At 42.1% G+C, this 144179-nt stretch overlaps 2 protein-coding genes across 3 annotated transcripts; both read right to left on the minus strand.

The window, feature by feature from the left end:
* Positions 1-45150: 45150 nt before the first annotated feature.
* DOK5 (docking protein 5) lies at positions 45151-86634 on the minus strand. 2 transcript variants are annotated; one of them, XM_050314131.1, is made up of 8 exons: positions 86514-86634; positions 67053-67160; positions 57232-57346; positions 57012-57131; positions 56125-56314; positions 54677-54812; positions 48567-48687; positions 45151-45800 (listed from the first exon to the last, which is right to left on the minus strand). In XM_050314131.1, the coding sequence occupies exons 1-8, from the start codon at positions 86577-86579 to the stop codon at positions 45733-45735; spliced, it is 924 nt and encodes a 307-aa protein (XP_050170088.1). In that variant the 5' UTR covers positions 86580-86634; the 3' UTR covers positions 45151-45732. The 2 variants fall into 2 exon arrangements, with proteins under 2 accessions (XP_050170088.1, XP_050170089.1); XM_050314132.1 differs by lacking the exons at positions 67053-67160; positions 86514-86634 and having other exon boundaries at positions 57012-57151.
* A 49882-nt stretch (positions 86635-136516) lies between these two features.
* PFDN4 (prefoldin subunit 4) lies at positions 136517-138890 on the minus strand. The gene is made up of 4 exons (XM_050314001.1): positions 138728-138890; positions 138042-138149; positions 137283-137426; positions 136517-136942 (listed from the first exon to the last, which is right to left on the minus strand). Exons 1-4 carry the CDS (start codon positions 138749-138751, stop codon positions 136811-136813), a joined length of 408 nt encoding a protein of 135 aa, XP_050169958.1. The 5' UTR covers positions 138752-138890; the 3' UTR covers positions 136517-136810.
* Between the last annotated feature and the right edge of the window lie 5289 nt (positions 138891-144179).

A 144179-nucleotide genomic window follows, 5' to 3' on the forward strand; every position in this document is an offset into this window, starting at 1 on the left:
GATCCTGTAGCACCACAGGGAGCAACAGCTGCTGCATTTTCACCCTCAGAGGGGGTGGATTTGAGTGCACAGGAGGAAAAACATCCCCACGTGAGTGTTTATCCGTATGTTCCATCTGGTAAACGCAGCAGAAACGAGATACAAGAAAATCAAAAAAAAAGTCTTTCCTCTGTTCCCTGCCCCAGGATGAGCAAGAAAGTAAGAGTGAGCTGTGCTTCAAACCTGTTCTCTCCTTCCCAATTGTGTCTTGCCTTGGCTTCTAATATATTGTAACACTGCCAGCTTTTCATGACAAGAGCTCCAAACCCCCCTGAATTCTGTCCCCCAGAAGAAACAGCTCATGCCCATCTTTAACATCCTTTAAAGACACTGCAAACCCAGCAATTTCCATGTTTAAAAAATATCAGCAACTAAGTGGAAAAGGAGGAGGTGTTAAATGAAAAGCTTTGGTTTCCATATTTTCCATCCAACTTTCTTCCTTTTCTTTATGTTTTTTATTATAACTCTGGAGTTGATTATTGACAGGGGTTTAAATGGTAGGATTTAGTAACAGAAGTCCTGAACTTAAGCACTCCACCACTCCCTGCATTTCACAAAATTCTATCAAAGTACCACTGAAAATGAACCAAAAATGATCCTTAATTTTAGGGACTATCATGGCATTAAGTAAGAAATAAATCATGCAACAATTCTCAAGGTATTAATTTTAGATTGCCACATCAGAGTAAATAAAGCCCTACATCCAGCTGACATCACTTCCCACATTTCTGCTCATTGTAAATTGTCATGTTTCTGTCACATTTATTTCCTTTTGTTCCATATTTATTATCCTTTATACTGAAGATACAAACACCTGATTAATTTTTTTTTTAAGCCTCCAAAATTCCTACTGAATGTGAGTTGTGTGGAAATACTTTCTTATCAATTTCCAAGCCCTACTGACTGACTGTTCACTCCCTAGAACTGATAACCCATTTTATACCTCTTATCATTTTTACCTCATACAGAAATAATAAAATTGACTGTCACACATATTTAGATTCATTTTATGCTTGTTATAGAAGCAATTTTAACATTTCTCTCTATTAAGAACTATAATTCTTTTATACCCAATTCAGGAACATCCAGGGAGAAAAGTCCAATGAGAAAAAGTTCAGCTAAAAGAAAAACACTAAATACTAATACTTTTCTATCACCAGCATGTTTCAAAATGCCAAACAGGATTATTGTTAAGAAACATTTATATCTTGATCTAAGAATCTACAGATAGAAAAAAAAAAGAACCATCTTACTCCCCTTTAAAAAAAAGGTTGGCTTTTGTTATGCAAATCAGTGTTGAGAACTGAAAGCCAACATTAAAAACTGTATTCTTAGAGATCCTCTACAGGTGGGATCCAAGAGTAACAGAAATCGATTTTGAAAGTATGTCTGTGGAAAACAGAACTATTTTCAAGCACAATCTCCTTTTCATCATGATGAAATGTTTCCATCCTGCATTGCAACAGACATTAAAGTAGTTTTGCTTTGCAGAATTTCACTTGTTGACAGTGAATATGAACAAACTCTGCTTGAGAAAAATCAGTCCTGAATGGGTATTTATTTATAGCTCAATTATCTCATGCAGTTAAAATTCATAGTTATTAAGTGGACACGTTCTTTGGTTCCCATAAAAACCCTACAAGGAGAGCTACCAAGTCCCTCACCACACATTTTTAAAGAACTCTTCCCAGTGGAGCTGCAGGTGGGACAAGTGTCAGGCACTGACCTCAGATACCCCATTGTAGCCAATTAACCATGTCTGACAATCATCCCATGGAATATCCACTGCTTTACTCCTTCCCTCCAAATTCCTACTCAGATGTGCAGTTTTACAGGTGACACTTGCCAAGGAACACCAAATCAGACCATACACTGAGATATTGAGGTATTTATCAATCCTCCTTTATTTTTTCTTTTATCTGTATGTTGCTGTAGAGAATTCTTATTTTAAATACAGTAATTGTACAGTAAATTGCTTGAACAGGTATTTCCTGAGTTGTGTTTTTACAGCATCTCTGTACAGGTCTCTAAAACAGGCCCTGAAAATCTCTGCTCCTTCCCCCTCTTCTCAAAATTCAAATTATGCAGAAATACACCTGGTAAAGCTGCTATTATCAAATAATGACAATATCAATAGTGTAACAGGGTAGTAAAACAACAACACAAATCTGTATTTAAGCAGCAGGAGTCTGAAACTAAGATTTAATACTTGACCTAAGCTGCTGAGCATTTATTAGCTGGGAAAGCTGAGGGGAATAAGAGATTGATGCTTCATCATCAGAGATGTGAATAAGAACTCACTAAGTCTAATCCATTTTTATTCCAGGTTGAAAACAAAACTAACCAAGTGTATATTCATATAAATTATAGTGATGGGTATTTAAAGCACGTTAAAACACAAATCACTAAAGACAGTAATCTTTTAAAGGCAGTGTCATATCAAGCATATCAAGACTGCTGGAACAGCCCATGCTTAAAATCCAAGTCTGAGTAAATAATTTACTCTGGAATCAAAGCAGTATATAATTTTAGCTTTATGGTAAAGCAAATAATACCACAATTTATTTAAATTTACAAGCACAGGAAAGAAACCAGTAGAGGACTCATGAAAGGCTGTTGGAAAGAAGAGCATTTCCATCAGAAGCTGCCTTTGCTACTCAGAAAAGTGTTTGAAAATTTGGGGGGAAAAAAGTGTTCTTCAAAGCATCAAATTCATGTCAAGTAAAGTTCTCACTAAATTGAGTGAAAGTTTGAAAATCTAGACTTAACACACTGCTGTAATGTACATTATAATGTAGGAACACATGGACAATTATTAAATACTTGTCATTCTAAGACTTCCTGTATTCTTCCCCTTGGAGCTGCATAAAATGGGCCAATTATTAAAGACATTTAAAGTATTGGGGAAAAAAAATCTATATCCAAATTTTGTATACATAACTCTCAAAAACAGTGCTTTTGAAACTTTCTAGAACTGCTAAAGAGAGTTGCTGACTTCATGTACTGACATGAATCTCACTGGAGAGATTCTACTCTTGCAATGATGGAAAAAAACAAAGTCTTTTCCAATTTTTTATTTTCCAACATTATTTCTGAAAAATAACAACAAGAGAAAGTAACAAACAACAACTGAGTAAGTAACAATGAGCACTAATCAATCCCAGTTTGCTCCTAACTACAATTAATTATATTGCTGTGTGCCCTACAAATGGATTTTTTTAAATTAGATGTTTCATTTATTGATTGTTTGGACAAATCAATAGACACTGCAAGGGATCTTTTCCCTAATAATGGAGTTAAGCAGGTAAAACATTAAGCAAGTTGCCAATCAGCTGATCCAGAGTCTGATTCTTTTCCTTTAAAGACAAACTCTTGTATCAGTGCCTGGGAATCACAGTCCACCTGTACTTGTACAGTTCTCCAGTGCCCCAGATATTGAAATAACAGGTAAAAACACATATAGAAAAATCAGGAAGTGCTTTAAGGTCCTTGAGAATGTTGTGGGGTTTTTTATTAATAATAAGGTAAATAAACAGTTCCATCAGTTAAGGGTTAGGAAGAGAGGAGGAGAAAGTTAATGCAAACCCTAAAGGTTGGTGCCACCACATTGTAACAGACTATGCTGGGAATTTGGGATCTCAGATCAAGTCATTGTCCATTTTGCCATTATTTGAAGAAAAGCAGAAGCCAAAGGCTCACAGTTCTCTACAGCACATGGTTAGTCCCCCTGGCACTGAGTTACCAGCAGTGTTTGTGCCCTGTTAGACCACACAGATTAATATGCAAAGATAAGGAGGTGGGAGGAGTAAAATAAAGGACATGAGAAAATTCTCCTGGTTGTGTTTCTGTGATATTCCAAGCTGAACCTCTGACCTGTTCATGTGTATTTTAAAGTAGCAATTCAGTTTTGGGGCCAAGATTTCATTTTCAACCCATCTTGGGCAGTTGGATTATTAGGTTAAAGTACATCAAAGAACACTCTCTGCCTGCCACTGCTCAGAAAGGTCAGTTTATGGGGAAGCATTTCAAGATCCTTTCTGAAATATGTGCTAAGGACAAAGCAATTAAAACAAAAAGGGTAAAAAATGGGGGATAAATATTTGACAGTATAACCTAAACTTTTTCCCAAGAAAGGCAAAGTCAGAAACATCAAGCCTACAACATGTTAGAAAGGTGACAGTAGAGGAAAAAAGGAACAAATTTCCCTGGAAACAGCTGACAAACACAACATTGATGGATTACAAACAGCTTCTTGATCATGCAGTTTGTGCTTTCACTCTATACAAAGACATGATGAACCTCACTATTTTCATGTCACTTTTTGTATTTATGCAGTGCTTGATGATTACATCTTTGGTATTAAATGTGAAGAAGAGAACTGGAACCATCATAATAAAGCAAACATGAAAAAATAATTAGGAATTACTACATACATATGACACAATGTTAGAACATGGAAAGGTAAAATTTTGCCCTAGAAAACGAATGTAAGCACTGGGAGAGAATAAAACGGATCATTCAGTTTGCTTCAACCCTCAGCCACCTCCTACTTTGGAAATTCATCAGTCACCAGGTCCTTACCATCTGAGTCCATGGATTTGCAAGACAAGGAGCCAGTTCCTTCCCTTCAAGCTGAAAGGAGGTTGCTGAATATTCTTGAGGATGGTGATGGATGCGGATCTGCCTGCCAAGGATCTACCCCCACATTCCTTTAAGTAACCCCAAAACAGCTCTGGGTTTGCACCACTACTAGGCAAATCAGGCCTGTTCAGGGCTTGAACATATTCACTTTCTTCTCCTGAAAGTGGGATCTAAAAGGCAGGAGAGAGTGAGAGATAATTTTCAGACAACTTCTCCCAGCTTTTATCATCAGTAAAATCTTTGTATCTAGAACAGGTCTCTAAAGCTCCACAGTGAGCAAAAGGGACCCCTCTGGAGACTCTAATGGTGACATTTGAAGGGAACCACGACGTTAAAATTTTCATCCCTCTCTGTAAGATGAGAGGTGTTCAAAGGAAAGGCTCAAGTTCTGAGTAGTTTTACTCTTCCTTGGAACTCCCCTGGTTCATCTCTCAGGCATCCAGTGCCTCAAGTAAGGCTGCCTTCTGCTGCCTCGTAGCAAGTCAGAGATGAGAGAGTTTCAAACACACTTCTAGCTGCAAATGCACATTTTAACTTCCTGCCCTCAGTAACCTCCTCTTTCAAGTGTCACTCATGAAAGATGCAAAGTGGGGACGTGAAATCCAGCAATGGCCCTCCTTTCATGCTTTAAAGCACTTGTAAGATGTTTCTTTGCCAAATTTAATAGAACAGAGCTGGGAACAAGTGTTTCCTAAATCAGGAGAGAGTAATCATGACAATTAAGATGTATTTGAGCCTCTGTTCTGGCTGTTCTTGCTGCTGGCAAATCTTAACAACAAACACTCACTTCTGAAGGCAACTTACCTGGGGGAGCCAGTGTTTGGATCAAAGGACAAATAATTCTCTCTAATTTGGACTTCTAATACTTCCTTAATCATGCTTATAAAGAGCTCAGCAACATCTGAGACAGTCATTACAATACACACATGCAAAGCATCACACACCTGAAAATGAGTCTCAGCAGGGTACAAAAGTTGGGTCCTTAAAATGTTGGGGGAGGAAGGGAAATCTGATCTTAAATTTGGTTTTCGTTACTTTTTTCAGTAGATTATAAAATGTTAATCCATATTATAAAGAAGAAAGAAGGCCTAAAAACCCAGTAAAAAAAAAAAATCAGTTTCCCTAACTTGAAATAAAAATAAGTGTATTTGGATATTTCAGTAACCACCCAGTTGAACTCAAACTCATCTCATCCCACCGCCTGCCCTGGGCAGTTAAGTTCCCTTCCAACACAAGCCATTCTGTGATTCTGAGAAAACCAGTTCAGATTTTTTTAAAGTCAAATTTAGAGCTCCCACTGAATTTGTGCAAGTGTTATTTTTGTTTCTACCCACTCTAGGTAGGCGCTGATTTATCTGTCATATTAGAATAGCAAAACAACAAAGTAGGAGATACTGAAGTCCAAAAACATCTGCTAGTGGAAAACACATGGCAAGACACTTTGAGTCCTACCACTCTGGGCAATCACACACAGTCCAGAACTGCCTGATACCTGAGTCCCACACAAGAAGCAATCACAGATATCACTGGAATAACAATAAATCCCTCTAAATTCTCACCAAAGCCGAAAATCAATTTACAGCAGCACAGTGAATTCATCCTACTCTGGCAAATGGTCATTCCAGAGCTAATCCAGCTTTCAGACTAGATTAACAACTCTGGGATATTCACTCTCAGAAAATACTAGGTATTTTCTTAACTTTGAGTCACCAGACACATCACATCAACCGTGTGTGACACAACAGAATTCATGCAACCCTGGCACAGCTTCGTGAGTTTTGCTTGTTATGTTTGACAGATGGTTATTCAGGCAAATTTCTTAAAGGTATCAATGGAGAAAGAAAAATCCAGAAAAACAGCTTCCATATTTTAGGATACAACTGTCATAAGGAATTCTAAACAACTGGGCAGAGAGAGATTGCACTGAATGATGGGCAAGTGACAAACTGGGGCAGGGACAAAAGTAGCTGCAGCTTTGCTGGTGCCACATCAAACCCAAACAGCGGATTTTTCTACTAACTCCCTTGTGGTTTTGCTCCAAAGCCAAGCTCATGGTTTAGAGCAAGAGGCATTTGACATTTTTTCCTTGTAATAAGTGATTTGTGTAATAAAGCTGTGAGAAAATTGAACTTGTCAGCATGCTAAATGCATTTGTCTCCAGGAATATAATAAACTGCATATGTGGAATTGATAGGATTGGAAGCTGAAATTCCCTGTGATTTAAAATCTAATTTGTCATTATTTCTTTTAATCCACTCAAACACTCCAGTTTTGCCAGTTAACTGTGCATAATAATTTCATTTCAAATGTAAATGAAACAGAGGGCACAGCTAAGCACTGAAAACAAACATTACCCAAGGCAGGCAGACTATAGAAAAATTATTTAAATCAGTGCATTGCAGCTTTCCAGTACCAACACAAAGTGATGTATTGAACAGGACACTGTTGAAAACTGTCAAGAATCTGGCACAAAAAATACCTGACATTTAAATATTGGTGGCCAGATTCTTGCAGGGTACACTCAGCACTTAAAACATAGTTTGTAGGACATGTATTAATCTCAAATAGCTCCACAGAGCAACAAGAGCTTGTTGGTTTGAGGTTATTCTTCTCTACCAGCTACAGCTTACCTTGAAAACACAACTCCAGGGTGGGGGGGAAACGGATTTATGAGCTGTTAAACAAAGGAGATTTTTATTCTGACCTTGACTGATGACAAGTAAATTACTCTGTGCTTTACAGGCACAGATGATGTTGTTTCTCTGACAGCAATGAAAGGCAAAGAGGAAAATGTTGCAAAATATTATGAATCTGATGGGTTTTTTTCCCACAGTCATTTAAGGCTTTATATAGAATCCTGTAATCCATTTTGGAACCATTATTTTAGATAGAACTTACAATTTACTAAACCAACCTGCTTTTTTAATCCACTGTTTTACCATACAACTTTGCAGTCTATTTACCTCAGTGTTGCAGAAAATATGGGAGACTGTGGATTATTTTCCTCAGACAACACGGACTTAAAGATATTACAGTTGTTGGTTCAACGCTAAGAGTAAACAAGACATTTATGTCATATCTGAAGCTGAAAAAAATGACATCTAAAGTCAGATTTTTCCCAATCTTCCTAAAGAATTCCCTAGATCCTACTTCTTTTTCTGCTCAAGTGATAAAAGATATACCAGACTTTGTGCAAGACACTCAAAAATTACCTAAACCTCTTTCTTCTTGTTAAATAATCTATCCTGAAATGTATAATTTGGAAGAGCTGCCTGATTTTTGAAAAAAATAATTTTTCTACTGGACAACCAGTGGTTATTGAACTAATACCAAGTTTGAGCTGAGAAGTTTTAAAACAGTTTATTCTTTATTTTCCTTCTAATGATGCCTTTAATTTTGTTGTGCAATAAACACCTCCATCACAGTATCCACATTCCACTTTAGCTTTATTAGTGTGATTTTATTTAAAGTTCATAAATGAAAAACATGCCATTAAAAGTGACAGTCTGACAGCACTATAAATTCTTGTTCATCCAGTGTTAAAAAAATCATTTACAAACCATGGATCTTGCCCACAACATCACATCAGTGTACCTTAATATCATTCTGAATACTGGCAATAGGAACAAGAATATAATTGAAATTAACCTACTTTTTCATCCCACTGAGATTAAGTGTCTTGCATTTGGTAAGATGCTGCTGTAATATCTTCTTTGGCTGCTGCCAAATTGGCTCCACTTGCTTTAGTGGCACAGATCAGCTCTGAACGTCTGAGCTGGAGGTGAATATATCACAGTTTCTTACCAGGTGAAAAGACTTTCCCCCTGTAAAACCACATCTCCTGCTGCTTTAAGATGGAAGGTTGGAAATTTCAGCTCTGCTCACTGCTGGGGAAAAATCTTCCCTATTCTAAATGAGAGTGATGAGGGGAAAATGCAAAGGTTTGCAACAGCCCATTTATGAATTAAGATTAAATATTAGATTTTAGGTAAAAAGTTCACAAGGAGAACTTTAAAATAAAATGCTTGTGATCAAACTAATTTATCCAGTACTAATTAACAAATCCATGGAAACCTCTTGCAAGCATAGGAGACTGATTACAGAAAAAAACTACCAGGAATTAATATTTAAGTAAAGCTTCCTAGAAAATGCTGAATTTCCTAGTTCCCAGGTACATTATGGCAATAATAGAAATGTTTATCTTGAGAGCCAGTCCTCAGTGTGAACAGGATGAAGTCAACACAGCCAACACCAAGTGTGTCCTGCAGAAAAATGGGATATGACAGCCAGCACATCTGAAATCCCACAGTTGTCATTTAGAGTCACTCCGAGTTCATTTCATTTTCTTCAGCAGTTCTTTTCCCTGCCACACTCCCATCCCTCTGGCCATCTACTCCTCTCTCCTTTGCACCATTCCTTACTGTTCTCTAACTACTTCAGTGGATATTTATTTTAGGCATTCCCTCCAGCTGTCAGGTACCAGAGGCAGCTCTGGCAGCTGCTTTAGGATCAGTGCACAAACTCCCCCACTGCTGAGAGCTGGGAGAACTGGCACCACTTGGATATTTCCCTTTGCCACTGATACTGCTTTAATACTCTTGATTTAATGGTAGCCCCACGTGGGGCTGCAAATTGCCTTTTTTTTTTTTGTCCTGGCACCAGCACATCCAGTCCTGAGCCACCACAAAGACATTTTTGGATGGCATTCTTTGATGCAGAATGACAAAGCCTCCTTTGTTACACACACAGACTCGCTGACCCAAAATCATCCTTAAATACATCTAATTTTTAGCATAAAGTGTCAATATTGTCATAGTTGAAAAGTTACTGATTGCCAAGACATGGTGGACTTCAAATATTCTGTTCCTGGCTCAATCTGCTGTCAGGATCTACCAAGCACAGCCCAGGGAAAGGTTCTCCCAAATTAATGGTCTATTTGAGAAATCTGTGATAAGCAAACTTACTAAAGCTGCTGGAAAATCCCATTATTATTGATAAAGTGTGTCTGTTAACCCTCTCTATGGGCTTTTATGCTGATTCTTCTCAAGAAGGCCACTGGCAGGAACTTCAACAGTGAAATGTTTCAACAGCAAAACCTCATGCTACGAGGAAAAAGGATTCATGCTCTTATTTAAATTCTTTTTTTTTTCCAATAGCCAACAAATAGAACTATATCAAATAAACAGGGATGACCTGGTTCTTACATGGAGAGAGATGATATTCACTTCTGTAACAAAATCTTGAATAGCACTAATTACCTAATATTTAAACTCTAAACCAGCTGTGATTACAGGAAGAAGCAACCGGCCTTGGGACTCAACACCTCAGCAGAAGAAACTTTTCTGAAAGTTTATGAGAAAAGTTTTATAATTCCCACAAGCACACAATAACCTTCACCAAGATGCCATATGAGTTTAAATAAAATAAAATAAAAATCATGAGAATATTCAGGTTCATCCTGGCATGGACAGATGCAGCTTAAAAGCCCCTCCCAGCCCTTAATCCTGGGATTTCACGTGGTGCCTCTTCACCTCAGGACAGGAGTGGATTTGCTCTTGCTGTACATTCATGTCTTCCCAAAGGAACGTGACAGCAAGACTCTCTCAATGCTCATTATTCCCCTTAAAAAAATGAAACCTTTGTGTCCGTGATTGCAGACAGACAGTAACAAAGAATATCTTTTATTGTCACCTAATAAATATTCTGTAAACATTCACACCTCTCACTCATGCATTGAATATTTTATAGTCACTACTGTTATAAAAATAGATTTGAGGGCAGTAAAATTAAGCAAATGGGAAAAAAGAAGAAGAAGAAGAAGAAGAAACCTTGAGATGGTTTATCAACAAGATGAATTTCATATTAGAGAAAGTCATCAGTTCATTTTAACAAAAAGCAGGCAGTTGTAATTAAATCCAGCCATTTGAACTGACAGAGCAATGATTCTCTCAGCATTAAAGGTCTGTTCCATGCCTACTGTTCCCACTTGTAATGCACAACTGGTTCTCTAAACTGAGAATCCAGGAGGGGTGGGACTGTATTCTCTGCTATGTTTTTGCAGGATTTTTCCAACAGAAATGAGATTATCAGAAAGACTTTCAATTTAACCAAAATTTAAGAAGAAAATATGAAACTGAGTAGTAGTAATTGATATAGAACTTATGTGTTTTATGGAAGATATATAATAATCTAAAATCATAGCAGAATTCAAGGAAACTAATTCAGGCTGACCCAATTCTACTGTTTAAAATTGGCACAGTTGCTCTGCCATGGTCCAGCAGGTCACTGGAATTACGGTTTTAAATCCACCTCTGAATTCCAGGCTAAAGATGACATACAGGAAAAGGGAGGATGGGGGAAAATTGACATCTTTATTTATGTATTTACATTAGTGAATGGAAGTGGCGATTTTGAAGTTGGAAATTTTTTTCTCTGTGATCTTTAAAAACAGCCAGTCCAAAGTGCCTCCGTTCAGGTGCTCAGCACAAATTATATGCCCAATTTACATTTATTTTTAGAAGGCAAGATATAGAGAGAACAGGGACTTTTAAAAAGTTAATGAAACAATCTCCCACATCTCACTTTTTTGGATTTGTGTGTGCTTTTTTTTCCCCACAATTTTATGTTTCTAGTAACCCAATTTCCTTCAGAGGAATCAAGGCTACAACATTGGAAGGGTTCAGGAAGACTGGACCACAAGGTCTGGCTTGATGTTGTATTTCTCCAGAGCAACAGAAGTTCAACATGAAGGGATCTCCAACCCTTCTTCTTGATTTTGGGGCAGCAGGTCAGTGTTCTTACAGCTGTGCTGCAGGTAGGGGGCAATTTACAGCCAGGACTTGGAATAATTAGGGCAGCACAGTCAGAATCACCACTGCCAACCTCAAAGTGTGGGCAGGTAATTTGGGAGTGGGCAGGGGTCAGCCAAAATATCTTATTCCTGCTGTCTTGGCAGCAAAAGCTTTCTTATATTCACTCCCCATAAAGTGAAAACTTCTTACTCCTGGAGTTTATGGCACTGCCCAAATTTGTCCTTTACAGTTTTCAGTTCCATAGACAGCAACTCAAGCCCATATTTCCCTGCTGCTCTAAAGACCATTTGTTTCCAGATGAAATTAATTTTCCTGTAAATAGGTCCTATTCACAAAATCAAAGTCACCCATGATTGGGGCTTTTGGAAGGTGGAAGCTTCCAAATATTGCTACAGGTGAGGAGAGCTTCCTCACTTGCACTTCTGAAGGGGATTCTGGAATAAAAGAAGAGTTGCACCTCTAGCAGATAAATAATCCATGGGTTCAGATTTCACCTGATATGACAAAAAATTGTAACAACTCCTAATTTAAAATATTTATTTCTGCTGCTGACTATTGACACGGCATTAGGGTTACACAGGTTTGCAAGGTTTTGAAGAATAAATGGCTGTAGTGATTATTTAATGCTATTTATTTTTCCCTAGGGCCTGGGGATTGTGGCACTACTTAGCAATGTCCTCAACTGCAGCTTCCAAAAGTTATAGGCAGAGGCAGCCAAGAGCAGAATTTGCTGCAGGTGATGTAAAACAGAGTCATCCCAGGGCTGGGAAGCGCTCAGCCCTTGGATCCATGGGAAAGGGATAAGGCACATCATCCAAAGAAACACCTCAGTGTCTGGGAGATTGAGTTCAACAATTGTTTCACGCTGAACTAGGTCCAGACCTCTCAGATGGGGTTGTTTGGTCAGGATAACAGATTTAGCCAAGTCTCAGTGTTGAGCAGCACATAAAAAAATCACAGCTATTGGAGCAAGAGGCACTTCTAGAGCAGTTCAATAAAATACAGGTTAACTCATAGCCTATTTAGGCCAGTGCTTTTTAAATTTGATGCCATTTAACCATGGAGTAATGGTTATTTCATGCCATTTAACTAAGTATACACATTTTTAAAAAGGTATCTCAAGAGGTTGTACAAGATTAGCTTTATATACTCACACTGAACTTCTTGCCTTCTCTTGATAGCTTATTTTAAGCCCTCAGTGTCACTCAAATACAGCAATTTTCACTAATAGTTAATAAGTTATTGTAGAAAGCCTGAGAAGAGAAACTGTTCAAAGTGCGAGAACACACAAGAATTTTCCCATTGTTTGATTTTTCCCTCATTTAATTCATTGCACTACAACAAAAGCTATCAAGTCTCTGAGTCAGTTCTACTCATCTTTTCTGTTACTTCAGTGTCATAGCAAGGCACAAAGCTTTGCAGGGAAGGAGAGAACACAGGTCCCTTTTCCCTAGAACTCTGTAGCCTAAACATCTAATACAATCTACCAAGCCATGACAGTACATACATGTGGGTGGGGGAATGGAAATAAAAAGGTTACCTAAATAAACAGACATGCTTATTATCTCTGCAGTACAAGAGTTTTCTCCGAAAGCAAGTGCTTACATAAGGGTTGTGGGGGGAAAATAGTTTATTTCAGTTAGTTTTTGCTACTAAATAGACTGAAGTGTCTCCAAACAACACTGCAAGTTCCAAAGAATTACACTTCTAAAAGACAAGATATTTTCTCTCACCCCTGTGCTCCTGATCAGATTAACTTTAGCAGCAATGATCCATAAAAAACTCCAGTCCACCTTCTTATATCTCCACAGGCAACATATAGTCCAGTCAGTGTTCTGCCTATTTTAGTTAACTAAAATATTGTATGCAGTAAATTCAAGGTCCTGAAGAACTCCAAAGAACTTTATGAGAATTCTGATTCTACCAGAAAAACAGAGAAACAAAGCTGAGACCATGACTGCAGGCACTGCCCATTGCACCATGGATTGCTGTTCTTACTCTGTTAGATGTTATTTATATAATATTAATAATATTTCTCCCCAGTATCAGTGAATTTACCAGACCTCTGATCAAAGCCCTGCACAGATACGATTATTTTTCCCTATGACTGATTACACAGCACCTTGACCAAGTTGGAAAGTTCTTAGCCAGTAGAAATAAAAGTCATGAATTTGCCACAAAATCCATATACACTGCAGTCCCTTACTGGTAATTTGCCCTAAATAATTTCTGTCCAAATCCTTGAAGAATTCAACTGACCGTCAGTGAGAAGCTGGCTGTTTAAGTTTTAATATTTTCACTGTTTCTTTAAAACCTGAAGGTTGCAGAACCTGAACATCCCTTCCTTGAAAAGTCTGTTCTGGACTCTTGAAGGAGAAATGTCACCTGCACCACCACATGCCAGGTGCTGACACTGATCCACCTGCTGTGTCAGAGCAACTTCACATGACTTAGGTAGGCAAGACTCTGGTAGATCTGAGCCATTAACTCCAGAGTCACTGGGGTCTCCACGTGGCCCATCCCTGGTATCCACACAGAGCCCAGCTGTCCTGCAGATTTAGGACAGAAATCCCTTGCACAAGGCTGTGTGAAGCAGAAGATACAAACCATGCAGACTGTGATTCAACACAGCTTTCCTCAATGATGGGCATTCCATCAGAATTGCACTTCAGGCAAAATTAAACTCAGTTCTCCAACTCGAGGTGAGGACAGGTACAAATCAGCAGAGCTGTGTGGAGTTTGCTGCAACTCCATCAGTTTCTATTGGATGAGAATATGACCTGTCAGGACTTTATTTAAATCACTACTTGAAAGTGGGTTTATTAAGTGATCAGAGCATATGCTACTTTTGTGTCTTTAACAGTAATAAATCACCAGTGAACTGACATGGAAACAGCAGAAGGGACAGACTACAACATATTAAGTTTTCCATATTCTGTTGATGTTTGATGCAGCTGCTGCACATAGAAGGGCTGTTTTCTAAGGGAAAATATTTGAAGCCCTGCAAAGACAAATTGAATAGTTACCTGCAAACAGTCTGATCAGACCACTTGGGTTATATTATTGTCATTTTGACAGTTTTCTATATGGCAGATTAATTTTAGAAAATGAAATGGAGGGGATAAGAATTAACATTACTTGAAAACAAGGCTGAAGAACTTTGAACCCCAGATGGATTACAGACACTACAAGTCAGTCCAAGTAACATCAGTTCAGTCAATAGATAGAGCTACACATCCAAAAGAGGATGTTTATAAATATGAAATATGGATGTGTTCTGGGTTTGTTTGGTTTTTCTCCCACAGAAGTCCTTGAAGGTATTTTAAATGTTCACATATTTGCATAATGAAAGCCACAGGAAAACTATTATTTAACTGATCTTAATTCACAGCCTTTAGGGTCTGATTCAATGCTCACTGAAGTCAGTAGGAGTCTTCCTATTTAATTCATGAGTTCAGATCAGACCTTTACCTGCAGCTGTAATGAAAGGGAGATAAAAAGGCTAATTTTGGGGCACATGTTCTCAAGTCAGAATCCCCAGAACCAGTTCTTTCAGGTAATTTGTGCACCCCTACAGGGAGGACAGAAGAAGAGAATTGCATCCATACGATAAGCAGATGAAAATAAAGCCAACCAGTGTTAAACTGTGTATTAGTGACCCAGCCACTGGAACAGCTCAGTGGTTCCTCCCACAGCATTTGGGTTTTTCTCAGATAAATGCACTAGTTTGTACAGACTTGCCTCAGATCTCACCCTGGAAACTTCACTGTTTCCAGGCTGGAATAAATCAAGTCTGACTTTGCAATTTTAGGTGCAAAAATACAAATCTCAAGCCATCAACCTGTGTTCGACCACCAGAGCAACCACAGTTTCCATTCACTTTTTTAAAGTGTGAAAATAACCAAAATCTACTTTCCAAAGCTCACATTTTAAAATGTATCCAGAATAAATGCCTCTTTAATTTGATTGTGAAGCATCTTCAGATGCACAATCCAGCCAAGTATCGAGGGAGAGGCAACAAAACTAACAAACAACCCAAAATTATTCTTCTTTCAGATCTGACACCTGCTGTCTTTTCAGACAGCGTGGAGTTGAGGAGAATTAATGCAGCAGATGGAGCAAACTAAATGGTGAGTGCTTGGTTTCTGAATCAAATCATAAAAGAAATCCTCCAAAAGGCTTTTTTTTTTTTTTTTTGGATGTTGCTTAGCAGGGAAAAAAAATTCTCAGGATTTTCCTGCAGAGCCCCTAGAGGTAAAACTGCACAGAAGTGGCCTTTCCATCCTCCTTACACCTGCCTGGATATTTCCATTAATGCTTAGAGAACAGACAGTTCCCAACAGCTACAGCTCCAGTAACCTGGTGAAACACTTCTGGATGTGTTATGGGTGGGAATGTTCGTCCCAATATTTTGAAGAATCTAAAAGAGAAGTTGTAGCGTGACTGAAAGAGAGCCTGCATTTCAAACCTGCCCTCCTTGGATTCTTAGTAATTGTCCTCAACACTTCTGCTTTCAGAAATCTGATTTCTACAATACATGGAAAATAAATATATTCCATCAGCAGAGACCTTGGACAGATCTATGAGTGAGATCAGGGTGTGGCTGATCTTACAAAGCAGGATCAGGGGCTTTAGATTTTTTTCATTACTTTCCTTTCTCTTCCATATTAGACATTGATAACTTGAAGCAAACAGACATTTTGAGTTAAGTAAGTAATTTTTTAACCTTTTGAGTAGAATTCACACTGAAACTCTTCTAGTTAATAACACCCCTATAGCTATGGTATACAAGAGAGGCCATTTGGATTCCAAAAATATCTTGATTTACCTGCCTCTGCAGTCCCTCACCTGCAGCCACTCAGCCTCGGTAAGTGAATTCTCTCAGGCAAGTCTTGGTCTGTGGATTTCTCATAAAACCCCCAAAGAGCTTAATTTTAAATATCTAATCATTTGGGTAAGCACAAAACCCCTGTTACCTTGAGAGCAGCTGCAGATGGAGAGAGGTCACCCTACAAAGCGGGAGCTCCTTTGGGGCCATTTCTTTTTACAGGCAGATCTTGTCTCACTTTTACAATATCGAGCTGCTCTTCCACTGCTATGGAATTATCTACAAGTCTATCTGGAGCTGTGGTGATTTATTAGCTTCTGGCATGTGTATCTCTGTATCCTGTGTATCTTGAGCTCAGCATCTCTATCTGCCTGAGCCTGCCCGTGTCAACATTAGTGTTGGTTTTGAGCACAACCTGAGGGGTTTCACCATCTTCCAGCTTGGACATTCTGCTGCTTCACGGCAGACCCTGTCAGAAATGGTCACCTGCACCTGGAGGATTTGTAAGAGATTAGCAAATCAAATCAAGTCCCAGAGGGGATGTTCCTGTGTGAAATCCCAGCCTTTGTACAACCCAAACCCATCTGGCAGGCAAAGGTATCTACACAGCCCTCTTACAGCAGCTGGAACAAAACCTAATGAAATGCAATTAGGAATTTATCTTTCTCAGACAATTACAAGTTCCATCTTCAGAGGAGCCACTGAACCCACGTGGATGTGCTTTATCTCAGATTTTCACTTAAACTAATGGCTCCTAAATGACTTGAGTGGAAAATTAAGAATGTAATGCTGCACTTAAGAAAGCATTTGCATTTCAGTGCACATGCTGTTAAATTTTCATTAAACTCCACATTCACGTACAGATTTTTTATTCATAAAATATGGTAATAGAAGGAAACAATGTGATTGGGCAGATGATGCCTTCTGAAGACAGCAGATATTTCTGGATATCTATTCAGTGCCATGTGCCCTTTGTTCTGGGAAAAGAACCTTAAACTAAGAAGCTATAACCTGTTTGAAAATTAAACTCTTCAGCTTCTATTTTTTTCCAAATCAAGTCCAAAATCCATCCTCCAAGTTCTACAACAATGATGAAGAATTCCAGGATATTCAACAAATATACTGATGTACTAGTGGGTTGATCCCAAAGCTGTATAAAGATGATAAATTACTTTCAAATAGCAAAATAATCTAATTAAAGAACAAAGTATTCAACAATCTTCTGTGCAAGAAATAGGAACATGATGGTTAACTGAGGAAACAAACTGCAGATTCCAGTGAGACATTAGGAACATTGGGAAAGTGGTGGACTCATCTTTGCCAAAGTCTTTCAAAAATCACCCTGGGATGATCCTGCCTTCTGGAGATTTCTTAGTCTGTTTAGCCCTGTTGCAGACTTATTTCACAATAAGCCAAACTCAACCACTAATTGATACTAGAGCTGGCAACAGTCTCATTAAAGCTCTACCCAGACCTCATTAAGGAAAACAACATCAACAAAAAAACCCAACCAAACAAAAAAAACCAAACAAAAAACTAACAACCAAACAATATCAGCAAGTGCAGAACACGCCCCAGTTTCATCTCCAAGTTTCAGAGTACATTGCAGGTGCATTTGGGATCATTTCCTTCCCACGAGTGTAAGGTCAAACAGTGACTTAATATTTTATTAATAACTGACATTTTGATGACACCCTGGCAAATATGCCACCAGATTTAACCATATTCAGCTTTATTCTCTAGTGCTGAATTGACATTTGGAAGAGACTTTCCCTCAGGTAGGATTTTCAGGAAAAGAAAGAATTGCCTGGGCCGTATTGGTCACGGAGGGCACATAAAGCAGTCAGTCCTTGAAGGGTCAGTGTGGAATCATTGCTGAGGTTGGAACTGTTCAGAGAAGAGCTCAGTGATGGGAACGAGGATTCAGCCAGCTCAGGGGTTCATATCTGCTCTGTTTTGCATAAGAAACACATAGTCCATGCAGAAACCCACTGGCAGGACCAGATAAGTGTACAAACACATTTTAACTAGACAGAAGGAATGAGGAAGACCCCCAGCAGCCTGGCTTTCCATCCTCTGCAGCACCTAAAACGAGGCTCTGATGTCCCCAACTTCAAGGCACTGTTTGCTGTAGGAATTTCTTGGTCCCCCATCCTTTTGCTGAGCAAATTTCAAAGTATTTGACCACATTTCATCCTGATCAGCACTGTGCCATGTGTGGGACTAACCCCGTGGTACAGACTGACTCTCTCTCTGATGGGCTCCAGGAAATTTCCTTCATAAATAACTTTAGAAAATAAGGACATTAAAATCATTGGTGTTTATATGAAAAGTAATTGAATATCAATCAAAACACACTGGCAACCTCTTGACAGCTCCAGTTCTGCTATAATTCATTGAATTAATCAAGTCTTGACACTGTGATATGTTATTGCACAGGCTGAGGAAGGAGCAGGAAACTACAAAGTTAAGAAAAAAAAAACCCACAAGGTTTTGTGGGTTTTTGTTTGGTTTTTTTTTTTTTTGTTACCTCCTTGCATGTGAAACTTTTCAGTGGAGGAGGAGAAGGCCACAGCTCACACTCAGCTAATCTGCTGTTTCAGCTGGTAGTGGCCAAAGGTAACTACTAAAATGATGGTGAAAGAATTACACCAGGCACATCAACTTCATCAAGGCAGCAACAACATTATGTTAGTGAACATCCTCATATCATACCTGTGTTACCTTCACTATTTCTCAGATGTGTCTCTTTTTTGAGGAGAAAGACCAAATCAACTGTATTACATTAATTTTCCTTAATTTCTCAAAGGGAAAAAATCAGCAAGGCAGCACAGTGACCCAGGGCATTTTGCTGCAGGTTGTTGCCATCTCCTTTCACTGACTACCAGGAAAACTTGGAAAGACACAACCAGGACAATGTTTTCAAAGAAATCCTAGGAAATGGCACTCCCTTTTGCTCAGGTTGGGCAGCCACCATGACCCCTTGGATGCATTTCAGCCACACCTCATCTCCATCTGAAAAAAAAAAGTCACTCCAAGCCATGCAATGTGAAAGGTGATCACTGAGTTTCTGCTTTATCCCCAAGCCACTGCGGTATGGGACACAAAGCACAGGCAACTATTCACCCATGGACAAGCATTCAGAGGGTTTCTTCTGCACAGTAAAGCAAAAATAGCTAGAACTTGGGTTTGAGTATCACTGAGCTGCCTACCTCCTGTCACCCCTGCTCCCTAAGTGATTTCCTGGTGTCATCTGGTGAAGCACTGGTGGAACTGGTACAAGAATTATTGCTGCAGACTCCCAGCCTCCTGCTCCAGCCTCTAGATCATGTGCTCATGAATAACTGCAGCCACAACCAGGCATTTGGAAGCACAATGACCCATTCAATCACGCAAATGTGTGTTTAGTGCTCACTAGAACCTGTCCTTAAAATGAATGGGCAACTTAGGAGTGCAAATAGGAGCCAGTAGAGTCAAAATAACATTCATTCCACTCTTCCAGCAGTTTACAGACACCCAGCTAACACCACACCTGATGGTTTCCCAAGCTGTTCATGCTCAGAAAGTGCTGAGAGAAAGATCTGCTGGAGTGAACATTTGCAAAAAACCACAGGTACCTCACTGGGTATTCTGCCCCCACCTGACCTCCCCTTGGCTTTTGGAACATAAGCAAAGGCAGATAAACACACAACCATATGCTAAAGTGTGCCAACAGCTCCTAAAGCAGGAGGGGAATTCTGCCGTGGGATCTTCCTTCTCTAAATGACCTTCCTGAGAAATGCTGCATAGGAGGAATGAAATGCTTACACTCCCCAGCAGCCCCAGCCTGGTGCTATCCTTGCTGTTTTCTGACACTTTGCATCAAGGCAAGGGGAAAAAAGCCAAGTAGGTTTCAATTTCTCCAGAAAAGAGAAAATTCCAAGACCATTTCAGCAGGTTAAGTGCTTTAGTTGCTCAGGAAAAGAAGGAAGCAGGATATTTTAAACCTCACACTATATCCCCCTGCTACAGTAAGGAATATAAATATCTTTTCCTCCAAGGTTTTGGCAGAAGATATTATTTTACTCCACTTAAATTTGTTTTTAAAAAATGAGCTCGATGAGCAGATGTTGAATTTACCCTGGTGGAAAATGAAGTCTGCTTTTTATCCACGTAACAAGTCCAGTCACTCTGAAATAAGAGCTGACAAATCTCCCTTGAAGTGCTGTGCTCTGCTGTTCACAGCCTTTGCTGCACCCACCATTACTATCCAAGCTGGATTTTTTCCACTCCTCCCATTTTCTCAGCCAGGTGCCTGATTTTTTAATATGCTTATTTTCCCCCTCCCCTTATTAGAAAAAAACAAATTTTATACTTGAAACAAAAAAAAACAACAAAAAAACCCACAAAAAAACCAACAAAAAAACTCAAAAAACCCCACAAACAAACAACAACAAAAAAAACCAAAACCAAAACAAAACAAAAAAAAAACACAACAAAAACCTGCAGAAGGCCTTGAACTGTGTAGAGATAATTTATTCTGCAATCCTGAACTGGTTTCCTGAGAAAAAGTGTTCTGCTTTTACCTAATGAAATTGTGGACAAATCAAAAAGCAAATATTTAGTGAAATAAGCCAGCAGACACATTTAGGGAGCTGTGACCTGTGTAACTTGTGGAAGAACTTCATGGTTGGAAAACTGCAGCACAAACACTGGTCTGAACAGGAAGGAGAGGGGTCTCAGGTCAGGGATTCACACCAGGATCTCTGGGCACTCATTTCTTCAGTGTCATGGGACTCCTCATGCCTAAAATGTCCTGGTTTATGCTGGATATCTGGGATACTTGTGGGCTCCTGGATATAAATATCTCTGCTGCTGTTCTCTTGAGGTCTATCAGAGTTTTTTCTGCATTAAAAGTCAGAGCTCTGCAATTCCAAGGCAGTGCTTTGCAGAGCCAGAAAAGTCAGGGGATGTTCTGATCTAGAGGGATATTCTGGACTGAACACTTCTCAAGTGCTTGCCTTCAACTGCAAGGAATTGGCTTCAGTGACCCAGATGGCTTTTTCTGCTTGATATTTTCATGTGAAATACTCAGAGCTTGAGCCCTCTGTTAATATCCTAAATTAAAATCTATATTAGCAAATCTTCCCATCACTGGAGGATAAAATGCTCCCAAGCCTGGCAGCAGCTCCTCCACTACCCTGTGGTTGAACTCAGGCTCCTCATTCCTGGGAGTTCAGCTTTATACAGGACACGTGGTAAATCATATTTGAAATTGTTAATGGGGTTTTATATTTGAGTTAAAAACTTAGGGCTTCTCCATCTGTAAGTCATTTAGAGATCTTTGCTGCATCAACCATAAAACAAACAGCAGCAGAGAATGGCTGAGGTGCAGCAGGACTTGGGGAAAACCTTTAAATGGTAAAAGGCAGAGAACAGGGCATGGAAGGGATTTCCTGGAGCAAGTTCTCATCTCCAGCTCACACACAAGCACTGACAGGACAATGATATTTAATACCACAGCTCAGACCTCAGTAATATGTCCAACAGCAATTCCTAAAAGAAGAAATGGCTTTTTTTGCATCAACAATAAAGCCAGTTCTCCTGGGCAATGGGAAATCAAATGTTTTCATTTGTCTAAAATATGAGCTGTGAAAATAAACACCAGTGTTATGTAGAAAATGTCATTCCAATAAAAACCTGCACTTTCCTTCTGATGGGATATTAAACATAGCACTGCCACTGTCTGATATCCCTCCCCAGCTCACATCACCCTACAGACACCACTTAGTTATATACATTTTGTTCTATTATTCCTCACATGCAATATTAATCCATTCTTGGCTAGTAATTAATTATTGTTACACATTTCCACTGCTCCACCATCTCCTCAGGGGAAAGACTCTAATACATATTTAAGAAGCAGATTAATGTGTACTTACGTAGATGGACCCTCTGGAATAATTTATACTTTGTGAGGATAATTTCTCAGTCAAACACATCTGAGTGGCCTTTTTTCCAATGCAAAAATAACAATGTACACAGATTGGACATACTGATACTGAGAAATAAAACAGAAATAACATGGCATCCTTTGGGAGCTCAAGGAACAATCCTGCCTTCAGTAATAAATCAGGGATAAATCAGATCCATTATTTTAATCTACTTTCCAAAAGGTAGAGCAGGTTGCTTGCCTGCTTTAAGTAATGTCATTCCCAAGTGTCTTCAGAGTGAGAGAGCTTGGAGATAAGGGGCCTTCCTTTACTCTTTCATTGCTGTAATCCTGAAGATATAATTACTTCAGACTTCTGGCCTGATTCAAAGCACTCTGAAATTAGTGCAAGCCTTTCCTCTGGCTTCAGATTAGGCTGAAAACAGCCTGAATCTCTGCAGTGCCTGCCTAAGGAGTGGAACTAATACAGTTTAAGGGTGCATAATTCCTATTCATGTCAGAAAGTAGAAAATTTCTATGAAGATCAACATCTCCTGATTGTCTGGCTAATCATTGAAGCCCCACTTCAGAGGAAAGCAAAATAAATATTTTTTTTTTTTCCTAGGAATGAATAAATTCAAATGTGACAGTTGAAGTGATAGAAGTTAATGGAGAGAGCAGCATTTCAGCTGGGAGGAATGATAAATAACCACTGAGGTCATACAGAGGCAGCAGGAGAAGCAGACAGAGCTGCTCTGCAGTATATTCAGCCTATAGGGAAGCCAGCTGAGTATTCCTCCTTTTCTTTAATTCCACGGCCTGTTTATTAATGTGCCATGCAGATTCTTCTGGTGTGGTAATTAACTCAAGAAGTTAAAACTGGAGGTGTATATAGCACATAAAACTACATGTGTGTGCTTCTGATTACTAAACATGAGGAAAATTCTGTGTTCAGAAAGCCATCCTACTGGAGTTCACTCTGTTTTGGGGCTGCCAACCTCATAATTAGAAGGCTGAAGTGATTAAAAGGAAAGATGACATTTGGATATCGAACCCTGCACAACTGAGCACCTCATTTATCAACTTCCAGCCTTGGAGTGGCCAGGAAAGCCACAGGTGTGGGAAGTACAAGACTTCAGTTTCAGGAGGAGAGCAACTTCTGGCAAAGAAACATTTTGGCCACCTCTGCAACATTAACATCTTGATAAATTCTAAATCAGGGGTTATTCTGATGCACATTTGCAGCCACCCAAGATATCTTGGTTGTTGTTCAGCCTCCTCCTTCTTCATGCCAAAAGAGGAGCTTCAATTTTTCTCATGTCACTATAAACAGCCTACACCTAATTTTTTACCTCAGCCATCTTTTATAGGAGTACTGTAAACAAAACCTTTTATCCAGAATCAATCCTAACATTCACAAATAATATCAGCAAAATTGCTCCGTAAGTGTTGAAAGAGCCATGAACTTTTGAAGCAAAAAAAGGAAGAAAACAGCTATACTTTTGGTCCACTGTTTCAAATGTATTAGTAACCTCACTGCTTTAAACTCATCTGGTGATTTGGGATCACATCCCTATTGAGTTGCCCATGTATGATTTTATCTCTAGCAAAGAAGCTGCTATGGAGGGAAAAGGATGTTGTACTTTTGTGAGTTGTACTTCTGTACAGTTTGCACAGTTGCACAAGTTGGAGGGTTTTTCTCCTTTTAAAGACTAGATTTGTTAACCAACTATTATTATGCTCCTTAATAACACAGAGACACTTCAAACAAAACTGAGAGGGCAGGAGTAATGGATATGACAATTCCCTAAAGGCAAGTACCAGTTCGCTCTGAAACTGAAAGCTGCAGGAGATGGACCTAAACTGCAACAGGAAAATAAATGACAGGATCCATCCCCTGAATATTTCCAGTAGACCATTTGGTCAGATGAATGGTTGCTATAGCACCAACTCCCTCATATGAGTTCACTCCCAGAGACCCAAAATAGCTTCTTTTCTAAGTTAAAAAAATACAGGCAGATAAATTTTATATCAGCAGCACCACTGGAGACAGACCATTTCCAATCATACAATTGTTACCAGTCTCTCTGTGAGAACTTTGCTTTTTGGTAGGAACCAACCCCAGCAGCAGGTTCTGGCTCACCTCCCAAAAATCACTGCTGGCTTATTCTTTAACTACAATGGTTAAAACCTTCTGACCCCTCAGAAGGGATTCCCTGCTGTGGTACTGATATGGTGAAAGCTGTCAATGCAATCACAGCAAGAAACAGGGTAAGTTCAACAAAGGGTCACAAGGATGATGAAGGGACTGGAGCATCCCACATGTGAGGAAAGGCTGATGGAGCTGGAACTGCTTAACCTAGAGAAGACAAGGCTGAGGGGGATCTTATTAACGTGTAGAAATATCTGAAGGGAAGGTGCAAAGAGGAGAAACAGGCTGCTTTCAGTGGTGACCAGGGACAGCACCAGAGGCAATGAACACAAACTCAAACTGAGGAGGTTCAACCTGAACAAATACCATTTATTGTGAAGGTGTCTGAGCACCAGAATGGGAAGCCCAGGATATCCCTCCTTAGAAATATTCAAAAACCACCTGGACAGCACCCTGGGACACTGGAATTAGGTGGCTCTGCTGGAACAGAGGTTGGGACAAGATGACTGAGCTCCAGAGGTCCCTTCCAACCATCGACCATTCTGTGAGGCAGACACCAGCTGAAACAAAGCTCTACCAGTCAAAACTTAACTCCACCAGTTCTCTGAGCTCTACTGGGACAACTACTCCCTTCTAGATTGCATTTGTAAGGAGCAATCATACTACAGAGTCATTAAGCTTGGAGAAGACTCATGTTCTCAGGGACAGGACATTCCCACTCAGCAAGAAGTGGAGTGTGAGAGAACATCTACAGACCTTCAGATTCAATCTGCTTAAAACGGAGACAAAAAGTTACACACAGATGAAAAGCCAGTAACATCCCAGTACTTCAAACTCATGTCTTGGGCTAAGTCTCCTCTATGATACTGACTTCTCCACTTGCCTTTGCTCCAAAGCCTCCTTCCTTTCCTAGAATAAACAACTCCTCATCAGAATAGGAGAACAGTGATGGGGTATTGGGCTGGTAAGCTGAATTTTGATATTCTGAGGACAACAAAAATGACTTTGAGTAAGGTATTCCAGGGAGTGCAAAAGTAGCCTTGTTGCAGTGCTAAATTGTGTCTTCCTGGCTATTTTCCAGGGCTGGCAGAAGATAGGATACAGGGCTCCTTCTCTGATCAGATGTCTCATGTATGAGGAATTAGCTTGCTATATTAACATTTAATTACATTAAAACTCAAAAACTTAATGGAATGACTCCATCTCATCACTATCTTTACAGACCTAATTGAATCACAAAGTGAGTCATTTTTTCTTGGTTGCAGCAAGAAAGTTTACTAAAAAAAGGGCAAACATTTTGAGCTTTATGGTGAAACATTGTCATCACCTGCCCTTTCCATAGTGCACATTTAGAGGAGGGCAGAAGTTGCACTGAAGTGGCAGCAATGGCTTCACTGTGGAACTGGTTAAGAAGGACAAGATTACCCCAGGTTTAACAATTCAGGTACACAGTTATCCAAATCTCCTTTAACTGTGCTATTTGTGAAATTATGGAATTATTTACAGTGGGCTGGTTCACACAACATTTTATCCAGGTGAGCAGAGGGATAATATCTGAAATTACTGTAACTTGAATGAGTTCAAATCTCTCTGTGTATTGGACACCTTCTAACATATCAAAAAACAGATTAAGTCCATCAGAATCCATCAACACTTTGTCTTAATAATGTCCCAATAAAAATCTGGGAAGTCCCCCTCAGCCTGCACTTCTTACTGCCTCCATGGAGCCTTGAATCAATACCTGTCACAGGAACCTTAACTGATGCCAATTCCTGCACCCTGTGTAGCACTTAGGGAGTAGATGAGATCAGAGGAAACTATTAAAGCAGCCACTGCTATTACATGGTAAGTATTACAGCTCACACACTGCTTCAGTTTAACATTTTTGTGGCAAAGACATCAATAAATGAAATTAAATCCTTTAATTTCTATCATTGCCTTTCATGCCCATTCCTGATCACATTTTCCTAGTGTCACATCCTGCCATCTTTAACAGCCCTGGCTCTCTCCCTGCTCACTTCCACAGCTTCAACCTGACATTCAGTTCATTTTCTTAATTTAGCCAAATTAAAATCCAACAGGACCATGCTGTCTCCTTCCAGCCATGTTGAACGTGACCAGACAACAGATCCTGGCACGACCCCATTTGCTAATGGGTTCTTTAGGAGACATGAAATCAGCTGGAATCCTCCAAGGAACATTTAGGAAATTCTAGCAAGCAGCCTGAGGATCACCTTCTCCTTCCCTTTCAAATTTCTGGGGAGGATCAGACAAATCAGAAACACCTCACACAGGTAGTTTTGCTTGTGCACCCCAACAGTTCTGTCAAACACAAGCAGGTGGGATTTGCATTTATGGCAACAAAACTCAACTGTGGAAAAATTAACACCCAGGTCTGCATGTACCAACTGTCTGTTGTGCAGGCAATAACCAGTTTGGGCTACATTCCCACTTATGCACAGTCAGGTCAAGCTGGTGCCACCCTGCTGAGTGAGAACACAGCTTGGGCTGTGCTCATTAGTCTCACTTTCATAAATGTCAGAGTCAAATTGGCTTTATTTAAACGAGAAACATATGTCCACTCCACAGGCTCCATTTCTGCTTCAAAGAACTCTTCATGAACGAGGCAGTGCCTTCATTTTTATCCACATACACTCCTTTTCCAGGGAACTGCTGGGGTTATCAAACTTGCCAGCCAGATTGCATCATGGAGTTGTCATGGTAAATATTTTGCCTTTTAATAAACACTCAGCTGTATTCTCTCTAATGCCTCAAAGCACACAGGGAATGTGAAAGTGTGATTTTCCAGTCTCTTGCCGAATTTCATGCTAAGATTCCCAAGAACTAATTTTTTGAGTAGGGCTAACCCATTATACCTCCCACAGCAAACAGACTGCACTAATGAATAATATGCAGGCTGAGTAAGAAATGTGTTGGGTTTGCTGTACAAACATTTTCATGAACTTGAGGACAGCTTTGCCACAGCAACTTCTTGATGCACAGACACTTTTGGCCAACTAATGTTATTTACCATCAAAATCTAACTGCATATATGATAAATGGAGTGTGTGTTTGTCCCCTCAGTGGATGGGGACCCAATCAATCACTCAGACTTCCCTGCAGATGGATTTTCCCTCCTATGGCACCAGTTCCTTCAAACTCTGGGGGTTCTATTTCCCCTACAATCTCCACATACATAATCTAAAATTCATAGCTTCTCCTTTTTACATGGTTTTGACAATGATTTTCCTTAGTGCTACCCAACCACACTAAACAAGAAAAGGGTTCTGAACATCGGTCTGTTCTGCTGCTGTCCCTAAAATAAGTCACTGCCAGGATGTGGGGGATGCTCTGTGCTTTCCTCACATTAATAGCAACAGTAGTAGTACTCCTCTTTGGTGCTTGATTTTTTAAACTTTTTTGCTACTTTTAACCCTCTTTGCTGTTATGTGGCCACAAAGCACTTCTGAAACAGAGCAAGACACATTTTGCTCAGGGTTCATCAGCTCTCTATCTCAATTCAACTTGGATGCATCCATCTCCCAGCTCTATCTTCATAAAACTTGCCTGAAAGCTTTTAAGTGCTATTTTTCTCACATTCTTGTCCCACTCCCAAAGCTGATGGGGACCTTGAAGCATAGAAAGAGTTGAAAATTAGAAAAGAGAACCTTAAGAAATAAAAACATCTCAGGTGTACTTCATTTGAACCTTGCAGGGTGGTTCTTTTTGTATTTCAGGCAACATACACTATTCAGCTTTGAGGGGATTCAAGTTATGTTACTCTGGATTATTCAATTTATAACAATGAAGCATTTCAAGTACTCTAAAATTATTCTGTTACTGGGTGTATTTATACAGTGTAAGGTAACAGAAATTTGAGAGATGGGTAGAACTCAGAAGAGGGACTCAAATTTGTTTGACATTCTCTTCTAATGAAAAGAAAGGAGGAAGAGCAACGTTTACCAAAAGCCTTCCTGAGCCACCAAAGGGAGCAGAGAGCACACATAAGCTTTTTAAACTGCAGAGCACATTCCTGAAGTTGGTACATCTCTGTAATGAACACTGAGAATCCAGTGCTGGGAAGATTCTTATTTCCAAAGAATTGTTCAAAATAACCCTCCCTAGCTCTTTTGAAGGCACCATCTTTCACATCACCACTTTGTCATTACCAAAAAGCATTTCTATCAACAACATCCCTTGGAAGAATAAAACACCAAGGACATTTCAGGTTGTCAGTGCCCTTGATCTGGGAAACCATTGCCCTCTCTGAGATTTTGGTCTGTTTGACTCTCCTAAAGTGGTTCCAATTGCACCCAAGTGATTTCCTGGAGAGCAGCACACATTTGGCAATTAGGAAACTCAGGTGCACTGCAGGCAGGGAGGTGTCACAGTGAGAGTGGTCTGGGACCAAAAATTTACTCACTTCTGCACTGGTGAGGGAAGTGCTACTTATTTGAAGTTAGTATTTCTCATTTAAAACTAACTGGCACCAGGGACCAGAAGAACTGGATGTGAGCTGGGTCCAAATGAGGAGTAACAAATTCATAGTTTGCCTCTTGCTTTTCTCCTTTCTCGGGGAGGCCACAGGAAACTTTCACTTCTTTATTCAGACCACTGTGACTGACACAGCTCTTGCTTTTCCTTTCCCTGCCACCACAGTAGTTCACAGCCCCAGCTGTGGATTTTCCCCCATCTCCTGCTCACCCAAGCTCCACAGGACATGCCCAGGAGTCTTTCTGCTGAATCTTTACACTGCATCAATCTCAGGTGTTTTGATACAAACCTCAGCTCCTCTTTATCAACTTACAATTATTTAATCAAGAAAGGCTCTTGAAACGCATTATCACTCTTGGAAAAATAATACCAAGGCTGAAAGCGAGTGGAAAAGCAACAGATGGGTAACAGTTCCAGCAGGACAATTAAATTTCCGAAAAACGAGCTATCACAAGCACATGAGACTCCCCGCAGGTTTCTTTTTAAGTTTAGCAATGATGTGTTAAACGTGCCTCCAATTTGCGAGGGATTCCGCAGTGAACACGTTCCTGCGAGCCCTCGGTCGCTGCAGCAAAGCTCAGGAAAAGGAACAGCCCTGCTGTGCCAGGGATGCTCATGGATGCTCTGGGGGTGCAGGGACCTTCCTCCCCCCCAGGGATTTTTTGGGTGAGCAGCACTCAGACAGCAGGACTGGCAAGGTATCTCTGTGGCAGAGGCACCAGCGTGTACAAACGAACAGAGAGGAGAGGAAACTGGTTTCCTGTGCTGAACTATCACAGCCCATTAGAACTGCCAAGGGATAATCCCTTTTTTGGGCTGCAGTTTCTCCATTCATCTCTGGGGGAGGGTACTGCCCTCCCTTTGATTGTATCATCTCTCTGTATTGCAATCCAGCTAAAAAATAGTTAAGGAATATCTGAGCAACCAATATAAGCTATTAATTTAGCATTTTTGTCCCCCTTCAGGATATGTTTGTGGAACTCTTGAATTCCTTCTATGCATTAAGCAGAGAATTCCCAAGACTTAATTTGCTGGCATAAAATACAGCATATCTGCTGCTCCAGGTTTATTTTCCCCTGAAATACCTCACAGCCCCCTTTCTGCTCATGGACTCACACACCTGGCATCAACCAGCACCACTGTCCCTGCCCTCCCAAACTGTGAAGGGCTTCAAATCCACCTGCAGATACCCCTCCATGACTGAGTGCTGACCCCGGGATCTCTGCAGGAGCTGGGAACACCCTGGAGCAGGGAATGGAGCTGATTTATTTCCTGGGACTGTTCTCACTTCCCATACAACTCTTTCTATGTGTGTGTAGAAATCACACGAGTGATTTCTAGGAGTGAAACATTCCAGGAGGCAAACCCAGCAAAAACAACTTGAACTTTACATGAGAGACAAACTGAGTTGTAGCCAAGTTGTTGGGGGAACTTGAATGCTCTCCTTTTTTAATAAAAATATTCCAGCAATACTGGAATATTTGATTCATTACTACTGTTTCTATTAAATTGGCTATATTATTCGTTTACATTACATTCCTTGAACTAATGGGTTTTAGTTCTTACTGTGTCCTGGAAGTCTGCTTAGTCTCCAGCTCAAGCAGAAGACTGGCAAGCCCTTGGTTTGATGCAGAGAATGAGAGCTTGTCCTTAAATATCACCTCCTTAAGGCAAGGTGCAGCATGCAGCACTGTTAACAGCTGTGGAAGATCTTCTGTCCCATTTCCCCACAAGTTTCTATCTTTTCTATGCTAAAAACCTTTTTCTAGTGGCTCAGAGGATAAACGAAGTTAGTATGGCAGCACCTTCCTCTTTCTGGTGCACATGATAATCTCCAGGATCTTTTACAGGGCAGAGCACAGCAATGAGCTCAGAATGAAAAACCTTCTCTTCAAACCTCTGCTTTCCTGCAGACTTCTGGTGCAGAGTCAGATAAATTCAGACCACATCGAGGTATCCAGCTCCTGCTGGATTCAGGAGGAAATATTTCCATATCTGAGCTAAAGTTTAATTAATCCGACTCTACATTTTTAAAAAATTAGAGTTTACCTCCATCCAGGAGCAGCACAAGTGGAATAGCTCTGCAGAAGATGACGTGGTGGGAGCCCAAAGGGACAACAAAGGAGCATCTTCATCAGCACAGTAGGACCCACAGGTCCAGCAGAGACACAAAGTGAGGAGCAGCTCCAGGAGCAACCTGGAAAGGCTTCAGCAAGTGGAATCCAGGGCAGACAAAGCTGAGCAAAGAGCTGCCCACAACAGGCCAAAAACCCTTCTGTTAGGACCAGGGTGTGCCCTAAATATGGCTCTGGGGCTAGTGGGGAGTGTGTGGGTGGGGAGACCAGTGATCCTAGTCAAGGCAATAAAGGCTTCAGCTGCAGAGGATTAGTGTTGAAAACCAATTTTGAAAGAAAGCTCCTTTTTTTTTTTTTTTATGATGAAGTAGATAGTTGATAGTTCTCTTAAATATATATCCATTTCCACAAAACATGCTAACACCACTCATTTTACAAGGTTGTAGAAAACTTTCTTTTTTGAAAAACAGCCACTCCATTAATCCAAACAACTCATTTCTTAATCCCCTCTGTCTGCCACTGCTAAGAGATGCCATAAATACCCAGCACATTTCTTAGGGCACCCAGGACAGTTTTGTTACCTGGCAAGTCTTCAGAAGTCATCCTTCCCAGCCCACCTCACTAAGCCCACCAGGTTTTTTTCATTAGGGTTGAACAGGAGCAGAAGGCATTTTCTGGGAGCAATAGTTTTAAAATGTCACAGGGGGAGAAAAACTTAGGCTGGACTTGTTAGAAACAAATCAGGAGTTCTCAAGACACTTCACCAAACCAGGTGTGTACCAGGAGAACAAGTGACCATCCTTCCCAGAGCTTTCCCACATGGAAAGGGACAGGATACCATGAAACCAAGGCTGCAAATTTGGAGGAAGAAAGAGCAAAATCCTCCTTGTGGGAATGACAAAGATCCCTGTAACAAATGGGCTCTGCCTGGGCTCCATCCCTGCTGCAGTCCTCGGGGTCACACGTGGTTCTCATGCAAGGATGGAAGAGTCAGCACCTTCTCTGAGATGATACAGTAAATTTAACCATCTGCTACCTTTTGTTAGAGCTTAGAGGAAAGGGATCAGCAACAGGAAGAATATCAAGGCAAACAATTCTGCATCTTACATATTAGACAAAGAAATATTTGCATGTATTAGCAGAACACTTTGGGGTATTGTCTTCTGATTAACCAGGATACTGTTCTCCAAGCTCTACAAAAATGCTTTCACTCCAACAATCTGTGTTTAAACGTGCACCTCACTGTGGTCTGTGCAGCTGAGAGTGTTCAACCCTGCACAGGAGGTACCTGGGACCTTGAGCTCCATTTTAAACATACATTAACCATAATGGGGATTTACATTTGGAAGGACTCGTTCTGCAGCCAATACACATCAATATTGGGGGAAACATCATTTGAGAAGTGTTGGTATCACATCCTGACTTACTCTATCATTTACTCCCTGTGGGAAGGCTTCTACTGATGTATATAATGCATATGTACAACACACATCTATATTTGTTGTGCTCCAGCCATTTACCTGCAATCAGGCTCCAGCCCCAGCACTGCCACCAGCAAGGACAGTTCTTTGCATCGTCCTTCCATTTTACATCTAAACTCCCAGTTTCACAATTTTAAACAGTTGTCTCATTAATTACAAATCATCTGCTTTTATTTTTCTGCTCAAGCATGTTGGGAATTTTTAATTTTCGTTTCCCATTTCCAGTCAAAGCCTTAACATCAATTTTAAACACAGCTCCATCCTGCTACCAGGAATAATTGAAGTAGCTGATGATTTCAGGTACTCAGCAATTTACTGACTCGAGAGCACAGTATCTCAGCACACCTTCTGCTTGGATCTCATGGTTTCACTGCAAAGCAGAGAGCTGGGAGTGTTTGATCCAGCCAGCACAGGTGTTATTAAATTATTGGCATTCTGCAGATTTCTATTGGGTGGCCATTGCTTACATTGCTTATCATTCCTTTGGCTAAATTGCTTCATTCCATGTTCACCCATGTGCAAAAACAAAGTGCATCCTGTGTTTGCAGCAGAGCCCAGTGGAATTTAATTCAAATACATACATTTCCTGTGTGGTATTTACAAACCCTTATTCCATTTCTTTTCTCTGTGCCCCCCTCAGCCACTCCTCGCAGGACTTACATATCTCTATTTAAAATAATGAACAAAAATGCAAAACCCAGATATCTGCAGAGTTCATTCAGGAAAGAAAATACAGTGAATTCCTGTCTGCCCTAAATCAGGTGGGGATGATTAAAGACTCTCATCAGGAATGGCACAAATACTTATAGAGCCAGGGATGGTTTATATGGTTTCTACACAGCCCTGCCTGGGCTGACAGCTCAGAATTTCCTTAGGGTGCCTCCTTGATGGAATGAATCCTATCTACAATTTATACTGGGAGGAGGGGAAATGGATATTTAAGTTATCAGTGTGTTGCTGTGGACTTTTTACTTCCTACCAGTAAAATAATAGAAGGAGCTCGATGTTCTTGTTTCAGCAGCTTTCAGTGGGTGTGCCAGGGCAGTAAAGCCACTCCTCTACAATTTAGACCCTGCCACCACCATCTGCATTACAGCGTTGGTCTGTCTGTGGAGGTTTTGACCTTTAATTTGAGACAAAAATTAAAAAAGGGAAAAAAGCCCCTTTTATGATGAAGCGGAGTATTTCAATATCACCAAACACTCAATATCTTTATAATCTTTAAAATAATTTGGGTTTTTTTCTAAACATTTTCACACTTGATAGTTTCCAGAGTTTTCACAGGACCAGGGAACTGGGAGTGGGCCTGGACAAGCCTGGGCGTTCATCGGTGATGGACTTGTACAAGGTCACCACTGAGCAAGAAGCCTCTGGCAGAAAATCCCATCACCAGGAGGCTGCATTGAGTTTTTAAATGATTAATCTCTGCAAAATGTAGGAGTGTTGGGGAAGGGGGATAAAATACACCCATTAAATCGCAGCCTTTCAAAATATGATGTCACAAGAAGTCACATCCTATTACAGGAATCGGAAGATAAATGATTGCTGTGGGCTGCTGGAAGAAGCCAGGAGGATATAAAGCTTTCCACCCTGGGTGTAAATTGTAAAAGATGACTTCTTGTGTTGCCTTGCTTTTGCCAGGGAAAAAATTCTTTGTTAACAAGGAGAAATAACAAGCAGAAGACAAATATCACAAAAATGGAGATAGCAACTAAGGCTTTCCAGCTGGAGAACATCAGCAATTTCCAAAAGCAATGGTGTTTGGAGTTGGTTTCCTGCCACACAGTCTGTGGGGCTTTGCTTTAATCCAAACCTGGGGTAAAAGGTTTATATCTCTGGCTCTGGTTTCAAACACAACAGAGATAAGAAACTGTTGTTTAAGAAAGGGAGAGATTGGGCTCTGAGATAAAATTAATGAAGACTCCTGTTCACAGCATTACTTGTTGTTCAAGCAGTACCAGGAAGGGGAGGACAAGGCCAAGGTTTCACTCCAAGCTCTCCAGGTGCCAGGAGGGAGGGAAGCAGGATATTGCTGCCTGAGCATGGCACCTGCACCAGCAGCTTGGGAAATGGATGGTTTCTGACCCTGTGAACTCCTGCACATCTCAGGATAAAAGATGTGTCTGGTAGAGCCAGTGTGTTGGGACAGAGCTCTTCTTCTTCTTCCACATCCCACTAAAAAAATGCATTGTAGAAATTACACATTTCTGTCATGTCTGTGCTGGTCCTGCTTTCCATGATTTATCCTGCTCAGAGAAGAGTGGCAGCTGTAATTCTGCCCTCCTGGCAGCCATTTTCTCTAAAGAAAATGGTTATTTAATTAAAGCAACAGAAAAACATCCTTTCTTGCAGCAGCCAGATGGGTTCCAGCATCGTATTTCTCTTCCTTCCTTAAATCATCTTCTGGAGAGGGTGTGAGGAAGGTTGAACACAGCTTTATACACCACATAAATAGCAGGGAGCAGCTTTCCAGGGGTCTGTGTCCTGCAGGTGAATTATTGACAGGAGCTTCCCAGAACCTAACTTTGCCTACATGGATCTTTTGGGTGTCCAGCAAAATGTAATTTATGTCTCAGTCCTTCCCTCTGCACAAAACCTCCGCTCCTCCTGAAGTTTGTGGAAGTTGATCTCTGGCCACAGCGTGAACTCAAATGCAGATCACAGTCAGCATGTTTGAACAGAGCTGTCCTGGAAAATCTTTTATTTTGATATAAAAAGAGTGCTGAGATCTGTTTGAACTCTGTCTTCCAAGCTGGGAGTCAATCAGATGAGTCCTTAGAAGCTGGTTCCCAGAGCCCTTGCTGCAGAACCCAATGTGAGGCTTTGCTGGAGGCATTTATTAATGGCTTTCAAATGAACTTCCAGCAAACAGCACCTTGGGAGCACCCCTTTAGCCTGGACTTCAGGCACATTTTGAAATTAAATATAATGAAACAGACAGCTAGAAAAATAGACCATATTAATACTAATAAAGCCCCTAATAGACAACAGACTGCCAGGCCATTAAAATTCCAGTCATGGCTGGGAGAGCTGAATGCAAAGTTTGAAGACAACATGGGAGTAAAAGCAACTAAGAGCAATTTTGAAGAGAATCTGATGTGATTGTAGGAGCATCAGCCTGTTCTGCCTTGGTTGCTGTTAACAGACTCTGCTGTGACCCCCTGCACAGCAGAAATAGAATATAATGAAAGACAAGGCATATCAATCAGCAATCAACTCTGCTGTCTTCATCAGTAACAGCTGAATGAAATGAAGAGCTGGGGTGCTCCCCCGAGCTACTTCTACACCACTTAAGCTGCACATTAATCTGCTGTATTTATAATGTAAGAACTTCAATAGGTTCTTGGAAATTCAGTGTAATTTGTAAAACAAAGTCATTACGAAAACAGCACTCTCCAAAGGGTTAAGGCTCCAGCTTACTCCAGTGACAAAAGTGTCTGATTCCATGGAATTTTGAATCTCTGAGTCAGTATCAACACATCAAATACTTTTTTCCTTCACTCAGTGGGCACCAACACATTGCTTTGTGATCTAAAATCTCCTTTAATATAATGCATCTATAACTGTGTTCTGTAGAAAATATACAGAAAAACTGGAAAGAATGATAAAAATTACAATATTTCAGGTGGGAATACCCATCCTGATGCCTCTGTGTATTGTTTATCTCATTACTCACTTCAGATACCTCTGTGGCTGTTCATTACTGATTGAACACCAAAGAACAGCTAAAAACAGCATTTCAGCAGGACCCTGCCAGGTACCAATTAAATTTTTATTTCTTTTTTTTAAGGAATTGGTTGGATTTGCCAGTCTAGTTCATATTTTTGACACGTGTGGCATTGCATGTTGTCCAGCTGCCTGTCTCTGAGACCACCTTGTGTTGTGGCAACTTCTCACACTGCCAGAGACAGACAGGAACTCAGTTCTGATAGATTATTGTAAAATAAGACAATTCTTACTCTTTCTGGACTTTGTGCCCTTCAGCATGTGTGGAGAGGCTTCTTTCTTCTTTTTTTTCACAGGCAAAAATGACTTTTAGTTTCCCTATGGAGGGATGGGAAGGAGGTCTCTCCCACTGCTGCCGAAGCCACAGCAGGTCAGTGAGATGTTGTTGGGAACCAGCTCCCATTGCCACCCTCACCTGCCTCAGGATGGTGACTTCCCTCTGGAAGTGAGCTGGCTGGGAATTGCAAGGCAAAGGAATGCCTGGTTCAGGGTCTGACCCACAAGGACTGAGGTTTCGCTCTGCAAATGGGGGTGACAGAGCTTCCTTCCCATGGGATGGGCTGAAAGGAAAGTAAGAGTTCACCAAAAAGTCCTGAAGCTCAGACACTGCCCCCACTGCCACACCCAGCTATTGTTACTGTCATTTAAGTGTTGACACTCTGGGGTTCACATAATTTTATCCCATTTCTCTTTGCCTTAATCGGGCAGAAAAATTTGGCATTTTTAAATGAAGTACTTCCAGATCCAGCTGATGATTCCTTTTTAGAGGGCACCAGGAGAGTGATAAAAGAAATATTCTCTTGCACAAAGAACCAAAACAAGCAGAGTTCAAATGTGTTGAATGTCAAAAAGTGTGTTCTGCTTCCTTCAGCAGCAAGAGAGCTCACAGTGCCTACACAGGAAAGCCACTGCAATTATCTGTTTGAGTAACTCTCCAGCTTCCTTGACTCAGGCTTTTCACCAAGGAAAAATAAAAGCATGTAAATCTGATAACAAACTGCTGCATCTGGCAGGACAGGGACTCTATTTCCCATCAAGGTGTTTTTACTGAACCACTGTGAAAATGCACCTCAGTGTACTGAGTCAAAGACAACATTACTGGGGGTTTTCCATGAGAAACTGCTCGTTGAGTTGTTCACAAGCTGCATCTTTGCTGTAGAGCTAGTGCTGTGGTGGATACCAAAAAAAACCCCAAATCCCCTTGTTCATATATTACTGTATAAAACAACGTGTCTCCAGCTTATCATATTGCTTTAATTATAAGTTTCAGCCCTTGATTATGCCCTTTCCAGATGCATTTTGAGTGATTTCTCTCTTGCTTTCTGACCAGTTTATTTTTGTGGTCTTCCTCATTTGCCATAGAGCTGGATGAGATATTGCTCCTGGGAACAGGAGGTACCATCCCAGCTCAGTGCTGAAAATCCATACAATTAGGAGATTGATCCACCCTTAAAATCCAGCAGCAAATTGGCATCTTAGGAGCTGGTTAGAACTGAAAGCTGAGTTTAGGTGCCCTGTGGGAAAAGCTTTCATCCAGTTCAGTTGGGTCCAGAAGGCCAGGTGCTGGGGAAGCATTGGATTTCAATGTCAAAAATCGTAGTTCTTCAGTAAACCCTACTTCAACCCCTAAAACATCGAGTGAATTAGGACATAACACCTGGGTCTACATAAACTGATCTATGTAAACTAAATTTTTTAGGTATCAGTTCTAAGAAACAGGCCCAAGTTGACAAGGGTATTGTACTTACTAACAGGTCAGTGGGATAGATAAATGTGAGACTGAAGACAAAATCTCTTCTCACAGGCTGGTTCAACCTGTGCACCTGATTCTGCTGGAAATGAAGACACACTTCAAAAGAGACCACTGAGCAAGTAAAGAAATAAAACAAAAGCAATCAGAGTGTATCAAACCTTCCCAGATAATTAAATTCTAATTAAGCATTCTGTTCTCACTTTGAACCATAGATCACACAATTTAAGCAATTTTCCACCAGGATTTGACAGTCATTTGTGGCAAAGGAAAAGCAACTTCCAATTGATTTTGTTTCACTCTGTAAGTAAGTAAATTGAATAATACATGGTATAAACAAATGCTAGAAATAACAGACCCTCCCCAAACAAAGATAAATGGAATTCTTATTTTATTTATGCTGCTCCAGGTGGACCCTGGCCCTGGATTGATCCTTCCTGGCTCACTGCAGAAGGTCAGCAAAGGTCTCCCACAGAAACATTTTTCTTGCAATTATTGGCTACCTTTCTGGAGTAGAGAAAAGGATAGACTGAGCAAGAGACCCACCACGGCTTCCAGGAAGGAAAATTACTCAAGGCCTCTTAAAGTTTGGTTTGATACTGGAAATGCCTTTGGTGAAACTCCAAATGCCTCAAGAAGAAAGGGAAGAAAACAGTAAGAACATGCAGTTAGCCTGGGTCAGCACAGGTCACCTGATACACTTCTCATAGAGCATCTGTGCCTGGGTGCTGCACCAAACCAACCTTCCTTCCCAACCACAGGAATGTCTTGGAGGGACCACCCATGAGTGTGAACCACCCTCCGATGGGTGACTTTGGATAAAACAGAGGTTTTGTCTCGAGAATTTCCATGGAGAGTCTGTATCCAAAGAAGAATCAGGTACCTCAGTGGCTTTCCAACCCCACATCAGTGACCTGGTTCTCTCTTGGGAAGGATCAGGCTCTGCTGGGATCCTTTCCACTTGTGGTGGGAGCTGCAGGGTCTGACAAGTGGGGGCTGTGAGCAGTGATGGGGAGAGACTGGACAGTCACTGCAGCTCCTCTCACAGGCCACATCCTCCTTTTTGGGGGCTGCCATGACTCCAAGGTGTGGTGGCATCTGGAGACACCAGATTTGTTTTTCCAATCCATTTCTTCATGTGGCTTAAGGAAGGACATCATTTTGCTGGGGCTTTCCGCGGACATCCCTCCACCAGAGCCACTCTAGCTCCTTGCTGCCTGTATCCATGGGCATTCCAGGGCCTCAATACATGGAGTTGCTCTAAGTCTACACCCACTACAACTAAAAAGCCCATGAAAGTCTGGCCTGCTCTTCATTTTGAGACAAATACATGAAGAAAAGGGCAGGTTACTCACGAGTAACCCTGGGGACTTCAGAGCAGAGCTCCTGAGCAGCTCCTGCTGTGACAGGTCCCTCCAACACCTTGTCTTTCACAGCTGGCAGAGGAGCTATAAATCTAATTTTACCACCTTTTTCCTTCCTACACTGCAGAACAGCATTTATGTGTTTAATTTATGAATGTAGGTATACTTTCATTTTACTGAATGTGCCAAAAATAGAGATCACACCTCATTAATACTGTCTGGCTTTCAGCTGAGTCACTCCACCTTATGGAGAAATAAGTACTTATGCAACTATTTACTTCAGTTTTATGGACAATATATTCCAAAAGGGTGCCTTCAGCACCACAGGTTTTCTATATAATTTGTCCTCTCATTATGTAAAATAATCTTGATTCAGTCAAAAAGATACAATAAATTATATTACCAAGTGAATTTCTCTTAGTCATTTTATAACAGTTTTTACCCAGTGGTCTCAAAGTACAGACAATATCTGATTAGAAGCTATAATTTGATAAAGGCATGATTTCATATACTACACATAAAGACTGGGTCCACCCCTGTGGTGGAGATGTCACATTTGGGAAGTTCACAGCAGAATATAAAAGTATAGGACAGAAGGTTAGGGAAAGTCAGCCTGGAAATCTGAGAGACAAAATTTAGGAGTTGCCAGGGTTTAACTGTGGCTGGGGTGCAGTTCCACACACACAAAAAAACCCTAAACCAAAAGCATCTTAATGAGCAGAGGTAATTAGAGTCCCATTTTTATGTGTCTTTTAAAAGATAATTTGTCCAGTAGGACCAGAGGTCTTCTCCAACTGTCTTATGTGGTTTTATCCTATTGTTTCTGAAAATGGGAGCACTGTTACTACACGATTATCCTGGGAACTCCTGCCTGCAGATGTACCATTCTCACTGTTAGGATGTGGAAAATCAAGTGTCACAGGATCCCAGAATGGTTTGGGTTGGAAGGGACCTTAAAGATCATCTTATTCCAACCCCTGCCACGGGCAGGACCACCTTCCACAAGACCAGGTCACCACACCCAACCTGGTCTTGGACACTTGCAGGGATGGGGCAGCCACAGCTTCTCTGGGCAAACAGTGATGTGGGAAACCCAGCTTGGACTGGAAATAGAGCCTGGGCCAAAAAATGGACCCACGGAGACACTGCCAGTTCCCTCACCTGAGCATATAAACCCCTTCCTTTTGCCACAGAGATCCCTTTGGGAATAACCCACACATTTTCCTTGTTCCCAGTGATACAAAAATGAGGGAAGGCACCACAATGCAGATAAAAACGAGTGTGAGATATTTTGATGTTATTGGGTCTAACCCCAGCTTCAGAGGGTCAGAAGCACCGAGCAGGGACAGGCAAAGGAGCAGCTCCTGTTCCCATCCCCAGGCCAAGGCTGGCATTCCCATTCCCAGGCCGAGGCTGGCATCCCGTGGCAGGGACTGGCATCGCGCCGCTCCAGCTGCTCCGGAAGCCAAACACACTCCCAGCTATTTGTGTTAATCCTTTCTATATTTTTTCACCTTCTGTGGCTGGAAAGCCAGGAATTCATTTCATCACAGAGACTATAACTTTTTTTTTTTTTTTTTGGATGGCCCAGAGCAAATCAACACTTCACTCCTTTTATCTCTCAGATTTCCAGTGTGTTTAAAAAAGGGATAGCTGGGAAAACATCCCTAAACAAACCCAACCAAGCTGATTGTCCCAGCACCTAATTCCCTGGTTCTGGCTTGTCAGGAGACAGAACAACCCATACCCTAAATACCACAGAGAAAGCCACTAAATAAACTTTTTCCTGGCAAGTTTATTTGCTGGCATTTGTAAATCCACGGAGGAAGTGCCAAGCAATCAATAGAGCCCAGGTCCGGGTTCTAATTAGAACTTTCTATCTGAAAACAGCTTTTCTTTAAACACTACGGGACTGCTGGTAGTGATGGAATATTCCCTAAAAATAAGAAAATGGTTCATTAGCTCTCATGGAAAGAGAAGATCAATCTGCCCTCGTGAAAGTTAATGAATACACAGAAATATCACATCCTGACCCCCGATCCCGGTGCCTGAGGCAGCAGGATTATTATGCGCTCGCCGGAATTGCTCAGCAACAGGACTCAGATACAACTCTGATTGAATTAATTCTATCTGTGTGATTACTTAAATTAATGGCATTCTGGCTGCAAGTCACAAACTTCAAGAGATGTTCGTCTGCCTAAATATTAATGATGCTTTTCTGCTGCAAGGTGTGAGAAGGGAAAGGAAAACGAAACACTAACAATTTTGGGAATAAGCATTAACAGCACTACAAGCATGAAAAATAAAAGCAGTTTCACTCAGACAAATGCTGAAAAAACCCACCTAAATCCCTGCCCTCGCTCAAGGAGGCAAAAATTGTTTTGTTAGATTTTGGTCCAGCAAAAAATGGAAGACCTTTGTTAAAGAGAAAAGACAAACAAAAGTTTTGAACTGTGATGAAAATACCTTGAGGTCTTGAGCGACTTTTGGCAAGTCCTTGTATGATTCCATGGGAATATCAAATGGAAATAGAGAGGATGTGCCCTGTGCTATTCCTCTCAGCAGCACCATAATTTACAACCATTCCATTCCCCTCAGTGCTATTTTAGATAACGGCATTTGCATTTTGTTACCTGTAATAAAAACATCTACAAAAAAGAAACATAATTTGAAGCCTTGGTATTATATTTTTTTCCCATAACACACTTGATTCCAAGATTAGCCTTTTAGGATCAGAGTTCTGCTGGACCCTCTCCCCACTGTGCTATTACCAGTTTGCTGGTTCATTCCTGCTCAAAAGACAGAATGACTTTTCTTAGCATGGATTTGAAAGCAGGGTAAGCAGCTCCATGCTTTCTCTCTGATCCCTTCTTCTCTTTACCCCTAAAACACATTCTTCCATCTTCACTATTATGAGCTGCAGGTTGGCCACTGGCCTTTTGTGGGATGAAAGGAACCAGGGGTCTGGCATTTCTGTTGGATCTTGTGGCTGAGGAGCAGCACAGTGCTACCAAGAGCTGTGTGAATGGGAGAGGTTACTCAGAGAGCCACTCGTTGGGATGACTCTGCACCACACTTCTGTGCCTTTGAAAAAGTTATCTGGGAAGCTCTGTGGATGTTCAAGGAAGAACAAGGTTGAAGGATATAAAAGGCCATGCTGGAATTCCGTGAAGCAAATGAAACCAGGCTGTAAAATTGTTACTGTCCTTTTCATACACAGCACAAGCTCAAAAAACCCTTTGTGAAGTTCTGTTAACACGGAGGGGCTGCCTGCAGGGCAGCCACTGAAGAAAATTAGTTCTCAAGGATTTGTCACACACTGACCCTTGAATCCCTGGTAACCCTGAACCCCTCAGCCCTACAAATGGGTTTGCAGCACACTTTCTGAAGTGCATCTCTTCAGACAGAACACAGCTCGGGTACCTGAGGGATCCCCACTCTGGTCCAGCATCTCTCTTCACCAGTGTATCAGGTACCATGGACACTCAACTGGCACAAACAGCATCATCATCCACACACAGTCTGCTGTGCAGTCTGAACACTCTGGCTCCAAACCAGGGAAGCTCTTTCCTTTGCCATAAATCCATTAACTACACAGGAGTAGCAAACTCTCTCACTTCCTTCAGCCAGTGACCTTGCTAACTGAGCCAGCAGTGATGCAAAGAGAACTTAAATCTGTTAGTACCAAAAATTAATACAAAGCAACTCCTTGATATTGTCTCATACACACAGTAATTCAAAGCAAAGTTACTTTTAGACTGGTTTTCCATCTTTCACAGACAGTTTCACTAGAAAGAATAATATTAGAGCTAGTTGATTTAATGACCTTTCATTTAAAGGCCAAGGTTGGAGTGGCTTTCTTTGTCCTCTTTGTAATTGAACTGTTCAAGCACAGATAGTCCTGCTATATCAATCACTGCATGAGTGAAAGGTGAATAACAGCATTTACTGAACTGTCATATCCATGATAAAACAGCAGATGCTGCCAGCTCCAAAGGGAACACATTAGCAGAAGTAAACCTGAAAGATAAAGGCCTATTAGTCATAACATGTCTTTCAATCACTTATTTATGTTAGCAGTTCAGCTTGGAAATAAAGTGAACATAGTCCTTATTTACAATAAATTAAACTTATCTTTGCACTATGGTGTTCCTTAAACAATGATGGCATATTGATTTTTTTCCTTCAGAAACACATTTACCTTCACCACACTCAGGGTTTGCTTCCCTGAGAGCCTCCCTCACCTCTAGTTCTGTTACTACAACCCTCCTGGATGTAGAAATCCAACATCTTACCTTTTTTCCGGTGTTTTACTCCACAGTTGATAATATGTTTATTAAACTGGTAGATCATAAGCCTAAAACCAGATCTTGCTGGAGTGACTGGTTACTTCAGGATGCTGTAACAGAGTAGCTGAACTGGCTTGGAAACATCTGCTTCTTCATGTTCCTGAAGAGGAATTCTGTTTAGCAGAGGGAGGTAAAGACATGAGAGAGCACACAGAGCACTTCAGGAGCTGGAATATCCCAAGGTATCAGCTGTGACCAGGCTCAGCTCTGAGCACATCCTGACTCCAGCCAAGACCTTGCCAGCCTAAAGCAGAGCAGAATTATATCAGCTGCCTTTAAAGCTAAGCCCTTTTACCTTCCCTTATGACACTTAGCTGTGCAACACAGCCTTGTTGTCTCATGTTCTTCCACATGCAAACTGCTACAGCCCCTCCATCCCTTCCAAAGGGCTGCTCTCTTGTTCCCCTTCCCATTAGGTATTTGGGTAGTCAGTTAAGCCTTGCTTAAGAACCACTTGTCCCTACTGAATTTCTTTGATTAATTCTGTATTCTAATGTTCCCGTGTCTTTCCTTCCCATGTCATAGATCTGCAGATTTAATAAGCACACTCCCCACTGCTCCATCCCACATTAACCACAGCTGGGAGCAGACAGTAGATATCCTAATCCAGCAGGAACACTGACAGCACCTCTGAGCACAGCTCACCGTGGAAGCAGAGTTTGGAAATCTACTTGTAAGCATCATCTGGGTCATAATCAACATCACATCCTCCCAGTCTGCTTTAAAACTTCATATTCATATTAAAAGCCAAGATATTTGTTATTTTCACTCCAAGACTATCACTTCTGTCCTCTGAGAAAATCAGTCTGTGCCAACTCATTCTCCATAAATATGAACAAATGAGGCTCATTCTCTACAAACCTACTCTGGCCACTGTGCTCTTTTACTTCTCTTCTGGGATATCTGCTGAAAAATGAGCTGCTGACATTATACATGCCTGGAGAAATGCAATTACCATGAGGTTTTTTGGTATCCCATATTTTACCAATTAAAAATATGCAGAGACCACACTCCCCCTTATTCCTTAAGCTTGTTAGATGAGCAGGAATGAGGGGGTTAAAGATGATCAGTCTTATCTAACCTGATCAGGCCTTCTCACCCAGAACTTGTTAACAAACTGATTTGCCTACACCTGAGTCATTCACTAACATTCAGGATAATCACAATTTTCTGTCCACAGCTGTTCTCCAATTCTGACCACTTGGCACAGCAACAGCAGTCAAATGTGCTATTTTTGAAAGCCTCTTTTCTGTTAAATTGAGATGAAGCTATCAAAGTAGTGTCTAACATGGATGCTGTCAAAAAAACCCAGAAAAAAATCATCTTTCTGCCACAAAATATTTGTGGCATTGTGAGATTCCTGTTGAATCTCCTACTCTGCTTCCCTAAAACTCCCAACTAGTGGATGTGTGGCTTTGGCTATCAAGGAAACTACTGTCCTTCTTTCTAGTGCCCTAATGGCTCCACAAGAGCTGTGTGTGATACCACCAGTGATGACAAAAAGCACTGCACCACAAATTCAGTGGGAATTTTTTTATTTTAAACGTTTACAGAGATGGAAATAAATACAGGAAAGAGAAGATAGAGAGGGTGCTTTTAAAAGAAATCAATCAAGTCTTTTCATCAGGCTTCAAACAGGAAAAATTGTATCCAAGAGCTGCTTAAAACTGGCCACCATTCCAAAGGGCAAGGATTAGGTTAACAATAATGCAAATAACTAAAGATAAGCATTGCCACAAACAAGGGTGACACAGCAGTGAACACACAGCTGTAAGAGACAAAAGGGAATCACACTACCACAGGAGAGTCTCATATATTTACAACATACCTATCATACAAAATCATTCAGAAGTATTTAGGGAGTGGTTTCTTCTCTGTCCAACTGTAAGATATAAAAGATACATCAGAGGGGTTTGCTGGGTTTGTTCCTCTCCCCAATAATGGTTTCAGCTTTTGTCAAAGTTTAGAAAATCCTTTGTATTGCAAGAATCTTTCATCCAACCTGAACTTCTCCACATTTCCATCCTTATCATCATCATCATCATCATCACTGTCATCCACAGGGGCAGTTGGTCAGAGGATAAGAGTTTGTGAAGTTCTTTACAGTCTTTTATCGATGGTCTGACCTGTAGGTTGGAAAAGTGTCCGTGCGATGAAGCTTCACTGGGCTGGAAACATCTTCACCAAGTCAGATGCAAAAAAAACAGAACAACTCTCAGTAAGACACAGGCACCTCAGTCATGTTTTACACAGGACTATGTAAACTCCACATCACAGAATTTTAATTAAACCTATCCCCTGCTTCATCTGCTACTCCATCTCAGAAACATCTGCACTCAGATTTTCCTTACTGTTTCCTTCGGAACAGAAACTTGTACAAAGCAAATTAAGTTTTTTAAAGCTCTGAATTTGCATTTTAAATGAAATATTAATTTAATTTAAATAATATTGGGAGCACTTTAGCTCCCAATATTATCAGCAGATCTTTCCTGTACACTAGAAAAGAGGACAATAACCAATTCAGAAATCATTATCCCAGGTTGCCCCAAGCCCCGTCCAACCTGGTAACAAGCCCTCACCACCCTCACAGGGAAGAGTTGCTTCTCAATATCCAATCTAACCCTGCTCTCTGTCAGTTTGCAACTATTCTCCCTTGTCCTGTCCCTCCAGGCACTTGGAAATGGTCTGTTTCCATCTTTCTTGTAGCTCCTTCAGGCACTGGAAGGCCACAATTAGGTCACTCCTTTTCTTCTGCAGGCTGAACAATCCGAATTCCCTCAGCCCTTCCCCATAGCAGAGGTGCTCCATCCCTCTGATCAACTTGGTGGCCCAGAATTTGGGAACCTGATCTAATTGGATACCGCTGAAGGAGGGGCCCTGACTGCTGAACAACACAAGGCCTTTAGAATCTCTCCTAATTCCAACGTTGGCTGCCTGGGTGACTTCTTCCACAAAGACTTTTACCCCCTTCTCATGACAACAGTCTCTCCTAAGGCTCCATTTTTCCCAGTTTAACAAGCAAGCTATTTTTCTAAATATAAACCAAGTGGTTTGTGCCCATACAGTCTGTTTGTCTTGTGTCAGCTCTGAATTACTGTTTTAATAAAGGGCTTCACAGCAAGGCACAGCAAGCCCAGTGCACTGCCTGTGTCACAGGGTGGAGCAGCCCTGTCCCCGTGTGCCACAGGCTGCCACCAGCAACTCATCTTCCCATGCCCTAATTTATTGAACAAATTTGATCAGGCACGTAAATCCTGCTTTTTTATTCATCCCTCCTCTGGTTAACTGGAGCTTTCCACGTGCTGCCTGCCCCCTCTAGTGTTGGAAAAAAGGAACAAGGGAAAATATCACCTTTTAGGCTTTTTTTTTTTTTTTTTAAGTATTTTTTCCTGCAAAATCAGAGGAGCAGACTAGAATACGGCTACATGGGTCAGGGCTGCCAATGCCTGTAATTTTTAATCACAGGTGGTGGTATTCCATGTCCTGGAGGTGCTAAACTCCACTGGTTATATTAAAAACAGAAAAAAAAAAATCTATCACCCATTATTCCTTGAGAAGCTCCTATTATATGAGAGGAGGGGTGAAAAAAATGGAAAAAAGGACAAGACTAAATGTTTTCCAAAGCAGGAGGTTTAGAAGTGTGATTGATTTCTGAATGCTTGATGTTGGTAAAGGTTGTCTCCGTGTTAGTGCCAGAAAGCCCTGCCAGCTCCTGAGGTTTTCTGCTAAGCACAGGTTTACCTGTGGGGATTTTTGCAACAGGGATTCTCCTGGGTGCAGCACACACCAGCCCTGACCAGGAGTGACAGAGAAATAACTCATATCTGATGGCCAAGCTGGGCCTCACTTTCTGATGGCCCGATGGTGAAGGGAAACTGCTTCAGTCCATCAGCTCACCATGAGAAGCTGTGGCTGCCCCAAGCCAGGTTGGACGGGGCTTGGAGCAACCTGGGAGAGTGGAAGGTGTCCCTTCCAATCCAGGCCATTGCATGATTCTAAGACTTTTATCATCCAAATATTTAATCCAGGTCAGCCTTTATTCTACCCATTATGAAAACAAGTTCTGGCACCCTGATCCTGACCCCCAACTCATTGATAACAACTGCTGCATCAACACTAACTCAGCCAATCCATGGAGCTGACAGTGGAAGAATGTGCTTGAAATACAAATTTGGGTTCGGGCTTTTAATTCTGAAAACACACAGAACTACACAATGCTGACTTTGGTCTGAGCACCAGCAGCTCCTACTCCAGGTGCCTCTGGGGACACCAGCACAAAGCATCACTTACACACACGAGGTGCTGTGATTTCCACTCTCTCAGGAGACTGAAGTTCAGATTTTAAACACTCTCTGAGACACTTGGAGGGCAGAAATGCTTCCCTGACAGCCTTCCTGCCTTCCAGCCTCCCTCCCACCCCATCCAGGCACTCAGGAACCACTAGATGTCCCGTGGTGACCACAGAGAGACTACTGGGAGCATCCCTCCCTCTGCAGAGCCGGGAGGTGCTCAGGTATGAGGGGACTGAGCTGTGCTGCCCCTTGGATTGGCAGCAAGAAGATTTGGAGAAGACACCTGCCCACCCTTGGGTCACACTGCAGTGCACGGTGGCAGCATTGCAGCTGCTCAAGAAACAGGGGTTTTTTGCAGGGGGTCAGGGTGGGGGCCACAGTGTGACTTCTCACAGCACAGAGCCTTGTGCCCCAGCTCAGAGCAACATCACAGAGCCCCTGAGCACAGTCCCTGGGGTTTACACCCCACTGTCTGCCCTGTCCTGTCCTGCCCAGGCATCAGCAGAGCCTTCCTGACCTAAAGCTGAGTGAAGGTGCCTCCTCTCCCTCAGCCCCGCAGCAGCGGCTCAGCCTGGACATCACCCTCCAGTGGGATGGACAGACAGGGCAGTGCCCCAGCAGTGGCAGGAGCTGTGCCCTGAGCCCCCCTTACCTTGCAGGCCGTAGAGCTGCCCCGTGCTGTGCTGCCGGGTGATGTGGTGCCAGTAGGCGCTGCGGGGCAGGGGCACCATGGCACTGAGGGACACGGCGCGCTCGCTCAGCTTCAGCTGCAGCTGCAAAGGGACACGAAGGACACGGTCTGAGACAGCACGACCTCTGCCCGCAAGAAGTTCTAACACAACAACCACACAGCCTCTCCCTCCCTCCCTCTGCCCCCTGCACAGCAGCAAGGGCTAACTGGGTTAGTCTCCACAGCAGCAAGGGCTAACTGGTTAGTCTCTGACACACCATGGGTCAGGAGGCCACGCTGCTGTTTCACACCACAGCTCACCTTGGTGCTCCCCTGGTCCTGGGCAAGCCCTGCTTCCCCCGAGGGGAGTCCTAACCCAAGCAGCTGAAACAGAAACCGGGGATCAGCAGAAGGCAGGACAGTGCTGGTGTGTTCCCCAGGTCTTCCCAGCTACACAAGCAACTTCCCAAAGCTACCTACAGCCCTATGGAGAACCTGACTGGATATATTCCAAGTTTGTTTTGAGGCATTTTCTATTCATCTCCCCTCTCCTACAGCCAAGGAACTTGCCGGCTGGATGGCACAGGAGTCCAACAGGACATGGATAACTGCACCCTTCATCAAGAATCCTTGAGTGAACAGCACATCCAGGGGTGCTCAAGAGGGCACGTGGGCTGCAGTGCATTGCTGGGAGCCCCATCCCACACTTCCCCCTCCATACACGGCCTTTAGCTACATTTTCTTACATTATCACAGCCCCTTGTTATTTATACTGGATTTAACTCAAAAATACATGAGAACTGACTACTTTAAGGCATTTTTTCTTACGTGAATTCAGTAAGATGTATGTGCAAGCTGATAAAAATATTTGGATTTTATCATAAGCTTCAGAATAACCCCGAGATAAGCTCAGTTAAAACTTGATGCTAATAAAGCCAAGGTTGTGGGTTCAATCCCTTTGTGGGCCATTCACTTAAGAGTTGGACTTGATGATCCTTGTGGGCCCCTTCCAACTGAGAATAATCTGTGAACTCTCTAAGAATACAGGTAAAATTCTCCTCCCAAAGCTCAGGAAAACACCATTCAAATATACCAAGGCTGAACTAGACTTTTCTAGTTTATGAAGATAGTTTTTAACTATCTTCATAAGTAAGTTTTACATTTTAGTTTCACAAAAACAGAGGTGACAGAACCCTTTATAAGAAAGTCTATATATTTTGGAGCAAGAGCAAAGAGGCAAAACAAGGACAGAAAAGGGGTGAGGGCTGGGTGTATTCAGAGATCCACTTCTTAGTTATTCAGAGGTGCCTTCTACCTTCAACCTCCTCTCTATGCAGTGGGCACCTGTGATGAGAAGGTAAAACTAAACCAAATCAAGCTCAAGTCCTGCTCTGAAAACACCCCCCTCCACATCAGCTGGATGTGAGTCACTGCACCAGGACCCACCTACACCATTTTATCACAGTTCCTTTGCAGTGTCACCACACACACACACACCTTGGCACCATGGAAACAAACAACCAGGGATCTTGTACAGGGAATACCAATCAGGGATGGCATTTCTCAGCCGTAGGTATCTCTTGTGGAGGTTTCATTTCCTGGTGAGCTAACTTGGACAGCCAGCTAAGGCAGTTTGAGCAATAGTTCAGCTGTCAGCAGCAGTGCAAAAACCAACAGGCTGGCTTGGGAAAAAAAACCAGAGACACAGCCAGAGCAAGACTAAATAATGACACAGAAAAGGGCCTGAACTCAATCAGCAGGAGAAGAAATTAAAAACTCCAGAGCTGAAGATAAGAATTAGTATGTTCTGTGCTGAATACACAGCGTTTCATCAAACCACCTCGGCCTGTGAGCATGGGCGGCTTTAATGGTGATTGATTCCATTCCCACAATTAACCTACTGCATCTCTGTGGCAACACAACGAGGAGGGATAAGTTGCTAATGCCCTGGCTCTGTTCCACAGGAGCACCCAGAGCTGGGAGCAGGTCCCACAGCCAGCATTGACATGCTGGAGCACGTCTGGGCACAGGCTGGAGCCAGGCAGGACGTGCGGCTCCACACATCATTAACACAACTAATAAACTGATTACCAGAGGGCACCAAATCTCTACCCTCACCCACTTCTGCTCAGAGGAGGAGGAGAATGAAGCTGAGCAGGTATCAGGATCCCCAGAGAGACTCAAACACAGCACCCCTGCACATAAAACAGGCAGCAGGTGATGCTCGGTCACGCTTAAACCCACACCGCAAAGATGGGAGGAGCTGTGAGGGACAACCCAAAGCCACCCCACAGCTCTGGATGCTACAAGAGACCCCTGGAGGAAGGGGATGGAGCACTCCCAGGCACTGCCAGGAGCAGCTGGGGAGCTGCTGCTCCACCTCTTGAATTCTTGTCACCTGGATGGTGACACCAGCTCTGGGCCAAACACAGGGTGCTGGGTCTGAGAAGTCCTGGGGCTCATGGAGGAAAGGTTAAAGTATTTTCTTTCTGGGATCCCGCCTTAACAAATCGGCAAAATTGCATTAAAAATTACAAAAATTAAGAAAAAATACTGAAAAAAAAACCCACAAAAATCAACAAACAAACAAACAAAATCCCAAAACAAACAAACAAAGAAAAAAACTAATAATAAGCCCCTGCACACCAGTGTTCTCTCAGGTTAGCCGTGAATGTGGCTCCAAAAGGAAAGAAAAGAAAGATGATTTAAGATTTGTTAGGTTTGGTTGGTTTCCTCAGGCTGGACAATCTAATTTTCAAAGATTTTGCAGGACAACTTCCACTTGAGGCAAACGTTCCTCTTGAGACCTCCCCCTCCCGCCTTGGAGAAGATTGCACTCACTGTGGTTTTGCTGGGAAGAAAATCCCCCCAGATCGATCAAAATCAATTTGAACAATAATTGTTTAAGAAACATTTGCAAGCTCATTATAGGAAAACAATAGACTGGTCAAGTAATAGAAACAACTTCAGGGATTAAGAGGCATCAACATATTGCTGCTGTTTTGGCTTCTCTCTGCCTTGCACTAATGATAAATACTCTAGAAGCTAATTCTGAGTTAATTCTGAACCTCTGTGGAAGTGGCCAGAGCTAACAGAGGCTCCAGCCTGGTCAGGGGCATCTCAGATGGAACAAGTGCAAAGTGCCCCCTTCAAGAGGGAAGAAGAGTCAGGGAAGGCTGCAGGAAACTGGCTGATAAAACCTTTCCATAAAGCACTGATCTTTAGCTGCCAAGACTGTGAGGTTCACAGTTACTGTTTCTTAGTGAGGTGTCAGGTTTTAATGTCTTTTTTTAAGCAACCTGAAGAGAGAGCAGTGAAGTCATAGCACTGCTCCCATCAGTTTTCATGGCAACCAAATCCTCAAGAAAATATAGCCTGAAGAGGTATTTTCTTTCCATTGTCTGGCAAGGCAAAAGTGAAAGGAAAGAAACACTTGGGATGGGATGGGTTACCAAATGACCAGAATGGCTTCATGCATCACCAGGCAAAGCCAGCTTTTTTTCCTCTTTTAAAAGAGAAAAGGGAGAGATCTGTGGATGCACTGAGAAGGAAAACAAGCGACCCCCAGTTGTGGAAGTGTCCCAGACTGGTGAGTACTTGCTCAGACCTGGGCACGAAGCAGCAGCACGTGTGAAGGTGAGGTTCTATCCCAGGAGCTGCTTTGCACCCACTTCCCATCTCAGGAGCCAGAGCCAGCTCCAGTCACGCTCTGAACCGCGTACTGGATGTGAAGGAGTGACTGCCAGGGAGGTGACAGACACATCAGAGCCCACACTCTCAGCAGAACTTGGCAGCTTTATTTCACTCTGTCAGCATGGGATATTCAACTCTTTCCTTTTTCTTGCACAGGCTGCAGGAACCCTCAGGTAGCTTAATAAAACCTTCCCCTCAGCCTTGGATAATCACTCCAGTGATGTGGCAGTGGTCATGATTCCAGGAGCAAACAGAAGACACTCAGTATAGACTTCATTTCTCACCACCACATCTCCTACTTTCTTCTTTTACTTACCCATTCTGTAAATAACAACTCAAGCTTCACTAATACAAAGAATCCACACAGAGTAAGTAATTCTTGGAGACAAAAACAATATAGAAAGCTGAGGATGAATTACAAGCCTCTGAAATGAACTCCTCGTTGAGGTGTTCAAAAGCAGAAGAAAAATACAGGGGAAATCTATCAATCTGAACAAAGAGGTACTTTACAAATATTTTGTAATCAGCAAAATAAGCCACAGAAATTCTACACTGATATAACAGTCCTCTGCCTAAACTTCTAAATCTGAATCCCAGATAAGCCACCAAGCTTTACTGAGTATTTTGGAACCAGGCAATATTCCTATGGCAGAGTTGGGAAACTCATATTGAGGGGCACATGGACTCCTCTGAAACAACTGTGTTCTGCTACTAAATTATAAGACTTTCAGTTCATCAGGAATATGTTGTTATTCCCTACTTAGGACTCTAGGGTCTATAAAATTAGATTTAGGGATTGTGGTCGTTCACTGAAAATGCTTTGAGAGGTTGTGCAGCTGCTGCCTATTGAAATCTACAGCAGCTCTGCATCTGTGGAGTCTATTGGCATTTCTAAGATGGAAACTTTACAGTGCAGCATCAGACATCATCTATTAGAGATGCTATTTCGTAAATGCAAAGCCAACAAACATGAAATTGCCTGTAAACCTGTTCACTGTTGCTTCTGAACTGATCCCTGCTGTTTGAAAATGAAGATGTGCTCTCAGCAGGTTACTTGATCACTTCTGATCCTGGTGCATACAAATGTTAGCTAGTTATGCTGACCTAGCCTAGGTTAATTTTAATCTGCTTAATTTAGTCACTTTTGAGCACTTATATCATCTAACAATCTGTCTCAGTTTTGGATAATTTTCAACTAGAACTCCTTCCGTTAATTAGAACTAAAAGGTTCTTTGTTTTAAACAAAAGCCTAACCCAGCAAAGATGGTGGAAGAACAAAACAACAGCAAGTACTTAAGACAGTTTGTTCCCTTGTCCACCCCTTCAACATCCACTCTGATCTTTCCTAAAATTTTCACAGTAATAATGGCATTTTCTGTTTTATCCCAGCTGGTTCATCCAGTTAATGCTGGGATAATTCATTACTACAACTTATCCCTGAAACAAGACAGTAGAATTACTGAAAGGATTAGACATGGATAACAGCAGTGCTTATGTTTACAGCAAGAGAAAGAAGAAAGGACTTGTTGCAGATTACTACTGCTTGGAATAGAGATGATGTTTATAGCCAAGTTCTTCCACAGTTCTGGGCATTCAATACATTCCAGAAAACTTGTTATCTTCAGGATACTAATTTTGCTGCCAGAGTCACCCTGTTAGTCCTGGAGTGCAGAGACCAGTTGAGAAACGAGATAAACAAAACATTCCTTCTCACTCTACAGGCTTCATAAGCAAACAAAAATTTAAATTAGAAGTTAATAAGATCCTGAAACACATTAGGTGCAAGCGTCATAAAACTGCCTCTCTTAGATATAAAGCTTTTGGAGATCCCTCACTATCTCTTTTGTTAGTTTTGCATCTTCCACTTCTATATTTCCTACCAGTCCTGTGTGTCATAAATCAAGTTTTAGATACAAAAAGCACTTGTGGAAAACAGACATTCCCTGAGAGATCAGGCAAACACCTAGCCCTCCCCCATGGTTTAATGTGAACCATATGACTATTACCAAATCTTCTGAGTGTAGACACCAATTAGCAAATGGAAAACTGAGCAGGAGCCACAACATTTTGCAAATAGACTGATGAGAAATGCTTCCAACCAAACTCATGATGCTGATTCATCAAAAGAAACTAATGAGAATGTGCACTTATCTCTGTATCAATTCACACTTATTGACAGCTTTGCAAACACAAAGATCGAGGACTGTTAAGTTTCCCTCTTGTTTTGATTCTTGAAAAGGAATTGCAGTTATACATATTACTCTAAAGTTTACAATTGAGCAGAATTTAATAAGAGCAACAATCAGAATCTGTAAATCAAAACTTAAAATCCCACTGAAGACACAGATTGCTGGTTGGATATTCCAGCCTGGAATACCAGGCCTAACAAGCAGCCGTACCATGGAATTTTTCACACTCTGCAGCAAACGCTCGTGTTGTTCTGCTATGGCCAAAGCAGCTGAGTGAACCTTCTGATAGATTGCTTCCCCATCCCTGGTCTGAAAGATGAACAGTCCTTCTCCTGTGTCACACATCCTGCCAAAGCAAGAGCAGAAGGGATCCAGGTGTGAGATGGAAGTTTACAGGTCACCACAAATAAGCAAAACTTTCCCGTGCTGCTCTAGAAGTGTCACTGCACAGGCAGTGAGAAACAAAGGTGGTTGAAATAAAGAACACAGTTATTTGAAAGTCTTTGCCCTTGGTTCTTAGTAGCCCTGGTCCAATCTCACTCTTTCAGGCCATATTTGTGTTGTCCCAGCCAGGGACTCAGCTCAGCACTGCTGATCTATCACAAGCTCTGGAGAGTTCACGCACCAGACCCAGATTTTTTATATTTAGACTCCATCTAGAATCTGTGCCAGGCAGGATTAATTTGTCTTTCCCCTTCAGACTTTTAACACTGCCAGTAATGAGTTTTGCACAGTTTTATCTTCCACTTGAAACAATAAATACAAATCCTCTGCGTCCCAATTGCATTGTCCTGATGCATTATCTGTTAAATGAAAATGTATTCCTTCTCCTCCCCAAGAGGGCTAAATCCTGCATAATATGGAGGATGGAAATCCAAATGCCTTTTCCCTGCCCAGATAAGTTAATTGTATGATCTGTTTCTCTTCTACTATTGTAATTATTTAATGTGCTTATCTAAAATAAAGCATCTGTATCCCCTGAGAGTTATTTGATAGTTTAGTTCAATAACCCCAGTGCTCCAACTCCAGCCAAAGTCTTCAGCTCATTACAACAAAGCTGCAGGAGCAATACAGAACATGTCTAAAACAAGGAAATGCATTCAAATTTCTCATAAATCCATTTTTCAAAAAACAAACAAACAAAACTCGGTGGAAAACAGGAGTCCCTTCTCCTTTAGTTTGCTTTTGGGAAACAACTTGGCACTCACTGCCCTCAAGATGAAACTCCACTTCTCTTGGTACAGACCCCATAGTTCTGTGCCCAAAGATCCACATTGTACAAATTCTGGAATGACGTTCCCCTCTTCTTCCCAGGTCTGTCCATCCAGTTCTCTGGTTCATATATTGCTTTATTTAAGTATAACTCTATACAGTAACATACAACACTGTCCCCCCTCCACCCTGCCATCCCCTGGGATATCTCAGCTCTCCCACACCATCCTCAGACACATTTATTTGGTAACTGCTTTCATCCAACTGGGAGTAAGATGGTTTTTGTTTGGTTTTATACTTGTTTCAGTATTTTTTTACTTTTTTAGGAGCAGGTCCAGACTGGCCTCTGGCTGAAGGTCAACACCCTTCAGAAGCAGTCCAGAGCACCACCCAGCAGCACCAGGAAATAAAAGCAACATATAATAATAAAATAAACCCCGACCTACCTCCCTGCTTCAAAGGTGAACCAAGAGGGGTCCCGCCCGTAGCGCCGGAGGGCACTTAATGGCCAAGAGACGAGTTTAACTCTGGGATTCTGGATGTCCCAAAGACAGATATTCTCAAATGTTATCTGCAAGGTACATTCCCCATGCACATCTAAATTAGGGGATGGCATCAAATACACATTGAATCTCTCTGGGAGAAAAACAAAAGGTTAGTCTAAAATCCCTGCTCGTTACATGTGCAAGTCATTCAAGGAATTTCCTACTTTCCAGCTCTAATACATGATCTTATTTCCACTTAGAACAACTAATTCAAAGACTCAGTTCCTTCCAGTACTCAATGAACTCCAGGTTTGGGGCAGTCAGAATGCTGCACTCAAACATTTATGCTTTCAGAGCCTGAAGAGAACTGCACCAGCACAATCCTGGTATTTGCAAACAACTACAAAAATTGTATGCAATGATAAATACATTGCTTGTGCAGGTAATGAGTTAATTTGCATAGGAAAGTGAAGAAGCTATGGGCTCAAGTTTTGCATGCAATTACTATTATTTGCTTTACAATGCTGCCAAAGTGGCTCCATCACTGACATCATACAAGAAAACACACAACAAAAGATAGTTCCCATCTCCAAGAGCAACTAACCTGTCTGAGAGAGACAAGTGCTGCTCTAAAACAATTCTAGTTACCTTACTTATTATCTCTGGCAGCAATTAAAAACAGAAGCCAAAAATAACCCCTCAAACAAACAAAACTAACCCCCACAAAACAGGAAGGAGGGCTTGGAAAAGCAATTTGTTCCTATTTATTTCTAATATCCATATGTACAGTTCAAAAACTTTAAAATAATACCATTAGAAGGTTAAAAGGTCAACATTCATGTACCTACCACTCTGCTCCCTCTCTACTCCAGATGCCAACAAGTCAGGCTCTCCAAGGCTAATGTCATTAATCCGTGTTCCAAGACACTCCATCTGCAGCACCTTGCACCACTCATCTGCCTCAAGTTCTGTATAAATGCCCAAAAATCTGTGTGTAGGTATATAATAATTTATAATTCCACAATTAATTCTCTTATGTTTTCTAATGTGCTTTACCATTTCACCCACCTGACTCACAAGCAAAGGTTTTGGAGGTGTCATCACTGAAATAAATTCCCACAGCGTGTTTCTTCGTGCTTTTTGGCATCCTTAATATATTCTTCACATTGTTGAGCTCTGTGACCTGAAAAAGCACAATTTGGAATTTTAATTAGGAGCTTGAAAAGAGATATATCCATTACTGACTGGGCAAGGAGAAAGGAGAATTACATCACTATGCAAAGGAGAGAGAAAAGGTGAGACAGCATGACCAGGTCTGTGATTGCTCTTAAAGAAAGGCAGCCTTGGCAGGAATCACCTCAGACATTCCCCCTGAAGACCCTGGAAGATGAAGCAGCCACGTCCTGCAGTTCTCTCCTGCCTGCACATGAGCTTCAGTGTGACACCATCCCAGAACTTTAGCCAAGAGGTGGAATCAAAGCTCACTCCAGTCGGAGAAACATTTACATGAAAGGCATGAGAAAGGTCAACCTGATGCAGCAGAAGCAGAGAGAGGTGATGATGAAAATCTAAAGGATTCACGCATTTGGAGGAGCACGTTCTAGTACAGCTTTCATCGTGGAGGATAAAGCTGTAGAATGGTGAAAGCTGCTCTCTGAATTAGTTTTTTGATGGAAAGTTGAGGATTTGTTAGAATGGTCCACTTAAAACAAACAAACAAAATAAGTTTCAGTTATTAGAATGTGGTTTAGCTTTAAAGAACTGGACTTGTAAACAAATATTTCTGTTGCCAAATACTGATTGGAAAAACAGCTTTTGTACCTCAAATAAATAAACATGGATCTGTTACCTTGTATACAGCTTTGGTAAATACCACAGTTGCTTTATTATTTGTAACATGCAAATTTTCACCCTCCCAACCCACAAACAATGCTGTCAAATTTGACTGAGGAGGAATTCCTCATTATTTAAATTAATTTTAATGTAAAGGCTAGCAACCAACAAGGGAATCAGGAAGTTTCATTTAAATATTCATTATCAGAAAACATTTCACTGATTCTTTTACACAGCAGGGGTTGGGGAGAGAGAGAAAGATTGATAATTTAGCAAAGCTGTGCAACACAACAACTTCACTCCCAACAGTTTCATATCCAGCTGTAACTCTAAACAAAGAAACCACAGCAATTGTCTTCTAAATAAGACTCAGGAATTATAAAGAGTTATCAGCGGTGAAGGTTTCAGCAACAGAAACTCCTCCTCTAGAGCATCCTAGGGTCACCAGCGTCCTCTCTCTGGCATTTCATCCTGAGCCACTTTCTTCTTGGAGTCAATTTATTGCCCAGCCCCTTCCAGCAGCAGAGAACTGACAGCCAAAAATCATATTTTCAAGCAAGAACCCTGAAAAAGGTGTTCTTACTGGGAATGGAGGGAACAAAGAGCAGCTCATGAGCAACCCTTCTCCAAAATAAAAATAAATGACAGATCCAATGGCAGGAAACTCATTTTATGGGCAGAAGCAGCAGGACATAATGGAAGGAAGAGCACATGGGGAACACACCAAACCTTCTGCAGAGCTGCCAAATTTAGAACTTGGGTTTTTATAGCCTCCAGGTTGAAGATTTTTGAGAAGTGTCAAAACTGAGACTTCCTAATTGCGCTTAATTTTCCAAGAGGATTTTTTTTTGCTCTTCCAGGAAATCCTGTGATGGGAGCACATCCCCCAGTGCTAACCAGACACTGACAAACTCCTTGCTAAATACGACAAATCTGTCATAACCTATTCCCACCGTGCTCAGTACATGACAGGTCAAGCACAAATTGCCAGCTGCCAAGCTCCAATATATTTTTCTCAGATGACAAGAAAGGATTCAAATGCAAGAGGAAATAAAGAGCCAGACTTTTTCATTCAGGACAGCAACTACCTTGACATTTAGACTGAGCACATTTACATTTCCTGCAAGGGAATGTGCTAATGAAGCTTTGTACCTTCGACTACCAAAGTCAGCAGAATGTAGTCTTACATTTTGGAAGTGAATCATTTACCTACCTTGGATTTTTGTTAATGGAAAGCTCCATTCTGAAAATTAGGCACATCACACTCCTACTGCTGGATATCCCACTGTCTCCAGCACAGTGAATCCTGAGGATGCTGACAGGATCAGGAGTGTGATGAGGAAAGGATTGCACTGGTCAGGGAATAGGGAATTGCCTCTCTGTGCTGGCTCAGGAGCCAAAAGCACTTTCAGCAGTGTCCAAGGTACCAAGTGAACCCCACTAGCCCTGGGCTGGGGGACATCCCACATTCCCAGTGAGGGAAGTGGGATAGTGGAGGGACTTAGGACAGAGCTTTAAAAACACATTAAACAAAGTAATTCCCAAAGAGGCTCCTGGCTCCTGCACAGGGATGGGAAAGGAAAATAACCCACCCTAGCAGCACCACTGCTACCCCTGTGTGCAGCCTGAGTCAGGCACCTCCAGGCCACGGGAGCACATTCATCCCACTGGGAGCAGGAGAAGGACAAGATTAAAGCATTTGCTTTGTCTGCCTGCACTACAGACATTCCTGATCGCTGTTTCTTTTACTGTGACTCCAACCTTGTACACTGTACATGTCACATCCACCTTGCAGCTCTTCCAGGACTGGGTCAGCTCTGAATCCAACCATGGGGAATGAGGTTTGCTCTTGCCACCTCTCAGATACCAGGAGCACCCTCCAGGAAGTCCTGGCTTATAGCCTGGTCAAAGGAAAGAGCAAGTGATTTCACCCCTTGGGTGATATCTGAAATCAACAGTATTATGTCATTAATGTCACTGATCATCAAATCCTTTGCAGTTCATGTTTTAGCTGTGAACTGGGGGAGAAAAAGAAAGGGTATTTATATTTGGAGAAATGTAGCTACACCATTTGGCAGCTCCTGAGTTATTTTGTGCTGCACTGAGTGCCCGAGAGCTCTTTGTATAATGGCATTTCACAGGGCACAGCCTCAAAGTCTTCACATGCATCTCAAGGCTTCCTGGTGGCTTCTGCTGAGCTGCACAAGATGCCACCAAAGCACATCCCTTTGGAGGGTGACAGCCAGGCAGCCCCTGTTCTGACCCCTGACCCAGGTCCAAATGTCTGTGGCAAAATTCACATACTCTGGGCTCTTCCCATATAGTTCCAGACTAAGGTTTCCTTCAGCACCAGGCACAGAGGGACAAAATCTGGCACTCTGGGGCTCTCTCTGAGGCCAGTGGCACAAGTGGTACCCTGCACAAGGGTCCCTTGAACCCAGCTTTCAGATCTTCTGTCCTGGGCACAACCTTGTGGCACCTGACTTTTATGTCTGACAAAACAACACTCAACAAGCACCTGCCCTCTCTTCCTTTGGGGGCTGGAGTTGCCTTCACCTTTCAGAGGCCCAGAGATTCTCTCCACTTCGGTAATGGCTCTCCTGGCAAGATCCAGCTTTAGCCAAGAAGCAATTCCTGCAGGAAGGTTCCACATCACGCCTGCACCCCTGAGGGAGATGTCACCTATTTGACCTGCTGTGTCACCCACAAGGGGCTTCAAAACACCCCTGTTATCCCAGATGACTAAACAACCTCCCTGTTGCTCACCCTTGAGCAACAGATGGTTCCAATTGTCTGGCACATTTGCACCCAATTCACACCGAGGAAGTGACAGGCTGCAAACACCCCCTCACCAGCTCTTGGAAAGGAGTCAGGAGCAGGCATCAAACACCTGCAAATATCTCAGGCTCGAGTTTTCTTTTTCTTTTTTTTTTTTTTGCATTTTTAAATAACTCTCCTCCTGCCAGGCTCTTGCAAAATAAGTGTTTTCATGATTAGTTCAATTCATGTAGGTTTTATTTATCTGAGATTAGCAAATAATGTACATTTATCAACATAATTCTAAAATTCTAACCCACAAATCAGATCTAAGACAGTGTTAACAGAGAAATCACACGAAGAATGTTTGGTGAGGGGTTAAAGACCTCCCTTTGCATATTTGTCTCCTCCTCTTTGCTCTCAAGCCTCCTCTACATTAGGATGACAATCCATATAATTGAAATACATTTCATTAGATTAAAAACTAAAATGCTGGCAGAGATGTGTGGTAAGAGAGTTCTGAACCAGGAGCAGGGATTCATCATTCTTTTCCCGGCTGACAGAACAAGCAGACAGAGCTTCACCCTGACAGATGCACTCAGACAAAATTCTTCCATCTCTCCCATTCCCTTCAAAAACATGCCAAACACACAGTTTACTAAAAACGATCTTTAGCATTCGAGCCATTGTTTGAATTAGTGCACCATTCTCAGATATGGGGAGCCTTTCAGAACACAACACAAGGGAGTATATTTATTGCCACACTCACTGGTTCTCAAGTACCCTGGGTTTTAATCTTAATTGAGGACTCTGGTTCTGTCTTGGCTTACAGAAAATTGCCCCCATGATGAGTATACATCTAACATTTCCCAGGACACCCCAGGGGAACATTTAATGCAAAATGCTACTGCTCAGTTCTGCTTATAAGACTGGTCTGCACAGATTTAACTTACTAAAATAAATCACATGCTAAAATTTTGTATTGAATCATGCAGTGGTTTGTGAAAGTGATCTTAAAGATCATCTCATTCCAAACCCTGCCACAGGTAGGGACACCTTCCACTATCCCAGGTTGTTCCAAGCCCCGTCCAACCTGGCCTTGGACACTTCCAGGGATGGGGCAGCCACAGCTTCTCTGGGCAACCTGTGCCAGGGCATCACAGGGAAGAATTTCTTTCTAATCTACCCAATCCCATCAACCACTACTCTCTGTGAGTTTGAAGCCATTGCCCCTTCTCCTGTCACTCCAGGCCCTTGGAAATAGTCTGTCTCCATCTTTCTTGTAGCTCCTTCAGGTCCTGGAAGACCACAGTTAGGTCACCCTGGAGCCTTTTCCTCTCCAGGCTGAACAATCCCAACTCTCCCAGCCTTTCCTCCCAGCAGAGCTGCTCCATCCCCCTGATCATCCTGGTGCCTCCTCTGGACTCTCTCCAACAGCTCCATGTCCTTCCTGTGCTGGGACCCCAGTGCTGGAGGTAGCTCAGCAGGAGGGGTCTCACCTGAGTGGGGCAGAGGGGCTGAATTACGTCCCTTGACCTGCTGGCTTTAATATATTTATTAAAACATATATATGTGTTTATGTTTATCTGTATATATATAAATAAAATTAACAGCAACACCTCTGTCTCCATTTCTTCAGTGGGAAAAACCATCAGCTGCCAGTTCTCCCTTGCTCACATACAGAGCTGCACACACTGCCCAGAACCCCAACACTGGCTTGGAAGTGAAAGAAAACTCCAAGAAATCAATGCCAGGAACAACTACCAGATTTAGAGATTCAGGTTTTCCATCACCCTCAGAGGCTGCTCCTTCCCTCAAAGGCACAAGGTTTGTCCTTCTATTTGGAAGGACATGAACCTGCCCCACAGCCTTGTGGCATTAGAGTGAAGACATCAAAACATCCTGACAAGTTACTTTAATTCTTCTAAAGCCTTGAACTTGACACTTCATTCATAGCTAAGCTGTGGTATTCATTAAAAGATATGTTTAACAGCCAGTTATTAGCAGAGTGGTCATACTTTAAGCACTTCATTTGCCTGGAAAACAATTACAAATTACAGAATTCAATTTTCCAAATGAATTATTCCATAACTAGACAGAAAGACTGGTTAAATTACTTCTGCTGTTTCAAGGCAAGATTAATACAATCGGATTAAAACTTAGATCCCCTCAAGGAACTGGTGCATTCCTGTCAGCACTGTGCAATTAGTTGGGTTTGTATTGGAATATTAAAGATTCTTCCAGCACCTTGCAAAGTCAAAAAAGTAACCCAGAGACATTAGAATTTCTTCCTTCCTCCAGTATTATTTTGTTAAAGCATATGGCAATTTGTGGTTGCTTATTTACATTTAACAAATGAAAACTAGACAGTTACCTGAAAGGCAATTCTCTGCCTAGATTTGGTAGCCTGGATTCTAATTATTTTCTCTCCCTTGTGGGACCAAATGAATTAAGTGGGCAATTTGCTTTGTGTATGCAAATTCCCAGTTCACCTCATAAGCTACAGATGACTGTTCTCAGACAACCTGTATTTCAGGACACTGTAACCTTTCCACTTAAAAAAAAAAAAAAAAAAAAGAAAGAACAAAATTAGAAAGTATTTAAAGGTCAGTATTACACAAGAAAAGAAAAAAAAAAAAAGTACTTTACTTTTGTTTTAACCCTTCCAGTGGTGAGGATGTCCAAGTTCGGGCCCTGGTGCAGGGCTGCAGACCAAAATACATCCATCAGGCATTCAAATGCAAACCAATTGGACTCTCCAAAATACCACTGAGACACCTCAGAAACACTTCTGGGGACCCAGAATTGAGATGGATAAAGGTGAGACCTTGATGGATTGAGGTGCCAAGGAGATGCTGGATGATCTCAGCCCAGGGCCTGGTACCACCACGGTGCCACCAGCCCCAGTGCTCCAGTCAGCCTCTTTCCACTGATAAATCAAAGGAACATTTGCACTTTAATCCATCACAGGGGAAAAAAAAAAAAAAAGAAAAGAATAGTAACAGAATGAAACACTTCAGTGAAGGAGGCAGGTGCTACTGAAAAATTAGCTCCATTCATCATTTTCCTTTTTCTACCCTTTACAGTTTTATGATGGATTAAACCTCTCCTGAGATCGATGGGGTGAGTGGGGGCTCCTCACTTTTCCAGGTTTGATGCTGCTTTCAACAGCATTTGAGAAGCACTTCAGAACCCAGGTAGGAAGTTAATGACCGTATTTCTGAAACACTGCTAATCTGTGGGTGAGGTTTTCCTCCCACAGCATCATCTTTCAGAACTGAGCCACGTTCGCCCTCAGATTCATTAGCACAAGTTTATGGCACAGTGACACTTGACACGTTAACAGGACTGGCTGGGCTTCTCATTTGTAGGATTAACTTCATTGTCACAGGCAGTGACAGCAGCCTCTGTGCAGGAGTGACAGAATGAGAGTTGTCACAGTAAAGCCTCTCCACGCCACGGAGCTGTTATCACAACAGCTGCTCTTGCTGCCCAAATGTGTATCAAAAGAGCAGTGACTATCCCAGACCTCTGGATGATGCCTTGGTACCATCAAAAGCAGGTAACAAGTAGTGATAGTTGAAGGTTCTGCCGTATTCAGTTATTTGTTGGGGGTTTTGTTAATAATTAACTATGGTTTTTATTAGAATCAGTTCATCCAGAGAGTGGTACAGAGCAACACTGACATGCTCTCTTTTTTCAGCAGCTCATATTTAATACTGTTAGAAGCTGCATCATTCACCACCTTAGAATTTCACACATTTACAAGGTTTATTTAAAAAAGAAACTCATTTTTATCCACCTGTGCTCTTTGTAGGTGAACCCATTTTGCCCAGAAAATGCTGTTTAATATTCATTAACTCCCTTTCAGCGAGGTTTGTTAAAAATAAACAGGACCTGTCGGCTTGGAGAGCTGATGATTTTACAACCAGAAAGCAGCCCTTCCAGCACAGGGAACAAATGGGGGCACTGCAGAGCCCCTGAGTCACTGCAGAAGTGACACCCCACTGCCCTGGGCAAGCTCATTTCAACCTCCCCACAGCACTGAGGCATCATTCCAGTGTGGCCAAGAGGGGCAATAAACGTGGAGAACAAATGCCAATGGCAACATTCCCAGGGCAGAGATCACTGTCCAGCCCCTTAGCAAGCACATCCACAGCATCCAGGCTACCACAATGCTGGGAAGACAGATCCCTCTGGATTACACAGGATTATAGGCTCCCCTGGCAGAAACCTCAGCAATTATCCCATAATTTGGGTCTATGTACCTGGGCCCTGAAGCAGAGAGAGGTTCAGGGGAAGGGGTGATTGGAGTTGGCAGCTCAGCCAGACACCAAAAACCACCAAAGCTCAGACTGATCATTTGGGGTATACCCAGCTTTAGATTCAGACCCCAGTTGCCTCCCATGAACCCCTGAAGGAGATTTAGGATATAATCTACCAGTTCCAGTGCTGGAACCAGTGCTGTCAGGAACACTCACTCCATGCTGTGCTTGACTCCCCCAAAAGGGAAACATTTCTCTGCCCACTTCCCCTCGAGACATTTGAGTTCAGACCGTCATCCTGCCTGAAATAGCCCCTAGATTTTGGTCAGCCACTGCCACAGGTTTGCCCAGAGAAGCTGTGGCTGCCCCATCCCTGGAAGTGTCCAAGGCCAGGCTGGACGGGGCTTGGAGCCATTGGGATTGTGGAAGGTGTCCCTGCCCATGGCAGATGGGTTGAAATGGATGACTTGTAAGGTTCCTTCCAACCCAAACCATTCTATGATTTTATGACTGGCAAAATTCCTACAAAACCCAGACACAATAGGTGTGTTTCTCAAGACTTCAGCCAAGACTAGGGTTTGCTTTAATGTCTATAACTATTAATATGCCAATTCTGATTACACACAGTTACAGCTTTCAGAAGCAGAAACCATGATCTGTGCAGCCACTAAGGCAGAGTTGATTCCCAGTGACTGATTGTGGAGTTTGACCATCATTTACTCCTGTCAAATAAACTACTTGAGAAATCCAGAAACTAAACTCATAGAAGAAGCAATAGTCTCAAATTAAGTAACTGTTAAGTACAGACTAAGCATGACCTAAAACTGAAAATCCCTCTAAGCCAGTGAGACTTTCCATGGTGCTTCAGTCTGCAGCTCCAGGCTGCTGATGGGTTATATATGTGCAAATAGGTGCTAACCTATAGAACTCCTTGAAAGAAGAGAAGAAAGTCCAGCCTCTTCTAGATTCCTCTTGGATTTCATATCCATTACCCAGTGTGAACTCCAAGTCAGTGTGTGCTGCTAAAATATTGCATTAACACAATGGAAGAAACACAGATTTGCAGCAATAATTGACAGAGTCATATTAATATAAATGCTGGAAATTCTCTCACACACTGTGCAGCCCTCACACACATCAAATGGAAAATCACCACTCATTACTTCTGAAAGTTGCTTAATATAAATTTGAATGAACTATTTCTGGGCCTGACTTATTAGAAATAGCCACAGGTTTTATGACCAATCAATTACATATTCCATGGCATGCAGACAGATGAGTCTGAATTCAGATTCACTATTCCCTCAAGATTTCCTCCTAAATGTATGTCAAAGTGAAGAAGAGCAGATCACCCTCAAGCTGAGCTTGCACATAATTCCTAATCTTCCAATACATTAAACTTTTGCCAGCAATGATTATAAATTAAAGGCTTTCTTATTTTCATCTCCATGCCCAGGAGAATTACACATGTAAATTCTTAGGTGAATATGAAATATGAAAGGTGCACAAAATCCTAGAGAAGTGACTGGAGGGGAAAACTTCATTCTTTTAACACCAATTAATTTAACAAAGGTTTTCACACCACTATGATGAGAAAAATGTGCATGTTGTCCTTCATGTCTGTAGCTGGTACTGTCTTCCCACAGATGGAAAATGAGTAAAAAATCCTAGTAAAATTAGAACCCTAAAGTGCCCAGCTTTCTGAATTCACGTGTTCCCTTGGATGGTTGTTACTGTAAATATGAAGAGCAGCAGCCATTGCAAAGTATTTCAGATCTGGGTTTAAAGGCCTGAGGAAAGGACAGCTGCCTTAAAAATACGGGTATTTTCCACTTAGCAAGATGTTTGTACAAAGCAGAAAACAGAACTTACTGTGCCTCTAGTTTACTGAGTGAAAGAACATACAAACGGGTTTGGGACCTTGAGAGTAAAAAGAGTTCCAATTTTCAGACCAACTAATGCATGTAAACTTTAGGTTTTATTCTTGATATTACATCAAATAACACAAATTTGAGAAACAACCTTGTGTCTTACCTTGTGGTAGCATCTGAAGTAAGCAGCTCGTTCATCTGAGAACTTCTCCAGCCTCTTTGGCCCTTTGCTTGAAGCTTTTTTGAATACTAACCAGCATCTCTGGTAAATCTGGAAACACAAGAGAGTACACTTGGCATCTGCAATGGCTTGAATATCACCAATATTGATACAAAAGATAAACTTACAAATCAGCTGTTTCTCTGGAGCTACAATTAATAACTCAATAGCTTAGAGCAAACATTAAGCTAATGGGGAGTTACATCCTATTTCTTTGGAATTCAGAAATCAGAAATTCTTAGGAAGGTGCTTGGAAGGAAGAGCAGTAATTGTGCTTACAAATGAATGCAGGGCTTTCTAGGAAACAGTGGCACACTTTTCCATGTGGATTTGCTCCTGCTTCCTGCCTTGCATGCCTAAGGGAGATGTGAGAAAAGCTTGAGCAGATAGGTAGGAATGGACCTTCCATCACACAGGCATGAGAGGTGACACTGTAAGTGTATATTCTGTTTATAAGGGGAACCGAGGATACAAAAGGGAGAAGGAACTGAATTACTGGTAATGAAGGTGCATGTCATTTAACTTGCAGAACCAAGGACCGTTCTGACAACTGGAATTTTGCTTCCAGGGTCTGGCTGAATTTATATTCAAGTCATTTGGGGCAGAGTCTGTGCAGAGTGGTTGAAAAAACACCTTTCCATCTACAGCATTAAGTCACTTCATCTCTCCAACTTCTGTCACCATTTCTTGCAATCTTCCCACCCATTCTTTAACTGTGGTGCACTTTCTACCATCCTCTTACATTCAAACCATGGCTCTCAGCTCTGCTAACATGCTGCCTGTATAGAAGGAAAGAATTATAAGCCTTGCCAACTGTTCACAGCCCACACTTAATCAGTAATTCCAAAGTAACACCTGGTAAGTTAGAAATAAATCAAAACTGCCACCAAAAATCAGTGTGATTTCAAAGAAAAAAAAAAAATCAGACCAGCCATTATCAAGCAGTTCACAGCACAAATCCACTGCAGTGATAAGTGATGAAGACCCATCAACACATCTCACTGCCCCAGCTAAGCCAGCACAGGTAACTCACAGACAAGGCAACTCATCCTCTAAACTCCTGGTGGGTTCTCATCAACGTAATCAGCACAATTATGTTCACAAAAAGTAGCTATAACTTCATTTCTGTGCCCAAAAAGCTGATTAGCTGTGCTTCTCTCACCAGTTTTTAGCTGTTTTTCCCAGCTGGATCATTCTCCCCCAGCTTTTCCATCCTGCCTCACACGTGGGCACTCACACCCCTGGCCCAGTTGGCTGCATGAGCATTTAACATATGGACAGGCTGCTCCCATGCCAGGCACCAGCTGAACCTATCAAGATTCTCTTCCAATTTTTCAGCTTATTGGCCACTCAACCTGTTCTGTTTCATGCAAGGGTTTGAATTGAATTGTTTAAACATTACTAGACAATGTCCACAATGACAGCTTAAACCAAAAGCACAACTTAGATATGCTCCTACTTCTCCTGAAGGAGTCTTTCTACATTTGCCTTCAGAGGATTTTGTTCCCCCACAGTTGGAGGGGAAAAAAAGGCAGAACAAAGCACCCCCAAAAAAAAAAAAATCCCTGGCACATGTAAATACTTTCAAGGATGCAAAAGTTAAATCAGTCCACAATATAACCAGTCTTTGAGTTTTGGTTCCAGTCCCACATTGCAACAATTCTCTAACAAAAGTCAGGGTGAAATATTGTGTCAGAGCCTCGGGAAAACATCATCACAACCCAAGGAACTAAACCCATAAAGGACAAATGGCATTTGTGATGCCAGTGAGCAAACTGGACGAAAGGCAGGTCAGGAAGGTCCCTCTCCTGAGCTTCCTCCTCCCTCTGTAGGAGCTGGTCAGCTTTCTCTTAGGAGAATCTCTAGGCAGAGAGATTCTACCACAGCAGCAGTTTAAAGTAGAACAAAGTGTTTTGAATCGACATAAGTAATGATTTTTTTGTCTGAACACACAGTTAGGAATCCATTAATGTTTGTGATGTGATGTTAACGCTCCTCTCTGCTGAGCTTCTATAAACAAACTTAAAAGAATACAAACCCCCTCACTGGAAACTCACTTAGCACCCTCAAAAATGAAGCAGTGGAGCCCTCAAGAAGGGGTGCTATTAGCACAGTCCCATTTCTGTGCTCCCACAGGTGAACATCCAGCACCATCTCATCAGAGCATAAACAACATGATACCTTAAACCTCCAGAAATGAAACAGTGAAAAAGGGGATGGGACAAAGTGGCCTCCAAAGGTCCCTTCCAATCCAAAGCAATCCATGATTCTGTGAATAACCAGCTTGGCAGGATCTACCCAGAAGCCCTGAAAGCCCTTCAGTCAATGCACAGAAGAGATGATGATGTGCCCAAGACAGGGAGCTTATCATGACCCTGTTATGAGCTACAAAACAGAGCCAATGATTAGGTCCTCGATGCCACCACAGCCTAGCACGTGCCTCAGATTTGTCAGTGTTTCCTCAAGCTGAAGACAGCAGGTGAACTGTTTATGTTGCTAATGCTGTTTTGACAGCAGCAACAAGGACCAGCCCCAAATGCTCTTAGGTGCCTTTTCCATCGTGAACACGGAGCTCACTTACCCCTCAAACGAACATTTTCACCACTACTCCATGAATAGGAATTAGTTGAAAGTACTGCTGTAATTGCTTCCACTGCAAACACTTGGGCTGACAATGATTAGATAATCCAAACAGCAACTCAGGATCTGATGTGCTGAGAGAGAACAGTAATAGCTGCCATTTACATAACACCTAAAACTTACCAAGTTTTCCCCTTGAGATCTTCTGAAAAAGTCTCACTCAGGATTTGAGTATCAAAAATTAGCACCTACTCCCTGTGGTCTCTCCTGAAAGTTCCAGATTCTTACGGAGCAGGTGACAAAGTAAATCCCGAGGGAAATAATGTGACTGTTTATGAAGTGCATCACCCCAAACCCAGGGAGGTGATCCAATATCCATGTCCGAGGTCAGGCCAAGACAGTTCTATTTTTGGCTCTAAAGATCATTTGCTATAAATCATTACCACAACTGAAGTCAAAGGAGTGACTTCAAAGGAATGATGCAATCCGAGTTATCTGGATTCCTGCCCCTCATTCCCAGGTTCCTTCTGGTGCTGGAAGGACACTGTGCAGCAAAGGAGCTACTGACCTCAGCTGGGACTGGTCAGCATGGATCATGGAATGGTTTGGGTTGGAAAGGGCCTTAAAAGACCACCCAGTTCCACCCCCTGCCATGGGCATGGACACCTTCCACTAGCCCAGGTTGATCAGAGCTCTCTCTGTCCAGCCTGGCCTTGGACACTTCCAGGGGTGGCATCTGGCTGAGTACAGTGGAAAAATATCTTCTGGCTTTCTGGGCTTCACGGCTCAGTTGGGGTTTGAGAATATTCTCATGCAAAGAGGGAAGCTGAAACCAGAGTCTTGCTGTTCTACGTGATGATCCAAACCCTGGAGTGTCCTGGAAACTGGGGTGGGGAGGGAGACCTGTCAGTCCTCACCAGCTCCCAGCTGAGCAAGATCACCAAGAGCTGGATTTCTGAGTGCCTAAAATGTCCTTCTTTATACATGAAGCACAAATTATTCCACCCAAGAAACAAAACATTTGAATTTCGAAACTAAAATCTGCACTTCAGTCCAAAGCAAGTTTACCCCACCCCTCCGTACTTTTGTTCAGGAATCAATCTTAAGAAGTATCTGGAAATAGCCAAATATTTACAAATTGGATGGGGGGAGGCTATTTTTCAGATTTTGAGGCAGGAGGTTTAAAACTGGTTGTTTTTAAAAACTAAGATATGTGGCTTCCACCACATTAGGGCAAAGCAAACCTATTTTACTTCAGAACCAAACAATCCCTTTTATTTGTTTGTTATTTAAGAGGGATCTAGAGGTCAGAAACAGCAGCACAAAGTCTCATCTGGCAAATTTCTCCTCTGTGAACAAGTGAACCTTCAGGGAAAGCTGCCCTGTGTTATTCTCGTGTTGTGTTTTTCTGCACTTTGCCCTAAAACAAAGAATTCCAATGAGCTGCATTTACAGGGACACTGAACTCGCTGTCAAATAAACACAAACTTTGCTTTTTTGAAAGCAGTCACTGCAAGTTTTCTCCTGCAGCTTGGGATGCCTTCCAGAAACACTGGGCTATTGCCAGGAACCTTTTTGTGACTCTGTTGAGCTCTAGAAACAGATAATTCAGTAAAGACACAGCACAAGAAATTTCTCAGTCTCTTCTGAACCTGGGGTTTTTCGTAGGAAAAAAATCCTGCACTTTACCCAAGGCTGGTAGGAAGCTCACACACTGAAGGACCTCGGTTGCACATGCAAAATTATTTGAGTGTTTTGTTGGACTTTCAGGGATCCTTCCAGTGGGCTGGAGCTCCAGGTACAAGGTCCTTCCAACAGGGAGTTGTTCACACAGGCAACCAGCCAACATATGCCAAAGGTTTGGATCTTAATTCTTCTATTTTAAAAAAAATTGCTTTAATATCTCACTTCTGAGTCAAAAGTTAAAAGAGCCCTGAAATAGAACTTTCAATTCAAAGGAAATCTGTGAGGAGACTGAATCTAGAATTTTGATTTGCTTCTAGAAAAATGAAAGAGTGCCAACAAAGGCAGATTGCAGCTCATATATTTAATTATATCCCCCTTCAGACACGTCTGAAGCAGTAGATCTCCATCAGGGAGCTGTTTCCTCACAAAAAGCTGAAGTGCTGCTTTCTAGTAAAGAGGTCTAAGCATCAACAGGTATGACGCTGAATGGGATTGTGTGGCCCTAGTGAAGACTCCACAACCTTTCCATGAGTTCACAAACTGGAGCTAACTTAATCTCCATCTATTTCTTCCATAAGATTATGACTTGCCTCTGTTTTTCCAGCCCAGTTTGCCCCATATCCACTTCCCCCTGTATTGACAGCAGTGTGCAGCTCTATTTCATTCTGAAAAACCACAGTGCAAGTCTAAAACTAAAACTATTACAAGTAGACAGATCACTAGAAAGAATCACGTCCCTAACTTGTACTGAGCTGTGTTCAGCAGGACTTACACAACGCATGCAGACTGGATCCCTGGCTTTGGAAAATCAGCAGCAAAGTTGTCCACATGTTGTCTGTAAAGATATCTCTGCACTTGGCAACAAGACAATTTCCCTTTCCCTGAATACCCATTTAATGTGTGTTATGAGTAAGCAATACTGCATTATTCATTGTGATCAGGTTATAATGACTACATAAATCAAGGTTGGTTTACATCAAGCTATTCTCTTCTCCAGGGCACTAAAGAAAATCATCTAGATTTCTCCCTCCCCCGAGAAACACATTTGTGGAGAGATAAAGCTCACTCCTTTCCCTCATTCAGTCTTCACAAACAATATTTTCCACTAGGAAGTCATCCACAGCTGCTAATGGGGAAGGAGGATGTAATCTTGTCTCTCTGATTACATTCAGAATGTTCACAATGCACAATATTGCTCAGTATTGCAAAGTTTTCTCATCAAGTTATAAAATCCAGCTTTGGGACTGGATAGAACTTGCTGTAAGGCCAGTGCACTTAAAAAAAAAAAAAAAAAAAGCCTGGCAGATCTTTATGAATCTATACACCTTTCACTCTTGTTAATGCAAGTCACAACAGATGCCTGCTGCTCTCAAATATGAGGCATTTTAATCAGCCTTTCTTCTTCAAAAACTCTTCCCTCCCACCTGGAATTGCATCAACCAGAAGTGGGATTTTTGTTAAAGGTTAAGGCTTAGAAGTCAAAGCCATTCCACCAATCTTGGTTTGAAACACCAAATAGCTGGATGTGAGCCTACAGATGCATTCCCACTTGGCACACTACTTAGAAGGCAACTTTGTTCTAAATCTTCACTTAATTTTTTTTTTTTTTTTTTGGTCCTTCATGATTACATGAGATTCACTCCACAGACAAGAGTTGCTGCCAAAATATCCTCAAGAGAGGAAAGTCTGTGTGCTGGGATCTGAGGCACATTGTCCAGGCCACGCAGGGTGCTGAGGAGCAGCATCTCAGCACAGCCAGCAGAACAGCTCACCCAGGATTATCTGACAGCTCAGTAATGGAGCCTTGGCTTTATTTCATGTCCACGCTGTGCCCTGTGACAATGGACAGTGACAGGGAAACACAAGCAGCATTTTACAGGTTTTGCTTGTAACTGGTACAGATTAGTCACTGGTTCAGACAAAAGGGGGAAAAATGCTCAACAAAACTGCTGCTGGCACCTCGGGCAGATTTGAGGATGGAAAAGAAAGACAAGCAGGAATTCGCTGATATATTCCAGCCTGCTGGAGGATTATTCTTAAAAAAAAAAGAAAAAATTAAAGGGAGCTTATGAGAGCCCTTTACAGTGAATCAGTGCAACTGTCAATACTGCAGTTCAGAAGCAATGCACCCCTTCAAACTGCTGATACATTCAGCAGCTGGAGGGCTGGAGTTCAGAGACATCCTAATTACAGATCCTGGCCAGGTGATGAAGCAACTTACTAGTGAAATCTCTCTGATATGCAATCTTTTTTTGAGTGCTTTGGAAGGACTTGATGGTTCAGTTCAGACAGGGCATGGGAGACAACTGAAAGAGCCCTGTGGACTCCAAGGGGCAGGGAAAAGGCTCCAGGAACTCAGGACATCTGGGAGGTTGGTACCTGGAACTGGGCACTGGGAGATGCTAAAGAAACATGTCTTTAGGACAACAGGGCTTGGATTTAGACCTGGCTTATCCCACAAGTACCACAAGTGTTCTGAACAGGAGTATTTCTTTCCCTTCTCTGCTCAGTGCCTTGAATTTGCACTGGCAGGTGCTCCTTACATGCAACTCACTTGTTGATAAACTAATGTGTAAATAAATGACTCTGTGTAATAAACTAGACAGGAAACGAAAAGGACAAACAGTTGTGCTGTTTGATGTGGGCAATACAGAACCTGACTCCATTTCTCTTTCTCTAATGACAGCCTAGAATTTCAGGACCTAAAAGACATTAAAAGTGAGATTTCAACCTCCATCTGCTCTCTCCCTGCAAAAATGATGAGTTGGATGCAGTATCATTAGAGAAAGCATTCTCTGACATATCCTTCTATTCCAGGCCCTTTTTTATGGACCTATAGCCTTCAAAGTATAGGATTGCCAGTTCGGTGGGTTTTTTTAAAAATCATACACAGAAAAGGTTATAATTCTGGGCTGTGCAAGGCCATTAGAGAGGAGCCATTCCAAAAGAAGAGCCAAGAAGCATTTAGAGCAGAAACCTTCTCTTGCCAGTGACAGCTTAAAAAAAAGCCAGGCTGCAGCTAAGTATCTGATTTGGTTCCTTGAACATCTGCTAAGCTTTATATGGGCACAGTTAATTCTAGACATGAAACTGGATAGGAGAAAATCAGCCTAGGACTGTAACTAGGAAGAAAAAATAGTAAAGGCTTCACTGCAGACTAAAGGCTGACTCTGTGCAGCCAGCTCATGCTGGCAGCAGCTGGATGTGCAGCTGGATGTGTCCTGCTGGGTCAGGCCATCAGCACAAATCCTGGGAATTAACACCATTAATATCCTGTCCAAATTAGGGAACTGCAGAATAACTTGCAATGACCAGGATGAATTATGGTTTGGGATTCTTCTTTTTTTGTCACTAACATCTGACTTGGTTACTTTAATTACACGGGCTATAGGGGGAAAATGGCATTGATACAGCTCATTAACACTTCCAGAGCTGACTAATTAGTCCATCAGATGGAAGAAGCTGCAGAGCACACACGGTAACCCTGGGTAACAGCAGCTCACAGCTCTGACAAGGACAAAGCTCACCTGCTAAAGCCATGGCAGTGGGATGTCTCCTCAGAAGGCACAGATGGGACTTGGAGAAGAACTGTGCTTGCTCACAAACTCCCAGCAACAGGCTGTCACCCCACCCCAGAGCACACACTCATTTGTGGGAGCTGTATTTCAGACTTGGACTTGTATTTCAGAGTGGGACTTGTAACTTTAAGACTACACATAAGCAGACCAAAAAAAGGCAGAAAATGCACATGAATTAATCCTTTATCTCTGCAGAGTAATTCCTTCAGCAGTAAGCTGCCAACATCCAAGACCAGACATGGGAAAAGGGCTTTAGTTTCTCCATCCTTGAACAGTTCAGCTGTACCTGTTGCCATTTGCCCACCTGCAGAATCGGGTTAATGATGCCTGTTATGTGCTGCTTGGAGAGCCAAGGGTGACAAATGCCCTGCAAGCCCCTGACCGACAGATGGGGAGAACTGCTCAGTTCTGGCCTGCTGTCACTTTTTGCCGCTCACCAATTAATTCACCTGCAAGCTTCAGAAAGCAGCACAGGTTTTTCTGTAACAAACACAGTATCTGCCATCCCTCCAGACACCTCAAGTCTCGAGGCATTGTCTCAGCACAAGGTAAACTTATCTCATTCCTTCCACACTTTCCTTTCAGCCCTGACATCAAAGCCAGGCACTCACAGGTCATTCCCCCAGCTCCTCCGGAGCTTGGATCAGCTTTAAAATCAAAGTGAATCTGCATGAAAGTGCAAATAATGCTCCCGTGTGAGTCACTTCGAGCTGGACTTCACCGAAACACGGCGCTTTGTTAGGAGTGACAGATTTACAGCCCATTAAATCATGGTAACAAGCACTTCAGTGCTGCCTTACAGGATTGCAGCGAATGATTGAAGTCATTTGCCTAAACTGCTCAACGGGCTGATCCTGCGACAAAGCTGCTCCGGGGACAAGTTCCCGGCACTCCAAATGTATTTTCTCTTACAAGCACTTCAGTGCTGTGGCTGCCAGCAGGTCAGCAGATCCTGACCCTCTGCTCGGTCCTGTGAGCCACATCTGGAGTGCTGTGTCCAGTCCTGGGCTCCTCAGGGTGAGAGACGTGGATTCAGCATCAAAGATGATGAAGAGACTGGAGCATCTCTGTGACCAGGAAAGGCTGAGGAGCTGGGGCTGTGCAGCCTCCAGAGGAGACACGGAGAGGGATCCCCATCCCTGTCTGTCAGTGCCTGCAGGGAGGGGCAGAGCACGGACCAGGCTCTGCTAAGGGGGCCCAGCAATGGGACACGAGGAATGGGCAGGAACTGATGCCCAGGAAGGTCCACCTGGACATGAGGAAGAACTTCTTGGCTGTGCAGTGACCCAGCACTGAACAGAGACCAGGGAGGGTGTGGAGTCTCCTCCCTGGGGATGTTCCAGAACCATCTGGACACAGTCCTGTGCTGTGTGCTCTGGGATGGCTCTGCTGGAGCAGGAGGTGGGACCAGATGAGCCACTGTAGGCCCTTCCAACCTGACCCATCCTGGAATTCTGTATCCTGAATTCCTGCAGGCGGGTGCAGAGAGGGATCTAAGAGCAGATCCCACAGGGCCTGGCATCAGCAGCTGGAGTCCATCCTGGACATGAACTGATGACCCTGCAGAACCTGCCACAAGTTTTAAAGCTACTGACAAGATGAAATGTGTCACCAGTTTGTCCGATATTTTAAAAGCAAAATACAGTCAGTTCTCTAGGAAAGGTGCAGCTGAGTCTGGGGGGAAGGGGTGTTTATTGGGTTTTTTTTCCTTTTGTGTTGAGTTTGGGAGGGACAGAATAATATTGACTTAAAAAAACCCACAAATTAAAACGAGGATTCCAGAGAAACAATATTTCCCTGTAGACTTCAGCTTTCCACTGGCTCTTGCAGTTCCTCTTGCATTTGCTCAGGCCAATCTCCACATTAGTTCAAATGGACAAACCCAACTCAAATTAATTTCTCATGTCCCAGCTGTGCAGCACAAATTAAAGAAAGAGTTCAAGAGTTCACTCACATTTAGGTAGACACCATCCTCAAGAAAGCTACATTAAAAGTGTCTATAAAAGCACTGTCTTAATCTGCACTACTTCATTTAACAGGGAATAGCCACTTATATTTGACCATAAGCACCGTGCCAAAAGTCTGCCACTCAATGGGATGCATTAATTCAGAACAATCAGTTAACATCCATCCTCACTGTGTGGAGACATTAGTGAGAGCATTAGGAGGACATTTTCCTTTGCCAACCACAGGGCATTGATAGTTCCCCAGACAAACATTACTTGGCAAGTAAAGGGGCAATTTAACCTCCTACATTATCTTTACTGGGGAAAAATACCACTGATTTTACCCTATTGATCCTCTGAATTGAAACAAGTTACATTACTTTCAGTAAAGGAAAGAAAAGCACTATTCATGCCAGTAGCTTGAACTTCCACTGGTATTTCTGACAGCACTTGATGAAGTCAGACAAAAAGATAATAGGAACAGTCCATCATTTTCCATGGTATACCTAAAACTACACAAACATCAAATTAAGATGTCAGTCCCAAATTAAGATGTCAGTCTCAGGAGCAGACCTTGCATCTGTTACTTTCTTTCAAGTGTTTCCACAAACACTGCAAAATGTTAATTTATCACTGATGCAACTTCAGGGCAATGCCCACATGCACCAGCAGGAGAATTACCTTCACACTGTGAAATGAATTGATGATGAAAAGGCATCCAAATCACCAAAGACTAAATTTCACCTGTTTATAATTGACTTTTCTTTTTCTTTCTCTGCCTTTACAATCATTCTTGACATACCCTTCTCTATGTGGAGCTGGTGCAGTCACCCCCAGGAACCACTGAGACTTTCATCTACCAAAGGAACAGCAGAAAGGGAAAAGGAGAACCGGGACCCACAACTGGCAGATCAGGGAAGTGTTTGAGATAAAAGCAGAAGGAAAAGGGTGTTCTGGTCAGGTTTCCATTCAACTTGTTAAAACATCTTTTGAACAAGATGGCAAATGGATAAGAACCATTTGTTTACTAGTTAATTCAGTTTATGAAAAAAAAGGCAAATTTGGAATGTCATTGTTTTGCTTCAAAAACTAAGCCCATCTCCCAAAGAAGAATGTGGAAGGCAATTTATCAGAATAGACATGCTGGAAAGCACAAGAAAAGCTGCTCCTGCTCCTAAAATGGGCCACCATCCAACCAGGAATTTCATACTCCAAATCATAATCTGCATAATCTCTTGGAGAAAAACAGGAATAGTTCTTAGGTTTGTTGGTTTTAGATTTTGGGGCGGGGGTGGGTTGGAACCAAATTAGGACTCTTGCTTCTCCATCCTTGTTTCCACAAGGCAAAAATTAGGATACCTTAGGAGAAGAAAAAAAATGTAATTGCCCCATGTGAGTTGCAAAACCTCCTTGTAACTGATCCAGAACAGTGCTGAGCACCCTGGTCCTGCAACATGCCCAAACGACAAGCACTGCTCACCTTTCTCCAACCCAACCTCTTTGCTTCAATTCCAGAGGTAACCCCACAAACATCCCTGCTGCCTTGGACTCAAATCCCATTAACAGAGGGAATCCAAAGGGGACTTGCCCACAGACCCAATGGCAGTAACCAGATGGAGCTGCATTAGGCTTGAATAACATCTACTGCTTATTCCTCCCTTTATCAGCTCAAGGATAAAGCTCAAACTTTCTAAGCAATGTTCTGGATCCTATCCCTGCTGCCTCTGACAAGTTACAAGCAGTAAGAAATCTTAATATCTGTGAATATGTTTTAACACCTTATTTAACAGTTTGCTAAAACCATGAATTTCCAGTGGGCTTAATATCTTGCAGGTTCAAGTTGGTGCATGAGAAATCTGTTCAGTTTTTCCCTGTCTTGAGGCTTCCAGATTGAGAGGAGCTGCATAGGTGTTAATAAAACACCAGAGTTTTATTAATAAAGCTGCTTCAAGTGGAGATGCAGGCAGACAAGTTTTCCTTCTCCTCACCCCCTCCCCCAGCCTTACATCATTCTTCTTTCCAGTTTTCACAGCTCATGCTCCAAAATCCCCATATTAACTTCCTGGCACGCTTATTCAAGCACCAATCTCTCCAACCATATGGTTCTAGTCCTGCAGATTGTCTCTCCCCCACTTTACCTCTCCTCCCACAGGGTTTCACAGCAACAGTGCTATGCAGAACTTGTAAAAGTGTATGTCATTTGGAACGTTCCACACCAATCTTCTCAATGAAGTTTCCACAGAACTCAGTTTAATTAAAACCAGGAACAGAAAACCATGAAAGCTTCATCTCTTTTCAGCTTTCAACAATCGCGAGTTTCTGCTGAAGTGGACAAGTCCTAAACTTTACCCAGAAGTTTTTCCAAACTTCTAAGCATGAAGCAGAGGTTTTTTCCCCATCTCATCCTGAAACAGATACATGCAATAAGATTAAATTATATGCTTCCTGAGGAACAGTCCATGGCACAAAACTCTTGGATTTTCCCACTTCAATCTTTCATATGGCCACTGTCCAACATGTAACTTCTCACTCCACACTCAAATACATAAAGATTAACATCCTCCTCATTTCAGGTGGAAGTTTAATATTGCCAGTAAAGCATTAATCAAAGTAAAAAGCAGGCAGTCCAGAAACCTAAGTTGTTTTTTTTTCCACTGAGTTTTTTTAATTAATCCAGAAATATTTGAGCACTGCTCACGTTACTCCACTTAAACATTTCCTAGAAACAAGCAAAGGGCTGCAAACTGTGGCAGTGTCAGCTCCCTCCTGTCACAAGCTGAAGACTAAACCCCTACAAATTCCTACAAGGGGTTGGCCAGAGTGCCCTAGTTCTGTGTTGGAGGACACCCCTAACACCACATTCCTTCCCCCTGATGTGATTAAGACATTTTGGGCCAGTCAGACCCATCGAGCAAAGAAACTGGACACGCACAGATCCAGTTTCTGTCCTCACCAAGGTTCATCCTAAAGAGGGAACAATTCCACTGCTGCACTTCCAGCAGCCACAAACTTCACTCTGATCAGGACTTACCTGAATTTGGTTCAGGTGGTTCAGATCACTGTTAAACTGTGTCCAGAACACAGGCACCCACACAAACTGTTTCTACTGTATGTTAAAGTGATCCTTGTACTAGTGAGATCAACACCACCAATGCAGTTGCTTCCAGAAGCACAACTGCTGATTTCTCTCCTTCCTTCCACTAGGAGATTGACTGGAGAGTTGCAAAAAACCAACTGATGCTGCCCCATCAGTGAGGGACAGGCTGAATCCCTGTCCCACATAGGTCCCAGCACAGGCAGGAAAGGGCCCTGCAGAAGGAGCAGTTGGAAGGACAAGGGTCTGGACTGAGCTCAGCTTATCTTCAGCTCTTCAAACAGCCCTGTTGCCAGATGTATGGGCAGAAGTTTCTCCATCTTTAGCAAAGGTGGTGAAAGCCATCACTTAAAACTGTCTTCTACATATTTGATCCCAGGAAATCTGGCCCCATCAGAGGATTATGACAGAATCCCCCCCAGGCAGGACTGCAGGGACACACCAGAGCGCTGGACAACCTGGTGTGTGCCATGACTGAAACGCTGGGGGACGATGGCTGATCTCCATGTCCTCAGGAAACACCCATGGAAAACACCAGCCATGTCAGAACTGCACTTTTGGGCTTCAGCTGCTCAAACTCCACTAACCCTCACGTGGGGTGCTCAGATCCCTTTTCCTGGATCCAGCCCAAATTCCCGAGGAGGACCCTCTCTAACAGACAGATGAGGCTGATCATTCCTTGCATAACAAGGAGGTGCCTCCAGCAGATGGGGTTCCAGCCAACCCCAGCACAGGCTGTGGATTTAATTAGAAGTGTTGTTAAACAGATACGGCTGCGAGAACAGCTCTGTGCCTCATCCCCCAAGCGCAGAGTGGAAGGTGCCCCACGGGACAGGATTCTGCAAAAATCTGTTACAGCACTTCCTTCTCCAGACAGAGGTACAAGAAGCAGATTGCTAGGCATAAAAAAAAAAAAAAAATCCCACTTTACCCCTCTGTCCCTCTTTATTCTCTGACAAACAGATCAAGGAGTCTCTGCAGACCTGCGTTTTTAGGAACAGACATTTAGCTCTTTGCACAGCTCCATAAAAGTCAATGGATCCTCCCAAATGAGTCGTTTTAATAGCCTGCAATAACTTCATAGTAATACAAACTTGTGGAGCAGATTCCCAGAACTCCACATGCAGGAAATACCTTCATAAACTCATGGCAGTACTAAAATAAATCAGGCTGCCTGTTAATAACGTCCAATTTTGAGAGTTCTGCACATTAGTTTTAGTGTTCAGATTGTTTCTCTGGGTTGTAAACATCCAGTGTGTCTAGTTAGTGACAGTATATGTTTTAGAGAAATAAATATTTTGTAAGACTTTTCTAACCAACAACAAATTGCCAGGACTGTTTGTTTTAAGCACTTCTGTCAGGCAGCAGCACTAATCTATGTATATTGATTCAGCAGCACATGTTGTCCTATACTTTCTAATTTTAATAAACCTGCTTTTTATAAAGAGAAGAACTTTCGTCCTCTTCCAGAATACAGGTCACCTTAATTTTCAAATTATTTCAGCATTTCCTATTCTGGTTTTATAGACCTATGAGGCTTGGGAAGGCTCCTGCTACATCTGTGAGAGCCAAAGTTGTTTTACAGCCCCAATTCTTGCAATTTCACCAGGAAATGAAGAGAAAGATAAGCTGAAGTAACACGTTGAAAATAGCCAGGGATCAGAAATAGTTTCAGTGTTAAAGAGAAGGGCAGAAAGCATCACAACTGTTGCACTTGTTTTGTTTTATAATGAAATAAATATACAAACAACTGCACATTCAAATTTTTAACCACAATTCATTCCTTATTTCAAGCAGGATTTACATTGGATCATGGCACAGACCTCTTATATGAAAAGTCTTCCAGAATATATCAAAAGCCTTCCAGAATAAAGATATTTCAGGAGTTATTAGCAAGACAGATGAAGATTGCTTCAGCACTGAGAAGTTTGTGACAAGAGAGAAGAGCACAAGAGCACAAACTACTGTAGATGGCTCCACAACTATTTTTAAACCTCAAAAATTTAAAAGATGCTGCCCAGCCTTGCAGTGGGATTTCTTCTGGCAGATTGTTCAGTAACACGGTGCACACACAGAGCTTTGAGCCACCTTGTACCACGTCAGCTCCAACACCACAGCACACAGAACGGAGATCACCTTCTGATAAAGTTCGTTATACTGATGAGTTTAAAAGTGATGCTCTCTGAGAAATGGGGATACAATGGAAATACTTGCACACAAGCTTGGGATACAAAAGTCTGGGAGGAAAAAAATACTGTCACACTGGTCTCATCTTAAGGAATGCTCAGAAAGGTGCCATCCCCACCTGCAAAGCAGCAACACGTAATCCACCACAGCCAAACTCAATAAAGACACCCATTTTCCAAGCAAGCCAGAGAGAATGTTTCTGGAAGCCAATATTTTCTAGTCAATTGAGAATTGTGCAGAGCCAAACCAGACTCTCTACAAGGCTTGGCATAGCTGTGAACATGCACAAGTCCTTAACAGAGACATCTCTGCTGGCCACCAGCCCATCTCAGCTGGTTCTGAGGCCCTTCTGTTTGATCAGCACTATTTTGCTCTCAGCTGCAGACACAGCCAAGGGCAGTTGCTGCTCATCCAGGAGATTGTTTCCCTCTGACACCAACAGAACCTCATCACTTAACGCAACGAGACACTCGGGGTGTGCTGCTGGCATTCCAGAAACTCGGAGCTGACAGCCAAGCCCATCTTGCTCCAGCAGTGCCCCATACATCAAGAGGCAGGGACAGGCCAAATGGCTGCAAACTCCACAGGGTCTTCCAAGGGGAATGGCACCATCTTCAAATGCTCACAGAACAACCAGCACCGTCCTGGTGCCACACCACCATCCCAGCAGCGCTGCCTGCATCCCGAGGAACAGGCTCTGGGGATGTCACCTGCCATCCCTTGGAGCCTCCAGCACTTCCCCGTGCCCACACCTTGACAACAGCAGCAGAGGGTCCCCTCAGAGCAGTTTCTGTGCTCCACAGTCTTACTCCACTTGGCAGGTGTCTTCCAGCAAAGCTGGGTTCAGGTGTGGACACAGGAAGTAAAGCTAAGCCTTAACAACAGGGAGTTCAGTGAAAGTGTGGGACTGGAACCAGCACACACCAGTGGGACCCTCCCAGCCCATGAGGGAGGTGTGCTGGTGGCATCTCAATGAAGACTATCAAGTGCATTTTTCCTTATAAAGCTCTTCAGGCTCACCAGTGTTATAAAGAACCTCTATTTCACAGATTTGTTCCTCTTTTGATTTTTGTTATTTGAAAACTTTGTTGAGCCAGTCCAACCTAAAATGAAAGCTCAAGTGTGTTAACAAGCAGTGCACATCCACCCACCCTAAAAATGGAAAGACAAGAACTACTTTTTTCATTAAGGAAACATCTCCATAACTTACTCCCTCTCAGAAAGGTCACATCTGTACCACAGAGAGAGACATGATTTGAAAATCATAAGCTAAAAAAAGCCTTTCTAGATCCAGAAGCCATAAAACAAAGCCCCTGTTTCATATAGAGATATAAAGCACTTAATCAGCTGAGATGTGACTACAAAAGCACAAGTGTCCTCTTTCCCAAAACACAGGTCCAGTGGCTGCTGGTCACTGAGAGAAGCACTTCTCACAAAGCAAAGCTGATTTTTTCTGTTTTAAAGAACTCTGGAAGGTTGTGCTTTTCCACTGTCAGCAGTTTTCCAGCACACAACCTCCTCTGTGTCACTGCTAATGACATAACACACAGAGACCATTGGCTGAGGGAATTATTTTTCTCCCTATAAGGATGGAAAGAATCAGGAAGAGTGAGCTTTCTCCTGAATATATTTGGCTCTGCAGAAGACACATGTGATACAAATGTTGCTATGGAAACTATTCTATTAAATAATATTAAATTAAATTTACATATTTAAAGTGTGCAGGAAGAGTTCAGGTACAAAACTAATTAGCCTAATTTCAATCTTGAAATTACAAAGCAGGGCCTACCACAACTGTCACGTTTCTTTTAAAAGAGCTTTAGATTTGAACAAGCTGCTTCTCGGCACCCCTTCCTTTCCAAATGGAGCACCTGCACTCCAGTTATTCAGAAAAGTCGTTTCTTAAGATAATTTCCAGACACAAGCTCTGCTCCCAGTTCCCTTGGTGATGGAATTACAGAGTATTACAGAGACTAACCCAGAGCTGGATTCAGTCTGAACAGACAATGCGCTGATTACAGCTCTGCCACCACAAAATGGGAATGTATTTTAACAACTCCCACTTACACCTCACCACACATGGAGCACTGAAATCCTTCTTAATTAAACAAGTCCTGCATGAGGCTGGAGTAGATTGTCCTTCCCTAATGTTTTCACAGCATGAGGAACTTTTTGAAAGTTAGTATTTTAATGTCTGAACTATTTTTCTTGGGTTAATCATAATTCCCCATTTCTAACCAGGCAGTGTAAATCAGGGCACTGGGCTTTCAAGTAGCTCACAGAAAATGCTACAGGAAGAAATCTGCACCCACATTTCAACTGTCTGTTCTTGAATCATGGGCCAACACTCCAGGCTGGAAACCACCAGGAGAGAAAAACATTATCCAACTATTTATTTCCAAAGAAATGGAGCAGGATTTGAACAGGTCACCGCTCCCTCATAGCACAGGCATCTGGTACCAGATCTAAAGCAGTGACAGCACCAACCACCTTCCTTCCTAAGGTCCTCCACAGCATGGGAAAGCTGTCAGGATACGACACCCAGAGCCAAGGGCAGCAGCTCAGGGCTCTTCATTTTAACACACCCACAGTCAAAGGAACTCTGTGAGATTTCTCTTGGATTCCTTCACAAAACCACTCTTCATCACACCTTTTGCACTTTCGAGCCACTGATAATGACACAGACCTTTGGAATTAGAAGGAGCGAGATGAAATAAAGAAATCTGTGTTTTCAAAGAAAACACTTAACATTTGTTCCATTTTCACAAACTCTGTGTCATTATCCATTTCTTCCCCTATTTTTGTGTTCAGCTGTCACATGCACATCTACTGAGAGGGCATTGAACCACCTCCATCCTGAGGATGGTCTGAAAAGCCCTAAAAAAGGCAAGGCAGAGGCATCAACAGAATTTACAGAGTTCGATGCACCTTATTCACACGTCCATTGAGTTTCTCTGTTACAGAATGGAAATATGTATCATAGTTTAATCTTACTCATCGTTTATGCTGGAGCAAACTGAACACTGATATATATCCAGTAATGAAAAGGTAGTCATGATACACTAATTCTGCCAGATTTACTACAAGTCCTCTCCTAATGATGTGTCCTCCATCTGCCACAGAATCACCAAGTTCCTACAGAATGAACTCTGCCTGCAAGTACATGTATGAGAAAACCAGCCAGATGGGATATTTTTAAATGCCTTCCCGTTCCAAAAAAAAGCCAGGGAGACACAAGTTAGCAAAACTGTAGAGAAGTCACTGACCGTGGATACAGCAAGAGAATGGAACTATAATTGCAATGAGCCAGCAAGAGCTTTCAGAGGATCACACACTTCTCCCTACGCAAAAAAAACCCTGATGCAAAACTCACACTATGGACAATTCAGAACTGCCAACCCATCAGTTCTCAGTAAACACAAGAAATTAATTCCTTTCCAGTTCTCGAAGGCAGATATACTAATTAAAAGATTTCGTATACACAAAACCTCCGTCCAGGTGCATCCCCTTAAGCCCCGCTGGCTCCCGAAGAGAGACAGGAGGTGTGGAGCCAGTCCCGTCACCTGAGCGGCTCCGGTAGCTCGCTCAGGGAGCAGCAGCTCATGGACCGCAGGAGCAGAGCAGGATTTCAGAGCACATCCCATCCCAGATACAGCGGGAAACTGCCATGCCACTACCGACATACAACCCAAACTAGGGACACGCCATGGCAGCCAAAGAACAACCTCAAAATAAGTTTAAAATTAAATACGGAGCTAAAGCGGGTTTTGTGGATTTCCATTTTGCGCGACTCGAACGAACTTAAAAGCCTTGAAGGCATCGCAAGGTCTTCACCTGTCTCACGCAAGACCTTAAAGCCCTAATTTGCAGCAGGAACAGCGGCACCTGAGCAGCTCTGAGCCCTCATCCCCGGCCAGAACTGCCCCGCAGCCCCAGGGCGGCGGTACAGCCACCCCCATCCCCGTGTGCCCCCCGGACACCCCCAGCCCCGCACGGCCCCCGCAGCCCGGGGCGCTCGGAGCGAAGGGCAGCGCCGGGAGGCGGAGGCAGCGCAGCCCAGCCTTGCAGGCAGGCAGCATCCCCGACTCCCGACGGGAGAGATGGGGAAGAAAAAAAAAAATATATACATATAAATAATGCACATTATATGTTGTGATAGATTTAGGTGCCTTTATTCTTTCCTCCCCCTCCCCCCTGATCTTTTTGTTTCCTCTCTCCGCGCTGAGCTCAGTTTGCAAAAGGAGGACAAAGGAGTGGCAGGAGATAAAAAAAATAAAAAATAAATAAATAAAAGAACCACACGCAAAGCCCCGAGGCAGGTGTCGGCACTCACCCCGAGCCGCCGGCTCCGGATGCGGACGTAGCCCTGCTTCACGATGTCGTTGAAATTGGAGGCCATCCTTCCCCGGGACAGCGGCGGTGCCGCTCAGCCCCTCAGCCCGCCCGCATGGCGAGAGCAGCCGCCGGAGCCGCGCCCCGCACCGCCCCCCGAGCACCGCACCGCCTCCCGGAGAGCTTCGCACCGCCCCGCACCGCCCCTGGAGTGACCCGCACCAGCCCGCACCGCCCCTGGAGCGACCCGCCCCGCCCCGCACGCCCCTCGGAGCGCTCCGCACCGCTATACCCCGCACCACCCCCGGAGCGATCGCAGCGCTTCACGCCGCTCAGCGGAGCGCTCCGCACCGCCTCCCGCACCGCACCGCACCGCACCGCACCACCCCTGAGCACCCACCCCGAATCCACCCAGCAGCGCCCCGGGCTGTGGGAAGCGCGGTGGCAGCGCTCGCCCACCCTCCTGCACCCACACCCCATCACCCCGCGATGTCCCCTCCAGCTGCAGGTGGCTCAGCACAGAATGACCTCACCTGCCCCACCGTGCTGGGACACATCGCTCGGACCTGTGGTTTTCCCCAGGAAAGCGGGTTTCCCAGAAAGTCTCTCAGATGCTTGAAATTCTGCCAAGGCTCTCCAGAATCCACTTCTAAAGACAAGCAACCTGAGCTGCTGCCCTGTGGCCGTGCCTCGTGCCATGGGAATGTCACACCAGCCTGTTTTTTAGGCAATGTGCAGTTGCAGTGAGGGCTGACTTTGCCTGGCATTAGGCCCTGGGGTTGCCTTTGGCAGCTCCCAAGTTGTCCTTTTCCAGGAACGTGCAAACATTGCCAAGTACACCAGGAATCCAGCAGAGAGGGGCTCTGGTGACTCCACATGTGTTACCTGTTAGTGGCATGCTATAAATACTGTGTCCTGGACAGAGGGACTGCTCATCTCTTCATAACATCTTTTAATAGCATCACAAATATAGGCCCTCCGAGGAGGTCAGCCAGATGGATGACTTTGTCTTTGGGAATTATCCTGCCGTGGAAATTACAAACAGGGCAGCGAGGAGGAAAGCGGAGCAGAGAAGCACCATGGAGCACACAAGGAGCACAGGGCCATGGGGAAGTGATGCCCATGTTTATTTAGTCGTTCAGTGACCACAAAAGTCACCTCTGATAAAACTGGCCCCTTTCTGGTTTAAATATGTAGCTTCTTCAATTTAGGAGCAGCCAGAAATGATGGTGGTTGTTCTGCTGCAGTAATAGCGTGGTGCTCTCAGTTCTTGCTTGAAGAGGTGATTATTTTGCAAGGCTTTGCGAAATATTAATTGATGGAGTGGATTACAGAGTGTAGGACTCTCCAGCTGAAGGGCTAATTCACTCAGGATAAAGGAGACAAGCCTGCAGTCTTTACTTTGGTATTTTACACTTCCCGTTCCTTTTCACTGAGCTGTTTTACAGAATGCATAAAATGGAACAGCTTCAGCCATGTGGAACCTTCCACACCCATGAACCAAAATACACCAAAAATGAGAACATTCTGAGGCAAATCTGTCTGTTGGGTAATATGTCCTTAAGGCCATCAAGATGATAAGAGGGATGGAGCAGCTCTGCTGGGAGGAAAGGCTGAGGGAACTGGGTTTGATCAGCCTGGAGAAAGAACTTTCAGGGTGACTTAATTGTGGCCTTCCAGTACATGAAGGAGCTACAAGAAAGATGGAGAGAGACTATTTCCAAGGGCCTGGAGTGACAGGACAAGGGGGAATGGCTTCAAACTGACAGAGATTAGGGTTAGGTGGGATACTGGGAAGAAATTGTTCCCTGTGAGGGTGGTGAGGCCCTGGCACAGGTTGCCCAGAGAAGCTGTGGCTGACCCATTCCTGGAAGTGTCCAAGGCCAGGTTGGAAGGAGATCGGAGCAACCTGGGCTAGTGGAAGGTGTCCCTGCCCATGGCATGGAGTTGGAATGAGATAATCTTTAAGGTCCCTTCCAACCCAAACCATTCCATGATCTGTGAAATCAACACACAAGCCGCATAGGACAAAACCACGAATAACAAAAATGCACTTTGTTGAATATGTTGTAGAGCCCCTAAATCAGTGGCAATGCCAGTTCCACGGTGCCAAGTGTTAGATTTCAGCGCTGGTCCAAAGCTAGAAAAGTTCAACCCCCCCCAGCCTGCTTCATCTTGTATGGAAGTGTGTGTTCAGTGCAGAGACATGTTTCACTGTCTCAAGCACCATAAAAATACTAATGCTGGAAGCATCAAGTACGTTCTAAACTCAGGATTATTTAAAAAAAAAAAAAAAAAAAAAAGAAAAACAGAGAGGCTTATTTTGGTTTCAAAGACATTTGTAGCAGGAAAGAAATTACAGAGCCACTTTAGATGTCTTTTCAACAAGTTTAGACGCTTCTTCTAATCCCTTCCAATACCTAAACACACGCTGGTGATTTCATTAGTCACTGGCATATTCCTGCAGGTAAACACATTCCTAAGAGCTTTGCTAAGTAAAGGTGGATTTAAGCCTGTGCTTATTCTTTGATGAATTAGGATATTAGTGTCCACTTACATTTTCACTTTGAACAACATAAATCCCTTACATATGCCGTGGTTCAAAGACAAAATGCATTTTAATTCCCACGTGTGCAATATGTTCAAAGAACGTGCCAGAAAATCTCATTGTTCGGGTTTTCAACTCAATGCTATCGCTAGAAAAAAACTTGTTTACCACTTTTTTAATATGCAAATGTGTGCCCTGGTTGTTTTGACAGAGTCCTTCTTTCAGCTCATTTCTGTTGACCATCAGCCCTCACTACCAGGATATGTTTTATTATATCCACCTTTATCTATATTCAAAACTGTCTACAACCTTTTTAATAAGATTTCATTGAAATTCTTTTCCTTTTCAATGACAACCATTATTTCTTAGGAAGGTAAGAGTCAAAGGTCACTTTGAAGTACCAGCCTGCTGTTAATAATTTAAGTGGATCGTTGTTATATTCTAATCTCATAACAACTATCATTGTACTGCCCTACAATGAGCTCATTTGCTTTTAGCCCTGTGCAAACAGAAATCACTGTTACAGATTTTAACTGGAAATGAAGGGAGAGCTCACTTTTTCCCAAAATGCCATCCTGACGTTTTAAAAACAAGTTACATTCACCTTATTATATTTGCAGCACATCGTCCCCTGTGTCTGTGGTATTATTTTATCACAGTCCACGGGTGGAATTTGACAAACACTCCTGAGACTTCCCAAGTTAAGGGATAAGAAACTGCCGAGGCCATTTTGAGGAAGCAATATTTTCTGTGGAAGTTATTTCCTTGAACAGATGGAGCTGGGACTAGTCAAGCATTTCCTGACAAAAAAAAAAAAAAAAAAAAAGTTTCTTATTCGATCACCCTGAAATGATTTGCTGGAAATCTATAACACGCATCAATATTTTTTTATGAAAAGCTCCCACAGTATTTTGTCTTCATAAGGTCAAGATGCCAACATTTTTCCACTATAGTTTGGATTTTTCAGAGTAGTTTAGAGCTGATAACATCACCAGGAATTGTTCCTGGCCTTTTCAAGTGCTTTGAGGTTACTGGAATGCAATATTTCAAACACAGTATCTCCATGAAAAGCTTTTGGGCATTCCTATGTCTAATTTTGTTTGGGTGTGAGATACATTTTCGACATTTCCTTCTGATTTTTTCAGTGGGAATTCTGAATTTGGATTAGTTCTAGCTGCAAGGGAATGCAACAGATAATGAGCAACAGTAAGTGGCTGGAATTCTTTTTAAAAAGTAATGATTTTTCCTGTCTTACTCTTTCCTGTTTGGAAATTCCTTATTCTCCTTTTTGCAAAGGCAGACCTGCAGTGCTGCCTTGGATCGGTTAACTTTGGAAAAAGAAAACCCAGAGTTTATTCTGAATTTATTTCTTTCACAATGCAGAGATTGGATTAGTGTTGCCTTATAACTGTGGCTTGTTCTGCCACTGGTGCAAACACAAACCACACACCAGACACACAGTACAAAAGTGCTCAGAAATTCACCGTTTATGTGTCATTGTGCTACTTAATTTTGAGTGAATTCATTCTGATGAAATGAAGATTTTCTCTGCTGTTACATTTCTTTTGTACATCTGTGTTTGTGCATCACCTAAGTCTTTGTTCCTAAGGTGCCAGTCAGGCAGCTCATGCAATGTCCAGCTCTCAGGCTGAGGAATAGCTTGTTGGGTCACAGAATTTAGGAAACCTCCATAAAATCTGTGCTTTTTGAGGCAATCTCCCTGGTGAAGTGAGGGCAGGACCCTGGGTTAAAACACCCTCATTCGCTCCAGGGATTTTTGAATATATTAGTTCTAAAACTGCATTAGTGAAATGCTCACATAACTCACTGACAGAATTACTATGCAGATGTCAGTCAGTGCCAAAACATGAAAATTCATGAGACTGAACAGTTAACTTAAAAAAACTCTCTCCCATAACAGAATGGAGGCATTGAGCTGCTTGTGCAGTAAACAGGAAAGTGCCTGCCAGCATAAGCCACTGATAATCAATATTTAATGAAAATAAATAATCTATTAACCAGGCTAACATGCCATTTTGCACAGTGCTATCCCAGTATCAGGCACTGAAATTACCTTCCCTCTGCATGATTCATTCAAATCATTCTGCTTCATGTAGAACAAGGTGGTGAAAGGCAAAGATAGTGCAGGGGGGTTGGGCAGCAAACAAAATACATCCTTTTCCTGGAAACTCTGGTTCTGATTGTAATATTTTGTCCCTAACAAAATTACTGTCAACACAGTGAATGTTAAGATAGGAATAAATATCTGCTGACTGAGTCTGCAAGCCAAGTGAATCCAGAGGAACATGAGTTATTGAAAACCCAACATTCATTTTGCTTGCTTTGTATTTCTGTGACAGTTACAAGCATTTAAGCACTTTTTCAGCCTCACTCTCCCCGAGACACACATCAAGGGACCTTCCTGCATCTGCACAGCATGGCTGGGGGGATTACACAGGACTGAGTGGCGGGTCACAAGGTCACCATCCATCCTCCCTGTTCCTACAGGTGATTTATCAGAGCCTGCAGTGTCTCTGGGACCGGCAGCTCGCTCTGATCTGTGGCTGTGGCAGACCTGGAGTGACACAGCCTGTACTGACACAGCCTGTACTGATAAACCCCAGTACTGACACAGCCTGTACTGACACAGCCTGTGCTGATACACCCCAGTATTGACACAGCCTGTACTGACACAGCCTGTACTGACACAGCCTGTACTGATACCCCTGTGCTGATAAACCCCAGTACTGACACAGCCTGTGCTGATACAGCCTGTGCAATTGCATTTTCCCTGCCTGCCCCTGCTTTTTCCTGTCTGAGCCAGCACAGGAACATTAATCCCAGAGCAGGTCCCCACATAAGTGCCTGTGGTCTTTAAGAAGCTGTGAGTAGGCAAAGCAGTGGTGCCAAAAACTCAGACTTCAGCAAGGGCTGAATTTGGATTGCACGTGAAAGACTCAGCCACGTTTGTCTGAGGGGGTTGGGTTTAATTGGGCTCTGTTTGTGGAGGAGGATTTCACTCCACAGCACACATGGTTGTCGCTGGGGCTGGTCCAGCTACACCCCACAGCACATGGAATAATTCCTCCAAGAGATCCTTCCAAACATGATCTACCACCACTGATGGCAACATCAATATCTCTGCAACGAGGCAGCATTTTCCAAGATGTGAAGATTTCTGCTAAAGGGCATCTCAAGACTCGAATTGCCAATGCCAGCCTGTGAGATTTAGCAGCCAAAGGTGTGGAAATCATACCATAAATTAGTGTTTTGCAAATGGTATGTTCACAAGGGAACTTGATTGGGAATCTATTAATGCTACCCAGGGAAATATTTAAGACAGGGCCTATATTTAATAATATCTGACATTTTTAAGGACAATCTGTAAGAATCTAAACCTTCTAGAAAAGGGTTTGGGGTTGCTACCAGTACAGGCTGTAGTGTGCCTTGTCATTGCTGGAACAGATGCTGGCTGTTATTACACTGGATTTAAATAAAGAATTTACTATTATCACACTACAAGAAAAGCATCAGTTAAGTTTCAGTTGAAATCCAAATGTTAAGGATTTTGCTTGAAAATTCAAATATAAACTTCTTTGTGTTACATCACAATTTTAAATGTGAGAAACTGCTTCTAAATCAGACTTCAGTGTATACATTTATAGATATTCCAGTACCCATTGACTTCAGTGAAATTTATTTTCTATTGCTTTGTCCTAAATACTCATTCCCAAGCCAATGTCAAGCTAATCTGAAGTCTGTGTTAACAATAATGGCTACAAGGCAAATTCTTATCTCGATTCAGTGCAGCTTTCAGCATTTATTGCTGTGTGTCTACTGAAAATTTATGCCTAGAAGTTTTTTTGTTGCTGTTAAATGAGTTAGGAAAAAAGTTTACATTCTAATTATAGTCTTTGCAGATGGCATTTGGAAAAGATATCAAATAGTGTCACTTTACAATGCAGTTTGTCATTATGTGCTGCCTTAGAAGCAGTAGATTTGGGGACTGGATTTTACCATTTCCTCGTGTAGTTTCGGGGCTAAATTTCCATGAGCATTTACCAGAACTGGGCACCTGAATAAAATGAATGAATATGAAAACAAACACCACTTCCCACTGGTCCAGGACCTGCAGGTAGGAAAAGCCAAAGCTCTCCCAGTGTCCTGGAGTTGTTGAACAGGGAAGGTGTGAAGGGTGGATTTTGTACTCCATGTCATTCTCCCAATGCACCCTTTGCATGGAGGTGGTTCAGGAAGAGCTGTGCTTTGTACTGCACTAAAAGGCTAAAGCAAGTTATTTCCCTTTAGAAAAAAAAGAGAAATTACCAGGAAAGAATGATGACTGATCTCAGTCCCTTCCCATCAAAGCATTAGGAAAGATATCTGAATAAGAAGATGTAATTTCTGACTGTCCTTAACTAAAGCTGAGACAAACAACTGCATCAATCACCCTCCTGAACACTGGAAACATGTGGTTCATGTGTGGAAACCTGCAGGTCCCTTTTCTTTTTTTTTTGAAAAGGCACCCCAAATTCACAGACGTTCTCTGCTAACTTTGAAGGTGGAAATTCAAAATAACAACTATAAAACAAAAACTAACTCAAATGAAGGCAGTCACCAGCAAGTCATTCTTTTTATGGCATGCAAGCATACCTGGAATTCGTATTTTAGTATGAAACCAAAAATATGAAGAGTTTCAGAGTGCTAAAGGCAAATAACAGGCTCTCTGCTCAAGAATCATCAGAGCTATTGGAAGGACACTGTAACATCATTAGTAGAAGCTCTGTGTAAAATAAAGGTTGTGTAAACTCCTGTTAAGTGCCCAGCAATGTCATGTTCTTTAAACTGAGTTACCTTTCTTTGTGAGACGCTGTTTATTAATTACATTTGCACTGATGAGGAACTTAAAAGTCTTACTGAAGGTTTCAGGGGACTTGTCAGGGTTCAGTCACAATGCTCCCTCATCTCTTGCTAAACTGAACCAGCAAGTCTGGCACAAAATGGGAAAGGGTTCTCAAAGGCTAAAATATTTCTCAGGGAAATAGCATGAGAATTCACCTCCTCAGGGCTGGGAATATTGTTGCTGTTCAATATTTTGAGGAGCAGAGTCCAACATAGGTATAGCTTTGCCTAAAACAGGAAAAGTTTGCCAAAGGGTTGATTTCAACTTAATGTCAGATCGCTCAGAAGCAATGCAAAAAAGCCAGGGGTGTTGACTGTGAAATACTTCAGTAAAGGTATTTGTTTACTGTTACCCACAGTTTAACAAGATTTCTAAGGAAGCTGCCACAAACTGAAAACATCTGTCTGCTATTGGGTGGAACTTACAGACCTTCCTCATGCAGCTCCTTCCCCCAGGAACTGAGGAGAATGACTTCACTCCCAATTATCCTGCAATTCACACAGAAAATATTGTAAATTGCACCTCTCATGTAAATTATTTCAAAATGGGGATTCATTAACACGGGTGACTTTGCTTGCCAAGGCTCAGCTGGCTCTGGGGACTCATCAGTTGTCCTGAATGGGGATACACACACTGATCAGCAGGAACAGAGAGGGGGGAAAAAGGCACAGGCATAAATATACAAAGAGCACTCATTCATAAACTAAAACAACAAAGACAACCCGAGGAACTTGCACTGCCCAACATTAACAAGTCCTGTCAGCAGTGCCTCTGCTTCCTCACTGATATTTAAATGTTAGATTAATTCAAATTTCACTTTGTCACTGTTTGTGGCCAGACACATCTATCTCTCTTTATGTTCACATCCTTTCAATAAGTAATTTACAACACACTAAAAATGTTAAATGCATATTAATAATGTGAATTTGGGTGGCAAAAAGCACCGAGCTAAAAGGCAAGAAGTAATTATAAAATGCAGTGCTGCAGAATTACTGACACACTGCACAACCTGTGTGCTCTGTAAGCCATAAAGCATTTGCTGAAACTTCCAGCACTGTGTTAAAACGTCAGAATATCTTTATTATGGGACTCTGCAGGGTTATTTCAGCTAAGTCAGCTCGTTCTGAGCCACACTTCCAGCTCCCACCTGTCAGGACAGGAACCTTTGGCGGAGGGAAGGTGAAGAACAGCAGCGCAGACTGAATCCAACCCAGTTCTTTGCAAAACAAGTATCTGAAGGCTGAGGATGAGCCTTCCCTCTGTGCACCCTGCACTGTTTTATAGTTTTACTCACTCTTTGACACGGATACAAATTAAAACCACAGCTCATTTTCCTGTCAATAGATAATTCTGATTTTCCTTTGAATGATGAACTGATGTGAATTGATGACCAGCACAGGCCAGTGGGGTATGGGTAGTTCTCTGCTATTTTCTACCTCAGCCCATCCTGATGATTATCTGCTCGGCTTTGTATTGATCTTTTTCCATACATTCGAATAAACAACAGGAAATTGGGTAGAAGAGTTCCATGTACAGTTTACAAACAAGTTAAATCTGCCATCTATCTTAAAGTATAGAAATTCAAATTGTGATCATCCAGGGTGAGTCCTGGTGAATTTATACACTCAAGGAGCTTTTACTCTCAAAACAAACTACGGCTAAAAGAAGGGGAGAAGTAAACTTTTAATTGTAACTAATTTCTCTGTAACAATATTCCCATTCCTTTAGATTGCCAGAGCTTGAAGCAGGAGTGAAACACTGGCAGCATATCTGCTCTTGGCACTGTTGCAGGACTTCTGGGCATCGCTTTGCTGCTTCAGAGATCACCTGTGTGCATTGGGCTTTTCAGAAGAGCTTAAGGAAGCCCAACTCTTAATGAATTTTCAGTGGGGTTTGGATGCCTATCCTCTGTCAGAGCCCTTGGAGAGATGTTTTATTACATTTTGAAGGAGGCTTTGCAACAGGCAGGAGGAGCATCCGAGTTTATCATTTTGCTGTGAACTGTGAAGGTTTTAGGCAGGGGCAGAAGGTGCAGTGAACAGGGCAAAGAGCAAAGCTGCTGCAGGGCTCTGGGGCTCCTGGCAGCAGGGAAAGCAGATGCTTACCCAGGGGTGTTTCACTGTCCTTAAAGCAGGAGTCACACTCCCCTCACCCTTCCCCTGCCTCCACTCGGGTCAGATTAGGGGAAGGATTTGTTCCTTTCCCACAATTCTTGGTAATTTTTGATCATGAGCACTAAAAGGCTACAGCCCTGACTCATCAGAGCCTTAACTATGAACCTAAATTAGAGCACTTCCATAGTGATGTTATAAATTAATGGTCTTACTCATGTAATAATGTTTCTGAAGTGCTCAGGCAATGACTGTTCCAGGGCCTCCTTCCCTGAATGATGGATGAGTAATTCCAAGGCCCCAGTTTTACTCTCTTTCAATAACAGTGGTTATGAGGGTTTTTTTTCCTGGAGAAACTGGTGTCTGCTCATTGTAACTTTATTATGAGCCTTTGGTTGGAGTCTCAGTAAATCTAAACTGGCAGGATTTGATTGCCTTCAGCTGAATGATGCCAATTTGCACAGCAGACACATCAGTCTACCCTTTGTCTTGGGAATTTTCCTCATGGTTTCCAAACCCAACACATCCTGCAAACTTCAGATGTCATAGAATCATAGAGTCAGGGAATGGCTGGGGTTGGAAGGAACCTGAAAGATCATCTACTTCCAACTCCCTGCCATGGGCAGGAACACCTTCCACTATCCCAAGTTGCTCCAAGCCCCATCCAACCTGGTGTTGGATGCTTCTAGGGATGGAATGCCCAGCTTCTCTGGGCAACCTGTGCCAGGGCCTCACCACCCTCACAGCCAAGAATTTCTTCCCAATATCTCATCTAACCCTACTCTCTGTCGGTTTGAAGCCATCGCCCCTTGTCCTGTCACTCCAGGCCCTTGGAAATTGTTTCTCTCCATCTTTCTTGTAGCTCCTTCAGGTACTGGAAGGCCACAATTAGGTCACCCTGAAAGTTCTTTCTCCAGGCTGATCAAACCCAGTTCCCTCAGCCTTTCCTCCCAGCAGAGCTGCTCCATCCCTTTGATCATCTCAGTGCCTCATCTGGACTCATTCCAACAGCTCCATGTCCTTCCTGTGCTGAGACCCTGGAGCTGGAGGGGTCTCACCTTGTCAGGTACTTGTTCACAGTTAATCTTTTACTACAGGAGTTCACTTAGGATCTAAAACATCCACACAGAAGGTGGGGGCAGCAATAATGACATCCAGGCTGTCGGGGCAACTCATTTGGCCATCAGCAGGTTTTCTGGCAGCTTTCTTGTCAAACAATTCCTTAATCTGGATAGATGCCACCAACTAATACATTTTTCCTGGCAGCTTGTTCCCTCTTTTCTGAACATCCTGCACCTACACATGAGGCCAGTAAGTACATTTGTCACTTGGTGACAATACAGGCAATTTATCTCACATAAAACACAGGGACCTGTTTGTGGCTCCTGAGGGCAGTTCATGTCCCTGGGGCATGGCTGGGCTGGGCAGCTCACACAGAGCTCCTTAGTTAATGGGAAAACCTACCTGTGAGATTGGTGGATCACTGAGATTGATGAGCTTTATTGAAAGAAAACTCTAACTCCCAGCTGCGGTTCAGTTCGGGATAGCAAAAGGAATGCTTATATTTAGTCCTGGAAATAAATAATGGATGAGTGTTACCATGGCAGTTCGGCAGCGTTTGGGTCTGAAACAGGCACTGCTGTCACCCCTTCTCAGTCTGCTCAGTCCTCACCCTTTGTGACAGTTCATTTCCTCAACATTCAACTTGAACCAAATGTTATTTCCTCTTATGAAAATCAGCACTTTCTACTGGGCTGACTTTGGGGAGATTTGCTAAAAAGCATTTCTGTGTCATATTTAGTGTCACCTGAAAGCCGCTCGTCACATTTTCTTCTCTGTTTCCAACTGGGGAAGTTTGCCAATAAACAAAGTGCATAGTTGCAAATCTAATTGTCTTTATAATTGTGCTTCACAATTGGGTATTTTCACAAGCAAAGCACACAACTACTAGTTTTAAAGGTCCAGTTGTGAGATCTCTACCTTTAAAAATGTAAGCAACTGGTGATTTTGATTAAGAGAGTTCTTCAGTGGCTTTCCACCAGAAGCCTTTTTTCCTGTATGTATCCAACTTAAATTAAGGAACTTGATTACACTGCATTGTTAACACATCCTTGAATACACTGGCAGAATAAAATAAAAAATATATCTAGTGGAATCTCTAAGTCCATTTTAGGTATGCTCAGGTGATGGTGCCACCTCTCAAAATTAGACTGCAAATGTGAAAATTTGAAGCTTTCTAAAGCCACAGCCCTTTGTTTAATATCACTACTGATTTTATTTTTTTTTAATTTTGTTAATTTTAATGTCACAGTAATAACATGATCCTGAATAATGGTTTGATTTGAACCATCTTTTAGTTCCCAGAGTTGGAATCTGTATGACTGGAGTTTTGATTTAGTTCTGCACATTTATTAATGGACATCTCAGCTCAGACAAGCTCAAGAATGCCAGAATACATTTTGTAACTGAGTCACTGTCATCCCTGGGCAATTTTTTGCTTCTACCTTCATTTTTAGAAGAAAGGCAGAAAACTAATTTATTATATTTATTTATGTTGACTTCACTTACTGACTTTAAGGCCTTGGAGTTAATGCTGCCAGCTAAGCAGGATGAAAAACTGATCCAGGCTGTACTTAGTACCCTCAGTGAACTTCAGCAGAAACACCACAAGCAACAATAAAATGTGGACTTTCTGGTCTAAAATTCCTAAACTAATCCAAAAGGAAGATTATCCTTTCATTCAACAAGTTGCAGTGGGGAAGATAAGCAATCATGCAAGAAGATTAGAAAGACTCCAAAATATCCTTGTAAAATAAACTATTAAGGCTTTGATGTTCCCTTATCTTCCAGTGAAAGATGCCCCAAACATTACAGAACATAAACAATTGCACTTCAGAACTGAGAGGCACTTTTTAAAATGCCTGTGTGCACTTTTTTAGCCTTTAATAACCGAGTCAGTGTAAAGTACAGTCCAGTTTTGAAGGAAGCACATTGACTTCTATGCTGCATCTATGTTAAAAGAAATAAATCAATATTAAACAAAAATTTGAGAATGTTTGTCAGAAGCAAGAGGGATTTTTTACACTTAACAAAAACAACAGCCATGTGCATTAAATCAGCCCATGGGAACTTTGCAACATTTCCAAGCATATTTGGCCAAAAAGGTTGCTCAAAATTAATGAACTGGAACCCAAAATCCAGTGTGATGAGGCTCAAAGGCAGGTCTTGAAGCTACGAATAAGATCAAAAGAGAGCTTCAGGTTTATTAAAAAGATCTGCTTAAATGACATGGAATAACTGCAAATGGCCACATTGGCAGTGCATTTCTTTTAGAGAAGATTTCATATGGCTAATGGTAATTACAAATATGTGACAAATTAACTCAAAGCAAGTGAAAATATATATGACAGATAAGAGCAAATATTACACTACTGCTTCCAACTCCTAAGTCTTCCAATGACAAGAATTTTACAATCAGTCAGAAATTACTTTTTTTAAAAGGAAGTGAGATAAAAGCAGTATTTTGGAAGATGAAGCCACTGTAGCTTCAAAGGAACCATCCGGTTTGATGTCCCTTGGCGTTATGGATCTGATCAATCTTCGTGGCTTTTGGTAAAATTAAGAATTATAAAAAAAGCCAAACAAGTCAAAAAATCATATTTGTGCTTCACGTTCCTTCCCTGTAACCCCTGTCACTGTCGCACCTCTCAGGTGTTGGGAAGAGCTGGGAGAAGGCCCATCACCATCTCCAGCACTCCAGAGACAACAGGATTTGCAGGAGCTGAATTGTGTGTGGCTCCACGTCCTTTCTTGATAGATAAAACCCACGGCCTTTCCTTAAAACAGTCACCTTGCAGCAGTTTTTATCATTACAGCTGTGGAATCTTGGCTCTTGTCCTGAGACAAGACGTGTTAAAACCGGCACGAATTCCAACAAAAGTGGTGCTGCCCCTTTTGTGGTCTGCAAAAGGCAGTTCTGCTCTCAGCACAGCACATTATTTGAGAGCAAGAGCCAGAAAGGGGCAACGTTTGGGATCTGCCATCACAAACCCACAGTGCAAAGAGGCTTTCTTGGCGACCCAGAGCTTGCACAGGGGGAAAAGAACCTGCACTCCCTTCCTACAGCACACTGAGAGGTCCTGGTGGCAACATCTCCCGAGGGAGACGTGCCTGTTTTATGCTTCAGAGCATGTTTGATTTCAAGAAACATGTTGCCTGAATCATTGCCAAAATAAGGAGCACAAGGCAGTTAAACCCACCATTTGCTTAAGCCCTATAATTGCATTAAAGCCCCATCATTCCTCTGCCATGTAGGTAAATTCCTGGGTGGGTTGATTTTTTAGTTTGAGGCTTCTTTTTTTTTTTGTCTTTTGTCTTTTCAATTTACAGGTTCTGAAATGCAGTCAAAATGTTAAATTACTTTTTTTTTTTTTTTTTTAAGCACAATTTTACTCTTTTGGCATTATCTCAGCTCTGCAAATGACGTCGGTGAGCAGTAAGGAGCATTAGGAGCATGACACCCAGCCCAGACAACAGCTGGTGGAGGCTCTCACCTCTCCCTAACTGCCAACAGAAGGAAAAGCAGAGCAACTTTGCAATAGGAAAATGATCCAGCACACCCTGGGAGTTTAATGGGATTTGCATCAGACCTGTAATACATTGAATAAAAGAGAAAACAATAAGACAAAGAGCTCCATTTGTCTCCTGGCTGGTAACACTGGAAGTCAGAAAAAGCCCCATTCTCCGGGGGAATTATCAAGATTCCAGTGATCAACATCCCTAGTACTGAAGAGGGATCAGGAGGAAAAGATGTGGAGCAATCACAAAGGGGGCCATATTTTATTTAGCTAAAAGGGTATTTGCATTTCTCCTATGGGGAAGTAAAAGCTGAGCATGGCAGACAATTTTTCCTATGTAAATGAAAGTAAACACACAAATGCATCAAGTGGATAAATCTGGCCTCTCACACCAGCCCTCTCTTACAATCACTCTTTCAAATGAGGCCATTACTGAATAAAAATCTTTCTTTAGTTTTGCTCCCGTTTTTCACCTGTGCCTGCAAAGACATTTCCAGCACCACAGTCTGAGGTGATACAGAACCAGGAAAGTGCCTCGTGGAGCATCTGCTCTTCTGCACCACTGTCAGGCCACACTTTATACTGAAAACTTGGACATCAGTGAGGTGGGTGATGTGCAAGGGCACGATTTAACCCCAAAAGCTGGATTTTCCACAGGTATTTTAATGGCAAAACTATGGCCTGTCACAAAGTGATTAAAGCCACAAGGTATCCACCATTTCTTCCAGCCACACCAGAGTAGCCCTTTAATTTGAAGTCTGCATGGTCACGAGTGCCACTTGTTCCCACATGGGGACCATGAAAATGAGTGACATGAAGGGGAGGAGGATTTCATTAAAGTTAACAAATTATTGGTGTGGCAGAATGGCAGGATGTTAAACAGATGTTACAGTGCAGACAGCTCATGTTTTAAAAAATACTCATTACATTTTACCCTGGAGTGATGATTTATGCAATTAGGATGTTTTCTTCATCTAACCTCTCTCCCTGTTTTCAGGTTTTCTAACCATCTTCATTATACCAGAGCTCTCTCAATGCAGAATTTATAGCAATGGTCAGATCTCCAGGAAGTTTGTATTCAGTAGTTTTGTTTGTTGTTTTTTTTTTTTAAGTACTTCAAGGAATAAAGACAACACAATTATATCACCACTCAGCCTTAAAAATGTTGGAAGGAATAATTTTTAATCTCTCCATGCCAGCCCCCTGATCCATCACACTGACACTGTAGTAAAGCTCAGTTTCTGTAATGCTGTGTCTGAGCTACATTCCTACATTCCTTAAGGACCACTAATGTATATTTTTTAGTTGACTTGCAGAAAATTTTTCTTAAGCCAAATCTATTCCTTCTCATCCCACTGATTCTCAGTCCAGGGCACGTTACAAGGATGGTGCTTCAGGGAACTGCAACTGAATCACAATGGTTTGAAACCACAATCTGCTGCCACCTTCCTTTGATGGATGTGTTCATGAATATGGACCAGAAACTCAGCACTTGCCTGATGGGCCAAAGATGATCATCATGTGGTTGTCACACCAGCATCCTATACCAGTTCCCAAGGAGAACTGGTACAGCAGCATCTGCCATCACATCCTGAGGAGTTTCAGAGAATAGAGAGACTGTATAATTAACAAGTCAGCACCCTGCAACTACCCTGAGGCAATGTGAGAGCTAAAAATGACTGCAGAAATGCAAGGAGTGGCAGAAGGACTTGTTATGTTCATTCAAATAATGAATTTGCTTCAAAGAATCGAGTGGAGCTGTTGTCTTAGTAACCCAGTTCGAGAAAGAAAATATTTCAGGAAGTTGGCATGAAGTCACATTAACATCTGCACACCCAGGCAGGCTGGCAGATCCAGGTTCTCTGGAAACACCTGGCATGAACTGTGTTAGGATTTAGCTACTGCTGAACTAAACAGAACAAAAGAAGTTGCTTTCCCCCTCCATACTCTCCGTTTCCCAAGGAGAGAGAGAAAAAGTAAAACTGGCAGTTCAGAACACACCTCACTGGGCTGTGTTCTGGGTTTAAAGGAATGCAAACACACAGCCCACATAAGAACAAGACCCTCCTCATGCTCAAAGTCCCCATTCAATCAATAGAACTCACTGGTGACCAAGTCAGGCATCACATGTGAGGGAACATTTGCTGATACCCTGTTTGAAGGGATTTTCAGTGTTATCACTTAGAGCTGCAAAAGATAGTTATCAAAATATTAACTAAAATAAGAAAGTGTGTTGAGGCAATGAACTGTGCAGGAGCTCTCTGTCATGGAAATGTGTGTTGCAATTACAATTTGTTAAAAATACATAGTTTCCCTCAGGCTGAACCATCTGCAGTAAGTTTAACTTCCTGGACAAGCCAGGATGCCATGAGCCTGAAAAAAGATTTGTATCAAGAAGAATGTGTCCAGCAGGACCAGGGAAGGGATTGTCCTTCTGTGCTGGTGGCTCTGGTGGGGTCACACCTCCAGGGTTGTGTCCAGTTTTGGGCACCTCAGGGCAGGAAAGACACTGAGGAGCTGGAGTGTGTCCAGGGAAGGGAACGGAGCTGGGGAAGGGTCAGGAGCAGCTGAGGGAGCTGGGGGGGCTCAGCCTGGAGAAAAGGAGGCTCAGGAGGGACCTTCTGGCTCTGCAACTCCCTGACAGGAGGAGGGAGCCGGTGGGGGCAGGGGGTGTTGGGCTCTGCTCCCAGGGAACAAGGGACAGGACAAGAGGAAATGAATTGCCTTAAGTTGTGCCAGGGGAGGTTCAGGTTGGACATCAGGAGGAATTTCTCCATGGAAAAGGTGGAAAGAGACATTGGAAAGAGCTGCCCAGGGAGGTTTGGAGTCCCCATCCCTGGAGGTGTCCAAGGAAGGACTGGAGGTGGCACTCAGTGCTCTGGGCTGGGGGACAAGGAGGGGATCAGGCACAGGTTGGATTCCATGGGCTGAGAGGGCTTTTCCAACATAAATGATTCTGTGATTTTGGGATTTACAGAAGAGGAAAAAAAAAGAAAAACCCTCCAATTTGAAAATCAATCTTCAATGACAAAAGTATTCTTTTATGACCCCCACTGTTATTGTAAAAGAACAATTACTGTAGCAAACAGAAACATTTAACTGGAGTGCCTGAAATTATCTCTGATCAACAATATTTCATAAACATGTCCATATTTTATCAGTTTGCTCTGCAAACAGCAGAGAGCTCTCAAAGTGACTGCACAACAAATAATCTTTGCAGCACCACTTGGCTCTTCCAGTGGTCTGAAATGATGGTGCAACAGCTAATAATGCATTTCAGATCATCTGGGATCCCTTGCTGGAATTTCAGATGTGGTCCCCAGTGCTCGTGAGCCTGAAGTTCAATTGGGGTTTGTGGTTTAAATGCAAAAGGAAGTTAATTAGTCATAAAAAAATGATACATGATGAACATGGCACCCCAATTTGTATTCAAATCTGACTTCTCCTGGTCTAAAATAGAAAGCAAAGCAATTAGCCAGCAAAGGCATTAACTACTTGGGTTATTCAGTATATAATGAGCAAATGCATCCACCCTCCACTTTATTTTGCAGTGCTGTTTTTCATTTAATGCATTCACAACATTAGGGTTTGTTTATCATTATGGTGATTAACAACAGGGAAACCAGATCAAACTCTGCTCTTAGTTGCTTTACAAGACCAGAAAATTTATTGCAGGAACAGCACTTGGCCCACTGCAATTTCTGAATTTAAACCGCAAACAATTTAGCAAAGAAGCAACTTGAAACATTGAAAACCCTCTTCAAAGTGTGCAGACAGTGCTGCGTGTTTGACTTTGTGTCTTCTGAAATGTAAATAAGAGACTGTCAAATACCTTCAGCTCATAGAATCTGGGGAAATAAACAATATTTCCACGGAGGGAAATGCAGAAATTAGGAATTCAGCAGTGAGTGACATCAACCAGGAAACAAGGAGCTTCATGGCCTAAGGCAGAGCCACTGAGTGGCAAGGCAGGGGCACAAACAAGGACACTGAAAATAAAACCCCTGAACTGGCCACCTCTTTCTAGAGGCACAGAGTCAAGGATCAAGCAGGCACCATTTCACCACAGCTGGACATCACATGTGCAGAATAACACCTTAAGGAGCCAGCTAAGATACTCAAAAGGGAGAACTTCCAAATCCTAACTCGAGTGCTTTATCCTAATTTGAATTGCATTACTTTTCTTCTCCCTCTCTGAATATTAATTGGGATTTTTGACAGATAAGTTTACTGTCAGTGAGATGAAAGATATGCCTGTCAGCTGATGTTTACAAGGCAGTCTTCAAGCTGGGAGATAAAATTAAAACCATTACCATACCACCAGTTACAAGCCAAACTTAATATCACACCAAATACTTTTCAATTAAGCTGAATTTGGAGAAATAATGCAAAGAATCTTTCCCCTTAGCTAGAATAAGAGCTTTTAAGCTTCAGCACATTGCCCAGCCACACTTCCAACCACAGACCCAGGGAGAGGGAAAGTGAGATCACCAGAACATTAACATGTTTTAACTTCACATGTTCAGAGCCAGGTTTTTGCTCCAAACATATCAGGGTGTTCTGTGTGGATCAGATGGAGCAGAGTGTGACTTCCTCATCCTGTGGATGTCATGGATTGCTCTGGGCACCTGCTGCCAACGGGAATTGTTCTCTCTGCTGTTTTTGCCCAGATTTTCACCCAGCTTTATTCGGGTAGAAGTAGCCAGACAATTTCATTGTCACTTCTTAGAAAGGGTCCCTGTTCTCCAGTGAGGGACAACAGCAACCACAGACAGCCATCACATCCTTCAGCTTCCTCACCCTCTGCCTCTTCCACTCCCGGGAAAGGTTGAGTGGGAACTCCTGAGCTACAGGGACAACACAGATGGCACCTCTGCCCACCCCACCACCCACCAGGGAGGTTTTCCTGCTGTCTCTCAGCAGATTCCCCAGTGCCCAGTTGGCACCTTCAGCCCCTGTTCCTGGGAGAAGGCACAGCTCTTGGCCACGGGATCTCAGTTCACCTCAAGAGCGAGGAACGCTCAGTAAATTATTTTGAGACAACGTGCCTGGTGCTGGTGAATAATTGGATGAGACAGGAGGAGCCTGAGGTACTTCCCTGGGCCCATCTGAAGTACTCAGACAAAAATAAAGCAGGGTGATTTGCAACACTGATTTATCTTGCAAGTGGTGCACATCAGCCTCAAACATTTGTCAGCAGTGACTCACTTGGTGGTGACAGGTAGAAAGGTCAATGTTTTCCTCTTCTTGAGCAGAGTAAACTGAGGCCACTGACACCAAATCAGATTTTCAATTACTGGCTTCGCAAATAATCCTCAGTTTTAGCCCACCTTTAGTGTGAAGGACCCAAGACTACTGGGAATGGTGAACTGGGTTTTCAAACGCTGAGGGAAAGTTAACTATTTAAGATCTATTTATTTACTAATTATTTAAGATCTAATCCAGAATTAAGTGGGAAAGGCAGGTAGGTGGGGTCACTGGGGAATACTGAGGGTGAAGGTAGTAGGAAGAGACATCTGGAGAAGAGTTTTAGCTTAGAAAAATCATAGATGGTTTGGATTGGAAGGGACCTTAAAGATCATCTCATTCTAACCTCCTGCCTTGGGTAGAGACACCTTCCACTGGAATATTTTCTATTTGAGTATTGGCTGTAATTACATCCCAATTCAATGAGCTCCAGTTACTTTTGCTGCCACAGAGAACAAATCTTGCTGACATTTAATAGATTGTGTTGTCATGTATTTTAGTAGATTCCTGTTTTGATTTCCACAAGACTCCTAAAACTAAAAAAGATCAGATAAAATCTGTCTTATAAGAACTCAAGGCATTTAAAGTCAAAGTTGAGCACTAAATACCTGACAGAAAAAGATTTCATCAAAACAGTTTGGGAAAACAGGAGCAGCAACAGTGTCAATATTTTTAGTCCAATTTTGGCAGTTCTATGAGAAGAGCAGGGGGAGATGTTGTGGTTTGGTTTCTGTTGGTTTGGTTTTTTGTGTGTTTGTGTTTTTTTGTTTGATTGGTTGGTTTTTTGGTTTGTTTTTTTTTTTTAAGAGGCAGAACATGTCAACCCCAGACTCTGCTATGGAACATTGTTTTCCTAGCACTTTTTTTGCAGCCCTCTGGGTGTATTAAGAGTTCAGACAACAGGCCAGAGAATACCATGGGCCAACACTGGAACAGGTGTTAATTTTATTCTAAAACCTGTTTGTTTTGAAATATTTCAATGTGGAGGTTTTTTGTGGGCAGACAGGCAGAAGAAGGTGGAATCCAAGTTGCTTCTGCCAGTACAATGCCTGGCTCATGCATTTTCAGCAGCCAGCATAGGAATGAGTTCATTTGGAATTGTAATTAGCTTATTATAATTTTTTTATTACTGGCTTCTGACCAAGAGTGGAAGTTCTTTCTAATATGCAGAACACACTGTACAATTTACTACTTTACAAACAACTGTAGAAGAAAATATTATGATCAGAAAATTATACTCTGGGTTTGATTCATTTAGACTGGTAACAGAAGTTGGGAAAGATACAGAAACTCACAAATTTTGGTGAAATTATTCCACAAGACTTGTGCTCACCATGCTACCTGCAATATTTCAGTAGTAACTAATACAGTAATGCTTTATGTACCTGTTTGCTTTCTTCTAGTTATGTTTTTTTAAAAAAGCTATAAAAGCATTTATGAGCATTTGAAAAAACTCCAGCATAAAATTTTGCTTTGCACTGTAACATAGCCCAGGTGAGATTCTGACTAAAGAAATCAAAATTTAAGTTTTTGGGGGAACTTTCAATAATAAAACGGCAGAAGCAGCAATAAAGGTGTTGGCACTGGAGGGACAGGATGGTGAATAGATGGGGAAGGCTCTTGTAAGTCATGGGAAGCTCAGTAGTGTCCCTTGGAATGATTTAGGAGCTGAAGGTCTGGCACTGAGGGGCATCAGGGAATGCTCTAGACCAGCATCATTTCAGAACCACCAGTTCTGTGTGGCTTTGGACACCACAGAGAGGGAACACAAGCCAGAGGTGCTTTAGTTCCCTGCACCAAAAAGGGGGAGTGTGATTCCAAGCAGATTTCCCACAAACCTGACAAACTCATGGACAAAATCCAACTGTGGAGCAGCCAACTACCAGAGAAGGTGAAAGTTCCTGCAGTTCCCAGACTGAACATAAGCAGGAACAGCAGGAATTCTGCTCCAGTCTCATTTCCACGCTGCTGCTCAGCCTGAAAATCAGCCTCATTTTTAAAGGAGGTGGGGTTTGATCTGCTCTTGTCTTTGCTCAGTACAAAGTCCTCCAGAGGCAACTCCTGAGACTGCAAATAATGTTGTGTTTGGTTCTTTTGGATCAGCTTCCCAAAAGGAACTGCCTCCCTGCTTGGGTTATTGGCAGCCCACGGGATGAAGTGGACCTTCATTTTTTAATGAAGGAGGAACTCTGCCAAGAGAGTAAATACAGAGAAGTGCAGAGCTGGTTACTCACAGGCTGGCTCCTCGTGGTGGCAAAGGAGGAGCTGAATTTCTAAGCAACTTCACAATTTCTTAGAACTGAAGCTGGAAGAGACCTCGTATTTGCTGGGTGGTGAGAACATGCCAAGGCTGTTTACTTCACACCTTCTGGCATTGCCTTTTCATTTCCTACTATTTTGTATTCAAATATGTTGCTTCCTTAGCTTTCTGGCCACATGAATATAGAAACAGGCCAACAAGTGTCCTGCATTTCCCACGTGCATTCCCTGCCTCCCAAGAAGCCAAGATCCAAACTGGAGATGTAGATGTGCTCAAACAAAAAAAAATGTCTTTCCATTTTTTTCTGCAGGCCCAGAAATTCCCTGATGTTTTGTAAACCTTGGCCCAGCTTATGCCAAAACTGGGGCCCTCCAGAGCTGTTTCAAAGCTGCATCAAAGTCAGAGGTTAAAGAACTGCAAAAATTCCTTATGGCTGGAGCAGAGCCATGAGATAACGAGGTAAATTCTTTCAAGGGACAACTGAAAGAATATTTAATTAGATAAAAACAAATTGTAGTTGTATTGAAAGATTTTAATGAAAGTCATCTGAAACATTCATTTCAGAAGTAAATAAGCTACATGAAGCTATCAGAAATGCAAATGGCTAAAAGCACAATGGGACATTTGGGGAAAAAAGCGCATATTATCTTAGTATCATGTATCTTCTTGGGAAGTGCAACCAGCTTTAAGAGGAAAATAGATCCCTCCACTAAATTTACAGTGAAACTGTCAGAATTAATGAAGATCTATGAAAGGCAGTGCACTGTGTCACTATTTTCCTAGTCAGGATTTGATAGAAAGGTCTTTTCTTTCCATATTTGTGATACTTGGATGGAAGAGGCAAATTTGTAATTTTGGAAAGCCAGGTTTTCTGAATCCCAGAGTAGCTCATGTAGCTCTTGTTGTGCACTGATATTATATCAATGTATGTATTGCACAAATAACTCGATGTGGCACTCAGTGCTCTGGTTTAGTTGATGTGGTGATGTTCGGTCACAGGTTGGACTTGATGATCTGGGAGGTCTTTTCAACCTTAATGATTTTATATTTATCTCATAATTATCAAATAAAAAGGAGGAAAGCTCCCATGTGCACGATGCACTTGAGAAGTGCACAAATTCTCCTCAGCCCAAAGCAAAAGCGAATTTCTGCCTTGCTCTTCAGCTCTGTAACACTGCCTGATTTCCTCCCAGTTGTCACATTCCTCCGTGACACCCCAGGTTTGTGACAGATAAGGCCAATATCCAGCCTGTACCTGACACAGATGTGATTCCAGGGCCCCTTATCACATTCAGTGCAGGGAAGTGATAGAATTCTCACCCCTAATATTGGGACTATTATAACCAATCCAAAAATGTTTTTCTCGGTGAACTCAGACACCATCTTCTCCCTGTTCTGTTGTTTTCCAGTCCAGATGAGGCCTGTGAACACCAGGAGTGAGGAATTTGATAAACTGATGATAAACGACCAACCTTCCCCTGCCTTTATAAGGGATATTACCTTGTGCAATATTGCAGACAGGTTTGATATTGGTAGAGAACTGGACCACGACAAAAAAAAACCACAGCACCTTACACAGTAAATCTGTTTCCTCTCTGTTTTTGATTCATATATTTGGGCTTCACTAAGGAAATGCATTTTCTCCTTTAGCACTCACAGAGCTGGGATTTCTTAGGGAGCAATGGATGAGAGGAGCCACATGAGCTGTTCAGGGGCTCAGGCAACCCGGCCTCCTGAAGTTAAAAAGCTACCTCTTTCATCCAGGTATCACAAACAGTTCTGAAGAGCCTGAAAGAAGAATTTAGCTGACAATGTAACTACAGGAGCCTTTTTTCTCCCCCCAACAGCCTGACTTTCGATCCCAGCTGTGTTTACTGCCATGGCAGAAAGCATTCTTTAACTTGTAAGCTGATTAAATTTGACCTAAAAGTTAGAGAAAAATGAATGTGGCATTCTGTTAATCCAATTTTTTTGCTAACCATACAGCATTTTATAAACAGCCTAACACACAGGGCAAATTGAGGAAGTTGGAATAGTTTAATAAAATATTACAGCTTTCATTCGCTCCTTGCTGAATCTAGGGAAATGCTATCAAAACTGCTACTCCAAACTCACAATGAGATCAAACCATAGCACGTCTCAAAACTGTGGGGACAGGGCCAAAGTATTTAACTCTCTCTTTTCAAGCATTGGTAGTGAGGGCCAGACTGAATTCCAAACACCAGTGACAAAATTCAACAGGATTTCTGGGATTGTAAATGATTTTTTCAAACTAAGGGCGTCACGCAGGCTGGAAATTGCATCTTCTCACAGCAGCACAGTGGGCAACCTTGAGGTGACCCCTCTGGATAATTTCCATACAGTGTTGTAGGATTTTGCCTGATCCACAAAGTCAAAAAGTCTCTAAAGGGATCCACTAACAGGCTGAGATAGAATAATAGAAACATAGAACATCCTGAGCTGGAATGGAACCACAGGGAGCATCCAGGCCAACCCCTGGCCCTGCACAGACACCCCAAAAACCACACCCTGCCCCAGAGAGCACTGTCCAAACACTTGGTTATAATTCTCCTCCCTTTCCCACTGTGGCACCAAATGATGAAAAACCATTAACACACACAGGTGTGGAAAAGACTTTGTAAAACAAATACCCAAGAAAATAGCTTTAAAATAGGCCAAGATGTTCCGCAGTGACATTCACGAGGAAAAAGCCTGTGTTTCATTGGAATAATAATCAAACACCCCATTGGCTGCCAAGCAAATACTCAGCCAAAAGAAAATAAACTTTACTATGTCAGTCCTTCTGTCAATCCATCTGTCCCCTTCTTATACCCAGCTTCTCAGTCTCATTCCCATTCCTGATATGCCCTTGAGCAACAGTGGTTTCCTGTACTTGCAAAAAGGAGAATGTTTCAAAATATTCCATTTCTTAATTTCTAGGGTTATTCTCGTGGGTTTCAGAACCCAAAGGATGTTTACAAGTAGAACTTAAGTTGATAAATATCCAAGTATCAGCACAACTGGAGTTTCTATCCTGGTGACCAAAGCAAATGAAATGGGTCTATATGACCTTGAATTTGCAAATCCAGACTGGCTAAAATGCCCCCTTTTCTGCCCCTTTCACATACACTGCTTCAGCCCTATAATCAAATTTAAACTCTAGATTTTTTTCACTTAGAAAATGAAGTAATATTGCTTCAGAATCCTTCCTGCAGTGTTATTTTCCTCGTTATGCAAGGTTTACTTATCATCATCACCTTAAGTTCCCTGTCTAGATTTGTTTTAGTTTCTGAAAATCTTAAAGCACAGGAAAATAAAATGAAAAACCCAAAAGCCTACATATGAAAAATCCATGACTGATTGTTTTGAAGGCTTTAAAGGCAAACTGAAGCTGTTTATTTTTTCAAAGTTAAGTCATTTTGAAATATTATTTATTACATCTGCTGAGAAAAATCAACCATACATTCCATGGAGTACTGTGTTTTTGACATTTATTTTCATTCTGTATCAGAACAAAGTGAACATTTGGATGCTCTTCACAGCCTAAAAATTCCATATTGTTCCACGAAGGGAATGTTAAAATATGAAAGGTCAAAATTAATTATGACATGTCCTATTCAATATGCAATTATTAATTATTGTAATATCACAATAATTATTGTAATTCCACAATAATTATTGTAATTCTCGCATAATTACATTTAAATCTGAAACTAAACAAAATAAGGAATTAAAGATTATCAGAACTAAATACAAAAAGCCTAAACAGTGTATTTTCATAAATTCCTATCAAAAACATTGCCAGAATTAACAGATCCCATTAAATGCTTTAATTCTGACAACACAAGTTTTCTGTTGGAAAATTTATGATGCATAAAAACCAGAGCTTCAGTTATGGCTTTTGTACTGTTCAATTTATGGGATAAAATCTCCACTGCTCTATTTTCCAGGGAGGTAAGAGGCCAAAACACTCCAGTGAGGTGACACCCAAGGGCTCAGTACTTGCCCATATTCCAGCTGTGCCATCCTTGTTCCCACCCAAACCCTTCCCACCTCTCTGCACATGGATAAGGTCAGAGGAGTTCTGTAAGAGGTAAATCACCCCCAGCCCAGCTCTGTGTGTAAACCTGCCAAAACTGAGAGGAGAAACAAAACCCTGCTCATAACAACAGCAAGAAAAGGAGTCAGGGAAGGAATGAACATGTGCAGTTGGACCCAGCAGGAACTTCCCTCCTAATGAAGTGTCTGTGCCTTTCCCACAGAACTCACTCCTCCCTGCACTCCTCAGGTGAGGGAAAATTACTGCCAGGGCTTCTGTTCCTCTGCCTCGTGGCAATTAGGCTTTATTCAATTTAAAGACCATTTTTCTTTCTAGTTCTGGGGACGAAGGGAAGGAAATGCTGCCAACCCCTCCACAGAGCTTTGAAACTGCATTTGAAAAAAGCCAAGCAGAGAAAGTCCCAATTTAATCGACTGCAGGACTCATTTTGAGCCAATCCTGCCCTTCCCAATTTCCTCCTCTTTTTATAACAGGCACCCAGCTATGAAAGCCCTAAATTGAGAAGAATGAATCAAATAGCCTTTGTTGTCTAATGCATCTGAAATGTCTCAACACAGCTCCCCTGATCTTATTAAACCTTGGGTGTGTCCCTGCCCTACTCCACAAGTGAGCTGTGCCATCCAAGGGGGTGGGATACAAAGGGATTCAACGAATGACATTGGAGAAAGCACAGCATTATTGACTCTTCCTTTGAAGGAGTTTGTCTCCCTTAACAGAACTATTGACAGCTAAATAATCATTATCATAGATTCATGGAATGGTTTGCATTGGAAGGGACCTTAAAAGTCTTCTAATTCCACCTCCTGCCATGGGCAGGGACACCTTCCACTAGCCCAGGTTGCTCCAAGATCCATCCAACCTGGCCTTGGACACTTCCAGGGATGGGGCAGCCACAGCTTCTCTGGGCAACCTGTGCCAGGGCCTCCCCACCCTCACAGGGAAGAATTCCTTCCCCATATCCCATCTAACCCTGCCCTCTGTCCTCTCACTCCATATCCAAGTCTCTCCATCTTGTAGCTCCCTTCCCATCCTCAAACCTTGTGCTGCCTCTGGCAGCATCTACTGCTCTCTAGGAGCAGGATATCCATTGTACACCATCATAAGCTTTGTGTGGCCTTCCTGGGGGGCTTTCAGTGAACAAAACTGGTGAACAGATGCATCTGGAATTCACTGCAGGATGTTTTTATTTGCCTGATCAAACCAAATAAGACTCTGTTCAGAAATTGCCAAGCTATGTCACTTCACATCTAAGCCTTGGTTACTGTGCAGTCACAGCAGAGCAGGGCTGTGACGTGGTTGGAGCCAGTGAAGTTGGATTCATCAACTCAAGGTCTTGAGGTTCATGGTTTGTTCAGTGTTCAGCCAGTGCATTATGCCCTGTCCATCCCAGATAGCTTAATGAGGTTCCACCTAACAGTATGATCACAACAAATATTGCAGCTGAAGTTGCAACTGAATCACTTCAGTGATAAGACACTTTTGTTCAAAACCTGGCTGATAGTTGGGTAAAACTCTCCCATTTTTTCAAAGCTACAAACAGTTTAATAGATTATTTAATATATCTTCTAAGCCTCAAGTTTTTGCTGCAGACCCAAGTTCCCAAATGTTTAAACTGAGTATTTTCATTGCTTCCTTCGCCTAGTTTTGAGGAAGTGGTCATTTTACAGACTTCATAATATGACATAACTTGAGACTGGAAGTACTCCAGCCTGAAGGAGCTAAAGCTCCATGCCTTGGAGCTGGAATGCCTGCATCCCTTTAAACCCTGCTGAATTCTGAAGGGTGTGTAACAGTTACTTCAATCCTCACCTCTGATTTTCCATTTATTTATCAGCAGCTGGTTCAGAGAATTAAACCATCTGTTCCTTGAAAAATGAATATTGCTGAAAAGTAGTTTAGCCCTGGCAGTAAATTCATCCAGACTGCAACTTGTCCTACCATTGCTGCTTCTACTAATCAGATTACAGCTAGACTATTACATATGTCAAGAGCCTTCATAATTGCCTTTAAAAGTGAAGGATAGTTCAGCTCAAAATTGTTAACCAGTTGAGTAATCTCTGTGTTTAGTTTTTCAAGTGTCTGAAAGTGATTTCCCTGTAAGACAAGCAATGGGCAGACCTGTTCATCAGTTTAATTATGTTATTTGAAGATAAATACTAATGGAACTGATGATAAACAAGAGCTTTTGTATTCTGCTTGTCCTATACAGAAAGAAAGTTCTCTGCAATTTAGAGAAAGCAAATTCTGAAGTTTTTAATTGAGTGTGGAAACCAAATGCCACTTTTAACCCCAGGCAGGGACTCAGCCCCACCAGCCACTCACTCTGCCCTGGTTGGGATGGGGGAATCAGAGGAGTAAAAGGGAGAAAACTCAAGGGTTCAGATAAATACAGTTTAACAAGTAACAGAAAAGCCACAAGCAAAGCTAACAAGGAATTCATTCCTCACTGCCCATGGGGAGGCAGAGGTTCAGCATCCCCAGGACAGACACACAAACTGGTGACTTGGGAAAAGCAAACACCATCACTCTACACATCCCACTCTTCCTCCTTTCCCCCCAGCTCTGCATGGTGAGCACGATGCTGTATGGTCTGGGATATCCCCTGGCTCAGTTAGGATCAGCAATCCCAGACGTGCCCCCTCCAAATTCCTTGTGCTCCCCCAGCCCAGTTGGTGGGGTGGACCAGGAGCAGAAAAGGCTTCCAAAAGCCTGTGCAAACCCTGCTCAGCAAGAACAAAACCATCCCTGGGTTATCCCAGGGGTTCCAGCTAATATCCAAAACACAGCCCCACATCAGCTACTACAAAGAAAATTAACTGCATCCCAGCCAAAACCAGCACACCAAGCGATGGAAAGAAGAAACATTGGACTCCAATGGTATGGAATAAAATCCTGCCTACATGAAGAGCTCTGACTGGAAATCTGAGGACAACCTGCTTTTCACTTCATTATTGTTTCCAGTTAAAATCCTTGAAGCAAGTCACTTGCCATTACCTTCTAGATCTGGAAAAGGGAATGATTATGCCTTTGAAATCAGAGTTATAGAGAAGTTTAGTCAGTATTGCAGCTGTAACACTTATGAAGTTTATAAGAGAATGGGCAGGTGTTTGTACACATAACATTGTCTTGTTCCCCTATATTCTAAGCTCCCAAACTTCTGGTTTATGGTGCAATGGCTCCCTAGAGTGGCATTTGACCCTGCAAGCAAACAAGGACACTGAAGGCTGCACTGGAACACTGCTGCTGTTCTTATTCCTCCCTCCCAAAACCTCTCAGGGATTTCAAAAGGCATTAGGAGCACAGTAATCTTCACAAATTCCTCCTGAGGTAAAGTCTCTGGTGAGGTAAAAGGCTAGGATTTTCAAATGTGGGTGCCTGGTGTTATCTTCTTAAATGTCTCAGGATGTAATGAAGATGTCAGTGGGATCTTCGTCACTTCTGAAGAAATAGGCCAATTATTTCAGTGCCAACTCATTGCACGGCTCAGAAACCCGCCCTGGAAAATGTCAGCCCAGTGCTGGGCTCACTGACTCACTGATAAACACCTTTAAAGCCCTGGGAGCTGCACAGACATTTCCAGGGTCTGCAGACAAGAGCAGAGACAGACTTTTCTCTCAAGCCCCGGGAAGCGATAAAGCTGCGTCTCCTCTCGCTTTTCAAAACTACAAGGTCCAGAGCAAGGCCCCCTTTGACCCAAACCAGGCACTTTCAGCTGAGAATCCCATTTCCCTGCCTCCTGCTCCAGTGCCTGGAAGCTTCTCACATCATTAACCTCTTTCTTACACAAAAGGCAGCATAAAAGCAGCCCTTCCCATTATTTTCACAAGATAGCACATCTCAGGCACAGTGGTTAGAGCTCAATTGTAGCCCAGCCAGTTCTGATGGACTCTCAGCAAGAAAAACTGGAACAAAAGCATCAGATTGCCTGCACACACCAGGTATAGGACTTTCCAGAAACCATAACATCATATTATATAATACATAAAACATCTTTTTTTTCTGCTCTGCTTCCTGTCTCCAAGGAGTAAGAGCTGACAGCACTATTAGTTTTGGGGCAAAACAGCAGAGGATAGGAACAAGTATTTCATGGAGTGGACACCATTTTGCCTCAAGGGATGAATAAATATCCCACATTTCTTTCAGGCAGCAAACAAAGACAAATTACTTTTAAAAAGGGCAAAGTAAGAATCAATCTGCTGAATTAAAAATATGTTAATATTTTAATTGACATATCACACGTCAGCAGGAGTAAAATGAAGTGATCTTTGTGAACACATGATCATTTGTGTTGCTGGAAAACTGTTTTTAAGGAGAGAACTTCTATCCTCCTCTGTATATGGAATATGCCATCCCTTAATGATATAACTATATATAACTACACCAGAGAGAATGGGATTTATATTCATGAGGTACAAACAGCTTCATAAGTCACCAGCAATGGGGGCCTGAGTGAGGAATTAGGTCTCCCCCTGGAGCAGGAAGCAATTCCAAAGCTCAGTGCAGTTAGTAAATAACTTACCTAAGGAGATGTAGGTCCTTCCAGGGGCTCTGCTGTGACCTGCTCTGGGACATTGGCACTTCACTCTCCACCTTTTTTCCAGCCTCTTTATTACCCCTGCTTAGATCAGGAGGTTTGGGATTAATGGAAAACTGTCCCTAAACTTAGTAGGGAACAGATCTTTAACCTTGCAGCACAGCTTAGAAAATAAAACCTCTTCAATTGAGCAAAAGCTACTGAAAAGGCTTTTCCCTCTCTTAAAAACAATAACATTTTAATTACTTTATTTTCCTCTTCAGAGCAAGTTAACCCTTCACACTGCAAATTCCCATCGAAGCCCTAACAGACTAGCCCTCTCCTGATCTCACCATTTATGGGGACAAAAATGAGGGGAATGGGGTCAGGTGATGAATAAACTCAGCTGGGACTATTTAATGAACTCAGCTGGGACTATTTAATAAACTCAGGTGGGATTATTTAATTTGGGATTAACTAAAAAATGCAGAAAATATCAAAATGGATGTTCCAGTTCGGAAGGTTCAGAAAGCAGCTATGTATTCATTCAGCAGCTGTGTATTCATATTTTTCCTTGGAGTAACCATATATACCTTCAGAAAATCCAAACACACTAAACTTCCTCATCTACAGGACCTCCTTCCAAATATGTGTTCTGAGTGTATTATATAAAATAGGTTTACTACCATAATATGCTTTAGGAAGTCAATTAATGAGCACTAAAAAACCAAATAAATCCTTTCCCAAGGGGGATGTGAAGCCTGTTGGGCTTCCAACAAATGAGACAAAAGAGCAGCAACAGAGTTCAGGGGAGAGTTCTTCCTGAAAATACTTTGGGGTGGCTGGGGAATTCCCCTAAAAAAAATACCAATAAAAGTTATTGCTACTGCAGGTTGTGGCTGGAAAGCAGCAGCTTGGGAGAGGGAGGGAAGATGCACTTTCCTTCCCATTTGCTCTGCTCTGGTCTGTAGGAAACTCTGCATCTGTGGCTGCAGCTGCACCTCTTTAACATTCAAAGAGTTTCATCTTGATTTTCATCATCTCCATTTCATCCTGAACTAGAAGAGTGGGAATCAGAGAACAGACTTCTGCTTGCTTGCTTTAAAAGCAGCCTTTTTGTTCCCCCTTTCCCACTGGGTTGTGTTTTCCAGGCAGGATCAGCTTATGGCTGTTTCCTTTCTCCTTGGTTTGCACAGATCTATAAAATGCAGGAAAACAGAGAAATACAAGGGCAGCTCATGGATTATACAAATCCACAAATATAGCCTAAAAATACAGCATCACCTGTGTTTTATGTTCAATGTATATTAAACATTAACCTCTGAATAATCAGACGAATGATTATTCACTGCTTTGAATCCGTGTCATTCTCTCAGTACAAGTCAGATGGAATTTAGAGACAGTCACTGTCTTTTTGTCTTTCATGTTGAGACCTGGAGAATTTTACCTGGCTCTGATTTTTAAATACTTCACTTATGTTGCATAAATGATCTCCAGCACCCCAACAGAGATTTGAAGTTGGACGATTAGTTACAGGACCTGGGTCACTGCCTATTTATTTTATTTGGTTGAAATATTTGAAATACTGTAAGGATAATTTTAAAATATCCCATTGCTCTCCATATAAAAATATCTAAGATGATGATTAACTCTAAAAATGAGATTGATGTCCTTTGAATTCAGTGTAACTTCACATATTTAGAAATTACCCACATTTGTGCATGCAAATACTTAGCCCTGTAGCTCTATTAGAAGCAAACAGGATTTGTATATATGAGCTGTCAGCTTATTTGATCTGTGCATTCACTCAAATGCTATTTGCAGGCAAGTGCAATTACACATGTAAAGTGCAGAGAAAAATGGATTAAACAGGTTTGGAACCTCTCAAAAAATTACCCTGTGTATATTTTAAACTAGAACAGCTTCTTCAGAACAGCTAAAATAAATTCTACTCAAATATGTTACACTTGCCAAGCATCCTCTCCAAAATTATCCAGGGGTAGAGAAGATGGGATATTGTACATACAATTTTGGGAACTGCCACACTTGAGCTCTTCTCCATTGCTTTGAGTGACCCTGAGCAAAGTAAATGAACTTTTGTTCCTTGACTGTAAACAGAAGAAAAATAATTTCTACCTTCAGCTGATGCAACAAATAATTGTGGGATTCTCAAAGTGGTGTTCCTGTGTGAAGGAATAAGGAAGAAGTGGCACTAACAGTGCAAATGGAATTAGGATCCAACAGTGTCAGCTCAGAGCAGCCAGGGCTGAGCTGTGACACCTCCTACACACACAGCGTTCTCCTAAACCAAAACACTAATCTACAAAGCAGAGCTGCATTCTAGATCAGATAATCCTTTAATTTACTTTTCCCTAAATGGGCTTTTGACATGGGATCTATAAAACTCCCAACATGCTGCTGAGGCTGATAACGTTATAATTTACCTCTGAGCAGGAACCAGATGTTCTTCCTGTCACAGGGACATTGAAGAGCCCATGATGATTATCCCCAAAGTCCTGACATGGAGGGGTTGTTCCTAGTCCTTGGTTGGACTGTTCTATAAAAAACATGAGAATATTAAGGTGAACATGTTTAATATCTTCCCTAAGGCTGCTTACACTTACTATTTATATTTGGTGTTTATCTGTCACTTTGCCTCTTTTAAATCACTTATTATAACTCATGAAAGTGAACTTTTAGCAAATCTATTGAGACCAAAGCTGCTGTGAAAGAAAACATGAGGGAATTCTGCTGTGCTGGCAAAACAGCCCCACAGGAGAACATTTGTACTTGCACAGAGAACAACTGCTCCCTAAAAATGATTCAAACACTGGAACTGCAATCAGATTCAAGTTATCACAAAGCAAATACAAATCCCTGTAGGCCTCTGGAAAAGGAAACTTCATTTTTAGGGTGTAAGGAAGAAGAAGGAAAGTACAAGAAGAGTTGCTTTTCAGATCTAGGAAAAACTACGCTCTAATTTCAGCAGTGTTGTAATTTTTCAGACAAAATGTAGGAATTCTGACTCTTGTTTGCCTGGAAGTGTTTTCTTTTCTCGGAAGGGAAAAGATGTTGGAGTAACTGCGAATACTGTGCTCCATTCCTATAAGAAGTGGACTGGAGTTCTGTAATATTAATTTGATTATCAGAGGTGACAGGACCTGATCCCAGTCTGGATCTGCTGGAGAAGTCAGTAGTGTAGAACTTTGTACTCTCTTGGGCACAAAGGAATTAAAAACATATACACTTAAACAAATCTCACAATTAGTGCTGATCAAAACAAGAATGTTTTATTTGACTTCTAGAAGAGATTTTACAGCGATACTGATCTGCTCTATTAAATTATGCAACCAAATCTACGGGAGATTGACTGTGTGGATTAATTCCAGTGCACAACTTCAGATAACCAATGCGATATTCTTCTTTTTATTTTTTTAAGAAGTGGGCCAAGATGACCATCCTAAACTCTGCCTTTAAGTGTGACCACATTTGTGGTGACATGACTTGTTGTTTTCCTGGGTCACGCTTTTCCCAAATATTGCTCTCATTCCAGTTCTTATCCCTGAGCCAGGAATGTATTTTACAGCTGCTGAAGCAGCCACTTGTCCAGATAAATTTTATGCTTGCTCCTTGAGAAATCTAGATATTGCCTTTTGTTTGTAATAAAATTAAATCAGCTTCCCCAAACTGATGATCCTACTCCACAGTCCAATTTTTTACTTTAATTTTACATTGCCTCAAGGCTGTTTTATTATGCAATGAACTCTTTAATATTTTTTATGCTTCATGTTCTGAATCACTGAACCGAAAACCTGTGATAAATTACTATTCTATGACACTTTGACTTCAATTTTTTGTAAGTAAACACTTCTGATTTGTTTCATAGAATGCATTACACAGTGCTTGCTGTATTAAGATGCTTAAGTAAATCAGGAAAGCTTTGAATGCATTGAACAAATGAGGAATTGTGATAGAAAACAAAGTCCCAACAGCTGGAGGGGCACTTGTAAAAGTACCCAACTCATCATTTGACTGGGCAAATGAACCTGTATCTGGATGGCTGTTTGAAATCCTCAGGGATACTTATTTATCATTTTTATCTTCCTTTACAGCGCAGGAACGTTCTCCAGCATTAATGAAAACCATCACTGGCATTTCAAAATGCCCTGAAACAATTACAGCTCTATTGGCCTGTGGAAATGGATCTGAACATCGAACTCCTGATCATTACTTAGAATGCTGTGAGTCACATCATGGTCCTCTGTATGGACTTGGTTATTAGTGTTTTAGAGGCTTAACTAGATGAAAAATAGCTCAGTTGCAAACATCTGCCACTTGAACTCCCAGATGAACCACTTGCCTGTATAACCCATTTAAAAAATCACTGGGACCATGCCAGGGGTACAAAAGAGACCTCAAGATATGGTACTTATTCAGTATAAAATCCACAGAATAATACAAAAGTGCAACTTAATTTTTTCACTAACAGCCTTTTACTACTCAAGTAACAGTCCTGAATGAGTTTACTTCATGGGCAACATATAATTTCTTTTTCATGAAAACAAATGTCCCCAGGTTATGCTCATTATGCAGCATGGACACTGTGTTTTGAAGGGGATCACCCTGGGCAGGAGGACCAGATTTTTATTTACCTGTATTGTGAAGTTAGTTGTGTTTTGGAGATGGATCTGTGCCATTCTGTATCTTTTCTGACTGAGATTTGAGAGTCCTCCTCATCACAAGACCTTTGTACTCAGAGTGTACGAATGAGCAGAGCCCAAGCAGGAGGGATCCTAAAATTAACTCCTCCTTTAATTAAAATTTAAGCTGCACACCGATCCCTGCTTTATTTGTTAATAAACCCGATTGGAATAAAAGATTTTTATTTGTTCATAAACCCAGTTGCAATAAAAGGCTGCATCTGAGCTTGCACAGCATGTGGTAACAACCACAGGGGTAACTGTTTGTTTTTACAAGTGTAGTATCCTCATCTCAGTGGGTGATTTTCTATACTTTTTTAAGCTTCTCTTGGTTGAAGTCTTTACATTTCCAAGTGACTCACAAGACTTTTAATCAGAAAGGGTTAAACTTGCCTAGACGATGGTAGGCAGATTCAGGAAACAGCTGCACATCCCTCTGCTGCAGTTACAGATTCATTTTGATGTCTGTACAACCAACTGGCCTTACCCCAAGAGCAATCAAACACACCAACTACACAAAGTCTTTTAATTTTTTACATATTCGTTTTTTAATAAATTCAAAAATTGTTCTCTGGAACTTGTTCCTGCTCTGTCCTCTGGCATGTGGCAACGGTAGCTGAGAGTTACTCACTGCTATCACAAAGATGCAGAGAATTTCTTTCCAGGTAATCCTTGCACTAACGCTCCAAAAAAAAGGAAGCATTAAGGGGGATAAAAAAGGGACTTTTTAAGGGGGAAAACAGGTGAGTTCAAGGATAATGTAACCAGTTTTGGTCTCTATAAATTCTGCCAGAACACTCAGTAACTTCTTTTATGAAACATTAAATGCCTGTTTCTTGTCTTTTTGCAAGGCCCTACAAAGATTTCCAGTCCAAATTGCAGTGAAATAATTGGAAATCAGCTGGAAAAGTTTTAATTAAACCCAACATGCAGCAGTGTGAGGGGTGAGGGAGGACATGCAGAGTATGGTCAAGTGTGTTGACTGCAGTTTTTGATCCGCCTCGTGGCACTGTTTGATTGTTCATAGCAAGGAGATCAACATTGTTACCAAGCCAAACACAAAATTCATTAGTGCCAAGAGAGAATAATTATCAGCTCGTCCACAGGTAGTTATGCAGCTAATGACCTGAAGATGGGAGTGTAATTAAAGCCTTCACTCACCAGCTTCATGAACTCTAATGCACTTCCCTGTCTCTTCATTTATGTTCTGTTCATTAAAACTGTACAGATCATTAACTCATTAACAACTGCAGAATGCAAATGTAGTGAACTAGAGGGAATTTAATATCTCCTTGGTTGTGAAGTATGTTCCAAAGCTGGGCTGATAATTTTTTACAGCTATTAGAGTGGTTCTGTCAATGAAAGAAGCTCCTAAAAAAAAAAAATTAAAACAAAATTAAAGTTAACACCAATTAATATTTCACAGTTAAACAGCCAACCCAGCCACCAGACAAGGAAGGCTATGAACTGCTGTTCTAAAAGGTACACCTCAAATTGTTGTTCTCTCTACTTTCTTTACCCAAAGATTTCTTGATTTCAGGAAAAACGTCACTGCTGAATGGGAGGTTTTTGTATAGTTTTTGAGTGATCTTTAATTTTTCTGTATCACAAATTCCCATCTTTAAAAGGAAAATTGGGGACTTTCTCTGTCCCCCTTCCTCCATGGCAGAAAAACAGTAACAGGAGGATACTCATGGAGATAACACTGCAGTAATAAAATACTCAGCATTTTGCTTTATAATGTGACATATCTGGGTGCATTACATGGGGCTGTTACTCACCATTGAGTCATGGATGGGACAATAGTTCCCCCAGACCAGACCAGTGGCCTTTTTCTAGGCAGTCCAGTTACCTTTAAAAAATGACTATACTTTTACAAGTATCACAGCAAAGAAGTTAATTAACACGGCACTTAATCACATTTCTGGGCACCAATACATCAGGTGTAGATGTCATTTGCATTAATATCCTCCAATATTTATATTTTTCAAGACTCTGTAAAAGTGCTGTTAATGGACTTGAGAAGAAGAGATAATTTTCTTGTTGAACCGAGCCTGTGTGATTAAGTGCTCAGTCTCTGGTAACAAATGAATGCAACAACCTTTAAATCCTTTCCTTACAGACAAATGAATGTATTCCTCATCATAATATTGCTGGAAATCCAGACAGGCCAGGGCATCTTTGTGACTTCCTCTGCATGAGTCAGATTTACATCGCTGCTCTGGAAAGGAAAAGGGGGCTGTGATGACAAGTTGATAAACAAGTTAAAATAATATAATTTGCACTGTGCCATTTGTATGCTGTCAGTGCACACATAATTCCAAAAAATCACCGTGGGGAAATGCATTAAAGGGCTAAATGGTGCTGCTGGGGACATTGAGTGCTGATGCCTCATCCTGCCTCACACCCCTGAGCAATCTGCGCGGCAGAGCTGCGGTGGGAGATGAAAGTCACACTCCTCTTCCAGTAGTGCTGACATTTAAATGTGATGTCAATGTTACATCTCATCCTGATTTCAAAATCCCTCGTGCTAATAGTGCTTAAGCCTTAATTGCACATTTAATCATTAGAATTACAGAATGGCTCTGGGAAAAAAAAAATGCAATGGGCAAAGATACCCAGGAGAGACACAGAAAAGGAGTCATTTTCTGTTTTACAGAAAATATTAAACATGTTTTTCAACATGGTGAAATATGAGATCCCTGTAAATATCATCTTCATTCTGCTGAATGTTCTGTGCTTACTGTAACTAATTATCTAAAATGTGTCTATCTCCAATCTTAGTGTCTAAAGGATGTACTGCCACGAATTAAACTCCAGCAATGCACTCAGTTTTCTCTAGCTGGCAGTTTTTTAAAGCTCTGCACACCAAAAATCTGCCTCACATCAGAAATATACTCTGTGCTTGAAGAGAAAGACAGATTTTTAATTTGATAATTAAAATACTTGACTTCAAACAGAAAATCAATCTTATCTACAGGCTCTCTGAACTCAACATTTGAGACTGTCAATGAACTTGCTAAATGACTTCAGTCACCAAGGAAAGAAATGTTACAAACTTTGTGAAATAATGACCAGAAACTGGAAGGTAAGATAGTCAGTAATGAGATGTTTGAGATGTCAGAACTGCAATTTCTGTATCAGTGCCTGCACCTCACGCAGCAGAACTACTTTGAGAAAACACTTTAAACCAAAGTCCACAGACAACAGTGTAATTCTTACTCCATGTGTTACTCAAACGGATTTCTTACTGGCATTTCTTGGTACAGTGGAAGCCTTTTAGTTGGGTGGGCAATGTCTGGCAAATGAAGCTCTGATTTCATAACTCAGCTGCCAGCTACTATCACTTTGTTAGAACTGGGCAAAAATAGAGCTCACTTTTTCAGAAAAAGTTGTCCTTTTCTCACTGAAAAGCCATTTGTTCATAAAAAAACTTTAAAAGCTTTTTATAAAGAATCCAAAAGTATGAAACTGATCTGGAGGCTGACCAAAAGCAGGATGAAAAACAGAAACTAATCCCTTTTTTGACAGTGGGAATAGGTTTGCTTTTGTACCCAGCTGAGTTCTACAGTCTGCACTCAGAAAATCGATTCCACTGCTTCTGGTTTAACTGCCACCAAACCCAAATTAATACTGCAGGGGAAAACTGAAATGATGAATTCAGATGGTTTTGACCTTTCTGCAGTAATCAGTGGCATTACAGAGATGAGCACTTCTGAATCACAGGCTGCATCACATTGCTGGGCTGCATCTTGGTTCATGAAATCCTCCCAAGTCCAACGTGGGAATGGCATCCATTCCTTTCCAGGAGCAGGTGTGAAGTCAGGGAATCTTGGAACCTCTGCCTTGTGGCCCTGTGAGTTTTCAGTGCCATTTGCTCTGGTGATGCTGGTCAGACCAAACCATGACAACTCTTTGCTGTCAGTAATTCCCAGCTCTGCTGACATCACTGTCATCTTGCTTGAGGTTCTACTTCTCTATTCCCCTGCCCTGCTGACATCCTCCCTCTTTCAGTTCACCACATAACATCAGGCTTGGAAATCTTCTCAACTCCTCTCTTCCACTCCAGATACAACACCAGCTGTGTGATCCTCACGGTTTCAGCTCCCTGGAAGACTGTTGTGCTTTGAAATGGTTTAAAAGCAAACATCTTCCTCCCCTGAATGCACCATGTGGTGAGCAGATGAAATCTCTCCTGAGCTCTCTGCATTACCAGTAGCAAATCTGTACCTTCTTGCATAGAAAATTAGATAAAGTATCTATTTTGCAGACCTTTAATTTAATCTAGAGGCTGATACCATATTGCCTCCAAGCTTTAGTTCTCGAAAAAAAAAAAAGAACCATGAAAGATGGACAGGCTGTGCTAATGATATTTGACAGTTCTTTGTCCAACAGAACACCCTCCAATAAATGTATTTCCAAAAGAGCAGGGATTTTCATGGCTAACATATGTTGGAATTACAATGACTAATGGCAGGCTGTGATACAAAATGACATGCATGATGTTCTCCTTCCCAGCTTTATTATGAGCCTACACCTCTCAAATCAAGCTCCCAACGAGCTTCATTTTTGGGGGGGAGGTATGTTCTTGCTTCTGTGGGGCAGTTGCCCCAGCAAATCATTGTGACTTAAAATGACAGAGAGTAGGTTTAGATTAGATATTAGGAAGAAAGAAATTGTTGCCTGTGAGGGTGGGGAGGCCCTGGCACAGGTTGCCCAGAGAAGCTGTGGCTGCCCCTGGATCCCTGGAAGTGTCCAAGGCCAGGTTGGATGTGGCTCTGAGCAACTTGGTCTAATGATTTCTGAACTGGTTCTTGTCCTCTTTTCTAATTTACAGGAAAGATCTGCTGTTAATATTGGGACCTAAAGTGCATTTTTCATTTAAAATGCAAATTCAGAACTTTTAAAAAAAATGGTTTTCTGCAAATCCCTCATTGGCTGAATCTCTTCTGCAATTTAAGCTGAATCAGGAGTCAAGTGGCCAGTCCTGACTATGTTATTCTCAAGAAAGCATTCCAGTGGTCCTCCCCAAGACAGGACCACTTTTGCTGGTTTTTCCTTTTTTCTTTTTTTAATTTGTCAATGGTAATGAAAATGGTACTTTTGAAATCTTGCCTTTCCTGTGTTTTCCAGTTTGAAGGGACAAAGCAAGCCCTGAGAGACCATTTCAACACACAACCATGTCTCTTCAGCAAGGCCCCAGTACACTACATTTTCTAGTAATTTCTGTACCTATTCACCAGTTCATCCATTTGATTCTTCCCTAATATTTGTCTTAGTATTTTTTACTTTACTCTGAACAAAGCTATCTATTTTCTAGGCCTTTTGTTCCCTTTAACAGCCCAGCAGAATCTCAAAATTAAAAGCTCTTGTATTATTTATAGAGCTCATGCATAGATTCTCATATGTTACCTGAATCTCCACAAAGCCTCTCTTGCGTTTTCTTCACTTACAACAATTTCATAATCCTGTTTGCTTGGCTTGGGTTAGGAATGGAGCAGGTTTTTGAGTACCTGGGTAGCCCAGAGTTGCACACAGAGCCCTGATTTTAGACCAGCCCTTTTCTGTCACCCTTTATTGATGACCCTTCATAAATCAATGTGGGCTCAGTTTTGCTCTGACACTCGTGAGCTGTGAAGTCATGAGGAGCTGGAGACATAAATCAGGCAGCCAGGGGCTCATTGTGCATTCAGCGTTCATGCAACAGTGGTTTGAGATAAAAACCCAGATAAAACACCATCCAAGCTGTACAAACAGCGAGGATCCCACAGTCTTAGCAACAAAACACCTTGTATGCCACCTTTGTGGGTTTTAAAGGTCAGTGAGTGGGATCACACACAATATTCAGAGGTATCAATGTGCCTGTTTGCTCACAATGTTGGTACCTGTCTGCTGTAAATAGAAACCAAAATATTTACAGTAAACAGATGCTATTTGCCTGATCTGTTCCCTGCTGCTCCTTAATACTTGCAACTCTCACCAATTTCTGGCAGCTCAAGATGTTCAGCATTTTTAAATATCAACCTCTCTGTTTATACAGAACTGACTTCCTGCTCTGGGAGTGGATCCTCAGCACCACTCAGGGAAGTTCACAGGCCACAAATCATGTGTGAAGCTCTCACATGATCTAACGGTGCCACTAGGCATGAAAAAAAACTTGCATTTTTTATTTTAAACAAGTTAATGCCTAAGTTGGACACAGTTCCTTAATATAAAGGCAAAGCTCTGCATGGTGTTCTGGTGCAGTCTTGGAAAAAAAGGAGGAAGAGCAGCATCATCAATTCTGTTGTCCCAGAAGTCAAAGCAGGCTGGAGAATGGACAGGTCCAGTGCTGTTCTGGTCCAATTATTTAATCACTGAACATTTTAATGCATGTCATAAGAAAAAACAGTATCACCTTGAACATGAAGGGTTTAATTATGCAGTATAAGTAAATAGAATTACATCCCTTCTTCAGAATTACCCAGTGAGCTCTGAAAACACCTTTTTACTTTGTACCCACCACTCTGTGTATCAAACAATCAAATAACTCTTAAATCTCATCAAATGAAATCCCAAAGTCATTGAAGAGATAATAAACTGGGTTACAACACTCGCCTGGTATACAGTTAAATGTCTTTCATATACCTTTAAGTGGTTATTAATCTCTGAATTAGTTTAGAATACATTAACCTTCAAGGTAAATTAGATCAATCAAGAAAATGACTCACAAGACTAGGTCTATCTTTTTTGCTCAAATTCAGGGTGTGTGCCAAGAATTTAACAGCATTCCAATGCAGCTTTTCCCTGAAAGTATAACAATTATCATGGGCAGGGGCTGGACATTCATATTCTTCTTGATGCTGATGGATAAAATTGTTCCTTAGGACAAGAGGAATCAATGAGAACAAAATGTTTACAGTTGTGCATGAGGGGAGTTATGCTGTGAATGCAGAATGACACAAAGCCAGTGAAAATTAGGTACAATCAAATCATCAGCTCAATTTATTTTCCACTCTGGATTTATTTTAGCCTTGTTTTGTTGAAGGGGCTGAAAAGCTCAGTCTGCTCCATTTTGCACATGGCACAGCAGTCCAGACATTGGTCACATTCTGCTTCAAAATTACTTCAATCTTCATCTTTTTAACCACAGATCTTAGAGAAAAGAGGTGCTTAAACACTCAGGTGGGAATGTACCACACTGCAGGTAATACAATCATCCTGTGCATTGTCTAAGAACTGAGTATTCAATGTTTAGCCACTGATTTCTAAAGGAAATGACACTTCTAAAGGAAGTGACACCAGCTCAGTGTCACTGGTTAGGGAACAATAAAAGTAGTATCTTAGTTCCAAGTCTCATCTGAGATAAATTTGGCTACCAGAGTTCAGTATCACACAGGCAAAACAGGGATTTTTTTGAGCTTTGTGTGCAATGCAAAGCTGACTATAAATGTGTACTTTTTGCCCTCTAGTTCTTAAAGTTCTTAAAAAACTTGAAAAAACAAAAAGAAAACAAGAAACCCACAATATTAACACTGAGAATATTAACACTGAGCAGCAAGAAGAGTAACCTGAAATCAAGGGGGTTTTAATACGAAGATGGTCAGTTTTGGGGGTGTGTTAAGCAAATAACTGATCATGCTGTTGCAAAAACTCCACGTGGAACTGTGCATGGCACAGCTGACACGAGATAAGTCACTGAGACAAACTCAGGCTCCTGTTTGTGAGAAGATAAACCATTGTTACAGGAGCCTTCAGATTCCAGCAGTGCTCAGTGTCACTATTTACAATGCTGTCTCCCAAATCTACACTTCCAGCCCTTAGCTGGGAGAGGTGGCACCAGAGGTGCCCTTGCTCGAGCTGTAGTTAGTGAAGCACAGCTTTTGTAGTCATAACACACTGAAAATTGATGTCTTGAAACCTTTCCTTTGGCTGGGAAGGGGATTATTGTATTAAAACTTCAAAGCCTGCAGTTTGCCCTGGATCACAACACTTGGAAGTAGGAGATTTGCAGTGCTGATAGGTGACATATTGACTCAATGTGCTTTACAAATGTACAGAAATAATAATAAAAAAACAAAACATAAAGCAGATCAGCTTTTAATACCAACATAGCGTGTGCCAAGGGAAAAGGAAATGCAGATATGACTTGCAAAGTGACATCTCAGTGCATGATGGAAAATAATTAATACCGAATATGGGCTCTGGTGTACAGATACTGCAAATTAAACACCTGATTTAGGACAGTGTTTTGCTGTTACCAAACTTCTGATATGCTTGTCTACTGCTATTCTTTTTAGTGGGATCACATGGACTCTTCAGCCCTTTGCTGGACCAGAATCTGAGGGCAGAGTGAAAGGCAGTGAAGGATCTGCACCCTGACTCTGTGTGTGCTCCAGGGCTGCTTCCCTGAGGCACTGGGCATGGAATTACGGAATGACAGAATCCTTTGGGCTGGAAGGGACCTTAAAGACCATCTCCTTCCAACCCCCTGCCATGGGTAGGGACACCTTCCACTAGCCCAGGTTGAACACTTCCTGGGATGGGGCAGCCACAGCTTCTCTGGGCAACCTGTGCCAGGGCCTCCCCACCCTCACAGCCAAGAATTTCTTCCCAATATCACATCTAACCCTCCTCTCTGTCAGTTTGCAGCCATTCCCCCTTGTCCTGTCTCTCCAGACCCTTGGAAATAGTCTCTCTCCATCTTTCTTGTAGCTCCCTCAGGCACTGGAAGGCCACCATTAGATCACCCTGAAACTTCTTTCTCCAGGCTGGTCAATCCCAACTCTCTCAGCCTTTCCTCCCAGCAGAGCTGCTCCATCCCTCTGATCATCCTGGTGCCTCCTCTGGGCTCTCTCCAACAGCTCCATGTCCTTCCTGTGCTGGTCTCCAGTTGTACTGGCCATGAACAATTTCAGCCCAGGATGGTGAACTCCGCAGAAGAAGAGGGAGATTTCCCTTCAGCTAATCCCAGCTTCTCCTGAGCCCGTGCTGGTGATTTAGCACAACAGATGCAGGCACCCAGATCCCATTTTGGGGCAAGTCTCTACAAAATTACAGCAATTCAACAGCAAGGCCACAGAAACCTGCTCCTCAGCCCTTCCCTTTTGAGCTCTTTTGCACCTGCTGGCATAATGTTCCTCCTTCATCCTAATTACACAGGATTAAGTAAAAGCTTTGTCCTCGTGCATCTAGGGATGAAGACAGCACTTCAGCAATCTTGCTGCAATTAAATACCAGGCTGGATGTGCATGCTGTAATTAAAACTATGTCTGTTTCTTTAAAACAAATCAGTGTCAATTGGCATTCTAATTGAAAGCCTATTAAATACAGTGATAAACGCTATCTGAGAGATTATTTAAAATCTTGACACCTACATGATGCTTTACAAAGCTCTCAAAACATTGACTAATTCACCCTTGCAATAGCTGAGGCAGATAAGTAAATACATCTGAGGAGGACAAAAAGAACTGAACAGGAATTTCATTAATAAAAAAAAAATTTCAGGAGCATGCTGATTTTGGTTAAATGTTCAAAAAATGAGACATTAAGGTGTTTTTATATTCTCACAGCATCCACTCAAAACAAACAGTTCTTGTAGTGGGTCAGAATGCAGTCCTGTGATGCCCTGTGCTCATGACTGTGTCAGAGAGGCCACAAAAGCTCATTTTAATATCCTTGCAGCCCACGCCATTCCTTTAGGAACAATCCATAGTGAGCAAAAGAGAGGGAAGAACAGAACTAATGTATGGCAATGTTCTCTCTGTGCAGCCCCTCAGCCTGGAGAACTGTTGCCCTGATTTCCTCCATCAGAGGGATTATTTGTGTGATTTTTATGTAGGATACAGGAAAATATTCAATGACTGAAGATTAATGGTTGGCTTATACCTTAAAACATTAAATTAACGGTAAGAGTTGGACTGACCTCATGGTCCTACATTCACCACATTACAAGAGATTGGTGAAGTTTATGTTTTATTCAATTCCTTCCTCTGGCCTAAAGTGTCTGGTGCCCTCAGGGGTGGTTTAGCAGAGCCCAGAGTCAAGTCTGAGAGTCCGGGATCTTTCTCCCTCCTGTCTTGTTCAGCATAAGGAAAGCTCTGCAAGTTATTCCTCTTGACATCCAACTCAGGGAATTCTTGAGCTAATTCCTAAGCTAACCACCAAGTTACTGCACGTTGCCACAGCAACAGGAGTCAGCTGAAACTTTGTGACAATGTTAAATAAATCTTTGCTTTGATATAAAAATGAAACACAATTTTATTTTATTAGCTGTTTGTCATATCAAATCTAATGGTGATAAAATTCTGTGTCAAGAAGTTCCAGGCAGTGACAATAAATAAAAGCCAAGCTGATGTGACATTCCTATGCTGATGTCACCAAGCAGCACCATAAATACATACATTCCTTGGCTGGGAAGGGAAAGCTTCCAAAGTCCAAACTAGATGTACAAAATGCAAAGCACCAGCTCAGGGTCACAGCAAGAAAAATATTACCTTAGTTCCAAGTCTCATCTGAGATAAATTTGGCTACCAGAGTTCAGTATCACACAGGTAAAACAGGGATTTTTTTGAGCTTTATGTGCAATGCAAAGTTGATTATAAATTTGTACTTTTTGACCTCTAGTTATTTTTTCTTCAAGAACTTAAAAAACTAAATGAAAACAAGAAACCCACAGTCAACCAACCCACAATATAGAGCATCATAGAACCAATTCTTCATCACACAGTACTTTGTACCTGCAATAATGAGTCGTGAGAAGTGACTGCAGAGGTGAAAATGAGTGTTATAAAGCACTCCTTGACTATTCATAAACATCATGATCTCCTCCAGGGCTACATCCCACAGGAATGAACTGTGAGGAGGACAATCTAGGAGAGGGTAACTGCAAAACTTCTGCAATCTCCCAGTAACACCCACAGGTTGTTGTACAGCTCCTCTGTACCACTGATGTCCAAAACTGGAGGGTGAAGACAACAGAAAGAAAAACATCTTCAACTGTAGCCCTGTCAAATTAACACATAAATTAACGAATAAAACAAGTTCTACAGGCTTTTTTCTACCACTTTCCTAAATTCAAAGATCACAACTGCAATAAAATGTGTACTTACGACCAAAATTCTCCTACAGTGAAGACCACTTTGTTCCTTTTTTAAAAACAGTGATCTTTAATATTTGTATTTGTCTGCATAGGTGTTGTAGCAGCATTTTCTGCAGAGTGTGAAAATCAACCACTATAAATGTTATGCTGAACGTCTCCAACACATCCATCGCTCCTCTTCTCAGGAGCTTCAATTATCACAATTATTTCTCTCAGGTAGCACATACATGAAAAGCACATGAACACTTCTTCAATCCCTACAAGGAGAGACAAGTCTTGTTTAAAATCTTGCCCAGAGGCTGTTTGACATCACTGACATGTTTAACACCGTTGCTGGGAGACACTTTCAGAAGCAAACTAAAGCTCTTCTGTGTGGACTTTTAACAGCAATATTAAACAACTGGGGGAGGAAGAGCTTTCACAACAGAAATGAAAGTTTTATTATTTTCCCCCCAAGTGTTAATAAAAAGCAGTCTTGGGTGTAGAGCTGCCATCAATCCTTGGCCAGGTGTGCTGAGATTAATAATTTTCATCTGAGTTGATTTCACCACTGTTGTTACCCAAAGGCACTCAGGACTTATATATAAATATATGAAGTGGTGTTGTTCAAAGGCCAGCCCTGACCCATGAGTCTGGTTTAATTCATACTTATGTCCAGACACTCTAAATATAATTTTAAAAAAAGTCCCAAACCTGTAACTTTACCTGAACATTGTAAGTCTGGTCTGCACAACTCTTTTGCTACAGATAACAAGGCAAGAAAATCATCCAAACTTGATATGATGGACTGATGTTCTGTGCTTGAAGGGGTAACACTTGACAGAATGTAAAAATCTACTGAAAAATGTTTTCCCTCACTTGTGCTTGACAAAGCAAAGGGGAAATTTTCTTCTTGCCGAGGAAATCCTCCCTGGCCACTGTGTTTGGTGCTCTGTGTTCTGTGCAGCCCCAGCAGCAGCTAATGTTTAATTACAAAATAATTGGGTTTTCTGCATGACTCATACAATCTAAATAAAGACAAACTTGGTTGTAAATAATTCCTGTCAGCCCTCATTATGCCTCTATACATCCCTATTTTTTTCTCTTTCATGAATCAGACTATTAGAATAACATTAGATAAATTATCTGAACCACTGACTCATGCAAACCAAAGTGCTCAGTTCTGTTGTTCCTACAGAAAATATGGCTTTAGTATTCAGAACTCAGGATCTTTCTGCTTTTTGAGGTCCCAGTTATTACCACAACATTATCTGTACTTCAGCTACACACCATTTCCTATAATTACTTAATAATTATCCACATTCATATTATGGAGTGTAAAGGGATCCAAGGATTTGCTCGACAAAAGTGATGTGCAATAATGAAGGTTCCACTGGAGAAGGTTATGCTGGAGATCATCATGTGGAAAACATTTCTCTATCAGATGATGAGACACAAAATCACAACCAGGCCCCTGAAAATACAATAAATACAGTTAACTGTATCCTACCATGTTGGACAGAGGTTTCACCAACCTGCTTGGAAAAACTGTTGTGTCTCCTAGGCTTGAGGCCCTAAAATGAGCTGTATCTCACCAGCTTGGCTGCTTTACCTGCTTTAAGTGCTGCAGCCAAGTGCCAGCCCAGCCACAGGGGGCTCTGGGACTTGCAAAACAAAACCACTACTGAAATTGTGGTTTAATCCAGAGATGGGGCTGAATAGTTCATTTAAACACTAAGAGACCCTTGGCTAACATTCTAAATGCCCTCAGATTAAAGTAACAGCACTTTTGTGGCACATTTCAGCTTTCAGAGGCTTTACAAACATCACTCCCTTGACAACACAGAGAATGACAATAAAATATCTGCATTCTGACAAAGATATTTAAAAATGTATAGTCAAGTGCAGCTAAATGATTCATGACATGTACAGAGTGCACAGAGCATCAGGTTTTCATGGACTTCTACTATCTGACCCAGACTCAAGCAAACACAAGCAGAGTAAAGCAAACATTACTGTAGAAAACAGAAATTTCCAGTCTACCAAAAAATACTTAAAAGATGGGGTGCTAAACAGAGTAAGTGCTAACTGAAAACCAATTGAAAATACTCACAAGGGAGGAGAAAGGTGACTGCTGTCAAATACTTTCAAGTAACTGCTGTACAATCTGCAAATTAACTTTTACAATGAGAACTTAGGGATAAAACAGTGTCTCCTGCATGTTCTCTTTTACGCATATAAAAATACCAAATGACAGCCTGGCAGAATATTTCTGTAAATTACAAAAGTTCAGAAACTAATCTGAAAAATTCTGTTGCACAATGACTTGCCTGACTTGCAAACACAGTCCTCCAAACCACGCAAGGAAACTGGACACCCCAGGTGCAAAAAGGCACCTACATTTATGTGGTAAGGACTGAGTAAATGGGCCAGAGGATCACACATGTAATAGAAAATAAGGAGATGGTAGCATAAAACAAGACCTCTGGCCCTCCCAAGGACACTTTAACATCTTTCCCTAAACATCAGCACTGGATATATGGATAACTACACTTTTAGGAGCAAAGAACAGCAGGGATAATGCCAGCTCTCCACACCTTGCCAGGGCAAGGGGGTTGGCACCAGATCAGCTTTAAGGGCCCTTCCAACCCAAATCATTCTATGACTCTTCCATAATGAAGCCATATCCATACTGTGTCCTACCTGGAAATTCCAATCCTTTGAAATGCTTTGACATGCTCAGAACAGCAGTCACTCAGCAGGGAATTTTAAACTGGTACCCACCAATGAATGATCTGAGATCCCTGCAGCCAAAGCTTCACTTCACTAAAACCAGCAGTGGCACTCCCAGCCTGGCATGGCCTTGCCAAAAAAAAAACCCACGGCATTCCCAGTTCTTTGATGCCATCTGCTGGGTGCTGCTCGTTATGGATCAAACTCCAGCAGTTTTCACCTGGGAAAAAACATCTTCAACATTTTCTTTGGGTTATAAAGCCCATTGGATGTTGGATAATACACCAAATGTGCCCCAGAGAGAGCAGCAGTTGCCATGGCTGCAACAACCACACTGTACCTAAGAGGAGCTGAACCATTCACTCAGGAAATAAGGAAAAATTTGTGCTTCCTGAGGCACAGGCTTGAATTAAAACCACAACATTCACACTGTTTGAAGAGGAGATGCTGCACCACTGGCACGTGATAGGTTGGTATTACTCATTTTAAAAAAATATACTTATCTCATACTCTGATTATTCCTATTAAGAACAACAGCTGAAGGTTAATATTTGGCAAACTGAATTTTCTGTCCACACTGTTTTGGGAGATAGCTTAGAAAGATGATTTAAGTGTGCTAAGATTTAATTTTTAAAAGTCAAGTCCCAATGAGCAGGTGGAGCAATACATTAATCAAAGCAGCCAAAGTCCAAAAGTGAGACAGCACCTTTCTTTTTTTAAGGTTGTGAGGAGTCAGCCAATTAAGACATTTAAAAATTACATTCAACTCCACCTAGCGATGGAGGTGTAGTTTCAGAGACCGATGCTGACATAGCAACATCGTCTAGGAACAATTCTGCCATCAATTTGGTCTATAAATGTGGATTTAGAAACAGACTGATGAGGAGAATTAGAAGTTAAGACTCACCACTGTGACTTACAGCATCTTTTGTGATTCTAAATATAAAGCAGAAAATGACTGAATATAGTGACTCCAAAAGCTTTTCTTCAATGTGAGCTTTAAAAATCCTTCCTTTCTCCTCTGACAATTTGCTGCCACATTGTGCACCAAGTTATCAGTGTAAACACTGACTCCTGAGCTGCCTGAGCTCAGGGACTGAAACACAGAAGATGCATTTAGTATTTCCAGGAGGGCTGCTAAAACCAGCTAAAGAGCATCACAGCTGAATCCTGCCCTCTGTATCACAGAGAAGCTTTTGTCAAACAGCCATCACGGTGCAAATCAAAACTTCCCCATTCCTGTTGTTTTTATACTTTACCATTGTCAGGAGTGGAAAACAAGACCAAGGAAACTATAATACATGCCTGACTTTATTACTTCAATAAACAATGCAAATATTCCAATCTTGATGCTTTACCAACAGGCTTTCCTGAACAAATAAATAACTGCAGTAACCAAAATATGAAAGTTCTCATTAAATATATGGAACCTAAGACAGGAAAGTAAAAAAGAAAAACACAAACCAAAACAACCAAAAAAAACCCAAAAAGAAAGTGGTGGATTTTTTTTTCAAATGTAATTGAAAACAATGTTATCAAAACATTTAATAAACTAAGGAAAAAATGTATGTTGTATTTAGAAAAGCTTTAACTGTCCTCAGCCTCAAGATTTATGTTGTTTCCAAACTTTGCATAGAGCTGCACTTTGAGGTCAGATAAGACCCTCTGAATTGACTCCACTCGGGATTCCAACGCTTCGATTTCTTCTTGTAAACTTCTCTGAAAGATTAAAAAAAAACCTCAATCAATTATGTAAACCAAAGTCACGTTTGTCACAACACACAACCAACCAAGAGGTGTCCCTGTGCCAGCTGAGTGCCCAGTCAGGCTGCAGATTTCCTGCTGGGCCAACGGCTGGGGTGACTTTGTATCTGACAGCCCAGCTGGGACTTACCTAGCACACAAACTCAAATCCTACATCCACTCCCCCCCCACCAAATCCCAAATCCAACATCAACTTTAGGAAGTCAAAGGTTGACGGGATGGACAGATCACCCCAGTGCAGTGCTCAGCACACACACACAGAGCAGCCAAGGAGCTCCCGTCTGCCCAGACACACCTTTGCCTCCTCCAGCATCTCCTGTGTCTCCTCCTGGGAATGACTGATGAAGACATCCCCAATCTGGTAGGGTATCAGAAGGGAATCTGCATCATCCAGCATCATGATGTCATCACAAGCATCTTCCAAGTTCTGCAGTTGTTTCTAATTATCAAGAGATAAGAGAGAGGCTCCCTTTGTACCAGGTCAAGTGTTTCAATGCACACAGTTGGATAAGGAACTCAGTGTCGGGTAAGGAACACTTATGTCATGCCACCAGTTGGACCAGGAACTCAGTGAGTCTGGATTTGGGGCAAAAATCCCACCCACCAGCAAGATATCCAACGGAACAGTTCCAGAGCTGTAATTTAGCATCAGTATTAAATTCAATCCAGTAGAAATTCCTAGTCAATACTCGTGATCTGTCATTAATTAACTGTCTAGACAAGGGAAATACAGCAGATTTAAATTTCACTAATATCTGATATGCTCTTACACAAGATTTTTTAATTTAGCTAAAGAACAAAAAGAAAAGTATCTAAAATGGCAAATGTAAATTACTCAGGAGCTGCAAGAACTGCTTGCAGAAAGGTACTGGAGATCTTTATTTCTCATTACTTCTCTTCCACTTTACCATTCTCTGTTTTCAAAGTATCAGAAACCCCAAATTAGAATCAAAGCATTACATCAACCCACAGCAACCCACACCACCTATTTTCTCTTACAGCTGAAAACTGATTCAGGGCAATGAAGAATATGTGATATCTGAAGCAAAGATACCTTTTTCACTTCTATTTCTTCTTTCAGCTCTGTGATCCTGCTGGTATTTCTTGCAAACTTGTTAATTTTCTGCTGATCTTCAAAGGTGACATTGACATCTTCTGCAGCCTGCAAGGAGGAGAGGGCAAAATGAGCACTTCATTTCTTATATTACCTTGGGTCTCACTACCAGATTACTCCTATAAAGCTTCTGAAAGAGTCTCGCAGCTACTACACTGTGCTTATACACCTGATTCTTTAAAATGCCTCCTGAAGGACGTGAGAAATACCCACATTTAGCTGGGTAACACCCAATCAAAACACCAGCCATCCACGGCATCCTAAACCCAAGGGTTTCCTGGACAGGGCTGGCACCTGAACAGGACACTCAGCTCCAAAATCCCTGCAGGAACAGTGTAACACATCCATGGGCTCTGTCAGCAACACATTTTATGTGGTTAGCTGGGATGTGCCACAGAGGATTTTAAGCCGATACCGACCGGGGGTTCTGGGCACAGCCTGGCCCGGCGTGGGGCCAGGGCACGGACCACCCGAGCCCGGGGCTGCGGGGGCAGGGACAGGCAGCAGAGGGCCTCGGGGAACCCTCGGTCGGAGGGAGCGGCCGGAGAGGGACCCAATTCCCCCGGGAAGGGAATAAATCCCACCAAGAAAGAGCCAAACCCCGGCGGGCCCTGCCCCGCACTCACCGCCTTCTTCATGGTGGCGGCCATCTTGGTCGGGCTGAACCACCCACCCTGCGCGCAGAGGGGGAGCTGTGGATTGGGGAAAAAGAAGGAAAACAAGGAAAAAGGCCTGGCAGCGGATAATCTGCGAGGATCGGGGCTTCTCCTTCTCCCTATCTCCCTCAGCACAGCAGCGTGGCCGAAGGACAGAAGGGGCACGGAATGAAGGTGCGCCCATCCCCGCGGCGCTTGGTACGGCCCGAGAGCAGGGGAGGGGCCTCTGCAGGGGGAAAGAGAGCGCTGGGGCCGCCAGGGGGCGCCATGAGACGGGAATGGGATGGGATGGGATGGGATGGGATGGGATGGGATGGGATGGGATGGGATGGGATGGGATGGGATGGGATGGGATACCCTCCCATGAGCTGCAGTTGAAAGCTCTTAGACTAAGATCATGGACAGTCCAGGGCCCTGGACAGCGTAGTTTAAAAATGTCTGGCTTTGGAAGAAGGTTTGGGAAGCTGGGTTGGAGCCTGGAACTCCCTGAGCAGTGTCTGCAGAGAGTCTGTATCTTGCTATGAGCCAGGACCTGACTGGGGTTAGTGTTTGGTCCCAGGCAGTTTGACTGCTGACCCCAGAGCTGCTGAGAATGTCCTCCAGCAGTCTGGAGCCCCAAGAACAAACCATTCCCTGAACACACAGTTTATTACCTTTCTTTCTCCAGCTGTGCTTTAAAATCCCAATACTCTGATTCCATGCAGTGGTCTGGTTCCCGTTCCTGATCTGGGGGCTGATGCACTTCCCTGCTGCCTGATGACACCCAAAATCACATCTCCCCTCCTTTCCTAACACCTGAACCATAAATACCTCAGGAGGTTATCCAGTGACCACTGCAATGGAAAATGCAGGAATAGAGTGTGTTTGCTCCTGATAGAACCCCTTGTTGCTGAGGGAAAACCCAGTCCTGCCTCTGCAGGGGAATCCTTGCACCATAAAACCTCATGAAAGTCCATTCCAAAGGGGATCCGTGGAGAGCAATAAAAGACAACACCCAAGAGAGGAATGGGTGTATATTTTAAAAGTTTATTATTGCCATGAGAATGGAGAGTTTGGGTTCCTGCTTTATTCCTTATGGAGATGGATCTTACACCAGTTGTGTTCAGCTTCATTTCACAGTTGAGCTGCTTTGGGAGCTCCTTCAATAACTGCTTTTGGCTGAATAAATTAAAGAAAGTCGCACCTACTCGTGGGAAAGATCGCAGCAGGTTTACCTTAAAAATTTCAGATGCAGAAAAATACTCCGTAATATAGAAAAATGCTCTATAATATTATATTCTATAATATTTACTGAATGAAAAACCTTTGGGATTTTTTGTTTGGTTTTTTGTTTGTTTGTTTGTTGTTTGTTTTTTGTTTTTCAGTTCAGAATGACTGCTCAATTCAAAACTCCTGTTACAAACCAGGAGAAAAAACAGAATAAAAAAAAATATTTTGATTTTGGTTGTCCCTCAGGCTCATTGTTGCATTTTATTTTGGTGCATCATTTTGCCTTGTTTCCCCACCAAAGGGGAAAAAAATTTATCACAAAAATTCTCCTTAGAGAATTATACTATTATTAATTTATATAAAACATAAGCCTATTTCTGAGCCTATTTTCTCAGAGAATAAACTCTCATCTCTTTGGTCATTCTCCTACTCTTCCCTAAATCATCTGTCTTCTTCCTTCTCAAAGATCCTCCTAGGAAAGGATAAACCATGGTTATTTCCTCGGGTGGATTAACTGAATAATACATGTCAGGTCTGAGCCAATGCAATTTCCTTCAAGAGAAAAGGAGTGGATTTCGTAAGAATTCGATGACTCGAAGGCTTTGAAAATAAATCTTTTTCTCCCACATGCTCAGGCAGGATTTGTGGGGGGAGCACGTTGCCAAGAGTAACTCACTGGAGCCCTTTCTTATGTAAATAAAAGTGAAAACAGTGCACGAGTGCAAACATCCAGCGGTGGAGTAACATAAACCCACTGAACTCGGTGACCTCATTTCTCTTTCAGTTGCATAAAAGGACTTGCTCTTTCTTGTGCTGGCCCTTGTTGTTGTTACTGGTGTGGTTGCCTTCACCTTGTTCTCTGGTGGGATCCCTTCCACGCCGTCTGTACCCTCCACACCCCTCATCTCACGTCTCCTTTGTGGTTCTTTGCCACATTTCCACGTTCCTTGCGTCAGCCTTTCGCCATCCAGCTCAGTGGGAAAGATTCTCCTCGTGCTCTTTTCTGCCTGAGTTGTTTTGAATGACCAAACTCTTTCCCCCTTTCCCTGAGCCTTCTCATCTTTGAGCACCTTGGAGCACCCACGTGCCAACGGTGCTTGTTAACACCAGATGCACTGGAAATGGAGAAAACGTAGTGGAGATGAAGCGGTTGGTTTATCGCAGGTTTGGTCTTTATGAAGTGGATCACTTTTAGCAAAAGCCACAGAAAATTATAGCATTTTAATTGTGCCAGTACACTGAAGGAGTGCAGCTTCCACATCATGTAGGGACAGGGATGGCAATAGCCTGACATTTCCAATATCAGAGAACCTGATTTATTGTGGAATGAAGGTCCTTGTGCCACAGTGTCTGTCTGCCCTTCTTGTACCAACATTACAGGGGGAATGGAGGTTCAAAGAACAAAATCCCCTTCCGAGGGTGTTCTTCTTTTCCAAAAGGGCATTTCAGTTTTTAATGATACAACTCCCAAGTGTTTATAGGTCAAGTTCCCCCTGATCTGAAAGTTTTTCACTGTTTCGTGATCTGAGGGAAGGAAGTCAGATTTTCTCACATTTCTAAGCTCGTTCTTTCAAAGAAAGAAGATCCTTGCTGTTTGTCAAAAGCAACATCACCCTTTCACCCTTGAAGGCCTCACCTATGTTCATGTATATCCAGCATTAGTTATTGAACTGCATTAGGTTCTTCCTGCAAGGAATACCAAAAATCTTCCCCCTCTCTGAGGGAAACTTGTCCTTGTCCTACCCAATGCTTGGCAGATGGTTCTGCAGAGTCAGCTGGACCTGTGGAGCCAAGGGGAGTTTCTGTTTGTGCCTGAGATGGAAGCTGGAGATTCCCTTTTGCTGGGAAATCCCTTCATGGTTAAGCACATTAAAAGACCTTTACTCCACCTTTGTGAACAGCATATTCTGTAAACACGGTGCTTTACAATCCCATAATTCTGTCCCAGCAGAACAGTTGTTGTTGCTTCATGTTGGGTTTATTTAAAATAAAAGGTAAGAGCTCTTCTCTGCAACCCTGCCCTTCCCTAGCACTGCTGAGAATATTCTAGAGTCTAAAATATTAGCCCTATATCTCTCTTACTCCACAATCCATCTTGTTCCATAAATGTTTCTAGTGGTGGAACATCTCTCAGTTTTCCAAGAACTTCTTTGTGGCCTGTACTGAAAGTCTCTCTGCAGGGCCTTCAGCTGCAGCATCAGTCTTGCCTGTGTTTTTTTTAATTTGGTTATTCATCTTCAATGATAACTACTCCCAAACCACCTGAAATTAAGTCTTCATTTACACCCATAAAGGTAGAAATAATTTCCTTTTCAAGAGAAGCACTGTCAGTGCCAATTTCATAAGTCACTATGTATTTATTGAAAAATACACCTAAGGAGGAGTAAAATCCTGTTCCCTCCACGACCATCATCCCACTGGATTCCCTCACCTTAACACAAAACTAATTTATTTGCCACTGAATCCAAAGCTATTTCTGAACTCTCAGAGATCTATCAGTAATATGTCCTGTCTGTAGTGTTACTCATAATTTTTAATGTGTACAAGTCTTTCTTTCTCCTTTTTTTCCTCCTTTATTTTTTCCCTCTGGATGGGGAAAGTGTTGTCAGAACCACAGTAGATTTTGGGAGAAGAATCTTCCTCAGAGATACATCAGATGTGCTCATTTGCTGCTCTACCAAATAGAGCAATAAACACATAAAAATTTTCCCCAGGGCAGTGCTGCATTCAGTGAATCTGAACCAAAACCCTTCCCCAGAGAGGTCTGTGCCCAGGCATTGGAGCTGAAATAACCAGCAGGATTTCAGGCAAAGGCTTTATCTGATGACCCACTGCTGCAGTCTGCTCTAATCCCTCCAAAAGCAATGAATAGGAGGAACCAGGATGTGGCCCAGAGGGTATTGAGTTCACCCAAGCACAGCCCAAGTGCCTTTTGACTGACTAATGGCAAAGGCAGAGAAACTTTTCATATTTTCTTTGGGCTCTAATGAAGACAGAAGCAAAATGCCCTCAGCTCACAGCAATTCACTGGATAAAGTTCAAACTCATCTCTTTGGGGTTTTACAGAAGTAATTCTGGATTAATAGCATCTTTTACATATCTGTTAGAGCTTTCATCAGAGAAGGGTTGTTTCACCCTTCCCCCTTGCCCTGGCATGAAAAAGCAGTGCTCCATAATAGTAAAAACCATTAAAAACCTCCCTATTTATTGGCCATTTCTGGGAAATTTAGAGACCAGGTATTAACACCAAATAGTAATCTTGGGTAAGATGACGATGATGATACTAATAACTCGCTCTCCTCCCCTCTGAGCACTTGCAGAGGACTAAGCTGGGATAGTGTCACTCAGAAGGAATTGGCTACCAATGGCACAGAAGGTGCTACCAGCAGTTGGGGCTCTGGGTTCTGTTCTAGCTCAGGGGACAGGGACTGTTTGCTTAGTCCCTAAATCCACCTCCTCAGCCATCTTTCTGTTACTGGCAAGAGTTCCAGGTGCTAATTTCATGAGAGCATCACTTATTATCTTGGTATTTCAGGGCAATTTAGACACCAGAGATTAATATCTGTGAAACTAATTCCAGAAATACAACACAAAATAACATGAAAGACTATATTCACATAATTATCCTTTATGAGACTTTGTAACATGTCAACAGAAGAACAACAAATATTTATTTCTGGAAGATAAATGTAAGCAAAATGTGCAAGAACAACAGAGTTGTTTTCTTTTCTTTGACAAACTGGTTGGTAGCATCTCATTGACATAGAGGTCAGCAAGAAACAAGAATCTGTTTGCTTTTCAAAGGCTCGGTATGAGATCAGTTTTACCTCAGCAGAAACATCCATCAGATCGAAAGTAAAATGATCTGTGCAAACATTATGGACTTAGTCAACAAATCCAGTAAATTGCATGAGTTTGAGTCTGATTCAAGGGCTTGTAAAACCAGCTAAACAAATTCTTTTGAGGACTCAGACTACAGATTGTTTTTACAGGCAATTAGACAGTCACACAAGGGCTAAAAGCTTCAGATTTTAAGCATAGACCTTTATTATAAATTTCAAGTGTTGTTTGAATTAAAGGGATGTTCAATGTTCCTGCATTTGAAAGCTTTCCTTGATTTTGACAAACAGATTTTGGTCACTTAGTTCCACTGAACTGTTATGAATTCCCTTCAGACTGAAAATATTCATGATTTTTCAGTATCATAACACAG

This window comes from Myiozetetes cayanensis, unplaced genomic scaffold (assembly GCF_022539395.1).
Source record: "Myiozetetes cayanensis isolate MyiCay16 unplaced genomic scaffold, myiCay2020 scf19, whole genome shotgun sequence".
NCBI classification, from domain to species: Eukaryota; Metazoa; Chordata; class Aves; order Passeriformes; family Tyrannidae; genus Myiozetetes; species Myiozetetes cayanensis.

Coding starts and splice junctions, on each gene's coding strand:
- PFDN4 (XM_050314001.1), bottom strand. CDS start 138,751: ATGGCCGCCACCATGAAGAAGGCG. Junction 138,150..138,727: donor CCGCCACCATGAAGAAGGCG/GTGAGTGCGGGG, acceptor TCCTCCTTGCAG/GCTGCAGAAGATGTCAATGT. Junction 136,943..137,282: donor AGATGCTGGAGGAGGCAAAG/GTGTGTCTGGGC, acceptor TTAATCTTTCAG/AGAAGTTTACAAGAAGAAAT.
- DOK5 (XM_050314131.1), bottom strand. CDS start 86,579: ATGGCCTCCAATTTCAACGACATCGTGAAGCAGGGCTACGTCCGCATC. Junction 57,132..57,231: donor AACCTTTGCTTGTGAGTCAG/GTGGGTGAAATG, acceptor GCATTTATACAG/AACTTGAGGCAGATGAGTGG. Junction 56,315..57,011: donor AGTAGAGAGGGAGCAGAGTG/GTAGGTACATGA, acceptor TTTTTCTCCCAG/AGAGATTCAATGTGTATTTG.